At 61.3% G+C, this 113981-nt stretch overlaps 7 protein-coding genes across 7 annotated transcripts in view; 6 read left to right on the top strand and 1 right to left on the bottom strand.

Moving 5' to 3' along the window:
* Positions 1–218: 218 nt before the first annotated feature.
* PIK3R5 (phosphoinositide-3-kinase regulatory subunit 5) lies at positions 219–36334 on the top strand. Its single transcript, XM_058817518.1, has 20 exons — positions 219–384; positions 18828–18937; positions 22774–22874; positions 23363–23431; positions 24090–24228; positions 26184–26253; positions 26975–27149; positions 27716–27947; positions 28465–28548; positions 29099–29837; positions 29946–30118; positions 30157–30171; positions 30216–30319; positions 30567–30692; positions 31531–31624; positions 32803–32879; positions 33726–33819; positions 35512–35594; positions 35772–35881; positions 36108–36334. Exons 2-20 carry the CDS (start codon positions 18841–18843, stop codon positions 36247–36249), a joined length of 2724 nt encoding a protein of 907 aa, XP_058673501.1. The 5' UTR covers positions 219–384; positions 18828–18840; the 3' UTR covers positions 36250–36334.
* Positions 36335–45614: 9280 nt separating this feature from the next.
* On the top strand, positions 45615–63909 carry PIK3R6 (phosphoinositide-3-kinase regulatory subunit 6). The gene is made up of 20 exons (XM_058817517.1): positions 45615–45662; positions 49382–49459; positions 51363–51446; positions 52269–52360; positions 52935–53003; positions 53437–53569; positions 54435–54504; positions 54975–55158; positions 55896–56037; positions 56314–56400; positions 57017–57437; positions 58126–58225; positions 58679–58816; positions 59546–59647; positions 61013–61103; positions 61730–61800; positions 62132–62222; positions 62611–62681; positions 63023–63159; positions 63753–63909. Exons 2-20 carry the CDS (start codon positions 49447–49449, stop codon positions 63907–63909), a joined length of 2253 nt encoding a protein of 750 aa, XP_058673500.1. The 5' UTR covers positions 45615–45662; positions 49382–49446.
* Positions 63910–65582: 1673 nt separating this feature from the next.
* On the top strand, positions 65583–67583 carry MFSD6L (major facilitator superfamily domain containing 6 like). The gene is made up of 2 exons (XM_058817516.1): positions 65583–65929; positions 65999–67583. The coding sequence occupies exons 1-2, from the start codon at positions 65583–65585 to the stop codon at positions 67581–67583; spliced, it is 1932 nt and encodes a 643-aa protein (XP_058673499.1).
* A 4682-nt stretch (positions 67584–72265) lies between these two features.
* LOC131566245 (bMERB domain-containing protein 1-like) lies at positions 72266–82562 on the top strand. The gene is made up of 6 exons (XM_058817471.1): positions 72266–72463; positions 77405–77525; positions 79565–79638; positions 81500–81614; positions 81743–81816; positions 82444–82562. The coding sequence occupies exons 1-6, from the start codon at positions 72388–72390 to the stop codon at positions 82560–82562; spliced, it is 579 nt and encodes a 192-aa protein (XP_058673454.1). The 5' UTR covers positions 72266–72387.
* A 1777-nt stretch (positions 82563–84339) lies between these two features.
* CCDC42 (coiled-coil domain containing 42) lies at positions 84340–89371 on the bottom strand. The gene is made up of 8 exons (XM_058817515.1): positions 89307–89371; positions 89069–89128; positions 88872–88977; positions 88664–88783; positions 87502–87699; positions 86987–87208; positions 86163–86321; positions 84340–84408 (listed from the first exon to the last, which is right to left on the bottom strand). The coding sequence occupies exons 1-8, from the start codon at positions 89369–89371 to the stop codon at positions 84340–84342; spliced, it is 999 nt and encodes a 332-aa protein (XP_058673498.1).
* A 4887-nt stretch (positions 89372–94258) lies between these two features.
* Positions 94259–100001, top strand: LOC131566164 (TBC1 domain family member 24-like). The gene is made up of 7 exons (XM_058817377.1): positions 94259–94361; positions 95503–96538; positions 97735–97893; positions 98262–98325; positions 98647–98742; positions 98879–99149; positions 99856–100001. Exons 1-7 carry the CDS (start codon positions 94259–94261, stop codon positions 99999–100001), a joined length of 1875 nt encoding a protein of 624 aa, XP_058673360.1.
* An 11690-nt stretch (positions 100002–111691) lies between these two features.
* USP43 (ubiquitin specific peptidase 43) overlaps positions 111692–113981 on the top strand; it is a 10266-nt gene continuing 7976 nt past the window's right edge. Inside the window, exons 1-3 of the mRNA XM_058817514.1 lie at positions 111692–111718; positions 111970–112293; positions 113296–113436. Of these exons, the coding sequence (XP_058673497.1) occupies positions 111692–111718; positions 111970–112293; positions 113296–113436 (492 nt within the window). The remainder of the gene's footprint in view (positions 111719–111969; positions 112294–113295; positions 113437–113981) is intronic.

Genomic DNA, 113981 nt, shown 5'->3' with positions numbered 1-113981 from the left:
ACAGAAACCAACCAGGAGTGGCCCCGAGTGCCCTCTTGCTGAATGTGGAAATGAAGATGTGGGTTTAGCACTGAGAAAGAAGAACTGAGAGCAGTGGGAAGTGCTGGCACAGAGGAGCAGCGGTTGCTCCAGCGGGATGAGCTGCTCTGGCAGGGCGAGCTGCCCGTGCTGCAGCAGCCCCGGGGCTGAGGGCTGCCAGCGTCACTGCTCTGCCTCTGCTGGGCACCAGGGACAGCCCGGCTCGGCGTGGGGACCCTGCCATGCTGCTGCTCACCCTGGAGCAGTTTCCACTTCTCTTTCTTGGGTGCCCGCTGAGCAGTGGGGCTGCCCAGTTTTGCATTTTTATTCTGCAAGGGGAGAACTGTGCCTGAGGGTGTCACTCAGGTGAGTGCCCCGTGTTCTTGTGAGCAGCGAGAGGCTCCTTTTGTGTCCGAGCTCTGCTCCCAGCAGCGGTTTGAGCTTCCAGGTGAGGGGATGGGGAGGGAGGATGAGGTTTATACGGAAACTGCCCCCCAGCTCCCTGGGCATCGCCCTGCTGCCCACATTGCAGCTCTGTGCTTTGCTGCTTTCGGGCTGGAAATGTCGCTGCCTGGAGGAAATGGGAGCTGTGGGTGCAATCCAGGCCCTGCAGCTCTTTCCCTCCTCTCTCCTTTGCACCCCTTCCCTCCGAGGCTCAGGACTCCCCATCCCTATCCCGTCCCTCCTGTCCGGTGTGAGGATGGGTCCCACCCACCCAAAGCCATCACCGGCGGCTCCAGGTGACACCTGCACCCCAGCCAGGGCTGCATCACCCGGGGCTGGGTCAGGGCCCTTTGGTGACGGGCTGTGACCCAAGGACATTCCCGGGGGTCCGGACAGCCTCTCCCGGTGCCGCAGCCCGGAGGGGGACAGGAGCCGTCCCCAGCGCTCCCAGCTGGCACCGAGCCTCGTCCGCGGCTCCCGGGGGGAGCGGCCGCAGCTCCCGAGCGCCTTTCCCAGCACGGGGACCGAACCCCGCCGTTCCCGTCCTTCTGATCCCTCTTTGGCCGCCAATTAGCACGACGTGAGAACTTGTCTCGCTGCTGACGCGCCCGTGTGACTCCTCAGATGCTTTAATTGCGGTGTTTTCGGCGGCCGGGTGCAATGAAATGGTAATTGTTGTGATTGTGCGCCGGGCGGGAACTGAGAGATGCAGCTCTTTGGCGAAGCCTAATTAGGAAATAGGGACACTGTTGGGAATGGCTCTGCGATGTGATTTTCCTAATGAAAGCCGCTGAATAGGCAGCCTTGTGATGAAGAACAGCCTCGCGAGGGCACTGCCAATTGCTCTTCTCTAGTGTTAATTTTGTATTTCCTCCCCATTGTTTCTAATACCCTCTTGGAAAAGCTTGAAGATAAAATGCTTTATTTCCTTGCGCCTCGTATCCTGTTTGGCAAGCGGCGATTGGAGCATGTGCATCTGGAATACATGAGAGGCCAGGCGGGAGCTCCTTCAGACTTGTTCATCTCTGATTTCAAGCTCTGCCACTGGGGAAAAAAAAAAAAAAAGGGAAAGAAAAAAGAAAAATAAAGTAGCTTCAGCTTATGGCTGCTGGGCTCCCGGCGGCTGGCACAGCGGGAAGGGCCAGCAGGGATGTGCGGCTGGATGGGAGCTGGGGCCGGGATGTGCGGCTGGATGGGAGCTGGGGCCGGGATGCCGCAGCACAGCGATGCTCCGGGAGCCTGGCAGGGTTTGGAGCCCGGAGCTGGATGCCGCAGCACAGCGATGCTCTGGGAGCCTGGCAGGGTTTGCAGCCCGCGGCTGGGCTGGGCTGGTTTCACTTCAGCTGCGTTGAACCTGCAGCGCCTGAGAGCTCACCCAGACTCAGTCTCTGCATTGGTAAAGCCGAGCCTGGAGGCCGGACCTGCCCGGGTAGCTGTGGCTGAGCGCTCCCAGCTGGGCTGCTCCTTCCCGGAACGGGGCTGGAGCCCTCGGAGTGCCCGGGGCTGCCTCCCCACCTGTGCCATCTGGGGAAGGGCCGCAGGTGGCTCTGCCCGGCAGATGGGAGCCGCTGGCAGGGCGAGGAGGGGATAGGAGAGCGCTCCCTGGCTGCGAGGCACTGCCGTGGCGCTGGGACAGTGATCGGTGACAATTCTCGGTGACAACTGTCAAGGACTGGGTGCCGCAGGGGCTCTCTCTGTATTTGTACCAGAGGTAGGGCTGGGCCTTGGCTCCCCCTCGAATGCCCTGTTTCATTCCTCAAAATCCCCGCAGTGCTTGGGCTGGGAGCAGCTTGGGTGCCCCCAAAACGCTGCAGGAGCTGTTTTTGGGGTGGCTGAAGCAGAAGTGAGCAGAGCTGGCAGGAGCAGCCCGTGTGAGGGGTGCCAGCACAGAGGACACGGGCACGCTGTTTTTGGGGTGGGTTGAAGCAGAATGAGCAGAGCTGGCAGGACCAGCCCATGTGAGGGTGCCAGGGGACAGAGGACACGGTCCCGGTCACGCCGCTGGCAGCTGCTGTGTCTGAGCAGGAAGGGCTCAGCTCAGCCCGATCCTGTGACTGCCCCAGCGCTGCCGGGGGAGGGATTTGCCGCGGCTGTGAGCTCTCTGCAGGGTTTGTGTGGCCGCTCCGGGTGCTTTCCCTGCCGTGTTTGCCCGTTCCGGGCGGGGCTGTGCAGATGGGGCACGGCTGCTGCTGCTGCGCACTTTGGGAAAGGCGCCTTGCTCCGGGCCTGCAGAAGTGTTTTCATCCCTTCCACAAAGGCCTATTCTTTGTTGTCTCAAATTAGGATGAAACGCTTCCCCTTTCAGCTGCTTCCCCCGTGCTCTGTGTCTATTTAAACCCTCAGCCCGGAGGCTTCTCGGCAAACAAGCTCCCATCCTTTCAGGTGGCATTTCCCTTTTCTCATTGTTTCTGGCAGTCTGTGCATGTGAAACCCCGCCAATGTTTCTTCATTCTCGGTGTCTTTGTGTTGATAGAGCTCCTAAATGGGTACACACGGCATGCAGCTGCCCGGGGGACTCACAGCATCTCTCAGGTGTGGGGGCTTTGTGGCGGGAAAGAGAGAATTCCAGGCCGGGAGAGATCCCTGCTGCTCCTCCTCCAGCTGTGGGAGATCCCTGCTCATCCTCATCCAGCTGTGGGAGAGATCCCTGCTGCTCCTCATGCAGCTGGGGGAGATCCCTGCTGCTCCTCATGCAGCTGTGGGGATCCTTCCTGCCTGAGGCCTCCCTGGATCAATTAGCTGGGTTGCAATCAAAGCCATCAAGGTCAGTGTTCCCCGAGGGCTGCTCATTAACTGGGAATTGTCCCCAGGCTGGTCTGGTCTCCATGCCAGGGGCTGTTCCCTTAGGGAATTCCAGGGTGTGGAGGAATGGCTGCAAACCCAAACTCCACTTTTATGGCCCAAAGCCTGGGAACTCCCTGGTCCTGAGCTGCCAGATCCCGGTGCTCGTTTAGAAGTGATGGAGGATATTGAGGGTTAAACAAGATTCCACCTGCTCCAGGTGAGAGTCAGCCCCATCCCACCTGCCCCAGGTGAGGGTTAAACCCCATCCCACCTGCCCCAGGTGAACATTAAACACGGTTGGACCTGCTCCAGGTGAGCATTAAACATGGTCCCACCTGCTCCAGGTGAGCATTAAACATGGTCCCACCTGCTCCAGGTGAGCATTAAACATGGTCCCACCTGCTCCAGGTGAGCATTAAACATGGTCCCACCTGCTCCAGGTGAGCATTAAACATGGTCCCACCTGCTCCTGGTGAGAGTTAACCCCATCCCACCTGCTCCAAGCAGGGATCACCATGAGGGTGGTGCTTTAGGATTAAGGAGCAGCCTTTGGAGATGGGGTGTCCACAGTCAGTGTCAGCTCAGCTCAGCTCCAGGAGCAGGGCTGGGATGAAGGGGCTGCTCCCAGGAGGGATGGAGCAGGGCTGGGATGGAGCAGGGCTGGGATGAGGGCCTGCTCATCCCCCAGCAGCAGGGCTGGGATGAAGGTGCCCTTTTTCTGCCCCTTTTGGAGAAAAGCCCCTGGGCCAGGAAGCTCCAGCCTGTCCTGGGAGGATCTGGGGCTGGAAGTTGCTGTGCTGAGCTCCCTGCTCCTGTGGTGGGTGCCTGGGGGATTTGGGAGCTTGCTCTGAGGTCAGGGCTGTGCCAGCCTGGCTGGAGGCTCTTCAAGGCTGGGCTGCTCTTGGTGTCACCTGTGGCAGTGGTGTCACCTCCAGATCAGTCCCTGAGCTGGGGAGAGGGGACAGAGAGTTATGGACGGGTTCTTTGTGTGGAGAAGGGGGCACCTCTTGCCTTGTGCTCTCCATGGATTTTTGGCTTGGAGCTGGGTCACTGTGGTGGGGCTGCCCCAATGTCCCCAGTGCCAGCACCTTCCCTTTGTGTGCTGTCCCCTGCAGCTCTGGGACACAGGAACGGCCTCCAGGGCTGAGCCTGCAGCCTCCCAGGGTGAACGTGGCTTTGGAAACGTCTCAGGCTCTGGGTTTATTGCTCTCCCTCCCAAGGAGGGGTGGATGCTGCCCTGGCTGTGTGAGGGTGCTCAGGGGGTGAAGCCTGCTGGCTTTGGCCGCTGCTGGATGGGTGCCCGTGTCCTTGGGCTGTCCCCCCTTTGGACATCTCCTTCCTTCCTTCCTTGCCCTTGCTGGCACAGGGGAGCTGTGGCTGTGCCCTCCCAGGTGGGGCTCACACCCGCCTGGCAGGTCTGTGACTTCAGCCCTGCCTGCCTCTGTCCTGAGAGTGATGGGCACAAAACCTCCGTGCCAAGATCTGTGACATCCAGCCCCCCTGGCCCAAGGGTGATGGGGACGACGTCCCTGCCATCATCTGTAACTTCCAGCCCTGCCTGCCCCTGCCTGAGGGCAATGGGGACAGAAATGTCCCTGCCACCATGTGACATCCAGCCTCTCTTAGCCCTGGCACGAGGGCAATGGGCACAGAAACATCCCTGCCACCGTCTGTCCTGGCGGTGCTGCAGCCAGCGGTGCTGGGGGCAATCCGCAGGGTTTGGGCAACCAAGCCAGGGACTGAAAAGGCTCCTGGGTTCCCAGCAGGGCCTCCACAATGGCAGGAAGCAGCTTCTAAAGCTTCCTTTGGATACACAGGGCCTTGGGGGAAAGATTTACTTGCTTGTTTATGCTGGAAGTTAATCTGTTTAGTGAGTTTGGCATTAGAGCTCACAAAAAGCCCTCAGAAATCGTCACGCTGCGTGTTTGTAGGTTTGTCTCTCCCTTACTTTGTGTCACAGCTGGAGGAGTTCAGCAGAGCCAGCGCCAATTGAAAGCTCACATGTAAACTTGTTTTTCCAAACAGCCAGGAGGGTTTGGGATCAGCTCCTGCACAGGAGGGAGCTGCCAGGGGCAGGCAGTGGGGCAGGGATTGGGGTCCCCTCTGGGAGGGACCCCTGTGCCACCTGGGGGGGTCCCTACCCCATCCAGGCTGGGAGATGTTTATTCTATAGAAAAAACCCACCAGACCCAACCCTGCCCCGTCCTGTGACCCAGGGGGGCAGAGTGAGGAGCCACAGGACATTTGTGGGGACAGGAACCCTGGGGAGGGTTTGGAGGGGCAGGGCAGGCTCAGGGAGCACAGGATGGGACAGGAACCCTGGGAAGGGTTTGGAGAAGCAGGGCAGGCTCAGGGGAATGCAAGATGGTGAGGAGCAGCTCTCCTGGTGTGGCGGCTCTGGTGTTTCCCTGTGCTCTGGAGGTGACAGTGCCACCCACACGTGACCTTGCACAGTGAGAAGGGATTTTCCCAGGGATGGCCAGAGAAGGGCCCTGTGTGGGGCAGCTGCTGTGGGGATGTGGGACATGGAGCTGTGCTGGGACCCTCCTGATCCAGATCCTTCCTTGGGGCACTTGCAGGGGCTCATGGGAGGAGCTCAGTGCCTGCTCTGTGTGGCCATGGACCCCAGGTGTCCCACAGGCTTTTGAGGGGTCTCCTGATGAGCCTGGACACACACAGGGTTTCACCAGCTCTGCCCCATGAGTGGGCACAGACCCCCCCCAGCAAGGATTGCCCTTGTGCCTGTCCCTGGAGTGCTGGGAGGGGTCACTGGCCTCTGCTGAGTCCTTCAGCTCCTCCTCAGCACAAACAGCTCAGGCTGGTGCTGCTGTTGCACTTTGGGCAACACCTTTTTCCCTCTCTGAATGATTCACTTGCTGGATTTTCTATCTTTCCCCCTGTGACACACAAGAACTCCTGTGCTGAGCTCCCACCTGCCCTGGAGAGGAGCCCTGGGGCTCCCATCCCGCCCTGCTGGGGACCCCCAGCTCCTGTCAGGCTGTGCCCACTCCAGGCTGTCCCCAGGCTCGCTCCTGGGATCTCACCTGGAGCAGAACTGCCGGTGATGTGGGGTGGAACTTCAGCCTCCCCTGAGCTGACAGTGACTGGTAGAGGCTAAAATTAACTCTTGCATCATGTGGCCAGGGGTTTTCAGAATTGCTGCCAGGAACAAGAGCATTTCCTCTCTGAAAACCGAGCTATAAAACTGGGCAGCTCTTACTCACATCAGATCTGTGTCATTTCTGTTGGCCTTGGGGTTTTTGAGGAGGAGAACAGAGCTGGCTGAGTTCTGCCAAACTCCCAGAGGCCAGTTTGGGGGCAGGGGTGGGGATGGGCTGGTGATGTCCTGGGTGGCCTCTCCATCCCCATCCAGGCTGGGGCTGGTGATGTTCTGGGTGGCCTCTCCATCCCCATCCAGGCTGGCTGTTGGAGGCAATGGCTCCTGTTCCTGGACAGACCCAGAGTCCCCACGGGGCTCCACAGCAGAGCACAGAGATGATGGGGTGCTCCAGAGTCACTGCATGGTTTATTGGTTTCCCTCTTTGTTGGACTCCATCGTTTTTGGGGCTCAGGATGATAACCCTGGAGTTTCTGGTGCTGTAAGGAACAGGACACCAGCAGTGTTGGCTGGGCAGAAGTTCACAAGGATTTCAGCTGGAGAGGGTCCCTGCCAACCCAAACCATGAATAAACTCTCAGGGAGCACCTGGCCAGCCTCATTCAGCTGCATCCCTGTGGAGATCCAAATTCTGTGGGGCAGCAGTGGCAGTTCCCTTCTTTAGCTGGTGCTGAGTGAGGACTTTAATCCCCCAGCGGTTTCTCCCTCTGAGCAGCTGTGCTCTGGGGAGTTTTTGAGGGGAACTGGGTTTTCCTGCTGAATGCCCTCCTCTGCAAGCCCCGAGGACCTGGTCAGTCTGGGAAAATTGATTTTCCCCCTTGTTCAGGGGGATGGGAGCCCTTGCAGTGGCAGATCTTGTGTGCTGCTCCCCCAGTAACTCCTAACGAGGTGTGAATTCTGGGTGTTGTGTTCTGACCCTGTGGCTGCTGGGATGCTCTCCCTGCTAATTAATGTTCTGTAATTTCAGTCCCTCTGAAATCACCTCGGGTGCCTCTCTGGGGATGAGCTACGGAAGGAACTTGTGAATAGTTCCAGAAGGAACTTGTAAAGAGTGAATGGGGCCTGAGCCACTTCTGGGTGTGCTGGAGAAACCTGCTAACGGGACCTGACCCCTGGGGAAGGGATGCAGGAGGCCTTTCCCTCCACACGGGGATGGAATTTCCATCGTGACGGCAGAAATCCAGGTTTGGTGGCGGCAGGGACAGGAGTGATGGCTGAGTCCCCTCCAGAGTGGAGAGCAGGACAGGAGTGATGGCTGAGTCCCCTCCAGAGTGGAGAGCAGGACAGGAGTGATGGCTGAGTCTGCTCTGAGTGGAGAGCAGAGCCCCGTGCTGAACAAAGGGAGCAGGCTCTGGGGATGATGGTGGGAAGAGCCTTTCCTTGGATCTGGCAGCAGCTGCTGAGGATGGAGCTGCTCTTTCAGCCCAGGTGGGCACACACAGGGAGGGAGAGGGGGCTCTCTTGGTTCTGCTGCTGCTGCCTGGGGGGAACTGACCCCTCAAACCAGAGGGGAAGGCCCAGAACTGCCCAGTTTGCCCACCTGTGCCATCTCTTAGGGGAGCCCAAATCCTGGCTTGGCCCTGGAGCTGCTCTCCTGCCCCTCTGTGCCCAGCCCTCCGTGCCCACGTGCCCTGCTGGGGTATCTGGTGAGTGCCAGGGGCAGCCTGATTATTTCTGCACCATCATTTGTGTCTGGGCTTTATTTCAGGGGCAGCCTGGTCATTTCTGCACCATCATTTGTGTCCGGGCTTTATTTCAGGGGCAGCCTGGTCGGTTTTGCCCACACCATTTGTGTCTGGGCTTTATTTCAGGGGCAGCCTGGTCATTTCTGCCCCACCATTTGTGTCTGGGCTTTATTTCTGGGTTTTCTTGCTCTGGGCTGTTGATGTTCCTGGAACTGCTCACCCCAGAGCGGGGCCCTGTGCAGTGCCAGCCCTGCAGCGTGGCCAGAGCTGCCCCTCGGATGTGGCAGGAGCCTGAAATCCTCTCCAGGATAGGAAAGGGCGCCACAACTTCCCCCTGGCCCCGAGCACTTCTCCTTTTGGGGCAGCACACGGAAGGTGGGGTAAGAAGATCTCTGAAATTGCAGAAGTGTGGGTTGCCCTTGGAAACTGTCCAGCCATGGCTGGGGAGGGGGATCTGGGTGGGGATGGATTTGGGATTTGGTTGGGGATGGATTTGGGATTTGGTTGGGGATGGATTTGGGATTTGGTTGGGGATGGATTTGGGATTCAGCTCCTGGCCCGGGGCTTCCTGCTCAGCTAGGAAGTGTTGTAATGGCAGGAGACCCCAGCATGGGGGGCTGCAGGCTTTGAGGGCTCTGAGGAGTTCCCTTCTCCTGTTTTTCCACCCCTGGGAGGCACCATCCCATGTCCCTGCTCCCCCGTGGGTTGTTTTGGATCTCGTGCAGTGCTACTGGTTTCCACAGGGATATTCCCACCTTGGGATGATTCTCTGGTGCTGCTGGGGAGGCAGAGCCCTCAGCCTGTGCTCCTGGGGATGCTCTTGGCCGCTCCCCGAGGCTGCCGGGCTTTTGGCTGGAATTTTCTTTGACCTCATTTGGTTACCCAGCCCTACATGCTCAGCACTAGGGCAAAACATCCCAGGGAAAGGAGCTTATGCAAAACCACCCAGAGCCAGAGCATTTCCAGAGCCACAAAGGACTTTCCAAGGTCACACCGCAGATTCTGAGCCTGGAAACAACTCTGAGGGGGGTGAGGAGGAGGAGCTGGACCTGTGGGGGAGAGCAGCAGCACTTTGGGACATGCTGTGGGTGACTGTGGGGTTACCTTGTCCCTGTGGGCTCTGGGGTCCCACAGCAGCCCTTCCCTGAACCTGGGCTGGGCTGGGGCTCCTGCTGCAGCTGCTGGGGCTCTGGGGGCCTGGGGGAAGGAGCATCCCCAGTGAGGGGAGCAGCCCCAGCCCCCAGCTCTGCCCCAGCCAGGTGTTCCTGCCCCAGCCCTTCCCCAGCTCTGCCAGGTGTTCTCCAGCTGCTCAGAGGTGCTGGGAGGGGCTGCAGGGAAGCTGGGAGTGTGTGAGCAGAGGAGGTGCCAGCACAGGGAAGTGCCAGTGAGGGCTGGCAGCGGGCACGGGCACAGTGGAGCCGTTCTGAGTGGCACAAGAGCTGCTGCTGCAGCCCCTCTGTGCTCTGCTCACATCCCCAGGGGTGGCCCTGGCACCTCGGGTGAGTTTCCTTTCCTCTCAGCTCTTCTCAGCCCTTTCTCCTGCCAGGGACACAGGGGAGCAGCAGATCCAGGGTTGGGTCTAGAGCCACGAGGATCTCTGGGATGGGATGGGGTGAAGTAGCAGCAGTAAGGGACAAATGCTGGACCCCTTTGATGCAGATTTAACCCCAAATCTCTTGGTCCTGCCTGGGCCCCTCAGGGCTGAGTGCTTCTCTGCCAGGTGATGCCTTGTTCTGGGAGTGAGCAGCTCTTCCAGCTTGGGGAGGATCCTAAAGCCCCCCAAGGGTTTCTAAGAGTTTGTTGGGATTTTCCCTCCCCCAGCTGCATCTGTAACAGCCACGCTTATGACCAGCCCTTTGAAGACTTAATTGCAGTTATGAATCTTCCTTTGTTCCCAGGTCTCCCCTAATTGGCTTCCTGTGCAAACTTGAGAGCTGGTGAGAGGAGGGCTGAGTTCTGAGAGGGGGCTGCTGGTTGTGAGAGGGGGCTGCTGGTGTTTGAGGGAGCTGCTGCTTTCTGGGGGAGCTGCTGTTTGTGATGGAGCTGCTGTTTGTGATGGAGCTGCTCTCTGGGGCCCTGAGCCCCACTCAGGGCAGGCCCTGCCCACTGCTGTGCCCAGATGCTCACAAGGGTGGCATTATGGCCAACCTAAGCTGATTTACATGCCTGCATTTGCAAAGTGCTAATCTAGAGGGATGTTTTTCCTTTCCCCCTCCTCTCCTTTTCTTTTCAGCCCCCTCAAATCTCCTGCTCTCCCTGCCAGGTTCCCAGCTCCTCTGGCTGGAATGGGCCCCAGCTAAATCCTTTATCTGTCTGTTTGGCAGCCCCGGGTGCAGTAGTTAGCAAACGAGTGACACTTTTCCTGGCTCATTAATTAGATTTACTGAGCTGAGCGCTTGCTGCAGCAGCAGGGCTCTGGACAAGGCAGTTCTGTATTTTGTTTCTGAGAAATTTGGGATTTAAAAAAACCCCAAAACAACAAAACAAAGCAGTTCCAGGGCAGTTCTGGTCCCATTGGTCGAATCCACAGCTCTCCTGCTTGTAGTGCTGCTGAGAACATGTGGTGTTCTCGTGTGCAGCTTTATTTCTGCAATTTGCTGCTGCATGGGCACTTCTGGCTCTGTGTCATTGTTTTGCTGCTCAGAGACTTTGAGGATGGGAGGCTGGGTGCCCGTGGCAGGATGTCTTGGTTAAGGCAAGTGGTTCTTGTGGGTTAGAAATAACCTCGGTGGAGAATTAGGATGTTTTATTATAAAAAAGCTTTTCTGGCATGTCCTGCTCTGCCAGGTTTATAAATGGGATTGAGAAGGTTGCAGTAGGGGATAAAAGTGAGAGGATGTAAGAAAGTTCTGGTTCACCTTTGCAGTTGAGGGACTGTGCTGAGCAGGAGCCTTGGCTGCTCCTGCTGGAGGGGACACTAAGGCACAGAGAGGTCTCACATTACTCTGGGCTTTGATCATGGACCTGTGGGTCCCTCTGAGAGCACTGCACAGCAGCAGCCTGTGTTGTGTTCCTTTAGGGGTGAGCAGCCTGGGAGGTGACGGTGCTGGGTCCTTGTCCCCCCTCGCTGGGCACTGGGACACCCGGGGAGCCTGGGGGACGCTCCCGGTGCTGCTCAGTCACAGGTGGAGCTGGGGCAGGGACAAACCCAACAACTCTTTAAACACCGAGCTTAGCATGGCCCCCAAGCTCCTCACCCCCGAAACACCGCGGGCCGGTCACTGATTTCAGTGTTGGATGTTTGTGCCAAGGAGCGAAGTGCCCGGCACAGGAGGAGCTCCAGCGCTGGCATCAGTGTGCTCACAGAGCTGCCGCGGCTCCAGGAACGGGATTTGGGGACACAGAGAGAAATTTTATCAGCTCTCCTCTGGGGAGGAGAGCACAAACAGCGGAGAGGTGTCCCAGAGCAGGGGAGGAGTATACAAATACTGGGAGGTGTCCCAGAGCAGGGGAGGAGAGCACAAATACCGGGAGGTGTCCCAGAGCAGGGACCTAGGGCACTTTGCCCTTCTCCCCGTGGGAGCTGCCCTCCAGAGCAGCAGCGAGTGTTCGTCCAGCGCCGGGACAGCGAATTGCCGCTAATTGGCTGCCCCTAATCGCTCAGGGGCCAGGCCGGCTAATTAACGGTGTCTTTACAGCCCCCGTGTTAATTCGGAGAGTGCGGGCATTCCCGAGGGAGCTGGGACTGGACCCCCTCAGTCCGGTGCCCTTTGATCCCTGCCGGGAGCTGCGGCTGCAGCCACCAGCCTGAGCTCCGGTAAAATAACCTTGTAGCTACTTTGAGTCGGTGTTTGGAGGTTAAAAAGCGCAGAAATAACGCGAAGTGTCCCCGGAGGTGAGTGAGAAGGGGAATGAGCTGCTGCCAGCCCGGCGGCGCTGAGGTGGGAGGTCGGGATGTGCCCTGAGCCCCCTCTGGGCTGGCACGGACCTCCCTCGGCTCGGCCTGGGCTGTTTCTATTTTAAAATAATGATAAAAAAAGCTCATCCAGGCACCTCACAGAGCCAGTCCCCAGTGCCCAGGTGAGACCTGAGCTGTGAGTGCTGCGGTTAAAATACAGAAGGTGGAAAAGCTGAGACAAGCACGGGATCGTTCTGGTGATGGATTTTATAGCAGCTCAGAGGGGGTTTAAGGTGCCCTGGATCCCAGAATGGGCCACGCTGGAAGGGATCCAGGGGCTCATCTCCAGCAGGGCCAGAGCTCAGGGCTAGGGCTGTGTCCAGGCACCTCTGGAACACCCCAGGAGGAGACCCCAGCCCCTCTGTGGTCTCTGCCCAGGGCAGGAGCTCTGCCTGCTGTGCAGGGCTTGCTGGGGTTCCCCACTCTGAGCCAGGTGTTTCCCCTGCCCTCACACGGGGTTAAAGCTGTCCCTGGTCCCAGGGAGCCACCAGTGTTTCCACAGGGAGTGGAACTGAATGACTGGGAGCTCTGGGGACACAGGAGCAGCCGGAGCTCCAGGTTTGGGATGTCTCATGGATGCTGCAGGAGGACAGGAACCCTCCTTGGGGGCAGGTGAAACACCTGGGTGGGTCCCACTGCTCCCAGGGAGGGCTGGCCTGCTGGGGGCTTGCTCTTTGCTGTGTGAATCTAAACTGGTTGTGGAGCAAAACGTCTCTGTTGGTCAGGAGTGAGAAGTTTTCATTTTTTTCTGGCTCAGTTTTTGCTTTTTGAATCACAGGCAGATGAGGGCAAACACTGTTTTGAAATGATGAGTTGCAAGGTTTTGTTCTGACTCTTTGAGTCTCTCCTTGTGCACACTCTGGCAGGTTGATTTATTTGGCATCCTCTCCATTCACTGAGGAATTCTCTCACCTCAAAACAGTTTCTTGGATTATTTTGTTCTTTTTGCTGAGCCTCTTGCAGCCCTGGTTTTGCTCCTCCTGTGGTTCAGTTTGCAGCTTTGGTTGCACACCCTTGGGACAGTTCAATCCTGAATTTGAGGTCACAAATCTCCGTTATCACCAGGGCTGTTCCTGTGGAGGGATGGGGCAGAGGTGCCCCTTGGCAGCTGTTGGTGATGCTGGGGGCCCCCACGGGCTTGTTTCACCCTGGGAGTGCTGAGTCCTGCTCCTGATGCTGCAGCAGCCTCTCTGTGCCTTCATCAGCTGGGGGACAGCACATCCCAGAGCCGAGGGCAGTGCTGGGACCCTGCTGCTGATATTTTGGATTTTTTCCTTTCTTTCAGTGGAGCCTTTATCTCCAAAACTCCCCAACAAAGGCGGTTGCACTTTGGAGCCGTTGTTGTTTGTTTTCACTCTCGGGTTTATTTTTTGGCGTTCACAGATCCTTCACCTCCCGAGCCCAGCCTTAAGCTGTGCTGTAACGCAGGTAATCCTGGGGCTGGGATTTGGGAAATCCCATTGAATAACGCCTTGGCAGCGACACCCAGGGCTGGGATGGAGGGCTCTGAATGGGGCTGACTCGTCTTAGGCTGTTGTGAGCCCCCTGTGGGTTTCCTGCTCCGATCCCGGGGCCGGCGATGAAACCGCGGGTGCTGAGCGGGCACAGCGCTGCCTCTGTGGGCTGGGGCTGGGCCTGAGCTTCTCCTCTGCTCCCTGCGGGTCCCACAGCAGGGTCAGCCCTGCCCTGCCGGGGATCTGGGGCTTGCTGGGTGCTGTTGCTTGGGGTTACGGGATGCTGCTGGCACAGGGGAGCAGGCAGCCAGCCCTGGGTGTAACACCGGTGCTGCTGCAACGGGGGAGCACACAGCCAGCCCTGGGTGTAAACCCCTGCTGCTGGCATGGGGGAAGCAGGCAGGCAGCCCTGGGTGTAAAACCCTGCTGCTGGAACGGGGGAGCACACAGCCAGCCCTGGGTGTGACACCCGTGCTGCTGTGCCCCTGTTGTGTCACGTTCTGTGAGTGCTGTTTGACACTCGGAGCACTCCGAAACCGCTTTGCACATTAGGTGCTTTCCCTGGCCCGCGGTGGGAGCCTCTCCTGCAGCCCAGCTCTCAGAGACAGAGAGCGCTGATCTCTGGCTCTGGGGCAGCTCTGCAGTTGGGGCTCTCTGAGAGCTCCCCAGTTCTCACATTTCAGCTGCAAATGAGGTGTTGCAGTTCAGAAAGGCGGCGTGGGCAAGGCTTGCTCCTGTTCTTTCTCCCAAGGCTGGTACCTCTCCTCTTCCCAAAACACCATTTCTGTCCCACTCATAACTCAGGATTTGTTTCCTCCTGTGAGCAGTGGGATGTCCCATGTCATTCCTGCCCTTCAGTACCATTATCCTGCAGGCACAGGCACTTTCGTTATTCCAGAAGTAGATTTTCTTCTTATGCCAGGAGTTTTATCTTCTGCTTTGAGATGAAATCACTGCCTCAGGAGCTCTTGGGGAGCGATTCTCCGTGTTCCTCCTCTGCTGCCTCTGCCTCTGTTGGCTCAGGGAGTGGGGACTCGCTGGAGTGAGGGTTCACAGCGCAGCAGTGAATGTCCCTCAGGTCCCTGCTGTGTGTGCTCACCCTCAGTGTCACAGCAGCCTGCGTCCCAGCCCTGTTTGAGCCGGGCTTTGGCTGGCACAGCCTCCTCTGCAGGCACCCTGGGAGGATGTTTGTCACCCTAGCTGCCTCCCGGATCCCCTGGTACCCTGCCTTGCTGTGGTTTGAGCGAGCATCTTATCAGCCTCATCTCCTGCTGCGTGCAGTGCTCTCGCTCGCTGACAAACACCGAGGTGAAGCTTTTCTTGAAAATCGCAGCTTTCTCCCCGCACTGCCCCGTGCCCCACAAAGGCTTCCTCCAGCTGCTCCCTCCCCCCCTCGCTTCGGCTTTCTATCTGTGGCTGCTCTGCGAGGTGGAGGGGAGGCAGCAAAACCCTGCAAGCAAACAGCTGAAACCCAAGGTTTTCTTCTGTAATCTAAGAAAAACAGTTTCACTGGAGGAGCAGGCACCAGGCATGTGCTGCTGCACTGCCGGGCCCGGCTCGGTGTCCAGGGCCCGGCTTGGTGTCCGGAGCCCGGCTCGGTGTCCAGGGCCCGGCTCAGTGTCCAGGGCCCGGCTCTGTGTCCTGGGGCAGGGCTCGGTGTCCAGGGCCCGGCTCGGTGTCCTGGGGCAGGGCTCGGTGTCCTGGGGCAGGGCTCGGTGTCCGGGGCCCGGCTCGGTGTCCAGGGGCAGGGCTCGGTGTCCAGGGGCAGGGCTCGGTGTCCAGGGGCAGGGCTCGGTGTCCGGGGCCTGGCTCGGTGTCTGGGGCCTGGCTCAGTGTACGGGGCCCGGCTCGGTGTCCAGGGCTTGGCTTGGTGTCCGGGGCACATCTCCATGTCCGGGGCCCGGCTCGGTGTCTGGGGCCCAGCTCGGTATCCAGGGCACATCTCCATGTCGAGCCCTTCCTCTGCAGTGAGGATCTCCCAGAGCTCCTGTCCTTTCCCCCCAGGGTGAGCTGGAGGAGGCAGAGAGCTGAGGTGGAGCTCAGAGGAGTCAATGATCCTCTTTTCTGAGGATCTCACCTTGAAAACAGCTCTGGGTAGGATCCCTTTGCTTTAGACCAAATTATTTTCCTTCTGCAGCATCAGCCCAAGCTCCTGCTTCCTTCAGCGTCATCAAGCTCTTTTTTCTGGTTCCCCTGGTGCCCAAACCCCTCTGGCTGCTGAGCCACGTCCTGGCACCCACCCAGGTGAGGGATCTATGTCCCTGCACCCACTGCCACTGTCCCCAAACTTGTGCAGTGCGCTCAGAGCTGCTCCCCCGGCCCAAGGGCTTTGTTTTTCCTCTCCCGTTTCCTGCCCAGGATGCTCAGCCCCAGAACAATCGGGGCAGGAAAGGGCGTTGTCCCGGCCCGAGGGTACCCGCGGGTTTCCAGGTGCCGGTGGAGCTGCGGGATCCCCTCTGGAAGGTCCTGGGCAGCTCCTTGGCAGATCCTTTCTGTCCAAGGAGATGTTTCTGGGATCTCAAGATCTCAGCTCACTCCGTGTGTACCTGACCCCGTTCTCCTGCCCTTGGAGCCTTTCCTGGGGTGGTGGAGCCCCCAGGCTCTGGGGATTGCTCTGCTGGGGGATGAGAGGGGTCCTGCAAGGGGGTCTGATCCTCTCCACTGCTTCATTTGGCTCTTTGAGCTCTTCTCTCTGGTCCTGGGCTCCACCACTGCAGGTGGAGTTCAGAAGAGTCCCCTGGGTGTTGGAGATGGGGCTCAGGTGGACCCCAACCCAAGAGAAGGGATTGTCCTTGCTGGAAAGGCAGCTCTGTGCCCTGTCCCAGCCCTGCAGAGCTGCTGGTGTCACCTTGGCTCCTGAGGGACCTTCTGCTCCTGGGCATGGAGCAGATCCTGAGCATATCCTGAGCACCAGGAAAGCCCTGGAAAGGTCCCAGGGTGTGGAGGCAAGTGGGGAACCCCAACGGGTCCCAGCTGAGTGGAAAGTCCTCGTCAGGGAGCTGTGATGCCCCAAGGCTTTCCCGTGACCTCTGGTGGCTTCACAGCTCAGCAGCAAAAGATGGGTTTTGTTGATAATTCTTTCTCATACTGTTTCAAAACTATTTTTTTTTCATTTTTACAAATTGTTTGTCTCAAGCAGGACAAGGGAAAATCTAAACCCAGTGGTTAGCAGGTTCCCACTTCCCACCACAGGGTAAATGTTTATTCAGTTGGTGTTAATTAACAGAAATATTTAATTTGTCTGCTCACCTTTGTGTCCCACAGAGATGAATGAAGCCTCTTAACCGAGCAATCCTGGCTGAAAATTCCCCAAGGGTCTGGCACCCATGCAAGGACAGCTTCACAGATAATCTTGTGATACTTCCCAAGCTGAGCTTTGGTGTGCTGGGCCTTCTCTCACTCACTTTAAAAAGTGGTTTTTAAGAAAGTAATTTGTTAGAAATTCATTATAATAACTAATAATTTTAAAAATAAATATTTTATAATAATTAATTATTATAAATTGCCCTTTAGGATGCTCACACCTTCAGAGGGAATGGGTTCAACCTATCCCTGAGCCCTGATGTTGGGAATTGTTGGGCATCTGCTGACAATGGGGCAAAACCTTGGGGCAGGTGGGTTTCTCTGAGGACTTGGGGCTCTTAAACCCAGGTGCTGTCCCTGCTGTGTGGAGAGGGCTGGGCCATCACGGGAGTGGTGCCACGTGGAGCTGCTCAACACCCTCACAAAAAGCAAAGCATTTTCCTAAGCCTTGACCTCAGCACTTGTTTTTCTTGGTGTTAAGATGCTTAACAGGGCTCCTGAAAGTCAGATTGTGTTCTCCAGAGCTGTCCCCTGTCACTGTGCTCAGCGTGGGTGGCAAGGAGAGGACAGCAGGGAAGTTTCTGCTCCGTTGTGGTGGCCGAAGGCAGGCCTTTCCCACGGGAAGTGCTTCCATAAGCACTGCCCTGGCAGGAGGCTCAGGCTCCTGTGTGGTCCATGGCACAGCAGGAAGAGTGCGTTCTGTGGTTTGACACTGACAGCAATATCAGGGTGGGTTTTATCTCTCATTCCCTCCCGTTGTGTGCCAAGGCAGGCAGGAAGGGATGCTGGGGTTGGTGCGGGGTGAGAAGCCCGTTCCCCCCGAGGACTGAGCTGGGTTTTGAGCTGGCTGGTGCAGGGGTGTCTGTGAGTCACCCTGGGCTCTTACTCACTGCCTTTCTCCTGCCTCCAGCCTGGCCGAGGGCTGGGCTCGATCTCCGCACTGCCTTGTGGCACCGCGGCACTCCTTGGTGCTCCTGGCCCTGGGCACAGGTAAAGGATCTGCTGCAGGGCCCAACTCAGCTCTGGCAGCGAGGAGGAGCCCAGCAGCCCCTTGGGGTGAGGGGAGTGTGGGTACTGGGCAGGTCAGGAGTGCTTGGGGTGTTTGCTGTCACCTCCGGGGAGCTGCTGGTGGCTCCTCTCTGGGGCAGGGCTGGAGGTGTCTCCCTGCGCCCCCAGGGAGCTCCAGCAGCCAGGCTCAGCTCTCCTGAGCCCTTCCAGGGAGCTCCTGGTGGCTCCTCTCTGGGGCAGGGCTGGAGGTGGCTCCCTGCATTCTCAATGAGCTCCAGCAGCCAGGCTCAGCCTTCCTGAACCCTTCCAGGGAGCTGCTGGCAATGGAGGCTGGGTGGAGATGGCCGTGCTGGGGACATGGGGCAGGGAGGGCTCCGGAGCCTCTGCCAGGTCACAGTGGCTCTGGGACAGGCTGGGTGGGGCTGTGGTGGGCACAGCCACTGCTGGGTGCTGGCCCCAAATCCTGGCCAAATGTGCAGAGAATTGAGTGTTTTAGCTTCTCTGGGAATGACGTGGCTGTGTGGCATGGGTGCTGTCCAGGCTCAAAGCAAGGGCTGCCATGCAGGTGGTTTTGTAGCATTGGCAGCTTTTATTTCTTCTTGCTCGATTATTTTTGTGCATTTGTGTTGCTTCTAAACAAGAGGCAGAGAATGTGTGGATGGACCCATCTCTGTGCCTTGGGAAAGGGGTACAGCTGCCTCAGGGTCCCTCTGGGCTGCAGGGCAAGAGGGAATGGCCACCTGGGCACCTCTGATTGCTCAGGTCAGTAACATCCCCCGTACTGCTCCTGGTGTCCCAGACATGATGTGGGTTGGCTGGGATAAACCTTCCTGGGCAGCACAGGCTCTGCAAGCCAAGGGCCCCAGAGCAGGGGTGGGATGTGGCAGGGCTGCAGGCACAATTTCACAATGTCCTCTGTGCTGGGCTCACATCCCCTCGGTGTTTTCCACCGTTGCCTCAAGGGCACGTGGAATTTCCTTCACGTGTGACAGCAAGGAGACAGCTCTGGGGCCTTCCCTGCCACTTGGGGTGGGTTTGTGACCATGGCCAGTGACCACTGAAGCCACTGAGGGCAACCCTTTATTAACTTTCCTCCTTCTTTCTCCCTCAATGCAGGAGATGAGTTAAAATGCAGCACACCACGTGCACGGAGGACAGGATCCACCACGCGCTGGAGCGGTGCCTGCACGGGCTGGGCAGGGACGCTGTGGCCAGCAGATGGGCTGGTAGGTGAACCTTAACCATTGTCTTCCCTCTCTGGGGTCCCCTGGGCTCCTGCTGGGGTGTCTGAGCCAGGGCTCTGGGTCACAGGAGCTGCTGGTGCTGTCCCTGCTGGGGTCTCACCCAGGGCTCTCTCTGGGTCACAGGGAGCTGCTGGAGGCCTTTCCCCTCCCAGTGGTCAGTCAGAGGTGGCATCCAGCCTGGCCAGTGCTCCTGGGCATTTTGCTGGAACAGGAGGGTGTTCCAGGCCCTGAACAGGTCTGGCCATGTAAGGATGAGCAGGGCAGTGGTGTGGGGTGTCACCTGTCCCTGAGTGAGCTGGGCAGAGGACAGGGCTTTGTCCAGCCCAGAAACAGCTCCTGCTCTGTGCAATCAGCCAGCCCTGCCGGTGCTGCTGCCCCCAAGGCAGGGCTGTGATTGTGCTGCATTGTCACACACACCACGGGGATGTTGTTATCAACGTAGGGATGTTGTTATCAGCCCAGCCCTGGCTCAGATACTGTGGTGGTGGTGCCCATAAAGAGCTGAGCCTTGCTCAGGGGACTGTGAAGGGATTTGGGCTGGTGTGGTGAGGGCAGAGCAGCAATGAGCAGAAATAATTCCTGAAAGTCATTCTGACCTTTCTGCCTCGTGGCTGTCCGTGAGCTGTGATTAAATCACTGCCAAACCCTCTCATGGATGAAATCTGGGGGCTGTCAGATTCTGATTCCTTCTTGTCTGTGAAGTTCTTTCAACCCTTTCTACTTTTCTTTTCCCCTACAAGACCAACAAAGAGGTGCAGACAGGATCCTACCTGCTGCCTGCTCCCAGAGGAATCCCTTTGCCACCTCTCACAGCCACTGGAGCCTTGCCACTTCCATGCTGCAGCATCACCTGGGGGCTGGATTGGGGCAGTTCTGCACAAGATTCCTGTGTCCTTGTCTTTCCCCTGCTCTGGGAGGCAGGCCCTGCAGTGTGACCCACATTGCTGGTTCCTGGAAGCGCAGCCTCGTGCTTGGCACAGTGACAGAGCGTGGCCAGAGCAGCCCTGTGTGCCCCCGGGGCAGGGCAGTGTGTGCCCCTGGAGCAGGGCAGTGTGTGCCCCTGGAGCAGGGCAGTGTGTGCCCATGGAGCAGGGCAGTGTGTGCCCATGGAGCAGGGCAGTGTGTGCCCCCGGAGCAGGGCAGTGTGTGCCCCCGGGGCAGGGCAGTGTGTGTCCCCGGAGCAGGGCAGTGTGTGCCCATGGAGCAGGGCAGTGTGTGCCCCCAGTGCAGGGCAGTGTGTGCCCATGGAGCAGGGCAGTGTGTGCCCCCGGGGCAGGGCAGTGTGTGCCCATGGAGCAGGGCAGTGCCCAGAGCCCACCTCTGCTGTGATTACATCAATCAGCTCCTGTGTCACTCACAGCTCCAACCCCAGTCCCTCCCCTCCATTGTTTCTGCAGCTCATCAGCAAAGCAGGGCAGAGGTTGGGGCTGGGAGCTCTGCTGGGGGCAGCTGTGCTGACCCCCCATGAATCCCACCCCAGTGATGTCCCCTGGCTCCCAGACCCTTCCTGTGCCTCTCCTGGCCTTTGCAGAAGGAGCTGACATTCCTGGGAGAATTTTGGACATTTTACACCTCAGAAACTTCCCTCTCATCGTTCCTGCTCTGCCAGGAACCTGCAGCATGCCCTGGATGGGTGTTGGTGGTTCTGCTGTGCCCCAGCCCTGGTGCTGCTGCTTGGGGACCCCCAGGACCCCCCAGATCCCTCCCAAGGGGCTGCCCCTCCCTGTCCCTGCTGGGGACTCTCTGAGCCCTCCTGGGGCTGCCCCTCCCGGTCCCTGCTGCCCCCGAGGAACTGCTGTCCCATCCCAGCATGCAGAGCTGAAGGGTTTGGTCCCTGCTGGCGGGAAAGGTTCAGGGGAAGCAGAGAGCAGAGCCCTCAGCCCAGAGCTGTCCCCTGTTGCCTTCCAGAGCCAGGCCAGAGATGCTGTCACATCCTTCCCCAAGCTGCAAATGACAGTTTCATTATTGCTGTCCTGTCCAGGCCGTAGTTTGTGGCAGGGTTGATCCTCACAAGTCAGTGAATCCTTTCATCTTGCTCTTGGCTGGGCTGGAACCTTCACCTTCCTCATTTCTCACTTCTATTTCCCACTTCCTTTGCTTTCCCCTCTTTTTTTACCCTTTCCATGCACCAAAATAACACACATCATGTCATAGCTTTCTGGCTGAGATCTTGCTGAATTTTGTAAATCACTTAAAGCTTTATTTTTCTGTGCTAACTTTCGCACAAGGTTGCTCCAGAGAGGGTGACTAATTGTTTCCAACACATTGTTCCCCCTGAGTAAGGGATGAGGAGCTGAGGGCTGTGAAGTGAGCAAGGAGAGTTGTGAAGCTTTGGCCATCCCAGATTTACAGCCTGGATGAGCCCGTGGATGGTGTGAACAGAAGATCTTTCTGCAGAACTTATTGCAGAAACCAAATCAAAATGAATCGTGTGTGACTCATGAAAATCCCCGTTAGAAAAGTCCTTGGGAGCAAAACCTTTTCCTTGTGGAGGAACCTCTTCACGGCTGGCCTTGCTTTGTGCTGCAGGAGACACCATGGTCAAATTAGAGTGTGAAGAGCAAGAAAAATGTTTGATTGCTTGCTGGTGAGCAGAAAAAAAAAAAAAAAAAAAAAAAGGAGTTTTTGGTGAAGCAGAGCCCTGGGCTTGGCTCTGGTGGTGCTGGGGACCTGGCAAATTTTACCCTTTGATGATTTCTCCTGGTTTGTACTGGGTTTTCCTGTGGAAATCTCTGCCCAGGCTGGGTGGCAGTGCTAAGGCGTGCCCTGTGCTGGACGTTCATGTCCACCTCCTGTGTCTCAGCAGCTGCCTTGCTGCCCTCCCCAAGGGGTGCTGGGGCTGTGCCAGTCCTTGGGCACCTCCCTGACCCAGCTGCCCCGAGCTGGCCCTTCCTTGGGGCAGTCCCCAGAAGAAACCACCTCCCTCTGATGAGGAGATGGTGCCAGTGGCTCTGGGGGAGGAGGAAGCTGAGCCTTCTGCTTTCCCCCCACGCCGTGGGTGTCACTTGTGATGGCACCAGGGCCGGTGCCCAGCACCATGGGTGAGGGCAGCTCGGGGGGTGCCATTTCTGCTTTGGTGCTTCTGGATTTCCAACCTGCCCAGTGCCCGCTCTGAGGGGAAATGCCACCCCCTGGGCCAGGAAGGAGCTGCTCTGGGAGGCGGGGAAGGAAGAGGGCACTCGGGGCACTTCTCAGAACAGAAATGGCAAAGACTCATCCTTCCGAGGCCGCCCATGGCGCTGCTGTGTGCTGTGCCCTTTCTTGGCACTGCCGTGTGCCCACTCTTGGCACTGCCGTGTGCCGTGCCCGCCGTGTGCCTTTTGGCATTGCCATGTGCCGTGCCCACTCTTGGCACTGCTGTGTGCCACTTGGCACTGCCATGTGCAGTGCCCGCTCTCGGTGCTGCCATGTGCCGTGCCTGCTCTGGGCATTGCTGTGTGCCCTGGACTAAGCCCGGCTTAGTTCTGCCTTTGCCCCAGCCCCAGGTGGGGACAGGGTGTGCCCTGGGCTGCCTGTGCTGCTGGCTGGGGCCGGGAGTGACCGTGGGGCCGGGAGTGACCGTGGCTCTGGGCTCTGGGAGTGACCATGACTCCAGGAGTGACAGTGGGGTCATGAGTGACCGTGGGGCTGGGAGTGACTGTGGCTCTATCCCCACATCTGGGCTGGGAGTGACCATGCCTCTGCGAGTGACCATGGGGCCACGAGTGACCATGGTTCTGTGAATGACCACGGGGCCATGAGTGACCGTGGCTCTGGGAGTGACCACAGGACCATGAGTGACCGTGGGACCATGGGTGTCCGTGCCTCTGTCCCCACAGCCGGGCTGTGCCTGAACTGCTGGAGCCTGCAGGAGCTGGTGAGCCGGGACGCTGGTAACTACCTCATCCTGGTGGAGAAGATCCTGGGCAAGACCAAGGAGGTGAGCGGGGGCTGGTGGGGGAGCCGTGGGCTCTGAGGCACCGGCGGCTCCGTGGCTTGCTCAGGATGGGCTTGGGCAAAGCTGCCTGGGGATTGGGGTCGTTACATATTGTTGGGCATCACCGCTGGATGGATTGCACCCCCTGCATTGATTCCACCCCTGCATTGATTCCACCCCTGGATTCCACCCCTGGATTCCTCCATCCTGCCCAGCTCCCCAGACTGCCTGCTCAGAGCCACTTCCATGGGATTTCAGGCATCAGGAGCCCCAGAGGGTTGGGTGCCTGGCCAGAAGAAGACAGAGCAGGAGGCTCTGCCTGTCCCACTCTGGTTTCTGGGGCTTTGGGGACGGTTTTCCCACAGGGATGAGGGAATCTCCTGGGTGTGGTGATGGCATGGCAGGGCTGGAGTCTCCTGGCACCTCCAGTGACATTTTGGGCGGTGCTGGCGGCCATAGCTCATCCCTGTGCCCTCGGGCTGTTCCCACAGGTGCAGGACAGGTGTGACTACGACCTGGTGACGCCCCTGGCCCTGCTCTTCTACTCGGCCGTGCTCTATGTAAGTGCTGAGGCTGCTGCACCCATTCCAGCCTGGGGCAGGCTCCAAAATCAGGGGGCTTTGGCTGGACCTTCCCAGCCTGCTCTCATCAGTTCCTCCCAAAAGAAAGGTTCTGTATGAATCCAGAGGGATCAGGATCGAGCAACCATTGCACAAGCTGAGAGACAATGAGCTTCAGGGGTTTGGAAGCTGTTTTTTTAAGGCTGGGCTAATCAGAAAGGGAGATGGACAATAAAGGGGAATTCTTTTCTTTACCCTTTATAGCTGGGCAAAACACACGGGCAACGTGAATGAAAAGGAGCAGAGCCTTCCCAGGAAATACTGTTTTTTATGATTATTATTCCCAGCACAATGCATCATTATCCCAAGGAAGTCATTGCTGCCAGGTCCTGCACAAGCACAGCCTGTGTGGAATTCATCTGTGCGGCTTGTGGGGCTTAAAAAGGAATTTATATTTAGGCTTGGGCACGTGAGCCCGGCTTGGGGCGGTGGGGAAGGAGCTCCTTGGAGCTGTGCCCGGGGGATCCTGTGCCCTTCCTTGGCAGGAGGTGCGGAGGCACCCTCTGCTCTGCTTCTCCTCCTGCCTCTGCCAGCCCAAACCCTGGAGCAGCACGCGGGGTCTCTCTGCCCTCACCCCTGTCCCGTCCCTGTCCCGCAGGCTCCTCACCTCCCCCCCGGCTCTGAGCTGCTGCTGAAAGCCGCCAGTGTCTACCACGGCTTCCTGACCTGGCCCGTGCCCTACTGCGACACCTCTCGGGAGCTGCTCACCTTCATCAGCAACGAGCTCAAGGCGCCAGGTGAGCGCCCCGCCCTGCCCTGGGCTCTGCCAGCGCCGAACCGGGGTCTGCCAGCTCCAAACACGGCATCAAACCCGGCACCAACCCCAGCCCTGGCAGCTCCAAAACTGGCACCGAACCTACCCCTGCCCCAGCACCAACCCCAGCCCTGCCCCAGCGCCAAATGCAGCACCAAATCCAGCCCTGCCCCAGCACCAAACCCAGCCCTGTCCCACAGGATGGAGCAGGAGAGCTGCTCCAGCCCCAGCCCCTGCTGCCCCACTGCCCATGTGGGATGGGGACTCCAGGATGGCATTTGCCACCTGCTCTCACCTGTACCAGCCCCCAGGCTGGCACACAGGGCCAGCAGGTCACTGCCACCTCCCCTCCTGCAGGGACAGAGCCCACTCTGATGCAGGACAGGCTGCTGTGGGCAGCCACAGCCTGGGGCCCCCCAGGACACCGGGTGACATCGGCAGAGCCCTGTCACCCCCTCAGCAAGACAGGAAACCCTTATGGCATCAGCAGGATCCAGCCCTTATCTCTGCAGGGAGCCACATCCCCCAGCCCAGCAGCCATGGGAGGAACCACCCCGACCCCCACACATCACACAGCACTGACCCTCCTGCAGGGCCACCAGCCCAGGGTGCAGATCAAAGCCTCTGTGCTCCTGGCAAATATTGACAGCAGCTCATCCTCTGTTAATCTTTGCCCTCATCACAATTAGGAGCTTTGCCCTTGTCCCCATGTCCCTGTGGCCCTGCAGCTCTGAGACAAGGCTGGACACAGCCAGACCTTGCCTGGTGACCATGGCCAGCTGTGCTGGGGGTCAAGCAGCCAGTCCAGAGCTCAGGTTGGGATTTTTTTATCTTTTTGTTCCTTTGGAAGCACCTTTAATCCCCTCCCCAAGCTCCCATCTCACAGGAGCTGCTGCCCTGACAGAGACCCCAGGGTTTGCTGCATTTCCCACCCCCAGGGCCCCCAGAGCACCTTCCCAGTTTGAGGGGTAGGAATACCCCCAGCCACAGGCACACATCCCCTGCCAGGCCTCCCAAAGCCTGCCCAGGATTAAAGAGGGCTGCAATGTGCTCTGTGTGATAACAGCCCCTCAAAAGGCAGGGAGATCAGGCAAGAAGGCTTTGAGAAATAATTGGAAGAGCTGCTCCACTGGGAACCCCAGGACATCCACAAGGAGCCCTTAATTAAGAGGAGCACTGGTGCTGCCCGTGCCCTGCTCAGAGCTGGGTCACGAGGGGTGTCTGGGCAGGACAGAACAATGCAGGGAGTGCCTCAGTCCTGTGCAAATCCCCGTGGAAGAGCGGCCTCGGAGGCTCCAGCCACCCTGAATGGCCCCCTGCTGCTGTCCCCCCCGTCCCTCACACAAAGGGCAGCCTGGGGGAGCAGCACAGGCTCTGGGGGGGGAAGGACCCTCCAGAAACCCAGCCAGGAAATCGTTAGTCATGTGGCTAATTACACTGATGACAGCTGGGCATGCTCCTTGCACGCACCAAACCAGCAGCCTGTCCTGCTCCTGCAGAGGAACAGGCCCACCTTGTGCTGGACCACCCGGGAGCACCATCCTGAGGGGGGGAGCAGGGTCCTGACCCCTGGTTAAGCTGAGCTTTGGGATGGACAGTGCGCTGCCAGGCTCGGCAGGCAAGGGGGGAGTGGGACAGGAGCAGCAGGGGACAAACCCCGGGGCAGGGCTGGGGCAGGGCTGGGGTTGTTTTTTTTTTTTTTCAGGGTGTGTCCCCTGCTGCTCAGCTGCTCTCTGGGTTTTACCCTTCACACCCTGGGTTCCCTTGCCCCTGCACTGGTCCCTCACACAGAGGCTGTGCCTTGTCCCCATGGGGACTCTCGGTGCTGCTGTTCCTGTTCCTGCTCCAGGCAGGGGCTCTGCCAGCTCAGCAGTGCCCTGGGGCAGAGTAGGGCATCCTGCAGGGGTTCTGTGCCTCACTGCTCTGCTCCCTCCCCAGGGATCACCTTCCAGAGGCTGGTGAGGACGGAGCAGGGGCTGCCTGTGAAGAACTACCAGAGCTCCACGGTGTAAGTGTGGCCATGGACAGTGCTGGGGCTCCCTGGGGCATCCCCTGGGGCTGGCACTGCTGCAGCATCTCCAGGGGCTGGGCTGAGCCGTGGGAGGGGTGAGGGGAGCTCCTAGGGCATTTCCAGAGGCTGGGACAGGGTCTGTGAGCTCCCTACCAGTGACCCTGCAGATGTGGGGAAGGCAAAGACCCCTCCCCTGGGAGCTGCACGTGTTGGAGAGCAGTGGGACAGGCTGTGATCCGTGATTTTGGGAGCCACCACCCCAACAGGAGCCAGAGGGAGCCGCTCCCAGCCCTGCAGCTCTGAGCAGGCAGACTCTGATCCTTATTCGGGGCTGAGCCTTTCCCTGCCGCCCTCATCTGCAAGGAGGGAAATGAGCCTGGGAATGGACCTGGGCTGCCCTTAGAGCTTCTCCTCAGAGCTGCAGCTTCAGGAGGGAGATGTTCAGGGCTCCCTTGTGTCCCGTGGGGGCTGGGCCGGGCAGGGCTGGGATGGGATGGGCTGATGGGATGGGGATGGGATGGGCTCCGGGGATGGGCTCTGGGGCTGGGATGGGATGGGGATGGGGTGGGATGGGATGGGCTCTGGGGATGGGCTGGGCTGGGCCGGGCTGACTGGAATGGGATGGGGTGGGATGGGCTCCGGGGCTGGGCTGGGCCAGGCTGGGCTCCAGGGCTGTCTGTGTGCCATACCCCGGCCTGAGCCGTGTCCCTGTCCCCAGGACGGTGCTGCTGCTGAACCACTCGGAGGTGCAGAGCGAGTTCGTGTCCATCGCCCGCAGGCTGAGCTCCAGCGAGCCCGCCCAGCACTCCACGCTGCTGCTGCTGCTCCAGCACCTCTACCAGGCCACCTTCGGCACCCGCTGCGACCTGGACGGGCTGGGCCGGCTGCTCAAGGTGGGCTGGGGGAGCTGCTCTGGGTGGGCAGGGGCAGCACCAGGTACTCAAGGTGGGCAGGGGCGCTGCCCAACCTGGGCTGGGGCAGCTGCTCAAGCTGGGCAGGGCAGTGCCCACCCTGGGCTGCCACAGGAGCAGCTCCATGCAGGGGCTGCTGCATTCATTTCCTACACAAAGCACCACTGGCTTGGCAAAGGAGAACTTGGGTAACGCTTCTTGCAGGAAAAATGCACGTTTTTCCCTTCTCCGGTTAGACCTGAGGTCTGAAGTGTTTGTGAGGTGTGTGCAGAGGGCTCTCTGCCCTTTCACTCTGCCACTCCTTTCCCATCCCATAGTGGAGAGAGGAAGGGCCCCAGATTTGAAAATCAGCAAAACTGTTTGACCAGAGAAACACTTGGGGGAGAGGCAAAAAACCATGAAGGAACCCCCTGGGGTGTTTTCAAAGTAATTTTTATTTTCATTGGAAAAGTTTGGGGGGACTTGAGGGAGGTGGGGACAGAGCCCCCTGTTATGATGCTGCTCGCTGGAGGGACCCTCTGATCTTGTCCGCCGGCTGTGCTCTGCAGTCCAAGCCCCTGGAGGAGCTCTCGGAGCTCTACGCCAGCGCTGCCGATGCTCAGGAGGTGGCGGCCGCCAGCCCCGACCCCGCGCTGGCCCGGGAGCGGCTCCAGGCCGTGCTGCGCGACCTCGCCGGGGCCACCTCCCTCCCTGATATCGCAGGTGAGCATCCCCACCCTGCCTCCCTCCCTGATATTGCAGGTGAGCATCTCCAACCTGCCTCCCTCCCTGATATCACAGGTGAGCATCCCCACCCTGCCTCCCTCCCTGATATTGCAGGTGAGCATCCCCACCCTGCCTCCCTTCCCTGATATCACAGGTGAGCATCCCCACCCTGCCTCTCCTCCCCGGGGCTTTCTGCCGGCTCAGCCCCTGCAGCAGCCGGGAGCTGCAGAGTTTTGCAGCGTCTCAGCCCAGTGCAAGGATTGCGATAGAAAAGCACCGCCCCAGGTCCTGTTTAATAATCACACCTGAGCCACAAGTGATGTCATTTAAACAGCAACCAAATGAGTTAGTTGTCCAGCCTTTGAACATTGAAGGGTGAGATGAGAGCGTTAAATCAGAACCTGGCTCTAGCTGTGACATCTGGTGTCTGTGAGGTGTGAAGTGTCCCCGTGTCCTGAGCTGAGGACAGCAGCGTGCCCTGGGCTGCCCAAAGCACACGGGGGTGGGTGGGTGGCACCTCCCAAGCCAGGGGAGCTGGCATGGTGGCCCTGGCGACCCTGCCAACCAGCTGCTGTCCCTCCTCTCTCCGCAGGCGAGGCCCAGCCCCGCAAGCTGCAGCCCTTCCCCATTCCCCCCGCCCGCTGCTACACCTACAGCTGGGACCAGGACAACTTCGGTGAGTCAGGGCCCTGGCCCAGCTCCCAGCTGGGCCCTGGGGCAGTTTTGGAGAAGTGGAAGGTTCCCCTTGTGTGGAGCTGGTGCTTCCCCATTCCTGGAAGGAGCTTGCCAGTTCTTGGGAAGGCTCCGTGTCCTTCCCTGCTGGCCTCAGCGAGGGGGAGCAGAGCTCAGGGCCAGCCCTGACAGGGAGCCAGGGTGGGTCAGGGGGGTTTGGTCAGCCTAAGGCTTGGCTTGGCTGTCATTAAACCCGGATCAGACGTGAGGATCTGGTGGAAGCTGTGTGGGAAAAAGCAAAAGCCAAACTGGAGTTTGCCTTTTGAGAACCCAGCCAGAACCTCGAGGAGAGAAACACAATTTTCTTTGCATTACATCTGAGCCTTTACTGGAAATGTAAAAGCACTGGGAAGGAGGTTTCCAGTTCCTTGCCTGACACCAGGGTGCAGGAGAGCTTTGGCCAGGGGGAGTGGCAGTGGTGTCTGGACTCACCACGTTTGCAGGGGCTCTGCTGGAGCCCGTGGCTGACACCTCCTCCCTCCGGTCGCTTTCAGACATCCTCAACGATGTCCTCAGCAAGGAGTGCAGCATTGCCGAGCCCCTGGCCTCGGAGAACGAGGAGGAGGATGAGGACGAAGAGGAGGAGGAGGAGGATGTGGAGACGGACGGCGGCTCCCCGGGGCAGGACTCGCTGCTGGCGCCGCTCTGTGCCCTCCCCGGTGACTCCGTGTACTCCGTGCTGGCCGAGGAGGGCTCCAGGCCCCCGCGGGTGTCCCTGTTCGCCTCCCCCAAGGAGTCCATCTCGGAGCTGACCGTGGTCTCTAGGAAGTCCCTCAAGTCCTTCGTGTCCAGCCTGAAGGACTGCATGGACAGCGGCTACGCCGAGGACAGCGACGAGAGCTCCGTGGAGGCGGCGGGCCGGCCCGAGCTGCCCAAGCAGCGGCAGTCGCTGACCAACCGGCTCTACAGACTGCTCAAGAGCAAGGGCCAGCAGCTGGTGCAGCGCCGGGAGTGCCCGGGGCCGTGCTCGCTCCCGCTGCGCCGCGCCGAGAGCCTGTGCGCGCCCCCGGCGCAGCCGCGCGTCCCCGCGCGCTCCCGCCGCGCGCTCTCGCTGCCGCAGCACGGCCCGGCCCGGCACGGCCCCGCCCCGCTCGGGGCCCGGCCCCTGGGGCTGCCCCGCCGCCCCTTCCTCAGCTGCGACGAGGAGGAGAGCAAGGCGGGCACGCTGCGCGTGGTGGTGTTCGGCTCGGACCGCATCTCGGGCAAGGTGGCCCGCGCCTACAGCCGCCTCAGGTGTGCCCCCTCCCCAGGTGTGCCCCCGCCCCAGGTGAGCCAGGGGCCGCGGTGCCCGCCCTGCCCGGCCCGGCCCCTCGGCTCAGCCCAGCCCCTGCTCCTCGCCAGGCTCCAGGAGAGCTCCTGCCCCTCCCTCACACGGTACTTCAGGCTGCAGTTCTTCTACGTGCCCGTCAAGAGGAGCTGCGCGGCTCCATCGACCCCGCAGATGCATCCTCATCATCATCCTCATCACCACCCCTCGGCGTCCCCGGGGGAGCCCCCGCCCCGGGCACAGGTGGGTGAGCCCATCCCGGGGGTGCTGTGGGAGCTGGGGCAGGCTGGGGGCCCTGGGGTGACCCCAGTGTCGGTTCCAGGACCCCTCCCCAGCTGGGACAGGGAGCAGCACCAACGACATCTCCCACTACCTCGGCCTGCTGGACCCCTGGTACGAGCGCAACGTGCTGGGGCTGATGAGCCTGCCCATGGGCGTCCTGTGCCAGGTGCGTGTGTGCCAGGGCCAGGGTGAGGTGTGCTCTTTTCCCTGGGAGCTGGGGAGCTGTCTGGAGAACCTTCTGCTGTGCCACATGGACATGGGATGGAGGGCGGGCTCCTGCTGGTCAGCAGGAGGTTCCCGTCCCCAGCGTGGTGGGTGGGCAGGTGTGGCTGGAGGTGCCACCTACCCCATCACCCCTCTGACCCATTGTGCCACTTACCCCATCACCTCTCTGACCCGTTGTGCCACCCCAGTGTGCCAAGCCCGAGGCTGAGCCCCAGGAGGATGCCCAGGAGCAGCTGCCCATCCTGGCAGACATGATCCTCTACTACTGCCGCTTCGCCTCGCGCCCCGTGCTGCTGCAGCTCTACCAGACCGAGGTGGGCACGGGGAGAGGAGGGGGGCTCTGGCTGTGCCACCGAGGTGGGCACCGGGAAAGGAGGGGGGCTCTGGCTGTGCCACCGAGGTGGGCACCGGGAAAGGAGGGGGGCTCTGGCTGTGCCACCGAGGTGGGCACCGGGAAAGGAGGGGGGCTCTGGCTGAGCCACGGGCCAGGAGCTGCCTGTGGAGCTCTGGGGGTGTGGCACAGCCGCCACGTGTTGCTGAGGCAGAGCTCTGTCCCCTCTGGGTCCCCTGGCTGTCCCTGGTGCCCTGCCTGATGCTCCTGGTTCAAGACTCAGAGCAGCTCCTGCCCTGACCATGAGCAGCTTTCCAGCCCAGCACGTTTCCCCATGCACAAAGCAGTGCCTGGCACTGCTGCCAGCTTTTCCAGGTCGCTGGAATCTCTCCAGAGCTCTGCTTCCCAAACCAAGCCCCTCCCTGAGGTGACTTCTCCCCACCTCGCCGTGTGCCTGGGGCAGCTGTGGTGGGGAAGGCTGAATTTGGGGTGCAGCCCCTGCTTTGGTGCTGTGCCTGGGAACCAAACAGGGCTTGGTGAGCAGATCCACACGGGAATTGTGCTCCCAAAGCAGCTCCCAGACCCTTCTGGTGGCTCATTGTGGTTTTTTGCAGTGGAGTTTTAAGTAAAATCGAGGGGTTTGGGTTGTTCGGGGGTCCAGCTAAAGGCAGGCACCACCCCAGGCTGCAGCTGGAAGGTGCTTTGAGAACATGGAAGGATTTTCCCAAACTGACCCATTTCCCAAGGACTGAGAGGGGTGAGGGCTGCTTGGCCGGGCTGGGTCCCCTCACCCCCACGTGTCCCCTCTTGTCCCCTGGCAGCTCACCTTCATCGGGGGCGAGAAGAGGACCGAGGTCTTCATCCACTCCCTCGAGCTGGGGCACTCAGCAGCCACCAGGGCCATCAAGGCCTCAGGTCTGTGACTGCTCCTGCACCCCCAGCTGCCCTGGGGGGCTGAAACCAGGCCAGGGAAGGGAAGGGAGGGGAGGCCTGGGCTGCAGGAGGGGCCTGAGCCAGGCTGAGCAAGGATCCAGACAGGTTTTCACTGCTCTGGGAGAGAACCATCCCAGTTTGTATTCCCTCCAGGAGTGCAGCCATGGCAATGCCTGATTATTTGTGCTGCTCTGAACTCTAGAATGGATTTACAATAAAACACCTCCAAGCCCGTTTCCTTCCTCTCCTCAGCACCTGCCAAATGCAGCTCTTTATCTTTCCTTGTTATGCTTGCTCTTTGTGCTCTGTCCAGAAGTGTCACTGATAAAATTTCATTTTTCATCTCCTTGATTTACTGGGCAAAGCCAGGTTTGTGTGTGTGTGCTTGGAGCCTTTCGAGTGTCATTTTTGTGCTTTTATGTCACAAGTCTGTAACGTTGGTGCTCTTAAGAGAGCAGAAGCAGCGGCAGGGACATCTGGCTGCAGTTCCCCGGGCACTCAGCCCGGGATGCTCTGGTGAAATGCAGCTCACACAGACACCTCATGGCCAGCCCCAGCACTGCACCCGAACGCGTTCCTCAGGGCTTTACCCAGCTGGTTTGGTGTGAGCTCGGCTTGTCCTTCGGAGCAGAGCCCATAAAATTACCCCCTATGCGGTGTGCCCCCCCTGCTCCCCAAAACCAGGCTGGGGCAAAGAGCTCTTCTTTCCCCCAACCCCTGAAACCACCAGTGCTGATTCTAATGCTTTCCTTTGGCTTGTCTGGCACTGCTTCACACCTGCAAAAACTTATCCAAGGGGAAAAGAACAGTTAGGAAGTGTCACCCCAGTGCTCCAGGCTGGTGTAGCGTGGGCAGGAATCTGCCTGAGCAGACAGGAGCAGGGAGAGCACTGTGGCCTTTCTGCTCTGTGTTTTCCCTGAGCTCTGACCCCTCTGCCCCGGCTCAGCCAGTGCAACTTTCAGTTCTGCTGAGTGGTTTTGTGTTGTAATTCCTCTCTGGATTCTTTGCTTTCTGCAGCTTTTAAGCCTCCTTTTCTCTGTTTTGCCCTTTTGGCCCTCAGCTGTGCTCAGCAAGCCTTTTCCCCTTCCTGCAGTCCTGGGTGTGCCAGGGAGGGCTGGGGGTGAAAACCCCTGTGTGATGTTTGCTCCTTGTTCCTGCAGGTCCAGGCAGCAAGAGGCTGGGAATAGATGGAGACAGGGAAGCAATCCCACTGACACTACAGATTGCATACAGCAAGGTCAGTGCTGGCACTGCTGGGCACCTCCAGGGATGGGGACAGCTCTGGGACACTCGTGGCAAGGACATGGAGGGGCTGGAGCGTGTCCAGGGCAGGGAATGGGGCTGGGAAGGGGCTGGAGTGTGTCCAGGGCAGGGAAAGGGGCTGGGGAAGGGGCTGGAGTGTGTCCAGGGCAGGGAATGGGGCTGGGAAGGAGCTGGAGCATGTCCAGGGCAGGGAATGGGGCTGGGGAAGGGGCTGGAGTGTGTCCAGGGCAGGGAATGGGGCTGGGGAAGGGGCTGGAGCGTGTCCAGGGCAGGGAATGGGGCTGGGAAGGAGCTGGAGCATGTCCAGGGCAGGGAATGGGGCTGGGGAAGGGGCTGGAGTGTGTCCAGGGCAGGGAAAGGGGCTGGGAAGGAGCTGGTGTGTCCGGGGCAGGGAACAGGGCTGGGGAAGGGGCTGGAGCCCCAGGAGGGGCTGAGGGAGCTGGGAAGGGGCTCAGCCTGGAGCAAAGGAGGCTCAGGGAGGACCTTGTGGCTCTGCACAGCTCCTGACAGGAGGGGACAGCCAGGGAGAGGGTGTCAGGCTCTGCTCCCATGGAACAGGGACAGGAGGAGAGGGAACAGCCTCAAGCTGCACCACAGGGAGTTTATATTGGACTTCAGAGAATATTTCTTCACTGAAAGGACTTTCCAGCCTTGGCACAGGTGCACAGGGCAGTGGTGGAGTCACCATCCCTGGGGATGTTTAGAAGATGTGTGGTTGGTGCTTGAGGCTTAGCAGGGTTAGATTTAGGGTTGGATGTGACCTGAAAGGCTTTTCTAAGCTGTGTGCTTCTCTCTGCTGGGCTCTGGCTGCTCCCTGCAGACAGCTGCCAGTGGCAGGAGTCACTGGAACGACGTGGAGAAGGTCTGCACGTCTGTCAACCTCAGCAAGGCCTGCAGGAGGCACGAGGAGCTCGGTGGGTACAGGGGGGCAGTGCCAGGGGAGGCTGGGGGGCACCAGGGGGGCAGGGAACCCTGTGGATCTCCTGGTGGAAAATGAGGGAGGTGAGAATGCAGGAGACACGTGGGAGTCCCTGGTGTTCCCTCAGTTGTGCTGTGGTCCTTGGGTGTGTGCCAGTCCTCAGCATCAACTCAGGGACAAAGGACACGTGCTGTGCCACTGTCCTGTGCCACTGTCCTGTGCCACTGTCCCAAAGCTTCCAGCTGGAAAACATCCACTGGGGATGGGGCTGGGATGGCTCAGACGCAGGCTGGTCGCTGGGCAGTGGTGCTCTCCAGAGCAGCACTTATCAAAGAGGAGCAGCAGGTAAAACTCTCCAGGTGAGGCAGGACCAGGGCCAGGTGCTGCTCCTGCATCCACAGCAGCCTGCCCCACATGCTCCCCTCAGTACACCTTGCTGAGCTGCTGCTGCAGCCTGCTGCCCTTCCTGCAGCTCACACACAGCTCCCAGCCACCTGGCCTGCCCTCAGAACCTTTGCTCTAATCAGGTTTACAATTAATGCATTTGAAAAGCTCCAAGGCTCTGGGTCCATGGTGTATTTGGGTGGTTCTTGTTTAAGAGCTGCTGCTTTGGCCATCAGACACGTCCAGTTCTGAGACAGCTGAGGGGGTTTAGATCCCTTTTCTTTGCCTGTGCAGTTCTGGGACAGCTGAGGGGGTTTAGGTCCCTTTTCCTCGTGTGCCTGTGCCTGGCAGGTGTTTGTCAGCAGGATAATCAGGGTGTTGTACCAACCAGGAGACATCCCTGATGCTCCATGGTGCTCCCCACTGTCCCTCCTGCCCCTGCCCATCCCTGGAGCCAGTCCTGGGAGAAAAGCATCAGGAACGGGTTTCTCACCCCCTGTGAATGCTGCGTTGGATGTTCCTGCTCTGGCTCGGGGCTGGCATCAGGGGCGCCCTCAGCTCCTCTCTGGAGAGCCCTCTCTGTGAATCTCCGTCCCTCCAAGGGGAACCCGATCCCCCTGGCCCTGTGGCTTTCCCGTTCCGCAGTGTGGCCACGGGATGTCACTGTCACCCCAGGCACCGGAGCTGCAGCAGCCCACCCGGAGCAGCGGCCCCTGCCCACCCTGAGCAGCTTGTTCAAGTAACAGGAATATAGTTGTAACTGTTTAAACTACACCCATACTGAAATATTTTCTTTAAGAACATTTCTAATACATTCAAAAATCTTAAAGGCACTTAAATTATTTCAAGAAGAAATAACAAGAGTTAGGTACTCAGAAAATCACCTTTTAGCATAAATATATTAAAATACAGATGTCTAACTGAAGATATTAAAACTATGGACTTCTGCATTACATCTAAATATTTTCATCCACATTCAAAAGAAGAATCTTTCTCAAAATTTTTGATTTATGTCCGGGTGGGCTCAGGGGAGGCTGTGGAGGGACAGTCAGCCTATCCTCACAGTGATGGGTGATGGATTTTTTCCTGTTTGCAGCCCAGGGTGGTTAAATGTTCTGTCCGGCTGTGTTTGGACAGCAGCTGGAATTGCAGAGCACACTCAGCAGCAGGGGAGGAAAGCTGGGACTGCTCTGCATCCCCCAGCACTGGGATCCTGCTGGAGCTCCAGTTCTGGGATGCTCTGGGAGGCGCAGGCACCTCCAGGGTCCCAGCAGAGCCCCATGGCAGCTTCGTTCTGTTGCAGCCTCCAAGACAGAATGTCTCAACCTCACCATGACCGAGGTGGTCAAGAGGCAGAACTCCAAATCCAAGAAGAGTTTCAATCAGGTAACTGCAGCCCTGGAGGTTTTACAGCTGGGGAGATGGGAGGGGAGCAGGGCTGGAGGGAGCAGCTCTTGGGGCATCCCTTTGCTGCTGCCCCCTCCTGCCCCCAGCTGCCCTGCCCAGCCCAGGCACTCCAGCCTTTCCTCTCAGCTCCCTCACTCCGACCTTTCCTCTCAGCAGATCAGCGTGTCCCAGATCAAAGTGGACAAGGTCCAGATCATCGGGGTCCAGTCCTCCTTTGCCGTGTGCCTGGACCAGGACGAGCAGAAGATCCTGCAGAGTGTAACCAGGTGGGAGCTGCAGCCAGAGCTGCTGCCATGGGGCAGCCTGACCCACCCATGGGCCCCCAGGCTCTGAGCCCAGCTGGGATGGAGGCTTCTGCTCAGATACCAGCAGCTCTGTTCCTGCTGGGCTCTCAGCCCCATTCCTGCTCATTTCTCAGCCCATTCCTGCTGCCCCTGAGGGTTTCTCAGCCCCCACCTCACTCAGGGTTTGTTTTCTGCTGTTCCCCTGCAGGTGTGAGATCTCCGTGTGCTACAAGCCCAGGGACTGTGACCCCGTGGCACCGAGGGGCTCCTCCGTGGCTCCCCAGGACCCCTCTGAGTTCCAGTCCCTGCTGTGTTTGCCCATTGCCACCTTCAGCGGGGCACTGCCCTAGAGGAGCCTCGTCCCTGCAGAGCAGACTGTGCCACACCAGCCCAGGCTCAGGAGAAGGAAAGGACACCCAGCCCAGCTTGTCCCTGAGCTCCTGCAGCTGCAGAGTCGCTGTGGGGGCTGAGCTGCTGCTCCAGGCTCCTGCAGTGCTGTCACTGTGGTGTCACCGTGGGGGCTGAGCTGCTGCTCCAGGCTCAGCCCCTCCTTGGGAAATGGGATCGATGCATGTGCTCTGCTGTCCCTGGGGGTTCCTCAGGAGGTGCCTGTGGGTCAGCAGATCCAGCACCTGCTGGGAGGGCAGGGCAAGGACAGGGATGGGATGCCAGGTGGGATGTGGGGAAGGGTGATGAGCTCATGGGGATATTTGGGGAGAGGAACATCCTCAGCTCAGTGGTGTCGGGTGTCTGTCAGTGCAGGGCAATTACAGAGCCCTGGTATTGGTGAAATGACCCCTGTCCTGCTCGTGTTTCACCTGTCACACGGCGAGGATGCTCAGGACAGTTTCCTGGGATGGGGACAGGTTTCTCAAGGCTTCCCTTCCCCTCTGGAGGTGGGGTGTCCTGCAGGGACGCAGAGCAGGGATCCTGCAGTGTGGGATCCCAGGGAACTGAGTGCAACAGGTCATGCCAGGGCAAGGACAGCTGCTGGTGGGTCCATGTGTTTCCTGTGCCCCCAGGAGAGGAATTCCCAGTTCCTGCAGGGTTCCAGCACTGAGCTGTACTCCTCTGGTTATGCATCCTGCTCCCAGCACTGTGTCCCAATTCCTGCAGGGTCCCAGCACTGAGCCGTACTCCCAGTCCAGGCCCTGGCTGTGCATCCCGCTCCCAGCACTGTGTGCCAGAGCCAGCCCAGGGCTGAGCCCTCAGCAGCTGCTGGAATCCATCAGGATCTGTGCTGGACTCCCAGCAGGGAGGGAAGGACTGGGGAAAGCGCCAGGACAGCCTTAGCACCACTGCAGAGTGACCTTTGCTGGAGAGAGACCCAGCTCCAACCCCACCCAGTGACACCTGCCAGTGACAGCAGGATCTGAGATCCTCCCCCCACAAACATTCCAACCTCTTCCCCCTCTCTGCGAGGCTGCAGGTACAGAAAGGTGCAATATTTGAGGATATTTAGGGGTAACCTGACCCTATCAGTGAAGAAATAAGACTGGAAAAGCCTCAGGCTGTTTCTGGGTGGTTTTGGGGGGATTGTAGCAGTGTTGGCAGCACAAGGGCTGCTGCAGGCTCCAAGGAGCTGATCCCAGTGTCCTGTGTCCCCTGGATGTGTCTGGAGGGACCCCTGGCACTGCTGGGGGCTGCAGGGCTCAGCCACAGTGGGGTCGATCCAGGGGGATCCTGCAGGAAGCAGGACCTGGTGAGCTCCTGGCGCTGTCCCCAAGCCTGGTGGCACAGCAGCAGCGTCACCTGGGGTTCAGCCTGCCAGGGAAGAGGCCAGAGCTCCTGGGGCTCCGAGGAGTGGGGTCAGGTGTGTCTGCTGGACTCCCCCAGCCCTGTGGGACCCCTCCTGTGCCCTGGCCCTGCCCCCAGCTCTGCTCCCAGCTCTGCTGGCCGCTGGACACCTTCTGTCCCACTGTGCCACGGCTGGGGACAGCCTGGCCTGGCCCAGGGCTGAGCACCGAGGTCCCCAAAGGGTTTTCTCTCTGCCTTTGCCTTCCCCAGGCAGGTTTGAGGTGTGTTCTCCCCAGTGGGGCTGGAATTTGGCAGGGGGTTGTTCTTGTTCAGGGCTCTAAACCGGCACCTTGTCCTGTCAAACACTGCTCAGTGGGATCTGTGGCCAATTCCATGCCAGGGATCCATGCCAGGATGCAAATCCCTCTGGGCTCAGCTGGCCCTACAGCAGTCCTGGAGAACAGAATTCCCATCCAGAAAACCAAGCCCAAACTCCAGGGACTCCCAATCCTGGCAAAGGTTCTGACCTCTGATGCTTCTTGGAAATGAGAGAATTCCAGGGCTCTTCGGGGTGGTTTTTGTATATTTTGTGTAGCCTCAGCAAGTCTGTGTAAAGTCTGTACTGATCTGTAAAATACTGTGCAGAAAACTTCTAAAGTAATTGTAAAATATTAAAAGTTGATTTATTTCCAGTACAGGAGCAGTGTTTGGGTGAAGAAATTCCTGGGTGAGAGGGAGGCAGGGGAGGAGGCTCCCAAACTCCCCGAGGAGCTGACCTGGGAGCAGGGAAAGGCTCAGAGTCACTGGCAGAGACAATTCCAGGACCCACCACAGCACCAGGGTTTTTCCTTCAGGTGCTCCAGAGTGTCCTGCTCAGGTGGGTGACCTGGGATTAACCTGCAGGTAGAACCTGCACAGTCTTTATCAGTGAAATGGTGTTTGCCACCCTCACATGACAGCCTGAGGTGCTGCCCAGACTTCAATACTTCATGGTTCATTCTAACCATATTTTTATCGCCTTAATATGATTTTGTTCAAGACGAGACAAAAAAAAAAAAAAAAAAAAAAAGGGAGAGAGAAAAGTATTGGAGATGAGTCAGTTTAGAGAAATGGAAAAGGCACCTTTAGTGCCACCATGCTGCCAGCTTGGCTTTCCCTCTCCCCAGACCTTCTATATTTGCTGGAGCTGGACTAGGAATAGAACTGGGCTGAAGGCAGGGTAGAAAATAGAGCCACAGCATGAGAAGTGTTTGGTTTGTGACCTGTTCCTTGCAAAGTGTATGGAAATCCCCTGGGGCTGGGGCTGGGGTTTCGGCTGGGGCTGGGATTGGGACTGGGGTTTGGGCTGGGGTTGGGGCTGGGGATAGGGTTGGGATGGGACTGGAGCTGGAGGAATAGCCCTGGCCCCGCTGGCTCTGCTTGCTGCCCCCCTGGCACTGCCCCAGCTGCTCTGGGCACCCGTGCCAGGGCTGCCCACCCTGCCAGGGAACAATTCCCAATTCCCAATCTCCCATCCAGGCCTGCCCTCTTGCACTGGGAGCCATTCCCTGTGTCCTGTCCCTCCATCCCTTGTCCCCAGTCCCTCTGCAGCTCTCCTGGAGCCCCTTCACGCCCTGGCAGGGGCTCTGAGCTCTCCCTGGAGCTTCTCCTCTCCAGCTGAGCACCCCCAGCTCTCCCAGCCTGCTCCAGAGGGGCTCCAGCCCTCGGGGTATCAGGAGGTCCCTTCAGGAGACAGTTTTTCCATGGGAGGAAGATTCCAGCTGCTTCACAACCTCCCTGCACCCCACCCACACACTGAACTGACCAGGTAGGGCTCTAAATACCTGTAAACCCCAGAGCCCAGCGCACAGGGACAAAAGGCTGCTTTGTCCCTCAACTGCCACACAAGAGGTTCTTTCTCTGCTTCACTTTGGTCCTTCCCTTTTTTCCCCAGTCCTCTGACTGAGGGCTTTGTGTGAGCAGCACCTGGCCCTTCCTCTCTCTGTGGCCGGGAGCTGACGTTATCTGGGGGAATTTGGCAGTTCTCTGTGCTGCTCTGAGGGTTTCTGCCTGCTGTGTTTTGGTGTTTAACGACATCAGAAAATGTGGGGAACCAAGCTCTTGGTGCCCCTTCCATGGGCTGCCACGAGGATGGGGCCCCACAGCAGGAGGAGGGTTCAGGGTGCTGTGACAGATGGAAAAGGCAGGAGGGGAAGGGGTCCCAGCAGGACCCTTCAGTGCAATGGATTTTTGGGTTTGGTTCCCAAATTTGGTGGCAATGAGCAGGTGCTGGGTGTGTGCTGTGGGCAATGTCTGAGGAGCTCTCTGGCCTCCCCATTCTCTATGCAGGGGGACAGAGCCCAGTTCTGGGGTCAAATAGGGGATGGTGAAGGTTTGGAGCCTGCAGTGCCCAGTGGGGAGGGGAGGAGTGCAGATCTCTGGGGGCAAGTGTGGGATGCAGCAAAGCCAGAGCTCAGCCCTTCCTCCTGTCCTGTGCCAAGTGTGGGGCCAGCCCAGCCCTGCCCTGCCCGAGCCTCTTCCCTCTGGAATTTGCATGGCAAACCGGACAGAGGCAGATCCTGAGCCTCATCCCTCTGGAATTTGCATGGCAAACCGGACAGAGGCAGATCCTGAGCCCCTTCCCTCTGGAATTTGCATGGAAAACAGGGGAGAGCAGGAGCTCCTGCCCGTGCCACAGCTCCTGCATGATGGGAAGCTCCTGCTGAGGATGGACAGACAGAGGTGGCATCAGGACAGGGGGACAGGCGCAGGACAGCACTCCACTGACCCATGGGCTCTTGAAGGTGCTAATTGTGACCCTGGAAGGGACAGAGTCCCGTGTATGACCCCAGGAGGGACAGACAGCATCTGTGTTTCACAGTGGCAGGGACAGAAAGTGTCCCGTGTGTGATGTGACCCAGGCAGGGACAAACAGCATCCCGCGTGTGCCCGGGCCGTGCCCGCCTGCCCGAGGGCCCCGTGTCCGTGCCCCTGGTGCACGGGAGCGCCGGGAAGGAGCGCAGGGCAGGGGAACGAGGATGTTCCCACCGCTGCTGCCGCTCCCGGAGCTTTCCTGCCCGCCCTTGGGCAGCTCGGGGCGGGGCTGGGGAAGGGATGCAGGGTTTGGCACCAGCGCAGCGAGAGGAGCTGGCCCTCGCTGCCTCCTGCTGCCTTTCTGCCCGCTCAGGAAGGAAGGAGGTTATTTTTAAACCTGGCCCCAGGTACGGAGCGGTACCTAAGGCTTTCCTCGTGCAAACGGAATGGGAAGTGAGGCAGCGTCAGCTGCGGCTCCCACGCTCGCTCCAGAAACACTTTATTACCCAAACCATCCCTCCAGCAAAGCTGGGTACCTCAGACCCTGCTCTAGGTACAGCTGGGGGCTCATCCCGCCCTGCCGTGTGCCCTGCCATGTCTCCACAGCCCTGCCGTGTCCCCGCAGCCCTGCCGTGTCCCGTGTGCCCGCCCGGGGCTGTGCCAGCCTGCAAACAGGTGCCGCTGAGCAGGCAGTGCCAGGGCACCGCTGGAGCCCCGGCCCTGAGCAGCCTCACCTGGGCCCGGGGCTCAGCCCTGCCCTGCTGTCTCTGAGTCTCATTGCGGTGACAATGACACCGTGCCGGGCACAGACCCGCTCCAGGCTCGGTCTGGGCAGTCAGGCTGCTCCAGGAGTGCATTCCGGAGGGGCCGGCCCTGCCCAGGCTGCGGCCCGAGCTGGCAGCGGGCTCTGAGCTAAAGCAGATGTGGGAGATGCTGCGGGCGGGAGGCGCTGCCAGGGGCACAAACACCGAGCCTGGAACGGGGAGTCCTTGGAAGGACTGCCGGTGTCCCGGGGCGACGCTGTTTGTTGGGATCTGTGGGCATCCAGGCTCCTCCTGCCTCCCTGGGCGGCAGCAGCGCCGGGACTGTCCCTGTCTGGCACGGCTGGCAGCACATGGGGGTCTGTGCCAGGCCCGGGCCGGTGTCAGGGGCGGTGCCAGGCTCTCAGACTCATCGCCGGGCAGCCCGAGCTGCTGCGAGCGGACCGCGCCCAGGGCAGGGCTGAGCCCCGCTCGCTGCTGCCGCCCGCCCGGGGAGCGCCGGGGCAGCGAGAGGCGCTCGGGGACAGCTCCGTCACCGCGGCAGCGCTCCGCCAAAGAGGAAGTTGTCTCGAAATAACTCCGCGCTTCCCCTCCGGCCCCGCACGCTTTGAAGCGGCTGCCGAGCCCGGGAGCCGCCGGGGCTCCGCCGCCACCCGCGCCCCTGCCCGATGTCCCCTGCGGGACCCCGCTGTGTCCCCCGCGCTGGATTGAGGGGGGGCTGCGGCTCCCTGAGCCCCCCGAGCCCGGCCTGAGCAAGGTAAGAGCCCCGGAGGGAGGGAGCGGTGCCCCGGGGAACGCTGGGGCTAAGCCTCGGCCGTGCCCCGCTGCCCTCGGGGCTGCTCCGGCACTGCCGAGGGCTCTGTCTGGGACTGGCACCAGCGCTGGGTGTTTGGGGATTGGAACTGAGCACTGAGTGTTTGGGGACTGGCACCAGCACTGGATGTCTGGGACTGGTACTGAGTGCTGGGTGCTTGGGACTGGCACCAAGCGCTGGATGTTTGTGTGGGAACTGGGACCCAGCGCTGGATGTTTGGGGACTGGCACCAGAACTGGGTTCTTGGGACTGGTACCAAGCGCTGGATGCCACGGCTGCCAGAACCTGGAGGGCACGGCTGGGGCAGAGCCGTTCGTTTTCTCGGGAAGGACGAGGGGAGGGAGCCGCGGCGCTGCGGGAGATGAGGGCGGTGCTGCTGGAGGAACAGGGGTGCCAGCTGCCCTGCCAGCCGGGGGCATCCTGCTGGGCACGGGCTGGCCCTGGAGCCTGGCCCGGGCAGGAGCGCGGGGTCTTTACTGCCCCCGGCCTGGAGCGGGCACCGGGCGGGTTTGGTTTGGGGTCGCTGCTCCGGCCCCGGGACAGCCCCGCACGGCCCGGCCCGGCTGGGTGAGTGAGTGAATGTGTGTGAGTGTGTGAGTGTGAGTGAGTGAATGTGTGAGTGTGTGAGTGAGTGTGTGTGAGTGTGTGTGTGTGTGAGTGTGTGTGTGTGTGAGTGTGTGAGAGTGAGTGAATGTGTGAGTGTGAGTGTGTGTGAGTGTGTGTGTGTGAGTGTGTGTGTGTGTGAGTGCGTGTGAGTGTGTGTGTGTGTGTGAGTGTGTGTGTGAGGGTGTGTGTGTGAGTGTGTGTGTGAGTGTGTGTGTGTGAGTGTGTGTGTGTGTGAGTGTGAGTGTGTGTGAGTGTGTGTGTGTGTGTGAGTGTGTGTGTGTGTGTGTGTGTGTGTGAGTGTGTGTGTGTGAGTGTGTGTGTGTGTGTGTGAGTGTGTGTGTGTGTGAGTGTGTGTGTGTGTGAGTGTGTGTGTGTGAGTGAGTGTCTGTGTGAGCTCCCCCCATGCCGCCGGGGGCTGTTGCAGCGCCAGCCCGCGCTGCTCAGCTTTGTTCTGCTCTGCTGCAAGTGCCACCCCTGGGCTCCCTGTGCCCGCTGCCCGTGCCCGGGGCCGTGCTGGCCGTGTTGGCACGGCTGCCCGGGGATGATGCCCATGCTGGCACGGCGATGCCCATGCTGGCACTGGCTGTGTGCGCAGTCCCGTGGCTGCCCTGGCCTCGGCCCGGCGCCTGGGCTGTCCCCGGGGGCCGAGCAGCGGTGACAGGGCAATAAAGAGCGATGGCAGCGGCGATAACGAGCACAGAGCGCGGCCCCGGCCAGAAAGGAAACAAAAATCTGCGGGCTCGGGCCGAGCTGCGAGCAAACGCACGTGAGCCAGGTCTGCGGCACGCAGGGCTTTGTGCTCTGCCCGAGTGCGCCCTCGGCATCCCCGGGCTGCTCAGAGCCAGCTCCCGCGGCCAGCCACCTGCTCGGGATGCTGCTCCTTTCCACAGGAGCTGTGCAAGCAGACAGATGCTGCAGGGTCTGCGCTGGGCAGGGTTTGATTGAGAGGCCGGGGATGATTGAGGGGCAGGGAGCTGCTCCAGGATCTGTTCTGAGCCAGGTGTGATTGAGGAGCAGGGTGCTGCGGTTCTTCAGGCCAGGCTGGAGTTTTGGGGAGCTCAATGAAAGCCGAGGGGACTGTTGGTGCCCGTGCCCTGTAATTAAATCCCCTTTTTGACCTCGTTATCCTGGTGCAACCCTAAACCCTCATCCCTTCCTTGCTAAGGGATTCTCTGTGCCCTCCCTGCCCGCAGCTGTCACATCCCTCTGTGTCCCCAGGGTGCAAGGAGAACCCCCCCAGGCCGGGCACACGGGGCTGGGTGCCGTGCACAGCATGCTGGGCTCACTCTGGTCACCCTCCTCCTGTCACCCCAGGCCGTTCCTCTGTGCCCTCCCAGGTCACCTCCACCGTGGCCACCTGAGGGCAGCTGCCAGCAGGGGCTGGGGAATGGAGAGGGCAGTGCTGTGACCCTGCACGGAGCCGGGCACTGGGACCCTGCACAGAGAGTGTGACAGGGCAGGACTGTCCCAGTGCTGGTGTCAGCCCTGTCCAAAGGAGGGAATGGCTCTGAGGGAGGCTGGGATCAGCTGTGCCACCCACAGCCCCTCCCAGCCCAGGAAAGCAGCCTGGCCCCTCTCAGGCGGGCCGCCATTTGTACCCTGAGCTCTCCCTGCCTTTAATTCCCCCTCAGGTGCTTGCTGGGCTGTTTGTGAGCACAGTCCTGGCAGTGGCTCTCGGATCACACCTATTTTTTCCCTGTGATTGTTTTTCCAAAGCCGACTCCGGGGATGGAAAGAGATGCTAAATCTAAAAAGCTGCTGTTTCCGGAAAACTCTTTTCTTTCCTTGGGAAGAATGAAATGTGACGTTGGCGAGGAAGTCTCCAAACAGCCGCCGGTGTCCAGGAAGCTGCTGGACTTGCACAGCTCCAGCAAAGGCTGGGGGCCCGTGCAGAGCTGGGGCTGGTGAGCACTCACTGCAGGGCCAGTGCACTGCAGTTTCATCCCTGAGCTGGCCCCAGGAGCCAGCAGTGCTTCCCCTTCCATGGGCAGGACGCTCTGGCAGGGCTGAGCCTCCCTCAGCAGCCAGCAGGCAAATGGAGCCCCAAGGAGGTGCTGGAAAGCCGAGTCTGGGCTCCAGATCCTCTTCCTTGGCAGTGAGAGCCCGAGGGAGAGCATCTGCTTCCATCTCTGAGCTGGTGGGAGCAGGGCCCTGCCAGGGCTGCAGTTAAATCTGGCAATGAGAGCAGGAGGGGCTCAGGCTGGGCCCCAGTGCCCCAGTGTGGCACTGCCAGCGCTCCTGCAGCTCTGTCCACTCCAGCAGCGAGACCAAGGGGGCCAGGAAGGGGCCAGGGCATCTGATTTCTATGGGGCTTGGGTTTTGTAGCCAAAGTTTTGCTCAGAAGCAGAACATGCTGCACAGACAGGCTTTGAGAGGAGGGGACACATGGGACATCTGCCTCTGCTGGGGTCCCCTGCAGCTCCAGGGCTGAGGGTGTGAGGGATGTAAGGGGTTAAGGGATCAAGGTTGCTGCTGGAGCCGTTTCTCAGCGTTCAGGAGCTGCCAGCTGCAGTTTGGTGCAGCTCAGAGGATGCGATGTCAGATCCCCAGCGCGGCTTGGGGGACACGGCCCTTCAGCAGCCACATCCCCCTCCTGATCCCATCCCATCCCATCCCATCCCCATCCCCATCCCCATCCCCATCCCCATCCCCATCCCCATCCCCATCCCCATCCCCATCCCATTCCATCCCATCCCCATCCCCATCCCCATCCCCATCCCCATCCCATCCCATCCCATCCCATCCCATCCCATCCCATCCCATCCCATCCCATCCCATCCCATCCCATCCCATCCCGTCCCACCCCGTTCCAGCCGTGTCGGTTCCCGGAGCCATCCCGGGCTGGGCGGTACCGGGGCCAGGCTGTGCCGCCGCTCTCAGAGCCAGCCTCGCCCGCAGGAGCGCGGGAGGGCGGCACGGGGGGCGGGCCGGGGCTGTCCCAGCCCAGCTGCCGTGCCGTGACGCCGCCGAGCCCACGCGGGTCCGGTCGGATCGGGCTGAGCGCTGCCCGCGGCCCCCGCAGGACGCGCCGGAGCTGGAGCCGCTGCCGATGGTACCGGTGCGACCCCCCCGGCTGGGAACGGGGCGGTGGGCAGGGCTGAGGTGGGCTGAGGGGGGACTGAGATGTGCCGGGAAGGGGCTGAGGTGCATGGGGAAGGCGCTGAGGTGTGCCGAGGAGAGGGCTGAGATGGGCTGGGAGGGGACAGAGCCGCTCTGTGGCCGTGCGAGGCGCGGTTTTCTCAGTCCCTGTCCCTGCGCTGCCAAACAGCCCCGGGATAAAGCTCAGCGTGCCCGGGCGGTGAGTTGGTAACTAAACACGGGCTGCGGGAGGCGTGGGGAGGCGCCTTTGGAGCGGATAAATAGAACGGGACAGAGCTCGGGGTGTGCTCCGCGTCCTGCTGGGGCTGCTCTGGCCCTGGGCAGGCGGGGAGGGCGACAGGGACCAGCCCGGCTCCAGGTACGGCATTTGGGGTGTGCCGGGAGAGGGGACAGGATCCCGGACGTGCTGGAGCTTCCCAGGGCAGCCTCGTTGCTGCCAGCCCAGCTCTCACCACCCAAGGGTTTGGGTTTTCTTCCGTGGCTTCAGCTATTTCTGCCTATCTTCAGCTATTTCTGTGCCTCTCTATTTCTGTGTTTCACCTGGCCGGGGGTGGTTGGGGTTTAGTGATTTCCGAGTGTTGATGGTGACACAGAGATAGAGGTTTTTGGGAGCCAGCCCACATTTCCAGGGGGCAGCCTGAGTCACCACGGTGGGGCTGGAGTGGCTCCCCTGCATGGACAGGTCCCCATCCCTCAGGGGGGTTTCAGTCCCACCCCGAGGGCTCCCCAAGGCTGAGCTCCAGCCCCTGCCATGGCTGAAGATGTCCCTTAGTGGGACAGGGCTGTGCTCTCCTGCAGGGATGAGCCCAGGGCTGGGTGGATCCTCCTCCCTGCAGGACACAGAGCATGACCCCGTGGGGACAGTGACCTGCTGGCTGTCCCTGCTGCTGCCCAGGACCCTCCAGAAACGCCCAAAGGCCACCAGGGCGATGTTTGAGCTGCTGGAACCCACCTGGTGACAGCGCCTTTGGTGCTCGTGATCAGCCCAAGAGAAGGGAGAGGGAGCTGAGGGTGTCCCCAGCACAGGGGAGGTGTCCCCAGCATTCAGGGTGGTGTCCCCAGCACAGGGGTGGTGTCCCCACCATTCAGGGTGGTGTCTCAGTGTTCCCCCTGCCCATAAGGATTAGGGAAGGGACAGCCCTGGAGGAGGTGACAATTTCCTTGTGCACTCCTGGGCCCGGTAAATGGGATCCCTGCTTGGGAGGAAGGAGCCTCAGTGGGATGAGCAGGGGGAGTATGGCGAGGTGAGAGGAGGCAGAGACTGGAGGATCCCAAAATGGGACAGAGCTTCCCAAAATGGGATTAGCTGGGCTGAGGTGGAGCTCTCGTACGAACTGCTCTGAACCTGGGCTGCTGCCCTGCAGAGGAGGGGCTGAGGAGGCTTTGTGGGGTGCTCAGCACCCTGTGCTCAGCCAGGTCAGTTTGCAACAGGAGAGTTCCCTTTAACCCTGCGATTCCCTTTAACTCATGAATTTATCTGCCGGGGTCCAAGGAGAGCTGCATTTTCACTGCCAAGTCCTGCATTTTTAAGACTAGAGCCAGGTGTTCCCCAAAACTGCCCCAAACTCTTGGGGGAGGCAGCTTTGGGGTAATTTGGGGGTTTTGTCCCATGAATCCCAGGATTATTGAGGCCTGAAAGCAGAATTGCAACTCTTCTTCTTCTTGCCCTTCCTTTTTCATTTTTTTTCCCTGCAAAAGGAATAAAATCCAGCTGATGCCATGGGTATTTTAGGAATTGCAGGGAGGAAGCAGAGATTTGCAGCTCTGCAGAGAAGTGGGATGAATGCAGAGAAGGCTCCAGTCTTGCTGAGCTGGCAGACAGCAGAACACCCGGGGATGGATGAGCTCTGCCTCGTGCCTGCTGCAGGGGACGAGGGGGACGAGGGGAATGAGGGGATAGAGGGCACGGAGCCCTCCTGGTGTGGGCCAGGGAACCTTCCCAGCCTTCCTGGAGCAGGGAGGGGCTCCAGGGAAAGGGGCTGAGTCCAGCAGGGGCTGGGACCAGCGCAGGGTCCATGCCCAGAATTGGGGACAGCTCCCATTCCTGGGGTCAGAGATGCTCTCAGGAGGGCTGAGGCACACAGGGAGGATGGCTGGAGACGGGCTCAGGTGCCCAGAACCCTTCCTGTGGGCTGGCATCATCCCTGCTGCCCTGCTGGGTCTGCAATGGGCACAGCAGGGCTGAGGGGCTGTGCCCCCACCCTGGGGAGTGCAGCAGGCAGAGAACATCCAGGGAAAAGGGGGAATTCCTACTAGTTTGGGTTCTTTTGCTGGTCAGAAATATTCCCAGGTAAAAGGGGAATTTCTGCTTGTTTGGGTTCCTGTGTTGGTCAGAAACATTCACAGGGAAAAGGGGAAATTTCTACTCGTTCGTGTTCCTGTGCTGGTCAGAAACATTCCCAGGGAAAAGAGGGAATTTCTGCTCCTTTGGGTTCCTGTGTTGGTCAGGAACATCCCCATGAAAGGGGGAATTTCTGCTCGTTTGAGTTCCTGTGCTGGTCCTGGCCAGGGAGAAGCAGTGGCTGGAGCTGGCAGGACCCTGCCTGACCCCAGAGTTCCTCAGAGCCTATTTCTGTTCCTGTCCTCTCCTCCTCCTCTCCCACAACTCCTGCCTGTCCCCCGGACAGCGTGACTGGTTCTGAGCCTGCTGGGGACCTGTTTGATCTCTTTATGTTGGATTTTCCCGGCACACCCAAGCACTGGGAGCAAGCCGTGCACTGAGGGTTCAGCCTCAGCTGCTCTCTGCTGCCGGGGAGCAGAAGGAGCCCTTTGGGGCACGCAGGTGAAGCGGGGAGCGGAGTTTCTCGGGCTCACGTTGCTCTTGGCTAAATTTGGAAGCTGTGGGAGGCCGGCAGCGCCCGCCCCCGCAGCGCCAGGAGGATGCGGATGTGGGGAGCCACCGACACCTTGGGCGCGCTCAGCGAGCGGCTGCTTCCTCCGGCAGCGCCCAGAGGAGCCGGGGCAGCGAGGGAGTCCGAGCTCCGGGGGGCTCCAGGGGTCTCTGAGCTCCGGAGGTATCCGAGCTCCGGGGGTCTCCCAGTTCCGAGGGGCTCCCAGCTCTGGGGTGCTCCGAGCTCCGGGGGTCTCCGAGCCCCGGGGGTCTCACAGCTCCGGGGGTCTCTCAGCTCCGGGGGTCTCACAGCTCCGGGGGTCTCCGAGCTCCGGGGGTCTCCGAGCCCCGGGGGTCTCACAGCTCTGAGGTGCTCCTAGCTCCGGGGGTCTCCGAGCTCCGGGGGTCTCACAGCTCCGGGGGTCTCTCAGCCCCGGGGGTCTCACACCTCCGGGGGTCTCCGAGCCCCGGGGGTCTCTCAGCTCCGGGGGTCTCACACCTCCGGGGGTCTCACAGCTCCGGGGGTCTCTCAGCTCCGGGGGTCTCCGAGCCCCGGGGGTCTCTCAGCTCCGGGGGGCTCCGAGCTCCGGGGAGCGCCGTGCTCACCCAGCAGCTCCAGCCCCGGGACTGGCAGTGCCAGCAGCCCCGAGCTGGGGATTCTCCCCCAAACACCGCCTGTGCTCCCCTCGGGCTCTGTCCTGGTCCCACGGGGTCCCATGGGGTCCCAGGGTGTTCCAGGGGTTTCCACGGGGTCTCAGGGGGTCCCGGCCCCTTCGTGCTCCCCCGGTTCACCCTGAGCCCGCTCTGCACCCACCTGAGCCCGCTGTTGCCGTTCCCTGCAGGGCCATGCCCCAGCGCCGTGAGCTGCCCCGCGCTGGTGCCCCAGGAGCTGCAGCCCGGCCCGGCCATGGACAGCTCAGGTGGGTGATGCTGAGCCCCGGGGCGGGGAGGGGGAGCCAGGGAATTCCTCCTCAGCCACCCCTTACACCCCTGTCCTCTGTTCAAACACCGGGTGCTGCCCAAGGTGCTGCCGGGTGCTGCTGGAAGGTGGGAAATGAGCACAGAGCAGGGCAGGGGCACTCCAGCTGACAAAACATTTGAGTTTTAAAGTAGTTAATTTTATAGTAGTATATTTTATTTTATTTTATTTTATTTTATTTTATTTTATTTTATTTTATTTTATTTTATTTTATTTTATTTTATTTTATTTTATTGTAGTAATTTTTTATTTTATAGTGGTATATTTTATTATGATTTTTATTTTATATTTTATAGTAGTATATTTTATTATAATATATATTTTTATAGCAGTAGATTTTATTATTTTTATTTTATAGTATTATATTTTACTATTATTATTCTTTTGTATTTTATAGTAATATATTTTATCATTATTTATTTTTTATTTTATAGTAGTAGGTTTTAAAATTATTATTATTATTATTTAATTTTATAGTAGTATATTTTAGGGTTTTTTATTTTATAGTAGTATATTTTATTTTTTATTTCATAGTACTATTTTTGGTGTGTGTATGTGTGTGTGTATTCCAGTCCATTCCCCCCATGTTTCATTTTCATGCTGTTTCAGAGGTGCAGTTGATCTCTCAGGGTCAGGATGTCAATGCTGAAAGGTTCTATTCCATTTCCAAGCCCCTGCTCTTTGTTGCTGGGTTTATTTTTTGCTGTTTTTAGATCAAAGTGCCTCTTGTTTGTGCTGGGTCGGACTCTTTGCTGTGCCCCATGAGGGACCCTCAGCGCTGGGGCTGCTTTGATGAGCAGGAGAGGCCAGGGCTGAGAGCGGAGCTCAGGAAAAGCCTCCCCTGGTTACAAACACTCACAAAGGAAAAGGGCAGCACATTTCAAACAGCCCTTTGAGGCGGAATTCCCAAACCAATAAACAGGAGAGGGACATGGGGGAGCTTCCCAAAATCCCTGAGGGGAAACCAAGGGTGAGGAAAGAGCAGTTTCTGAGACATCCCTCCAATGACACCTCCTAAACGAGACAAACGCAGAGTCCTGGGGGTGTTTTTGTGCCGTGGCAGGGATGGGGCTCCGTGTGCACCCACAGACCCGACCTCAGCAGGGCAGCACTGCTGGCCCTGAGCCTGGGGCTGTGCCCCAACACAGCCCCAAAGTCATTCCCAGGCTCTGCTGCTGGAAAGGCAGCAGAGCCTGCATCCAAAGGGGCATTTCTGAACAGTTCACACTTATCTGTGAGCCAAACGTGAGATTATGGCCAAATGTTTAACTCTTTCTGCTTGGAAAGACGGCTGAGGGATCTAACAGAGAGCCTGCAGGAATTTGGGGCATCAAGTTCAGCACAGCCAGCCTAGCTGGGAGCTGCAGGCTGGGCCTGTGCTCCTCACAGAATGGGATGAAGAAATCAGTTATTTCATTAACCACATGTATCAGGCAGTGATATCACGTTTAAGGTGATATAATGAAGAGAAAGTTCGGCTTTTTATCCTCTGCAAGCCTGTAAAGAGGAGCAGGCTGCCAGGAGAAGCTCTGGAAGGCAGGGGGTGAGACAGGCTGGACTGAGACAGGCAGGCAGAACCTCCCAGGCTGGGTGGCGCTTCTGGAATACTCTGTCACTCTGTGTCACTCTGTGTCACTCTGGGTCACTCTGTGGCACTCTGTGGCACCTCCCGACCCGTTCCAGCAACCCTAGGGACAGCTCTGCAGTTCCCATCACAGCTCTAAGGGCTCTGCTGCCGTGGGGAGGGCTCTGTCCGGGCTCTGTCCGGGCTCTGTGCGGGCTCTGTCTGGGCTGTCCCCACCCCGGGGGTGCTGTCCCTGCTCAGGTGTCGCTGTTGCCTGCAGAGCTGGAGTCGGACATCCTGCGGCGGGTGCGGGCGCTGCTGCGGGAGCTGGACGGGCACCACCCGTCCTGCCAGAGCGACCGAGGTGAGCACTGCCCCTGCCCGGGCACAGCGGGCACCGCCTGCCCCAGCCCCTCCTGCCCCGGCCCCTCCTGCCCCGGCCCCGCTCCTGCCCCGGCCCCGCTCCTGCCCCGGCCCCGCTCCTGCCCCAGCCCCTCCTGCTCCTGCCCCTCCTGCCCCAGCCCCAGCCCCGCTCCTGCCCCTGCCCCGCTCCTGCTCCAGCCCCGCTCCTGCCCCAGCCCCGCTCCTGCCCCGGCCCCGCTCCTGCCCCAGCCCCGCTCCTGCCCCGGCCCCGCTCCTGCCCCAGCCCCGCTCCTGCCCCAGCCCCGCTCCTGCTCCAGCCCCGCTCCTGCCCCGGCCCCGCTCCTGCTCCAGCCCCGCTCCTGCCCCGGCCCCGCTCCTGCCCCGGCCCCGCTCCTGCCCCAGCCCCTCCTGCTCCAGCCCCTCCTGCTCCGGCCCCTCCTGCCACCGCCCCTCCTGCTCCAGCCCCTCCTGTCCCGGCCCCTCCTGCCCCGGCCCCTCCTGCCACCGCCCCGCTCCTGCCCCAGCTCCGCTCCTGCCCTGGCCGCGCTCCTGTCCCGGCCCCTCCTGTCCCGGCCCCTCCTGCCCCGGCCCCGCTCCTGCCCCGGCCCCGCTCCTCCCGCTGCCCGCGGGGACCTGGGGACTGACTCCGCTCCCCGGCCCTGCCGAGCCCTCTGCGGGAGGGGCCAATCCTTCATCAGCTGCATCCGTGCCCCAGCAGCGTCTGTCACCCTGTGTCACCCTGTGTGACTGTCACCCCTGCCCAGCCCGTGTGACCCTGTGTGACCGTCACCCTTGCAGTCCCACCCCGTCTGTCCCCCCCCAGGAATGCTGCGCTGGACCCTGCACAAGAGAATGGACCAGAACCCCAGAACCAGCTGTGTCCTGGTCAGCATCCTGGTGAAGGAGCTGGAGAGGGTGAGTGCCGCCTCAGGAGGGGACAGTGCCACCTCAGGAGGGGACAGTGCCACCCCAGGAGGGGACAGTGACACCTCAGGAGGGGACAGTTCCACCCCCGGGAGGGGACACTGCCACCTCAGAGAGGGGACAGTGCCACCTCAGGAGGGGACAGTTCCACCCCGGGGAGGGGACAGTGCCACCCCAGGAGGGGACACTGCCACCTCAGAGAGGGGACAGTGCCACCTCAGAGAGAGGACAGTGCCACCCCGGGGAGGGGACAGTTCCACCCCGGGGAGGGGACAGTGCCACACCAGAGACGGGCGTGCCACCCCAGGGAGGGGACAGTGCCACCCCAGGGAGGGGACAGTGCCACCTCAGAGAGAGGACAGTGCCACCCCGGGGAGGGGACAGTGTCACCTCGAGAGGGGACAGTGCCACACCAGAGACGGGCGTGCCACCCCAGGGAGGGGACAGTGCCACCCCAGGGAGGGGACAGTGCCACCCCAGAGAGCCTGGCCCACGCTGGGGGCTCTGGGGCTGCTCTGCCCAGCGCAGTGAGCTGACTGTGCCTGCGCTGCCTCTGCTCCCACAGGCAGAGCGAGGAGACCTGCGGCACTACATCATCCCCCTGCTGCACACGCTGATGTACACCTTGATCCAGGTGAGGGAACAGCCTGGGGCAGCACCCGGGGACAGCAGGGCACAGGAGAGGCCACCTGGAGCCACTCAGAGCCAGCAGAGCCCTGGGATGGCCCCGGGCGGGCTCAGCTGGGCATCTCCCGTGTCCCTGTGGCACAGCGAGGGCACTCCCATGTCCCTGTGGCACACGGAGTGCCAGGCTCTGCCTTTCAGTGTCTGCAGGAAGCCACAACCTGGCAGAGCAAATGTGTGCCCAGGCTCCAGTGGGCATTGCTGGAGGCTCCCAAACCCCTGCAGGGCCTGATTCTGCCCCACACTTTGCATTTAAATCCACAGTGAATTCAGTGCAGTGAGTTTGGTGCCCTCCCAGCCCGGGGGCTGTACTGGGGCAGATTCAGGGGTCACTGCCTGTCGCCTCCCTGTCGCCTCCCTGTCACCTCCCTGTTCCCCTGCAGGCCCCCTGCATCCCTGACGAGCTCTGTGCCAGGGTTTATGACTTCTGCAAGAGGCTGCTGACCCTGCCCAAGCCCCTCTGCACCATCGGGCTGGACTATGCCAGCAGGCTGCAGCTGGAGAGGGCAGCCCCAGGTAAGGGGGGCTGGCAGGGCTGATCAGCTCTGAAGCAGCCCCGTGGGCACTGAGGTGTCACTGGGGCTGCAGGGAAAAGCCTCGTGCAGAAAACAAGCCCAAGGACACCTGGTTTCTTTTTTCCCTGTGTTCTTTTGCTCTGTTCTCATTAAAGCTCCTCTCCAGTTCAGGTTTTCTTTAATAGGAGCCTTTCAAACAATCCTTTAGAGCAGAGCAGGGTGCAGACACCCTGTGAGGGGGAAGGGAAACAGGAGAAACCTGCTGGGGAGTTTTGGTGCCATTCTGGGGAGCCTCAGCCCCCCACAGCAGCCCCAGCTCTCGTGCCCAGCACTGCTTTGGCTCCAAGGGGCACCTTTGTGTCCCCTGAGCTTGGGTGCAGGGGTGGCTCAGGGTGCACAGGAGGGATCTCCAGCAGGGCTCCCCTGGGGCAGCACGGGGGTCCCAGGGAGATTGTCCCTGAGCCAGGCCAGGGATGGAGCCTCAGCCAGGGCAGGGCAGGGCAGGGCAGGGCAGGGCAGGGCCTCTCTCCTGATTCAGAGTCCCCTGGTGCTCCTCACATGTCTCCAGACACCGTCCCCACGTCTCCCTCCTGCCTGCACCTCCGCTCCCGAGCTCATAGTGCCCCAAACAAAGGAAGGGAAACACAGGAAATCACCCGGAACACACGGGGGTTTCTTTTTCGGGAGCCTGGGCTATCTTTGTCCCGGGCTGTTTTTAGCTCTGGCCCAGCTCTTGGCTGTTTGAGCTGAGCTCAGCGGGTGTTCCCCGCCTTGGCAGAGCCTCCTCAGGCTGCGGAGCCGGGAGCAGCCCGGGCTGGCTGCCCCAGGGCTGTGCCGCTCCTACCGGGTGTCTCTGTGCTTCGCAGGGACCCTGTACCAAAGGATGGTCATCTCCGAGCAGGGCCTGCACAGCGCCGCCTTCCCCTGCCAGGAGAGGTGAGTGCAGCCCTGGGGTGGGCTCTGAGTGCAGCCCTGGGGTGGGCTCTGAGTGCAGCCCTGGGGTGGGCTGTGCCCCTTCCCCTGCCAGGAGAGGTGAGTGCTGCCCCTGGGGTGGGCTCTGAGTGCTGCCCCTGATGAGAGGTGAGTGCTGCCCTTGGGGACGGCTCTGAGTGCAGCCCTGGGGTGGGCTGTGCTGTCATTTCGGGGTCTCTCAGGGAGCCCCATCCTTTCCCAGCACTCCTGGTTGGAACAGACAGCCTGGGGCTGAGCCTCGTGGCCTTGGCGACGCTGGGGGACACATTCCGCTGTGTCCCGATTATTCTGGGAGGCAGGGAGCTGCCCTCGGGGGGCACACAGGGTGGAGAAGGGGAACAGCAACAATGGAAAAAGTGAGATGGGAGATGGGAGCTGCTCCTGCCAGCCTGGGGTCTCTGATGTGAGGCTGCATCTCCCCCTTTCCCGCGCAGGATTTTCATCTTTGCTGACCCCGAGCTGCTGCCCGAAGCCATCTGCGGGGCTCTGGCCATGGACACCGAGGCTGCCCAGGTGTCGCAGAGCCCGCGGGGCTCCATGAGCTGCGTGGTCACCCACGCCCTGCAGGCGGCCCTGGGGGACACCTGCGACACCTCCGGCCTCCGGGCCCGCCTCCAGGTACTGCAGCACCTCGTCCCCTGCTCCCCTGCTCCTGCTCTGCACACCCTGGAGATGCAAAAGGTGTTTTGGCAAGTGGAGAAACCCCCAGCTCCCCAGTGCTGGTGGCAGCCCCAGAGCTGAGCTCAGACACCCTTCGGATGGAAAGCAGCAGAGCCAGAGGTGGAACCTTCAGTCTCAGTGCTGGTTTTGCCCAGCAAAGCTGAGTCAGAGCCTCTGTCAGCTCCTCTGCTAGTCCTGGGCGCTGCAGGAACCTCTCAGGGGAAAGGTTTCAGTCAGTTTTCTCCAAACCCTCCTGGAAGGAGCTGTGGGGCTGCAGTGGCACCAAAGTCTGCCTCAGAAACTGCAGGGGCTCTCAGCAATTTCCCCTCCAAGGTCACCTTCGTGTGCCTGCTGTCCCCATGTCCCGAGGGTCACCCCAAGTGCCAGCACTGCTGAGGATGCCCCAGGTGCCTTTCAGCTGCCAAGCTGCTCCCAAAGGAGCTGTGAGCAGCCAGCACAGCCAGCGTCTCTGCTGGGGACAGGAGGACATTGATGTCCCCAAGAATCACTTTCTGCAGGACTTGTTCTCCCTGCAGGGATCACTCTCTGCAGGACCCGTTTGTTCTCCTGCAGGACCCATTCACTCTCCCTGCAGGGATCACTCTCCGCAGGACCCGTTTGCTCTCCCTGCCCCTCCCGCTGTCCTGCCGAGGACCATTCCCGTTTCCAGGCGCTCACAGCCCCTGTCCCCACAGGCCCTGCCCCCGGGGGACCTGGAGCACTGGTTCCAGCAGGTGGTGGCGGCCGTGGAGGGCAGCCAGGGGGACTCAGAGCGAGGCCAGCACACGGCACGGCTGGAGAGGATCTACCACAGCCTTATGGGCTCCTCTCCTGCAGGTGAGCCCAGGCAGACATTCCCAGGGGACAGGGAGCCCTGGTGTCCCCTGCGTCCCTGTGTCACTCCTGCCCGTGGCCCAGTTTCCATTTCTCCCTCCCAGCATTGCTGCAGACACTCAGTGATGGCTCTGTGAGAGCAGGGCCCCCCAGCCTCACATCTGGCCTCACCCCAGGAGCTCTGGGCTGGGAGAGCCCCAGGGCTGCCCCAGCCAGCGTTCAGCACTGGGGCTTGTGCTCCTGTGTGGGGAAATGCCCCAAGCATCCTTGTTTTCCCAGGGAATGATCCCCAGGAAGGGCTGCAGGGCACCCCTCTGCCCAGCCCCAACATCAGCTTCCACCTGTGGACAGAGGATGAGCAGCTCTGTGAGTGCCCCGGGGGTGCTGGGGGGGTCTGAGCCTGGGGGTCCTGTCCCAGAGGGGTCACTGAGCCCTGACCCTTGGGCAGGGAGTTTGGGCACCACTGTCCCAGGGCCAGGCTCGTGGAGATGGGTCTGCCTGCCCCAGGCCTCCTTCTGGGTGAGGAGGGGGAAGGAGCTGGGGCTGCTACAGGAGGTGCCCATAGCACCTGTGGGTGCCCCTGGCACTGCCCAGAGTACCTGTGGGTGCCCCTGGCAGTGCCCATAGCATCTCTGGATGCCCCAGGCAGTGCCCAGAGCACCTGTGGGTGCCCCGGCAGTGCCCAAGGCCAGGCTGGATGGAGCTGTGTGCAGCCTGCTCTGGTGGAAGGGGCCCTGTCATGGCAAGGTTAGGAATGAGGATGATCCCCAAGGTGCCCTCCAACTCGAACCAGTCTGGGGTTCTGGGGCTGGAGCAGCACCGAGCTCTCTCAATGGGAGGTGGGGCTGAGGACTGGCTGCCCTCGGAGCTCTCAGCTCTGCAAGTTCCCTGAGGGGAGGGAAGCTGTGCCCCCCTGTGCCCCCCTGGGCTCCCCTGTGCCCCTCTGTGCCCCTGTCCCCGCTCAGGCTCCCCGCGCCCGCAGGGAAGGAGCTGGTGCTGTTCCTGCGGCCGCTGTCGCAGAGCTGCGAGCCCGAGTGCCTGGGGCAGGAGCCGGAGCCCCTGGAGATGCCGGACCCGCTGCCGGGCTGCGGCTGCTGCGGCCAGAGCCGCTTCTCGGTGCTGTCCACGGACAGCGGCATCGAGCGGGACCTGCCCGCGCCGGAGGAGCCGTGCGAGCGCTCCCGGCTGCACAGGAAGGGCGGCATCAAGAAGAAGCCGTCCCCGCTGGACAGCGTGGCCCTGCTCCAGGCCGGCGGCGGGAAGGCCCCCGGGAAGCCCCCCGGGAGGGCGGGGGTGCCCCCCGAGCCCGCGGCCCCGCTGCAGAGGCTGCACACCGCCCGCGTGGTGCTGCTGGGCGACGATCGCGTCCTGGGCCGCCTGGCGCAAGCCTTCCACTCGCTCAGGTACTGCGGGCTCGGGGGGACGGCAGCGCAGCGGGGCTTTGGGCTGTGGGAGCAGCCGGGGGGCTGGGGGCAGGCTGGGGCTGGGGCTTTGGGCTGTGGGAGCAGCCGGGGGGCTGGGGGCGAACTGGGGCTGGGGCTGGGGCTGGGGCTGGGGCTGTGGGAGCAGCCGGGGGGCTGGGGGCAGGCTGGGGCTGGGGCTGGGGCTGGGGCTGGGGCTTGGGTTTGGGCTCGGGCTCGGCGGTGCCCGGGGCGGGCTCGGATCCCGTATGCAGCTCCCAAACACACCCGGCTGTCCCCGGCGGCTCTCGGGGCCCAGGTGATGCACACAGCGTGTCCTCCCCTCTGTCCGGGGCTGGGTTAAACGAGAAACAAACGAGGCAAGGTGTTTTCCTGTGCCAAAGGGAAAAATCCCACAGAGAAGCTGTTTCCCAGCTGGCTGTCCTCAGCTGGGGTGGGTGACAATGTGGGCAGCCTGGGAGCAGAGCTGGGTGCACAGGGACACCAGGCCCTGATAAAAACTCTTCCCATCACCTCCCCCTGCTTGATCTGGGAGCCCAGGGCACATCCCGGGGAAGGAGGCAGCGAGGGGCGCAGGTGGCAGAGCAGCCGCCGTGTCCTGGCACTGCCCAGCCGTGCCCAGGTGCCACCTTCTGCCCCTGCCCTCGGGACATCTCCGTTCGCGTTTCAGGAAGCGAGAAGCCCGCCGAGTGTTCCTGACGCCCCGGCTGGACCTGCAGTTCTACCACATCCCCGTGGTGCCGGGGCAGCCCCAGCCCTCGGCGGCTGCTGTGAGTGCCGGGGGAGAGCAGGGATCGGGAATTCCTGCGTGTCCGGGGGTGGGATCGGGAATTCCTGCGTGTCCGGGGGTGGGATCGGGAATTCCTGCCTGTCCGGGGGTGGGATCGGGAATTCCTGCGTGTCCGGGGGTGGGATCGGGAATTCCTGCCTGTCCGGGGATGGGGAGAGCAGGGATCGGGAATTCCTGCCTGTCCGGGGGTGGGATCGGGAATTCCTGCCTGTCCGGGGATGGGGAGAGCAGGGATTGGGAATTCCTGTCTGTCCGGGGGTGGGATCGGGAATTCCTGCGTGTCCGGGGGTGGGATTGGGAATTCCTGCCTGTCCGGGGATGGGGAGAGCAGGGATTGGGAATTCCTGTCTGTCCGGGGTCCCAGGCTGTGGCTGTGAGCTGTGGCTGTGAGCTGTGGCTGTGAGCTGTGGCTGTGAGCTGCATTTCCCCGCAGGAACACACTGACCCTGAGGAGCTGTGTGAGGTGGCCGGGTACCTGGGCAGGGCTGACCCCTGGTACGAGAGCAACATCAACACCCTGGGCCACATGATCCCCAAGCTGGCCACCATGGTAGGAGGAAAACCTTCCCACGTCCTGAAAACACCTGCAACCCCTGGGGAGGGCTCTGTGCCCTGCAGGGCTCTCCCTCTCCAGAGAGATTAACCCTGCAAAACCTCCCCAGGCCCTGCAGGGCTCTCCATCCCCAGGGAGATAAACACTGCAAACCCTGAGGAGGGCTCTGTGCCCTGCAGGGCTCTCCATCCCCAAGGAGATTAACCCTGCAAACCCTCTCCAGGCCCTGCAGGGCTTTCCATCCCCAGACATTTTCCAAACCCTCTCCAGGCCCTGCAGAGCTCTCCATCCCCAGAGAGATTTCCTCTCCAGACCCTCCCCAGGCCCTGCAGGGCTCTCCACCCCAGACATTTCCCTTCCAGACCCTCCCCAGGCCCTGCAGGGCTCTTCGCCCCAGGCAGAGATTTCCCCTCCAAACCTCCCCAGGAGGTGCCCGTGTCTGACACTGCCCCAGCCCACAAAAGCCATTTGCTGTGGTGGGGTTTTTTGATCAGGGGATAGGAAATGGCAGATTTCAAGAAAGAAACCTTGTGCTGAAATCCCCCCAGCTGTCATTTCCCGGCAGTTTGAGCCACCTCTGCCAGCCCACATAGAAAGGGCTGCGAGGGGGGCGCAGCTCCCACTCCCTGTGAGTGGCAGGGCCACAGGACAGCTCATCCCTCCCTCGGTGCCCAGGAGGGTGTGAGGCCTCGTGGCAGGGTTTCTGAGAAGTGGCAGGGCTGAGCCAGCCTGTGGTTTGTCCCCCAGCCCAGCAGGGCCCTGGTGACCGACCCGTTCCTCACCGACGTCATCGCCTACTACGCGCGCATGGGCACGCAGCCCGTCTGCTTCCAGGTGCACTCTGTCAAGGTGGGTGGCACAGCTGGCACAGCCTGGCCTCCAGCAGCCCTGCAGGGGCTGGCAGAGCTGGGCAGAGCCAGAGGGGGCTGCCAGCAGATCCCAGCCTGATCCCCATTCCCCAGCCCATGACCTGGAGCTCAGCTCAGCAGATCCCAGCCTGATCCCCATTCCCCAGCCCGTGACCCTGGAGCTCAGCTCAGCAGATCCCAGCCTGATCCCCATTCCCCAGCCCGTGACCCTGGAGCTCAGCTCAGCAGATCCCAGCCTGGGTCCCCATTCCCCAGCCCGTGACCCTGGAGCTCAGCTGAGCCAGTGCCCCTGGCAGGGCCATTTGGGGATCTCAGCCCAGCAAAGGGAGCCTTGAAGTCCCCCCCAGGGCTCGGGGTGCTCAGGAGCCCTGTTCCTGCTGCTCTGAGTGCTGGCAGGGAGCAGGGCTCTGCTGTGCCAGCACCCCCTGTACCTGCAGGGGCTTTGCAGGGCTTCCTGCAGCACCCTTTGATGGATTTCCTGCCAGCTTTGCTCTGAGGTGCTATCAGAGCAAGGGCTGGCATTTGATAAGAGAGCAAAGTGCTAAATTTGAGCATACAACATTAACCCTTCCCTCCCTGCTCCTCTGGCAGCCCCTCCAAAGCTCAGGCACAGAGCTCCTTTTATCTGCTCACTGTGGCACCTATTGCAGAGTGGCTGGGACGGGATCTCCAGGACCTGCTCTGCACATCCTGCCCAGTTCAGGCCCGTGAAAGGGAAATAATCCCCAGGGTTTGGGTGAGCTGGCACTGAGGTTGGGTCAGAGAGGAACAGCGTCCCCTGAAGCTCAGCAGCGGCTCAGCCTGGCCTGGGCAATGGGAGTGACTCATCTCCGAGGGCACAGTGACATCCAGTGGCAGGGGACACTGCCCGTGGCTGGGCTGGCCAGGTCCCCGTGCCTCTGGCAAGGCTCCCCACCCTCCTGGAGCTCAGGAAACGGAGCCAGGGCAGCTCCTCACCCCACAGGGACCCTGAACGCCATGGTCAGCTCCCAGCCCCCCGGGGCTGCTCTGGAGAGGCTGTCCAGGGTACAAGCCTGGTGTGACACCTCAGGGTGACAGAAGAGATGTCACCAGGGGTGTTCCTGTCAGGGCTGTGTCTCTCAGGGATGTTCCTGTCAGGGATTTGTCTCTCAGGGCTGTTCGTGTAAGGGATGTGGAGGAACATCCCTGAGAGGTTCATGAGCTTCCTCTCAGGGCTGTTGCTCCCAGGGATGTTACTCCCAGAGCTCCTCTCAGGGCTGTTCCTCTCAGGGCTGTTCCTCTCAGGGCTGTGTCTCTCAGGGCTGTTCCTGTCAGGGATGTTCCTCCTAGGAGTGTGTCTCTCAGGGCTGTCCCTCTCTTCCAGGTGCTGTTCCAGGACCCAGCCCAGGAGCCAGCTGAGGACGTGTTCCTGACGGAGCTGCTGACCCAGGTGCAGGACAGCCCCTCCCACAGAGGTGTGTGTGTCCCACCAGCCCGGACAGGGCTCCTGCCATGCCCAGGACCCCCCTCAGCCTGCAGAGCTCCAGGCCGTGGGCAGCACCCCTTGTTCCTGGCCAGGCCTCCCTGACCACCTCCACCAGGAGATCAGGCTGATGTGAGCCCTGGTGGCTGCTGGCTCCTGGCCCAGCCAGGGTTTGCAGTCTGAGCCTCTGGTCGGCTCCAGGGCACTCAGGAGCTGGACCTGAGCCCTGATTTAGTTGAGGAAACAAGCCGGGATTCACAGCCAGATGTTTTCCTGTTAGAAACTCAGCTCCTCCAGCTGCCAGGGATGGAGCAGGAGTGCTTGGAGGCTGTGCCAACAGTGCCACACTGAGTTCCAGCAGTGCCATCCAGCCTCTCTGTCAGTGCACTCTGGTGCCCAATCCAGGGGATGTTTGTCACTGAGGCTGGCACAGAGCCTGCAGTGAGCCTGTCCCACTGGCACAGAGCCCCAGCTGCCAAGACAGGGACAGAAGGGACAGAGTGTGACAGGAGGCCATGGTGGGACACTGAGGGGCTCAGCCCAATGGGGATCCCTCTCTGCTGAGCACAGACAGGTGAGAGGAGGGAGATCCAACCCCACCTGGTTCCCTCCTGGCAGAGCTGAGCACGACCAAGAGGAAAAGCACCCTGGAGGGGCCTGGCATGGACCTCACAGTGACCTGCAGGAGGGTGAGTGGGGCCCCTGCACCCCCAGTCTCTGCTCCAGCAGGGCACACATCTCCTAAAAGGGCACTGACCCTCCCTCCTTCCGCTGGAACTGCTGTCCAGGCAAGGACAGGGGGCTGTGCTGGACCTGTGAGCTCCCCTGTGCTTGTGACAGGCTGTGCCCAGCCCTGCCAGGGCACTGCCAGGGCATTGATTGCCAGGGCACTGATTGCCAGGGCACTGCCAGGGCATTGTCAGGACATTGTCAGGGCACTGCCAGAGCATTACCAGGGCGCTGCCAGGACATTGCCAGGGCACTTCCAGGGCACTGCCAGGGCTCTCCCCTTGCCCGCAGGTCGTGCTCAGTGAGCGGCAGAAGGAGCTGGCGCTGTCCCTGCGCTCCACGGGCGTGCTGATGAAAGCCATCCCTGCAGAGGAGGCTGCAGGTGGGTTCTTCCTCCTTCCTGGGGTTCCTGGTGCTCAGGGCAGTGAATCTGCCCACGGCCCTTGATGCCAGCTGTGTCTGGGCTCTGGGGTGGAACCAGTGACAGGAATGTTGCTGTCCCCACGGTCTGGTTGGGGTTTTCTCAGGAATGACGTGTCTGAGGCTCAGACAGGATTCCAGCATCTTCCCTCTGCTCCAGTCTTCCTCTTCCAGCTGCCCCTTAGCACTGGGCCAGCTTTCCACCCCGAGCACGATCCCACACAATTCCCATGTCCTTGGAGTCTGCTGCAGTCCTGTGTGTCCATAGTGCACCCAAATGTGGGGCAGGGCCCCCAGAGCTGAGCTGAGGCTGTGCCCTGGCCCGAGCCCAATCTCTGCTTCTGTCCCAGGCCAGGGCTGCCTCACTGTGACCATCACTGAAATCATCAGGACCAGCAACTTGGCAGGACGCTCGTTCTCAGTGAGTACCTGTGGTATCCTCAGGGCCAGACTCCCCTCAACAGCAGGGAAAGGGGCAACCCTGTGGGGAGGAGAGGGCTTTGGGGCCACCCTGCAATTGTTTTCTGTGGAAAAGTCTGGATGTTTGAGCCAAAGCTCCAGACACCCTGGGTGCCCTCCCTGCTGGTCACTGCTATCCCTGCTGGTCACTCTCATCCCTGCTGGTCAGTGCCAGGTTCCGAATCCAGACAAAGGATTCTCTCTGTGTCACATCTGAGGCTAAAGAAGAAAACCAGAGCAATGCCATTGTCTGTCCATGTCACACCAGCACGCAGCCCAGGGAGGGCAGGGACACCCTCACAGGCTGTCCCTGCTGTCCCCATGCAGGCTGTGGCACACAGGTTCAGAACTCGCAGCATCAAGGTCAGGAGCCCAGAGCAGAGACCCTTCACTGTGCGGCTGGACAAGGACAGCAGGAGAACCTACAGGGACGTGATTGGGTGAGAATCCTGGCTCTGCACATCTCCTGCCTCCCCTCGGTCAGGGAGCCCTGGTCCCCACCCCTGACAAAGCCCCATTCCTTCTCCAGGGACAGCAGGGACACAGGGGCTCTCCTACATTTGTGTTTTGGGACGTGGTGTGAGGAATAATGTGTCCTTTACACAAAAGGTGCTGTCGTTGAGGCAGGAGAAAAGCAGGCACCGCCAGGGCCAAGTAGAGCTCAGATCTCCTGAGCTATGGATGTATCAGGATGCTGATGCTCTCTGCACTGCCTGCATCCCCCCCGGGCTCTCTAGCAGGGGCGGGGGGGAGAGAGCACCCAGCCCTGCGGCCATGGCCGGGGCTGGTGTGCCTGGGGAGCTGCAGGGACAGGGGCTGTGCTCAGGGTTCAGGGCCCAGCCAACACAAACTGTGAATGCCTGAGTCTCACTGAGCTCAGGAGCTCGGGGTGTGTCAGACACTGACACCCAGCAGCCCATGTCTGCAGTCAGCCCCAGCTGCAGAGAGCACAAATGCAGCTGTGGCTGGCAGGGGCAGAGCTGGGCTTTGCTCACAGATCCCATCACAGGAAATGTGCTCTGTGCCCTTCCAGCCTGGAGGTGTCTCCCTGCCTCGAGCCCAGCTACTGCCTGCAGAAGACGAGGACCACGAAATGCAGCCCTGAGGAAACAGAGGACGTGGGGCTGGTGAAATACCTGCCCAAGTCTCTGCTGCTGCCCATCAACACTTTCGCAGGAGTCATCCCCTGAAGGGGACAGGAAAAGGTGCTGCGGGTTACGATGTGGGGCCAGCACAGAGCACACGGGGAGAGAAAACTCTGAAAGCCACCAGGGGGGACTTTACATGGCAATGGTGGGGAAAGCAGACTTGAATGGGCTCGGAGGGCACAGCCCTGCCCTGTGACATGTGTGACAATTGCTGACAACGCCTGCCAAGGACACAGCCCTGCTGGTGACAGTGTGACAGTGTGACACTGGCCCCATGCCCCTGCCAAGGGCACAGCCCTGCCCTGTGACAGTGTGACACTGGCCCCATGCCTCTGCCAAAGGAACAACCATGCCCTGTGACATGTGACCATGCCAAGGGCACAGCCATGCCACAGGACTGAGCTTTCACTTTTTGAATAGGTCAGGGAAAAGCTCGGAGCTCTCCATTCAGGAAGAACAAGGCAGATCCGTGGGAGGTGGTGCTGCCTGTCCTGGGGAGCCCAGGGCAGCTGGCAGCAGCAATGTTCCCTTTGGAGACGTCTCACAGCCCAGCAGGGCTCAGGTTTTCACCTCACAAGCTCTGTGCCAGACTGGGGCATCAAACATTGTGCCTCGATGGAAGCTGAGGAGCAGCAGGAGCTCTCGGGCACCTCAGGAAACCTCTGCACGAGCAGCTGCTGTTTTTGGGATCGTGTGGGCTTTAAGGGGCGACCCCTCTGCACCCCTCTGCCTCCTCAGGGCTTCCCTGTGGGGTTTGCACACACAGAGAAAAGGCTCAGAAAGCCAAAAGGCTTGGAGCTGGGCTGGGGTATGGGCTGGAGCCCAGAGTTTGTTCTGTACAGCTGTAATTTATGTAGATGGATGATAAATTATTTGTATAGGTGTCATGGATGACTTGCACCGGAGGGTGCAATCCTTTTAGTGCCAATTGAAAGAAATTAAGACAAACCCCAGCTGAAGCTGCCATTGGTGGTTGTTGTGTGTTTGCACATGGCTGGATACACATGGCTCCTGTGGCTCCTGTCCGTGTCCCCCGCGCCCCGGCGGGCCGGGAGGAGGGCGAGCCCCGGGCAGGGCCCCTCCGAGCCCAGCGGAACCGCGGCCGCCGCTCCCCGGCCTGTGCGGGGCCCTGGGGCCGGATGAGCGCTGTGGCCGCTCCTGCCCGAGCATCCCGGGACCTGCGGGAAGGGACGCGCCGGGACATCCCCGTGCCGGTACCGGGCCATCCGCGTGCCGGTACCGGGACATCCCGTGCCGGTCCCGGGCCATCCCCATGCCGGTCCCGGGCCATCCGCGTGCCAGTACCGGGCCATCCCCGTGCCGGTCCCGGGCCATTCCCGTGCCATCTCCGTGCCGGTCCTGGGCCATTCCCGTGCTGGTCCCGGGCCATCCCTGTGCCAGTACGGGGCCATTCCCGTGTCAGTACCGGGCTGTTCCCGTATCAGTCCTGGGCCGCTCCTGTACCGGTGCTGGGCCATTCGGGTGTCGGTCCCAGACCATTCCCGTGCTGGTCCCGGGCCGTTCCCGTTCCGGTCCCGTTCCGGTCCCGGCCCGGCCCGCAGACGGCGCTGCGCCCCCGCCGGTGCCGTGGCGGGGCAGGTGCTGCCGGGCCGGTGCCGCCCCGGTGCCGCAGGTGCGGCGGCTCCGCCCTGCCCGGATCGGGCCCGGCGGGGAGCGGCGGCGCTGGCGGCGGGTGAGGCCATGCGGAGCGGGCCATGAGCGAGCGCTGGGACGTGGGCCGGGCGCTGGCGCTGGCCGCGCTGTTCCGGGGGCTGCAGGGCGCGGGCCGGGGCTGCGCCGAGCCCTTCCTGCCGCTCTACCTGCGGCTGCTCGGGCTGCCCGCGCCGCTGGTGGGGGCCGCGGCCGGGGCCCGGCTGCTGGCGGCGCTGGCCGTGCCGCTGTGCTGCCCGCGGGGCCGCGCCGGGCGGCTCCTGCTGCTGCTGGGCACGGCGCTGGGCTCGGCCGGGGCCAGCCTGGCGCTCACCCTCATCCCGCCCGCGGGGGACGCGGCGCACACGGGCTGCAGCCTGCAGCTCGGCCTGCCCGGCTCCCTGCCCGCCCCGCTGCCCTCCGTGCTCCCCTCCGCTCTGCCCAGCCCGGTGCCCAGCCCGGTGCCCACCCCAGTGCCCAGCCCCGTGCCCAGCCCCGGCAGGAGCAGTGACAGAGCGCTGAACCCGAGCGCTGTGCCGCACACCAGAGCTGTGCCAGGGCGAGCCGGGACAAGGGCTGCTGACGTGGTGGCAGCGAGCAGGGAGCCCGCTCTGGGCAGTTCAGCCTCCCAGGGGCTGTTGGGCACAGCAGGTGCGCTTCAGGAATGCGGCAGAGGGACTGGGGAAGGCGATCCAAAGGGAAAAGGCTCCTCGGATGGTCGCTCTGGCCGGACGGTGAAAGGCATCGATCAGCAGACACCGGAACCAGGAGGGCCGGCGTCCTACAGCCCTCCCTCTCCGGGGCTCCCGGAGGAAACTCCGGGTTCTGCTGCTACCGATCCTGCTGATAATGCTGAGGAAAGCCTAAATGCCACTGAGGGTAATGAGCCAGCTTTGTTTAAAACAGCTCCTCCCGCCGTTGGAGATACCCACGTGCCTGAAAACCTTTCAGACTCTGGAGATGCCAGCTTGGAGGCAGTGCAGAGCGTCTCCCAAGACAGACAGTACCGGGTTTTTCTCATGGTCCTGGGCGCCGTGGTGCTTTGGGAGCTGCTGGCCACGTCCCTGGAATGGGCCATGGATGAGAGTGTGTACGAGTACCTGGACTTTGTGGACGCCACGGACAGGCACGGGGGGCTGTGGCCGTGGGGCTGTGTGGGTGCAGCCGCCGGGGCGTGTGGCGTGTCCGTGCTGGTGGATCGGCTGCCCTGCTCCCTCGGCGGCTCCATCCCCCGCCTGGCCGTGCACTTCTACGCCTACGCTGTGCTGGCCGTGCTCTCCCTGACGGTCAGCGTCTCCTTTGCCAGCTCCATTCCCAGGCGGAGCCCCCGCGCTCCCGGGCTGCCCAAGGCGCTGTCCCTGCTGCGGGGGCACGGCCGGGCGCTGCTCTTTGCGGGCGCCCTGTTCCTCGTGGGCGCCGCCAGCTCTGCCAGCCACAGCTTCCTGCCGTGGCAGCTGCAGGACCAGGGCGGCAGCGAGCTGCTCGTGGGGCTCTGGGTGGCGCTGGGGCCACTGGCAGAGCTGGCGCTTCACCCGCTGGGGCCGCGGCTGCTGCGGGCGCTGCCGGGCGGCGGGGCAGAGGCGCTGGGCCTGGGCGCGCTGGCAGCGCAGCTCCTGAGCTATTCCCTGCTCCGGGTGCCTTGGGCAGCGCTGCCCCTGCAGGCCCTGTCCGGCCTCGGCAGCGGGGCCCTGCGGTGGCACACGCAGGGGACAGTGCGGGACGTGGCCACGCCGGGCACCGAGCGTGCCCTGCTCGCCCTGCTGCGGGCGCTGGGCACGGCTGGGGCCGGCCTGGGCAGCCTCGGGGCAGGGTTTGTGGTGCAGCTCCTCGGGCTGCCCGTGCTGCTCCGGGCCAGCTGCGTGGGGCTCGGGATCTGGACCCTCTTCTCCCTAATTGTCCGATCCAGACTGCCCCGGCAGAGGAAAATTAATTATTCCCGGCTGCTGGCTGCGGATTCCAGTGAAATGAGTGACTCCGAGGAGGAGAGCGAGAAGGACTGGCTGGTAAAGGCGATGAAGGATGAGAGCTTTAACAGGAATTGGATACAGCAGCATGGGATCAACTAGTCTGTACCTAAATCTGTGGGGTGGAGTGGGAACCTGGCAATGATAATGTCCACAAATCACCATCAATTCTAAACTGCTGAATATATACTGCTATATCTGACAGGAGAGATTTTTATTTTTAAAAACTCTTATAAATCTTATTTTCTTACTTTATAGCATTCTACATTTTTGGTAATTTTTCCTTTTTAACTTGATGATTTTGCTTCCAAAATCCCAAAAGGGTATTTCAGGTGTACATTGGCTAAATGAATGTAGCTGAGTTTTCAGTCACAAACCAAGCTTGGATTGTTGCTGCCAGAGCTGCCGCTGAGGCTGAGTGACAGTTGTGACCTGGGCTGTGACACCACCAAATGGAAACTACTGGCTGACAGCGCCAGAACCCTTCCGGGGTGGCGGTGAACTCTCTCCACTTTATAAGGGATGTGAATAAAAACCCGGTTCATTTGTAAGAGGAGGTTTATCCACAGACTGCCAGCCGTGTCGTGCTTTGTTATTTTGGTGTTATTCCTGCTGGGAATCTGCTGGGAGAGCCCTCCAGTGTGCTCAGAGCCCGCGGCTGGCCCGGCCCTGCTGGGCACTTCCCGGGGCTGATTTAAGGTGTGCCCGGCTGGCCCGGCCCTCCTGGGCACTTCCCGGGGCTGATTTAGGGCGTGCCCGGCTGGCCCGGCCCTGCTGGGCACTTCCCGGGGCTGATTTAAGGTGTGCTGGCTGGCCCGGCCCTGCTGGGCACTTCCCGGGGCTGATTTAAGGTGTGCTGGCTGGCCCGGCCCTGCTGGGCACTTCCCAGTGCTGATTTAAGGTGTGCTGGCTGGCCCAGCCCTCCTGGGCACTTTCCGGTGCTGATTTAAGGTGTGCTGGCTGGCCCGGCCCTGCTGGGCACTTCCCGGGGCTGATTTAAGGTGTGCCCGGCTGGCCCGGCCCTCCTGGGCACTTCCCGGGGCTGATTTAAGGTGTGCTGGCTGGCCCAGCCCTCCTGGGCACTTTCCGGTGCTGATTTAAGGTGTGCTGGCTGGCCCGGCCCTGCTGGGCACTTCCCGGGGCTGATTTAAGGTGTGCCCGGCTGGCCCGGCCCTCCTGGGCACTTCCCGGGGCTGATTTAAGGTGTGCTGGCTGGCCCGGCCCTGCTGGGCACTTCCCGGGGCTGATTTAAGGTGTGCCCGGCTGGCCCGGCCCTGCTGGGCACTTCCCGGGGCTGATTTAAGGTGTGCTGACTGACCCGGCCCTCCTGGGCACTTCTCGGGGCTGATTTAGGGCGTGCCCGGCGTTCCAGGTGGCAGGAAGGGGCCTGGGCTCCCGGGCTGGGATTTCCGGGGCTGGGATGGGACACCTGCCCTCGCTCAGCTGCATCCTGAGCAGGGCTCCTGCGGCTGCTGAAACAGCCAGGCAGGGACAGCACAACCGCAGAAAGAGAAGGGGAAATTATGTGCTTTATTAACCCTCAGTAACAAAGCAACACCTGGGCACAGGTGCACACAGAGAGCAGCGCTCGCTCCATGCCAGAGGATCTCCTACACACTGAGTTATCCCAGGCTGTTCCCAGCTGGAAGTCACTGGTTCCCAGCCCTCCTCTTTACCTGTTCCTGGGTTAAGCCCCCTCACCTGCCCTGCCTTCACCTCCAATGCACAGATTCCAGCCCCTCTCCAGGAGGTAAGTTATGCTTCTCAATGGAAAATCAGTGGTCTGGTGTCATCAGAAGATCTTAAATGGGGTTTAAATGAACCCCTTAAATGAGCCTTGGAGTCCCTTAAGGCACAGCAAAGGCTGCTGTCAGTTATCAGGTATTCCTCGGTCAGGAAATCGCATCATTCCTGTGCACAGGGATGGATTTCAGTAACATCTGCATGAGTGGCTCACAGACCCCGAGACGGGCAGCTGCAGAAAGCAGAATATTTATGGAGATGCACATTTATTGTGGCATATGCAAATGGCCTGGCAGTGTGTCACCGTGCCGCGCTGTGGGCTCGGCAGGAAGCGCTGGAGACAAGGGAAGGGCTCCGGGCGATAATTCCTCCCTCTGTAGGCATCGATCCCGCATTATGTGTGCATCAGATGTTTTCAGGGTAATTAGCTCCCGCTCTCCTGGCAGCGATCCTGTGCGCCAGCAAAATGCTGCGCTGGAGTGGCTCCATAGATAGAGCTGTCCCCGTGCCGAGAATAGCTGGAACTTTTTATTAAGATGTTATCATCTCCCGGGAATTCAAACACGAGCGGAGCAATTTTGATGTCAAGAATTTCTCCCGGTCTTATTGTCGTGTAATACCCGAGGAATAAAGCGTGTTAATGGGGGATCTGCCTGCAGTCAGGCTCATCCCTGCACGCAGCGCATCCCGAGCCTTTGTGAGCGGCGCAGAAAGAGCTGGAACGCTTTGAAATGCAGCTGCTGCTTCAGCTGCCCTCGTTAGAAGCGATTACCTGGGTGAGCCGCGCCCTTTTCATCATTCTCAGCACAGCAGCGGCTGCTGGATTCCAGATTCACGGGGAGAAGCCTTGCAGTGACCGGAGCCTGTTCATCGGTGCAGAGGGGTGACTCCCCTGAATCTGCACCGAATGTGTTTAATGGATTGATAATCTTTAAAAAATCCCTCATTGTGCAAGATTATCACACTGACTTTGGGCATTCCCTTAAATCCTGCCCGTCCACAGCACGAACACATCTTCCTGAGGAGGAGCAGGGAAGGTCCCATTGAAACTCCTCAGCCTCAGAGTTCCAGGACCTGGGCTGAGGAGGAAGCCCAGCTGCTCCTGTGCCTGATTTGCACTCCCCCCTGCCCCGAGGATTCCATCCAATCCAGCAGCTCCAGTGGTGAATTGTATCCTGGCTCTGGGTGGCTCTGGGCTGCCTGATTCACTCCCGATAAATTGAGTGTATAAAATGCATTAAACTCCGGTTCAGCCCCCAGCAGATTTGGCTGTTCGCAGTGAAAGTCATCCTGGAGAGTGGTTGCCTGAAGAACTGATTAAAATATTTACAGGTTCATTTTCTCTGCGCTTCCGAGCGACCAAAACAAGGTGAGTCACTGCAGCCCCGCTGGCTCCAGGGCTGGGGGCGCTGATCCCTTCATCGGCTGAGAGGCAGCAGCTTCATGGCTCTCCTTCCCTGCACAGCCAAAACCAAACCAGCCCCTGCAGAGCCAAACCCCCAAACCCCCAAAGCAGTCCCTGCACACCCAAAGCAGTCCTGCACCCCCGAACCCCCAAAGCAGCCCCTGCGCCCCCAAACCCCCAAAGCAGCCCCTGCACGCCCAAACCAGCCCGGGCAGCCGTGTCCCCCCCCTCGGCTGGGAGCCGGCAGTTCCTTACAGCCCCAGGGCATTCCTGAGCGATTCCCTGGAATGCTGGAGCTCCCCGTTTGACAAGGGTCACCCTTCCAGCTCCCAGCCCACCCCCACGGCCCCCTGGCTTTGTGCTGCTCCTGGGAGAGTGCTTCTGCATTTCCAGAGGTGCTGCTGCTGCATTTCCATCCCAGAGGAACAGCTCCCATATCCTTTTCCCCTGTTTCTAGACAGAGACTCTTAATTTTTGGCTTGTTGTGTTTATATTCCACAGTTATCCTCAAAGAATGAAGCACCATCTCTGGCATGTGTTCTGCTTCAAATCCTTCGGCTGGATCAAGAGCCGGGAGCTCCTCTTTGGCTGTTGGAGGTGGGAATTCCAGGATTTGGCTCAGGTTTGTGTTGCACTGGCTGGAGCTGAGGCTGTTGTGACCAGAGCCCACGGGCTGGTTCTGGGTGGGATTGGATCCCCCAGACCCCCCCAGTGTCACCGTGTCCCTGCTCTCCAGCCAGGGGCACTTTCCAAAGTGTCCCTGAGCCACCTCACCGAGCTGGGGTGTCCCTGAGCCCTTGGAGCTGTGCGTGGGGACATCAGTGTCACCCTCAGGCACATCCTGGCCGAGAGCTGTCCCAGCAGAGGACTCTGTGTGTCCCCTCGCTGTGTTTTGGGAGGGATGTTGAGGTGTGTCCCCTCGCTGTGTTTTGGGGGAAGGGGTGTTGAGGTGTGTCCCTGCAGAGCCGTGACTCCTCAGCCAGGTGCTCTGGGGGCACAAACCCTGTCAGAGCAGGGTTTGCCCCCACACCCAGCCCGTCCTGGCCGTTTGCTGTGCCCAGCCTAGGGCAGTGCCCCCGGGCATTGCTGTCCTGGCCGAGACAGGAGGGAGCCCCAGGTCCTGCTGAGGTTCCTGCTGCACTCCAGCCCTTGGGGCTTGGCTCAAACTCTTGCTCTTGGGTTTTTCCATGGGCAAAAGTTGCTTCTACCAGGAACCACGGCTGCTCTGGCTCAGCGGGTTTTAGGGGGTTGTTGGGTGCTGAGCCTCACCCCCGGCACCCCGTGTCCCACCCGCGTGCCCCACGGAGCCTGGCGCCCTCACTGCCCGGGCCCCGCTCCGTCGGTGCCGATGCTGCGCTTTTGGGGCTGAAAGGAGCCGGGTGAAGCTGCGGGGGCAGGGGGCTGCAGGCGGGGGGCTCGGAGCGGAGGGAGCGGCGGGAGCGGCAGGAGCCCCCGCCCCGGCGGAGCGGAGAGAGCAGAGCAGGGGGAGCGACGGGAGCGGAGCGGAGGGAGCAGCGGGAGCCCCCGCCCCGGCGGAGCGGAGAGAGCAGAGCAGGGGGAGCGGCGGGAGCGGAGCGGAGGGAGCAGCGGGAGCCCCCGCCCCGGCGGAGCGGAGCCGTGGGTCGGTGCAGTGGGATCGGTGACAGCCCCCGCCCCGGCGGAGCGGAGGGAGCAGCGGGAGCGGCGGGAGCAGCGCGGAGGGAGCGGTGCAAGCAGCGGGAGCCCCCGGCCCGGTGGAGCACGGCGCGCTGGCTGCGCATGGAGGGCAGCCGCGCTTCTCCCCGCTACGGCTCCATGGAATCCACCCGCTGGCCGCCGGCCGGCGCGGGGCCAGGTGAGCGCCGAGGCGCCGGTACCGGTACCGGCACCGCCCGAGCCCAACTTCCCCCGGCCCGGGTCCGGGACAATCCGGGCAGCCGAGCCCCGGGAGCTGGCGGGGAACTGGCGGCTTCATCCAGCAAACGGAGCCCGCCCGGGTCCCCGAGCGGCCATCGGGAGCGGGGATGGATGGATGGATGGATGGATGGATGGATGGATGGATGGATGGATGGATGGATGGATGGATGGAGTGCCTGGGGGACAGTAAGGACGGGAGGAAGTGGGGCTGGAGGGGAGGAAGGGTGGGTGCAGGGGGTGTCTGCAGGGACACACCGGGGCAGCACGGTCGCATCTCGCTGCGTGCGCGGCCCTGGGCACGGCTGTGAGCGGGGCACGGGAGGGCTCGCCCTGTCCTTCACTGCCTTTGCCCCTCTCAGATCGGTCCCTGCAGCAGGACCGAGGTGAGGAGAGCGGGGACGCCAAGCGGGGGAATCGCCTTGAGCAGAGCCCTCGACCTTGGGCTGGAGGAAGGGTCGCAGCGCTGGGCTGGGCCAAGGGAGGCGCCTGCGATCCCTCTGCTCCACCGCCCCTCCGAGCCCTCCCCTTCCCTGCCCCTGTCTGCTCCCCCTCAGCCCCCTGCACCCAGCGGGCTCGGACAGACAGCTGGAGGGGCAGGGCAGGAGGGATCACCGGCTCCAGCATCCTGCTGGTACTGCCTGGGGGCTGTGAGGTGCCCGTGAAGCTGTTCAGCTCCTGGGAGAGCTGTGGAATATTTGGGTCCTTTCCCTTTGTGCCTTTCCTGGCAGTGTGTGTCCTCCCCTACACCTCCCGTGGGGCTCTGAGGGCTTCAGCAGCCCGTCCTCTGCTCCAGCAGCTGGGTGACATAGGGGCCAGGGACTGGACTCAGGGTGCTGGGTATGGGCAGGACGCTCCCCACGGGTGCCTGTGAGCAGGGCTATGGTGGCTGTGATTCTGCTGATTCAGAGCAGTTCTGTGAGCTCCCAGCTCCTGGGAACCTTGGAGTGGGTGAGGACCTTGGGACGGGTAAGAACAGCAATCCCTGTCTGCTATTCGGGTGCTGCTCTGCTGCCTGCTCCCCACCAGGACAGCTCAGACTGAGCCTGAGCAGCACTGAGCCCTTGGAGCCTCTTGTCCTGCTGGAGTCAGGCTGAGTGTCCCCTGTCCCCGCTGCTGGCAGGAGCAGAGGGAATGCAAGGCTGAGCTGAGGCTTCTCGGGATGGTGCCCCCATGAAGGGCTCTGACCCTCCACAGGGGCTGACAATCGATTTCCCAACTCTAATCCTGAAGAGAATTGCCCAAAGCTCACCCTGCGCTGTTGGCTGCTGTGACTCATCCCAGCTGGCTGCTGCCTGCCCAAATGCTGTCCCCGAACCATCTGCAATGGAAGTCTCTGGCTGTTACACTCCTCGTTAGCTGAGGCCCCTCCCTGGGCTGATCAGAGCATCTCCAAATTTCTGTCCTTGCTTTGCCAGCCTGAAGTGGCGCCAGGCAGGATCCCTTTGGCTCTGGCACTGGGGTTTCTGTGTTTAGGGTTTGTGTAAGGTTTTCTGTGTGGCTGTGCTGCTCTGGGAGAACTGTGGGAGCACAGGGACTCCTGGGCAATGTGGCCACACTTGGGGCCATCCTGTCTGTCCCCAGAGGGAGATCTGGATTGTGGGCTTGCTCCCAGCTTTAGTGACCACCCTGCCATGGGTGTCCCCTTCTCCATCCCAGGGTTTGTGGGTTAATTTTCCAGCAGGTCTCTCCTGGCACTGCCCTCCCTCTGCTTCTGCCCTGAATTCAGCAGCTCCAGGCACACAAAGGTCCTGTCAGAGCTTCTTGTCCAGCACCGCCTGCTTGGGGAGCAGTTCCTTGGAATTCCTGAGGGCTGCAGAGTGCCAGGACTGACCACAGCTCCTGAAGGCTCAGCCAAGGGCTGGCCCCCTCCAGCTGAGCCCTGCAGCCTTGGCTGGGCTGTGCTGTGACCTTCCCCCTGTCCCCATGTCACAGCACACTCTGACCTGTTCAGTGTCCAGCATAAAGGTGACTTGGGAGCAGCGTGGGAGGGCAGGGCGGTGCCAGCCACGCCCGGTGGTGCCAGAACAAACCCAGAGCCCAGTCAGGAGCTTTCCTGCCCTTGTGGGCTCTGCCCAGGGGCTGGAATTACACCCCAGCCTCCTGCTGCAGGTGGGGCAAAGCAGCTCAGCCCTGCCTCCTTCTCCCATCCCAGCATTGTCACCTCCTTCAGTCCCAGCCCTGTCACCTCCTCCTGTCCCATCCCTGTCACCTCCTCCTGTCCCATCCCTGTCACCTCCTCCTGTCCCAGCCCTGTCACCTCCTCCTGTCCCATCCCTGTCACCTCCTTCAGTCCCAGCCCTGTCACCTCCTCCCGTCCCATCCCTGTCACCTCCTCCTGTCCCAGCGCTGCCTCCTCCCTTTGCCCGCCCTGCCGAGGATTCCCCTCTCGCAGCTGGCATGGCTGTGCCGATGCCCTTCTGGGATTCTGGAGCTGCTCCAGCCCTGGCGCTGCCCCCGGGAAATTCCTGCTGGGAACCTCAGCGCAGTGATCGTTCCAGCAGGGATCAGAACCTCCCGGGTCATTCCCAGGCCAGGAGGGACCGTCCCTGTCCCCAGCCCCGCCCTGTGCCCCAGGCAAGCTGAGGTGTCCCCGGGCAGGTTGGGGTGCCCCTGGCGTGTCCCTGGGCACAGAGGCTGCAGGAACCCCGGGTTTGTGTATCTCTGTGTTTATTGACACAGAGGGGACACAGCAGCACAGCTTTTGGTGCCAGCTGTGCCACCCGCCCCTCCAGCTGTCCTGGTCCCTGCACATCTGGCAGCGTCTGCAGCGGGCCCCTGGGGCCGTCCCCAGCTGCTCAGCAGGGTGCAGCTGCAGCAAAACATCCCAGGCCAGAGGAGCTGTGGGGGAGCAGAGCCCCAGAGTGCTCGGGATGAAGGACCTCAGCATCCCGGTCCCCTAGCAACCGCACTCTGGTCCCTTAGCAACCGCACGGTGATGCTGTAGCAGGCACAGGCCGGTCCCTTGGCAACCGTCAGGAGGGGGGGAAGGGGAGAGCAGAGCTGGGCAGGAGCTGCTGGGGGCTCATCCAGCCTCACCCTGAGCCCCAACAGGAGCTGCTCATCCAGCCTCACCCTGCCCTGAACCCCAACAGGAGCTGCTGGGGGCTCATCCAGCCTCACCCCGAACCCCAACAGGGACCAAGGGAAGAGTCACGCCCTGGCATCAGCCTCAGCCTGCCCTTCCTGCCCTGGCATCAGCCTCAGCCTGCCCTTCCTGCCTAGGGGCAGGGACACAACCTCTAAGAACCCTCATGGGTTTCCAAGCCAGAAACAGAAGAAAAGTCTTCCCCAAACCACACACATGGATCCAAACCATCGGATTTCCACAATAAACCTTCCCTGCTGGAAGTTTTGGAAATGTGTCCCACTCTGGGAATGATTTCCTGAGCAGTGTTTCATGATGGGGAGAGGACAGAGAGTGCAGAGAGTTTGCTCCTGTGCCTTGGAGTTTGATTCTTCCTGCCCTGTAACCCTCAGGGTTGGGATGCCCAGACCACACAGCTTGGCATCTCCCAGCATCCCTGCCTGGGCAATCCTGCTCCTGGAGCAGCTGTATTTCTGTGCTTTCCCCTCTTCCTGGGAACAGCTGGATTTCTGTGCTTTCCCCTCTTCCTGGGAGCAGCTATATTTCTGTGCTTTTCCCTCTTCCTGGGAGCAGCTGGATTTCTGTGCTTTCCCCTCTTCCTGCACAGGGAAAGTCCCAGGGCTGCAGGAAGGCAAAGCCTCAGAGGGGAGCTGTGTTCTGTAAGGGTCAGAGGAAGCAGACCCGCCCTGCAGGAGTTTTTAGAATGTTGTTTGGAATGTTGTCCCCCAGCCTGGCTCTGCCCCTGTCCCCAGCACCCCCGGGAATGTGGGGCTGGCTGGGATGTGACAAAGGTGCTGCTGCTGGCACTGGTGACAGGCTCAGGTGACAGGCTCAGAGTCATGTCTGAGCCAGCCCAGGCTGGGAGCTGGCCTGCAGCAAATCCTCAGCTATTCCCAAATCCTCAGCTATTCCCAAATCCTCAACTATTCCCAAATCCTCAGCTGTTCCCAAATCCTCAGCTGTTCCCAAATCCTCAGCTATTCCCAAATCCTCAGCTGCTCCCAAATCCTCAACTATTCCCAAATCCTCAGCTGTTCCCAAATCCTCAGCTGCTCCCCAAACCCGGCTGGGAGTCCCTGTGGGATCCCCACAGCATCCAGAGGAATCCATGGGCCAGGCAGGAGCAGAGAGTGGGATTTGTGTGTGAGTCACAGCGGGGGAGGCAGGGCTGCTGGTCAGAGCCACGGCCAGAGGCGGATGGGCTTTCACCCTGTGCATCCTCTCAAACACGAATCACAGCCCCTTTATCCCACGTTTTGCTGTGAAGCTCCTGCCTCACCCTGAGCCGGTGACCCCCCCCCTTCCCTGCCTCAGTTTCCCCAGGTGGGGGCTGGATGTGAGCTCAGCCCTGCAGAGGGTGGGGGAGCTGAACGGGGGCTCACCCCGGTGGCTGGGAGGGATGGGGGTGTCCAGCCAGCCTGTGATGAGGAGGAGCAGCAGCAGGAATTCACCCCGTGGCTCTCAGCTCTGAGCTTTGTGTGCCCGGGTTTGCTCCTGGTCAGCAGGAGGGTGCAGGGCAGGCTCAGCCCTCTGTGCTGGATGTGCCGGAGGTTTCTGTGCCTCTGGAAAAGGAAAGGGACATTCCTGCCCTCCCATCCAGCAGGTTGCAGCTCCCTTGGGCTGCTGCTGCTCGGGGAGAGGGGGACCCCAGGGAACGTGAGGCTCTGTCCCAGCACAGAGCCTGGCACGGGCCGGGAGCAGGGAACTGCTGCTGCTGCTGTTCCCGAGGCTGCCCCAGGGCCCCGCTGCTCTCCTGCTGCCTCAGGCTGCTCCTGTTCCCTGCTCCTTGTCCAGAAGACGAGATCGTGTCCATGGCCGACTCCACCACCACCGTGGATGACATCGAGGGGGAGCTCTTCAGGATCGAGCGGATCCGGGAGATCCTGGTGCGCCGGGAGTCGGAGCTGCGCTACATGTGAGTGTTTGTCCTTCTGTGCTGTGTGTCTGTCCATGTGTGTGCTGTGTGTCTGTCCTGTGTGCTACCTGTGTCTGTCCCTCTGTGTGCTGTGTCTGTCCCTTTGTGCTACCTGTGAGTGTCTGTCCCTCTGTGTGCTGTGTGTCTGTCCCTTTGTGCTACCTGTGAGTGTCTGTCCCCCTGTGTGCTGTGTCTGTCCCTCTCTGTGCCATGTGTCTGTCCCTTTGTGCTACCTGTGAGTGTCTGTCCCTCTGTGCTGTGTGTCTGTCCCTCTGCGCTACATGTGAGAGTCAGGTCAATCTGGGCAGTGGAAGCTTTGAGCTGCTTTCAGGCTCAGATTTGGAGCCTCTTTGGGGCACAGCTGCCCCTGAACTCGAGTTTGAAAAGGAGTTGTGGAAACATCAGAAGTGCAGCTCCTAAAGGCTTTCCATGGCAACAGCGCCTGATGCTCTCAGGTGCTGTCAGAGCTCCAGCTCTGGTGTTTCCTTAACCTTGGTTTGGTTTGGTTTCTCCCTTGGAAAGCAAAGGTAAATCTGCTGCAGAAACCTCCTGGTGGGCTTGGCTGCCACAGTGATCCCGTGGGGCTGGGACAGGCCAGGAGTGCCTGGCTGGGACCTGGGGGAGCTGTGGGAGCTCTGGGGGTGCTCTGGGGGAGCTGTGGCAGATCTGGGGAAGCTGTGGGGGAGCTGTGGGAGCTGTGGGAGCTGTGGGAGCTCTGTGAGAGCTGGGGGAGCTGTGAGAGCTGTGGGAGCTCTGGGGGAGCTGTGGGAGCTCTGGGGGAGCTGTGGGAGCTCTGGGGGAGCTGTGGGAACTCTGGGGGAGCTGTGGGAGCTCTGGGGGAGCTGTGGGAGCTGTGGGAGCTCTGGGGAAGCTGTGGGAGATCTGGGGTGGCTCTGTGACCTGGGGGAGCTCAGGCTCAGCTCTGCAGGGCCCAGGATGAGCCAGGGAAGGCTGAGGAGTTCCTGGGGCGCTGCTGCTGGAGAGGGGGAGCCCAGAGCTGGGCTCTGCAGCACAGCCTCAGAGGGGTGGGACGCAGGGGCTCCAAGGCCCTTTCTGGTCCCCAGCGGGACAGAAGGTGATGCTCAGGGTGGGTGGATGGACTGCAGGGCTCAGGGAGATGGAGAACTAGCAGGGTGAGCAGCTGAACAGGGCAGGGACCCCCATAATAACCAGAGTCTGCTCTCGTGGGCAATGTCAGATGAGCCATGCCAGCTCCTGGGTGTCCCTGCTCTGGGAATAACGGGGCACCAAACACTTCTCCTTCACAGGGCAGAAGGAAACGGCTGCGATTCTGTGGGAGCTGCAGCTCCACCCTGGTCCCTGAGGCTCTGAGGCTCCCTGGGACACCTGGCTCTGGCTGAGGCTGCCACAGGTGGCACCAGTAGGGGTGGAACCAATCCCAGCCCAGGAGGAGCCTCCTGGCTGCTTGTCCCTGCAACCCCTCCTGATTTTAATTGAAACCAGAATTTATTATCTTTTATTCTCCCTATCAGTGTCTCCAGAATTAATTTCCATTTAAATGCAACAATCATCCAGCTCTCATCTGAGTGTAATTTTCATTTCAATCAGTGTGTCCCCAGCAATCTCTGCTGTCCCTGTGGCCCCCTGGTGCTCTGCACACCCTCTCTGTTACGTTTCATGTTTCTACCTTTATTTAATTCTGCAGGAAGGTGGGATAAAAAAGATTTTTTTTTTTTTTTTTTTTTTTTTTTTTTTTTTTTTTTTATGGCAGCAGCTTCCAATTCTTTTTGAATTTGCTCTTTGGGGATTATTTTCTGGGACCAGGAGAAACACAGCAGCCCTTGCCTGGTGGATGGGCCAGGTTTTGATAAGGCTTTGTTATCATTAGGATATTTAACTTTCTGTCTGCCAACAACCAGAGCCCCAACAAAAATCTGGGGTGAAGTGGGCTGCATTTCCCATGGGAAGGCAGGGAAATCTGGGATCCCACCACAGGCACTGCCTGGGTGCTGCTCGGGGGGTTTGAGCCTCTCCTGTCCCAGCTTTCCCCCTCAGAGGTCCCGTTTATGTCCCTGCAGGATGGACGACATCCAGCTCTGCCAGGAGATCAGCCGGCTGAAAACAGAGCTCCAGAAACTGCTGGACCTGCCAGGTGAGGCTCTGGGGGTGCTCCCCGAGGCTGCTGGGATCCCTGGGGTACTGGAATCACTGGGGTGATGGGATCCCTGACATTGCTGGGATTCCCGAGGGTGCTGAAATCCCCAGTGTGATGGGATCCCCGGGGTGCTGGGATCCATGGGCTGATGGGATCCCTGACAATGCTGGGATCCCTGAGGATGCTGCTCTCCCCAGGGTTTTGCACTCCTTGTCCCAGGGTAGGTGTTACAGGGGTGCTGGGCTCAGGCAGGGCCCAGCTGTGCCCAGCTGTGTCCCCAGCACCTCCTCTGTGCCGTGCCCAGCACACCCCAGAGGCCGGGGTGGCCCTGCCAGGTGCCACAGTGCCACGGTGCTGGCTGGGCCTGGCAGCCACAGAGTGGACACAGGCAGAGCCCAGGTGCTGCTCAAGATTCAGGTGCTGCTCAATATTGGGGTGCTGCTCCCCCCAGTAAACCTGGCTCGGTGTGTGGATGGGGGCTCAGTGGGGAGGGGAGCATCCTGCCAGGAAAACAGGAGCTCATTGCTCCACATCTCATGGGGGCTTTAATCCCAACTCCTTCCAGTCCATAAACCAAGCCTTTCCCTAAACCAAGCCTTTCCCTAAACCACGGCTCAGAGCAGAGATAAATTGGGGGTTTTTTTGCAGCTGGAGGAAATGAGCCTGGCTTTCCTTCATCTGCTTTGGGCTTTCATTTCGTGCCTTTTCAGTGCTCCCAGGCTCAGCTGAGAGCAGAAATTCTGCTTTTTGTTGTCTTTATGAGTTGACTCAGAGCAGTGTGTGCTGGAAAAAGCCTGCACACGCCTGTTGTGGTGAGACAGCCCCAGCAGCTGAGCTTTGGATAAAGGCAGGAACACGTCAGTGCTGCTCAGAGCCCGGCCAGGGCCACTGCGCCTTTGGTGACTCAGATGTCACCGTGATGGGCTCTGCCAGCAGCGGGAAGGGGCAGCGTCTGTCCGGGGGGACCTTAACCCTGACAGGTTCTGCCTCAGACTGCAGTTTGTTAATTAACGGCCAATAGCCGGTGTTAATGAACCCCGAATACCGATGTTAGTGAACTCCAAATACCGGTGTTAATGAACCCCAAATGGCCGGCGTAATGAACTCCAAATAGCGGTGTTAGTTAACCCTGAATACCGGTGTTAATGAACGCCAAATACTGGTGTTAATGACCCCAAAGAGCCGGTATTATTGAACCCCGAATAGCCGGTGTTAATGAACCCCAATACTGATGTTAGTGAACCCCAAATACCGGCGTTAGTGACCCCAAATAGCGGTGTCAATGAACCCCAAATAGCGGTGTCAATGAACCCCAAATGTCGGTGTTAGTGACCCCAAATGTCGGTGTTAGTGACCCCAAATGTCGGTGTTAGTGACCCCAAATACCGGTGTTAGTGACCCCAAATAGTGGTGTTAGTGACCCAAATAGCGGTGTTAGTGACCCAAATAGCGGTGTTAGTGACCCAAATAGCGGTGTTAATGAACACCAAACAGCGGTGCTTGGGTCTGATGCCGTGGGGGTGGCCCTGTCCCAGCCGGCAGTGCGGGATGCTCAGAGACAGCGCCCAGGTGACTCTGCACTGATTCAGGCGGTGGGAGAGCCCAGGGAGAGCCCAGGGAGAGCCCCAGGAGAGCTGTCACATCCAGCAAGGGCAGCTGGGACGAGATTCCTCTCGTTGAGCAGCCCAAGCCTGGATCCAGCCACTCCCTTGGGTTGGCTTTGCCCCCATGCTTGGAGCTGAGCAGAGCAGGACTGGCCTTGGAGGGTGGGATGGCCCCTGTGGGGTGTGAAATGTGCTCCCCATGGGATGTGAAATGTGCTCCCCGTGGGATGTGAAATGTGCTCCCCGTGTTGCAGAGAACCAGAAATCCAACGAGGAGAAGCAGAGGGAAGAGGAGCTGGTGCAGCAGATCCACAAGCTGGTGGAGACGCGGGATTTCCTGGTGGATGATGTGGAGTTTGAAAGGCTCAGGTAGCTGTTGTCACCTGCTGCTCGCGCTGGGGACTCTGCAATCCATCCCCTGAGCTGGGTCCTGCCTTCCCAGGGCTCCTGGGGCCCTGCTGCTCCTTTCCCAGCAGTAACCGAGTGCTTTGCCGCAGGGAAAGGGAAGAGGACAAGGAAATGGCCGAGTTCCTGCAGAGCAAGCTCTCCAAAAGCTGCCTCCAGAGAGCGAGTGAGTGCAGATGTGTTCATTGCCTGCACTGACCCTCCCTGGGGTCTGTCCCCTTCCCAGGCACTCTGCCCCCAAGGGTTCCCTGCCTGCGGCTGCCTCACCTGGGGGAGGGTGGGCAAGGGGCAGGGGGGTGCTGCTGATTGAGGTCCCAGCGTGGGAGCGCCTGGAACTGGAGCAGATGTTGGGCACTGATTTCCCTCCTGGCATTTCCCACATGGCCCCCGAGAACGGGGTTGGAGGGGTTTCTTGGAGCTGCCAGCCTTCATCTCCCCTGGAACACCGGCCCCACCCCGGGTGGGTGCAGATGGGCACCACTCCTCTGATGACAGCCACCCCTTCCCTGTGCTCTGCCACCTCCCCAGGGTGATGGGAGGCACTCCCAGCCCTGGGGACACCCAGAGCCCCAGGGGACACCCAGAGCCCCAGGGCAGGGCCATGGAGGTGCAGGAGCTCCTGCCTCAGGGTCAGCAGCAGCCTCAGAGCAGCTGTGAGCAGCAGCCCCTGCTGTCCCCTGTCCCTGTCCCCAGGCACAGCAGTGGCCCTGGGCTGTCCTGTCCCCAGGCAGAGCAGCAGCCCCTGCTGTCCCTGTGCCTGTCCCCAGACACAGCTGGGTTCCTGTTCCTGCAGCTCCTGTCCCAGAGAAGAAGATGACATCGAGGGGACAGCAAACCTCGGCTCCCTATGTGACCAAGACAGGGCTGGCCCTGCTCAGGGGGTGCTGTGGCTTCACCTGCTCCATCATGTAGGGCACTGCCAGCACCTGGCACAGGACACGGCCGTGGTAGGGGCACGTCCTGGGGACACGGGACGGGCAGGAGGGGCTTCCTTGGAGCTGATCCTGTCCTGGAGCTGATCCTGTCTTGGGGCTGATCCTGTCCTGGGGCTGATCCCAGCCTGGGGCTGATCCTGTCCTGGGGCTGATCCTGTCCTGGGGCTGATCCTGTCCTGGAGCTGATCCTGTCCTGGGGCTGATCCTGTCCTGGGGCTGATCCTGTCCTGGAGCTGATCCTGTCCTGGAGCTGATCCTGTCCTGGGGCTGATCCTGTCCTGGGGCTGATCCCAGCCTGGGGCTGATCCTGTCCTGGGGCTGATCCCAGCCTTGAGCCAATCCCATCCTGGGCTGCTCCAGAGACTCTCCAGGGCTGCTGTACTTGGCCCACAGGGATTTGCTTTGTTCCACACACACCAAAGGCTCCTGTCTGTCCTGCCTTCCCAGGCCTCATTGGGACAGTGAGTGACCCAGCCAGAGAGTTTGGTTGGGCTGAGGGGAGCCAGAGGGCCAGGAGAGCCCTGGGTTCCAAACCTGCCCCTCTGGAGGCAGCCTCGGCTGGAGGCAGTGCTGGAGGATGGGCAGGCTCTGTCTGTGTGTCCCCCTGAGGATAGGCAGGCTCTGTCTGTGTGTCCCCCTGAGGATAGGCAGGCTGTGTCTGTGTGTCCCCCTGAGATGGGCAGGCTGTGTCTGTGTGTCCCCCCGTGGCCCTGAGGCTGCTCCCTGGGCACACAGAAGTGCTGGGAGGGCTGGGAGAGGAGCCCAGCCCATGGAGAGACACAGCTTCATGTGCATCCACCTCAACCCCAACCAATAAATGTCTGCTGGAAGCTCTGTGGGTGTTTTCCCTCCTGGCACCACCTCAGGAGATGGCTCAGCTGTGGCACAGCAGGGTGGGCAAGGGTTGTGTGCCCAGCAGGGTGGGCAGAGAGGAGCAGAACCTAACCCTGAACAGCTGGGCTGCACTTGGGAGCTCCTGGAATGCCCAGAGCAGCTCCTGCTGCTGCAGCAAGAGCCCAACCCTCCCATTGCTGGCTCTGACCCACACTTCACTTTTGGTCCCTCAGTGTCCTCACCAGCCCCTGGGGACAGCCCTATCCCCATCCATCCATCCATCCATCCATCCATCCATCCATCCATCCATCCATCCATCCATCCATCCATCCATCCATCCACCCCTCACAGGGCAGGGACAGTCGTGTCCCCATCCACTCCTCACAGGGCAGGGACAGCTGTGTCCCCATCCACCCCTCACAGGGCAGGGACAGCCGTATCCCCATCCATCCATCACAGGGCAGAGCTGCTCCTGTCCCATGAGCTCCTGCCCACCACCAAGAGGGTGGCACCCCTGTGGGTGACAGGGTGGCCGTGGCCGTGAGTCACCTCTCGGGGGGGTGTGGATGGCCTCTGGAAATGTCACAGCTGAGATGAGATGGACAGACACAGAGGCCCTGCATGCTCTGTGCTCCGGGATGAGCCAGGAGCTGATTTTCCAGAGCAGGAGCAGCTCCTGGTGGCCCTGCCAGTGTCTGTGAGGCCTCTGGGACCCTGAGAGCCATGCAGGGCTCACTGCCTCCTGCTTTTCTCTCTTCTGCTGCTGAGTATCTCGGCTCACAGAAAAGCAGGGAAGATCAGCAGGAAATGAAGAGATGCTTTAAATATTTGCTATTTCTTTAGTCTGCAATTTCTGCAGGTTCTCTCGTCCTCTCCTGTCCCTGCCCACCCTGCTGCTGCCTCGCTGGCAGGGCAGGCTCTCACAGAGCTCGGCCACGCTCCTTCATGTCCTCCGTGAAGTCCTGGAGGTCGTGGATGAACTGCCGGATCTGGGTGGGACAGGGACAGGGCAGGGTCAGGCAGCAGTGGGGGCAGGAGGCAGAAGGGAGCCCGTCCCTCCTGCAGGGCAGGTGTCCCCAAGCTAAGTGGCAGGACAGGAAGGCACCAGAGTGTGCCTCTGTGGGGGAATGGAACCAAATCCTGGCCATGGCTGGACCTGCATCCCTGAACCCTGTATCCCCACACCCCCATATCCCCACATCCCTGCATTCCTGCATCCCCTGTCCCTGCATCCCTGAACCCCTGCACCCTGAACCCTGTATCCCCACATCCCCATATCTCCACATCCCTGCATTCCTGCATCCCCTCTCCCTGCATCCCTGCATCCCTGAACCCTGTATCCCCACATCCCCATATCCCCACATCCCTGCATTCCTGCATCCCCTGTCCCTGCATCCCCAAACCACTCTATCCCCATATCCCTGCATTCCTGCATCCCTCTCCCTGCATCCCTGAACACCTGCACCCCTGAACCCTATATCCCCACATCCCCATATCTCCACATCCCTGCATTCCTGCGTCCCCTGTACCTGCACCCCCATATCCCCGCATCCCCACATCCCTGCACCCACGAACCCCTGGGTCCCCAAACCCTTGCACCCCAGCATCCCCTATACCTGCATCCCCACATCCCTGCATTCCTGCATCCCCTATACCTGCATCCCCACATCCCTGCACCCCCGTATACCTGCACCCCAGTATCTCTGCACCCCTGTCCATGCCTGGTCCCCACTCCCCTGCTCAGAGGGACAGGTTTGCCCGCTGTCCCCACCATTCCTGCCAGGGTCCCCAGGGGAGGAGGGGACTGTGCTGGGCCTGGGGGCTCCCCTTGCCCTGGGGGAGCCATTCCTGCTGTGTGTCCTGGCCAGGATGGAGCTGTGCTGGGGCTGTGCTGGGGTCAGTGCTGGGGTCAGTGCTGGGCTGTGCTGGGGCTGTGCTGGGGCTGTGCTGGGCTGTGCTGGGCTGTGCTGGGGCTGTGCTGGGGCTGTGCTGGGGTCAGTGCTGGGGCTGTGCTGGGGTCAGTGCTGGGGTCAGTGCTGGGGCTGTGCTGGGCTGTGCTGGGGTCAGTGCTGGGGCTGTGCTGGGGCTGTCCCTGGGGCTGTGCTGGGCTGTCCCTGGGGCTGTCCCTGGGGCTGTGCTGGGGCTGTGCTGGGGCTGTGCTGGGCTGTGCTGGGGCTGTGCTGGGGTCAGTGCTGGGGCTGTGCTGGGGCTGTCCCTGGGGCTGTGCTGGGTCTGTCCCTGGGGCTGTCCCTGGGGCTGTGCTGGGCTGTCCCTGGGGCTGTCCCTGGGGCTGTGCTGGGGCTGTGCTGGGGTCAGTGCTGGGGCTGTGCTGGGGCTGTCCCTGGGGCTGTGCTGGGTCTGTCCCTGGGGCTGTGCTGGGCTGTCCCTGGGTCTGTCCCTGGGGCTGTGCTGGGCTGTCCCTGGGGCTGTCCCTGGGGCTGTGCTGGGGCTGTGCTGGGCTGTGCTGGGGCTGTGCTGGGGCTGTGCTGGGGTCAGTGCTGGGGCTGTGCTGGGGTCAGTGCTGGGGCTGTGCTGGGGTCAGTGCTGGGGTCAGTGCTGGGGCTGTGCTGGGGCTGTGCTGGGGTCAGTGCTGGGGTCAGTGCTGGGCTGTGCTGGGCTGTGCTGGGGCTGTGCTGGGGTCAGTGCTGGGGTCAGTGCTGAGCTGTCCCTGGGGCTGTGCTGGGCTGTGCTGGGATCAGTGCTGAGCTGTCTCTGGGGCTGTGCTGAGTCTGTCCCACGTTACCATGTCCAGCTGCCGGTGGCTGTCCCCAGCTGCCACCCTGCCCTGCGGCTGCAGCCGGGTGCTGGCGGTGTGGAACAGGCCGTGGATGGCCATGGTGAGGGACCTCAGCTCCACGGCCTTCCTGGCTTGCCTGTCCTGCACCTTGGCCCAGCGCTCCTCCTGGGGACACGAGACACGTCCCAGCAGGGTGGCCTCAGCCCCAGGACCCCGCTGGGGACCCCAAATTCAGCCTCATCCAGGCTGGGAAGGACCTGGTGGGCTGGGGCTGGTCCAGCCTGGCGTGCTGGGAGCAGAGCAGAGCCAGGAGCCAGCCTGGCTGTGCTGCCCACCCTGCAGTGCCCACCCTGGCACACCCTCCCTGCCAGCCCTTCAGCACTGCCATTGTCACCTCCCTTGGTGACAAATCTGCCCCCACCCAGGCTGTCATCCTCCTCCTGCAGCCTGGGATGGGATGGGATGGGATCCATGGGATGGGATGGGATGGGATGGGATGGGATGGGATGGGATGGGGATGGGGATGGGGATGGGAATGGGGATGGGGATGGGATGGGATGGGATGGGATGGGGATGGGGATGGGGATGGGGATGGGATGGGGTGGGATGGGGATGGGATGGGGATGGGATGGGATGGGATGGGATGGGGATGGGATCCATGGGATGGGGATGGGATAGGATGGGATGGGATCCATGGGATGGGATCCATGGGATGGGACGGGGTACCTCCTCCCACCCCAAACTGCTGCTGGCCCTGCCATGAGCCCCTGGCTGCAGGAGGAGCCAACCCTGCCCCTCCAGCCCCCCCTGGGCACCCCTCAGCTCCTTACCCACTGCTGGATGTCACTCTGAGCCTGGTCAAAGGATTCCTTGAGCTGCACCAGGTCGTTCCTGCACTGGAGCATCTCAGCCTCCTTCTCTGCCCTGAGCTGCTGCTGCAGGCCCTTGCCCTGCTCCATCAGCTGCCGGTGCCACCACTGGGACTGCAGCAGGTCCTTGCGGGTCCTCAGCAGGGCCTTGTAGTAGCTGATGATGTCATCAATGTCACGGAACTGCAGCACAGGTCCTGGGGTCAGGGACACGCTGTCCTGTCCTGCCCGGGGTCAGGGACACCCTGCCCTGCCCTGCTGAGGATCAGTGACATCCTGTCCCGCCATCCCTGGGGTCAGGGACACCCTGCCCTACCTTCACCTGTCCTGGTTCTCCTCTCCTGACCCTGTGGCCCACCTTGGTTTCCAGGGAGCCCCTCCCAGCCCACCTGGAGTCTCTGGGTTTGGTCAGGGGCTGATTTCCCTGGCCTTGCCTCCTCCCTCTGGCTCAAACCCTGAGCCACACCCAAGCTCACCTGTGAATTATCCACCACATCCTCCAGGTACCTCTTGAACGGAGAGTACTTCAGCAATTTTTTGGAGAGTTTCTGGTGCTTTTTCCTCAGGTCATCCAGTTCCCTCCTCGCCCTCAGGAGCTCACTCTCCTTTTTCGAATTCTCCTCTTTCTCTTGTTTGGCTTTCTTCAGAGCCTGGGTTCTCAGCCTTTCATTCTCCTGGGGAGCAGCACCCACAGCCAGAGGGGGAGGGAGGCACGGGATGGAGGAGCTGGGTCACTCAGGAGAGCCTCCAGGGAGGAAAGCCCAGCACTGGGGACCACTCCCCTCGCTGTCCCTGTGCCACCCCCCTGGCACTGTCCCTGTGCCACCTCCCGGCACTGTCCCTGTGCCATCCCCCGTCACTGTGCCTGTGCCATCCCCCGTCACTGTCCCTGTGCCACCCCCCCGGCACTGTCCCTGTGCCACCCCCCATCACTGTCTCTGTGCCACCCCCCTGGCACTGCCCCTGAGCCACCCGTGTCACTGTCCCTGTGCCACCTTCCGGCACTGTCCCTGTGCCACCCCCCTGGCACTGTCCCTGAGCCACCTGCGTCACTGTCCCTGTGCCACCGCCCGTCACTGTCCCTGTGCCACCTCCTGGCACTGTCCCTGTGCCACCCCCCTGGCACTGTCCCTGTGCCACCCCCTGGCACTGCCCCTGTGCCACCTCCCTGGCACTGTCCCTGTGCCACCGCCCGTCACTGTCCCTGTGCCATCCCCCGGCACTGTCCCTGTGCCACCTCCCGGCACTGTCCCTGGGCCACTCTCCTCCCTGTCCCTGGGCCACCCCCTGGCACTGTCCCTTTGGCTGGGGCAGCACCTGGGCCGGGCTGTGCAGTTCAGACAATGCCTCTCCCACCAGGGCACAAGTCCCTGCTCCCCACAGCTCAGGGGAGCCTTGGCCTTGGCGGGGAGTGCTGAGTCAAGGCTCCTCCCAGGGGAGAGAAGTCAGTGAGCAGGGGCAGTGTGCCAGGTGTGCCAGTAGTATCAGGTGTGCCAGGTGTGCTACATATTCCACGTGTTCCAGGTGTGCCAGGTGTATCAGGTGTGCTACATGTTCCAGGTGTATGAGGTGTGCCAGGAGCATGATGTATGCCAGGTGTGCCAGGTGTGCCAGGTGTGCCAGTTGTGCCAGTTGTACCTTCACAGTGGCCCCAGATGTCACCACGTGGGCTTTCAGCTGGGCCCTCCTGGCGTGCAGGTCCCTCCACTGCTCAGCGAGGGTCTTCATCCTCTCCGCGAAGGCCTGGCAGCACCAGAGCTGGGGTGACACGGCTGCCACAGCCAGAGCCACCCCCGCCTGTCCTGCCACCCTGCAAAGCCCCCCAGGCACATCCCAGCCTCCTCACCTCCTCTGTCTCCTCCACAACCTTCTCCATCTGCCGCACCTCCTTCATCTTCTTCAGCACACAGATGAAGGAGTTGGTGGAGTCCTCCTCGGCTGCCCGCAGCTCCCTGCCACGCATGTCCCCAGCTCACACGGCATCCTGGCAGGCTGCTCCGGAGCTGGGCTGTGTCCTGGGGACAGGCAGGACCCCAGCCCCACCTCGGGACCCCCAGCCGCACCTCAGAACCTCCAGCCCCACCTCGGGACCCCCAGCCCTCCCTGCAGGGACCCCCAGAATAGCCGGGGCAAGGGAGGGGGTAACAGGGCAGGGACAGGAGCAGGTGAGGGGTGGGAGCAGGGAAGGGATGGGAGCTTGGCACGGCAGGGAAGGGATGGGAGCTTGGCACGGCAGGGAAGGAGCCATGGAGACACGGGGGGAGGCTGGAGGAGCCCTGACCTGAGCAGGGACAGGAGCCTGTCCTTGTACTGCCCCCGGTAATAGCTCAGGTCCTCGTGGGCCATGGCTGCGGCCACTGCACGTCCTGGTCCTGCTGCTGGTCCTGCTCCTGGCCCGGCCTCGGGGCAGCCCGGGGGCTGCTGTGCACTGCTCGGGCCCTGGGGCTGCTCCAGTGCTCCAGGACAAGCCCTGTGGCTACTCAGTCCCAGAGAGAGCCACTGGGGCTCCTGCAACCATTGTGAGAGCTCCAGTGCCACTCCGGGCACTGTGACAGCTCCACAGACACCTGCACCCTTTGTGACAGCTCCAGGGACTCCTCTGCCCATTGTGACAGCTCCTGTGAATCAGGGGAACTGACCACTGGTATCAGGGGGACTGACCACTGTATCCAGGACCTGGAATTTTTTCATTCCCTTCTCTTCTTCACTCATCTTTTCTGCTTCTTCCTCTGCCCAGATTTGTCCCTTGTGCCCTGTGCTGCCCTGGGGGTCTCTCAGGGTCCCGGCAGCCCCTGCCCCTGTCCCAGAGCCCCAGCCCCTTTCCCAAAGCCCAGCTGGAGCCCAGGGAGGGCCGAGCACTGCCCTGCCCAGGGGGGACAGGGGGGCACTGGGGCGTCACTGGGGGGACACCGGGGACACAGGGGCTCCGGGTCCCGCTGGCACGGAAGGGCTCCGAGCCCGGCCCGGCCGGGGCTCCCGCAGCAATCCCGGGGCTCCCGCAGCAATCCCGGGCAGCTGGGGACATCTCCTGGCCGTGCGATGGAGCAGCGCTGCTGGAAAATCACCCGAGCAGAGCCCGCAGCTCCTCTGCCCGGCCGCGGCACCGCGGGCACTGCGCTCCGGCTTGTCTGAAAGAAAAATAGGAAAAAAGCCCCTTTTTGGCTAAAAGTGACTGAACCGCACTTGTTTTAAATCACAACATCTCCCTTAACCACCCCGAGCACCAAAGCAGAGCCTGCCTGCTGCTCCTGGGCACATTTAATTTCATATTTCATTTAATTTCATTTCAAGTCTGAATTTCCTCTTGACCCCCTCAAAACACAGCCCACACTCAGATTTCCAGGTGAATAGCCCTTCTGTCAAACACCAGGCTCTTCTTTCCACCCCTCTCCCTGTTTCTGTGCAAGATTCCCTACAAATGTGAGTGGCACCCAGAGAGTCCCCATTGCTGGCTGCTCTCCCCACCCTGCCTTGGGAATGCAGTGACACCCTGGGGATTCTGCCCCACTGCAGCCCCTGCTCCAACAGCCTGCACAGACCCTCCCAAGGAGAAACAGGGGCAGAAGCCACTGAAATTGTCATTAAATCCCCACTAAAGGAAATGGAGCTGGCCCTGCTCGAGGGGGGCACACAAACAGCCCAACCCTGCCCTGGGCATCCCATGGGCTCCTTAATTGGGCTGGAGGGGCAGGAATGCTGTCCCCAGGCAGGGAGAGTCCTGCAGCAGTTGTCACTTGGGATCAGCCCCAGGAGCATTAAAGCCCAGCCCTGCAGCCCAGAAACAGCTTCAGAGCAGCTTTCACAGGATGTGGAGCTCCCTGAGTGCTGAGCACAGTAAAGTAGCTTAATTCCAGGGCAAAGCTCCAGCCCCAGGCCTGGCCAGCAAACATGTGATCAGTGGTGCAGGAAGGTTAATGAAAGGAAGGGCTGCTGGCAAGAGCAGGGCCTGGGCACCGTGGGCTGTCACATCAGGCCTGGATTAGATGTGGAAAAGCAGCACCAGCCAGGCAAGTGTCAGCGCTCAGCCCCATCAAACCCCAGGTGCTGATTGTTCTAATGCAGGGCAGAGCTGAGTGTCAGCCCCAGGCACATTCCAGGGGGGCTCTGCCACCCCCAGGAGCCCAAAGCTGGGCCAGGATCCGCCAGGATTGCAGAGGGACCCCGAGCTGGGAATGGCAGCTGAGCCCTGCAGAGCCTGGGGCTCCGTGCCTGGCACCAGCTCCTGCCAGCACCTGCCAGGATCCTTCCAAGATCCTGCCAAGATTCTTCTGAGATCCTTCCCAGATCCTTCCAGGATCCTTCTGAGATCCTGCCAAGGTTCTTCTGAGATCCCCCCAAGATCCCTCCAAATTCCTTCCAAGCTCTCCCCAGGCCCTTCCCTACAGACCCAGTCCCAGCCCATGCTCAGGCAAGAGAGCAAAGTTGGATTTCCTGGCACAAGATCCAGGCCCTGAGGTGTCTCTGCCTGTACCCCTGAAGACCAGGGAATTCCAGGTGGGAATTCACCCCACAGGAGGAAATGGCAGAGTCACTTTGCTGTCCATAGCTGGCTACCAGCTGAGGAACAAGGCTGGGGTTTTATTATCCCTTTCATCCTCTCTCTTCTCCAGGAATTGACTCACTGGGTGCTTTAAACACGTGGAAGGAAAAAGGGAATTATTCCAAGTCCGTGCCCATCGTGGTTTGTGTGTTATGGGCACAGAGCCTGTGTGGCTCCCACCAATCCCAAAAACGTGGAGAACACTGCCTTGAACTGCCCCAGAGCAGCACAAAGGGGACACAGCCCGGAAAGTCACTGAGCACAAACCCCACTGCTGCCTCCTGCTGCAGGGCAGGACAAAAGGGTTCATTTCCATTTCAGGGAAAAAAAAGAATCCAGTGGAAGCTTTGAGACCAGCTCAATGGAGCAGAGTTCACAGATGGCAAGTACTGGATTCTAATCCTACCCTACAGGTTTTTTTGTTCTATTTTAGATTTTGTGCTCTATTTTTGGCTCAGTAACAGGCAAGAAATTTTTCAGCCATGCTAATTGCAAAATACTACAGAAATAAACCCTGTTTACATTCTCCCTGAAAGGCCAGTTCTGTACACAGACATTTCCCTGCATTTCAGCCCTCAGCAGGCACAGGGCACACGACTGCTCAGCCGTGGGTTTCTCAACAGGCATTTCTGTTATGGAAACACCTCTCTCCTTGTGGGAACCTTGTTTAGAGTAGAATCAAACGCTGCCAAATATTCCCCTTTACCTGTTAATGGATTAAAGGAAGCTGGAAAACACAGGGCACGGGACAAATGATTTTATGGAGAAGTCAGCCACCCCTGCAATGTTTCCATAAAACACAAGCCCGGAGAGTTCCAGCCCCACAAAGGCTCCAAACAGCACCAGCCCCACGTTTCCCTGGGCTTTGGGCTCCTCAGGGGTGGCACTGATGGCAGGAGAGGACTTTGCCCTCTATAAATAGATACATCGAGCAGCAATCTTTTATTGCTCTGCTCTTGTTGAGGTCTCTGTGCAATTCTGACACTTCACCATGCGGAAAGCAGGAATTTAATCTGCACCTCCACACTCTCCAAAGGCAGAGAAAATGCTGCTCAAACCCCACTTATTTGGGGTTTCTGAGACCTCCCATCCAAAACCCCAGCCCCAAACTCCGCTGAACCCCTCCCTGCCCGGGGTACAATGACAACAGTGATAACGATGCTGATAACGGGGTGAGCTCTGTGCCCTGGCCCGGTCCCCGCACAGCCAGAGATGCTCCCGCAGCCGCGGCCATCAAACATTCATGGCCTTGGGCTGCGCTGCTCAGCCCGAGCCCCGCGGTCCTCTACATATTTCATATTTCGCCATTAAAAACGCATGAAGCGACATTTCCTCTCGCCCTGTCCCTAATTGACTTCCATCTCCATCTCCGGAGCGGCTGCCGGAGGTGTGAGAGCTGCAGGGGGCTGGCAGGAGGGGCGGCCGCTGTCCCGGGAAAGGCAAATGAGGATGAAATGAGGATAAGGCGGCCCAAGGGTCCAGGGCAGGCAGCGGGAAGGAGGCGCTGCTGCCGGAGCTGGGCAGGGCTGGGGCTGCAGAGGGAACCAGCGGCCCCTGGGCCCTGGGGACAGAGCGGGGACCCCCGGGAGCTGGACTGGGGCTGCAGAGGGAACCAGCGGCCCCTGGGCACCGGGCAGAGCGCGGGGTGCAGAGTGGGGATCCCCGGGAGCGGGGCTGGGGCCGGCACTGCCCCTTTGGGAGCAGCCTGTGGAGCAGAACCGCCCGTCAGGAGCCTGGACAGGCTCTGGGGAGGATCGGGAGAGGGAGATAAGGATAACTCCACTCGAAGATCCCTTCGTACCACTGCACCCTGCACAGCCCGGGGACCTTTGCTGACCCTCCCGGGGTTCCCCGCTCGTCAGGGGCAGAGGCAGGGAGGGGTGACGGGACAGCCGAGCTGCTCCCGAGGGATTCGGCACAGCACGGGGAAGGTGAGGGGAAGGAGAGGAGCAGGGAGCTGTGTTCGGGAGGGGCCGCGGGGCCAGGAGATGCTCGGGGAGGTGCTGCAGGTGCAGCCGGACCTGGTCAGGAACAACCTACAGCTTCTGTTGTCACAGCAGAAACAATCTGATTTTAAAGGCAAATAAAGATCCTTTAAAAGGCTGGGATGCCTATAAAAGTGCCCGCTAAGTGCAGCCCGAGCTGAGAGCAGCGCTGTGGGGCCGGGGCGGTGTCCCGGGAGCCTCTCCCAGCTGCTGGAGGCCGCTTTTCCTCCAGCCCAGCTCCTCTGTCGGTGAGCACAGCGCTCATTGTGCAGCTCTGCAGCGCCTTCTGGGGCTGGCACCGATCGGTACCGAGCATTTCCCGCTCATTGTGCAGCTCTGCAGCGCCTTCTGGGGCTGGCACCGATCGGTACCGAGCATTTCCCGGGGGCACCTCGGGAACGCCGGAGCCCCGCGGCCGGGCCGCAGCAGCCGCAGCCCGAGCGGAGCGCGAAGGGTATCCTGGGGAAAATAAAGGGTTCATTTGCTGCCCGTGTTGCTGTTCGATGCTATCTCGGCCCGCGGGGTGTTTGCAGCCCCCGGCCGGGCCCGGCGCGGAATGGGGGCAGGAAGGGGCGATGCGGGCGCGGAGCCGCTCCACCCCTCGCTGTGTTTACCCCAAACAAACCGCGGGGCCGGGGCCGGCCCGCACCTTAAAAGCGCGGCAGGTGCGCGGCAGAGCGGACCCGGCAGGGTTGGCCGAGCTGGCAGATGCTGCAGCTGGGGCTCAGCGTGCCCCGCTGCCCCGGGGGCGCGGCCGCCGCCTGCCCCATGGCCGAGCCGGGCACGGGCGAGGAGCCGGGCACGGGGCCGGGTGAGTGCGGGACCGAGCGGGAGCGCAGGGGCTGGGGCACGGCCGGGCACAGCCGCAGGGGCTGGGGCACGGCCGGGTCCTGCCTCCAGCCTCCGGCTCGTCCCGGGCCGGGCACAGCCGCAGACTCCGTTCAGCACCCGGGGCACCGGCGGTCGGGTGGGCTCGGGCTGATGCTCCTCGGGACCCGGGCAGGGCAGCGCCCTGAAGAGAGGAATTTGGGGTGCAAACAGCCCCTGATCGCCCCCCGGTGATGCCTCAGCCTGGTTTCTATGGCCAGGAGCCCCCGTGATGTGCCGGGGTCAGGCTGTGTCCGGGACTGGAGCTGGCCCGAGCGGCTCCGGATCCAGCAGCTCCTGCCCTGAACCAGGCTGAGCCCGACCCGCTGCTCCCGCTGGCCTTGGGCAGGCGCCAAACTGAGCTGGAGAGCGAGAGCCAGAGCCGGACCCGGCCCGGGACCGTCCCGATGTGCCACCACGGGCTGTCCCCGTGTCCCCTTGTCTCGGTGCGAATCCATCCCTGATCCCCAGCAGCCGAGCATTGGCACGGTACAAACACCCGAGAGTTAATGAGTGCGCTAATTGCGGTGTCTCGGCCGTTGATGAGCGCCCAGCAGAGCTCACCGACGCGGGGACAGCCCCCAGCCCCTGCAGGGCTCGGCTCAGCTCTCCGGAGCCCCGGGGAAATGCCGCTCCCGTCTGTCCAGCCCCGGGTAAATGCCGCTCCCGTCTGTCCAGCCCCGGGGAAATGCCGCTCCCGTCTGTCCAGCCCCGGGGAAATGCCGCTCCCGTCTGTCCAGCCCCGGGGAAATGCCGCTCCCGTGTGTCCGGGCGGAGCTCGGAGCCCGCTCTGCCCAGCGCCGGCGGCTGCCCGAGCCCTGATCGGGGCCGGGAGCTTTGGGAGGGGGAAAAGCCCCTCGCGGTGTGAGAAGCAGCCCTGACACCCAGCTGGGACCTGGCCCCAGCTTCTCCGGGGCCTGGAGCTGATGGGAGCGGGAGAGGGCAAAGCCTGAAGCGCTTCCCTTGGCGGGGCAGAGCAAAGAAATGCAGGACGCGGCTGTGAGGCTTCAGAGCGCCCTGAGCCGGGGCGGCACGCCGCTGCTGGGGCGGGGAGAGACGATCAATAAAAGCTCTGTGTCCTGCAGAGGCGCTGGGCTCATCCCCGGTCACCATCGTGGTCACGTCCGAGGCCGACACGTGGGACATCGACACCTCCCCGGGCCGGGGCTGCGGGCCCTTCGTGGACTGGGCCCAGATGCCGGAGGCGCAGGGCCCGGCGCGGATCCCGCGGGACGTGCTGGGCAGACCCCCGAAGGAGCTGAAGCGGCTGGCGAGGGAAGGCTGCTGGGCCGGGAGCCACGCGGGCCGGGCCCGGCTCTACCCCCGGCTCATCCAGCGCGTCTCCTGCCGCCTGGTCACCCCCGACGCGCTCGTGTACCGGGACGTGGCCGGCCGGCTCTTCGGGCAGCGCAGCGTGAGCTCGCACCCCCTGCCCGAGTTCCTGGAGGGCTGCCCCGTGCCCACCTACTGCCTCAGCCCGCGCGGGGTCACGGCCCTGAGGAAGATCCTCATCTGCGTGGGCGCCCTGTTCCCCGACATCACGCACAGCCCGCTGCTGCCGGCGCTGGCGGCGCTGCTGCTGCACTACAGCGAGGACGAGGCCCGGTGCTTCGAGAGCCTCTCGCGCCTCATCGCCAGCAACGCTCCCCACGCCGCCTACATCGACCAGTCCTTCCTGGCGCACCAGGCCTCCTGCATGACCTTCGGGGACCTGGCCAGCAAGCACTGCCCCGCGGCCCACAAGCTCATCGCCGGCGCCGCCGACAACGTGCTCGAGGTCTACTCGGAGTGGCTGTCGTGGCTCTTCCCCGGGCTGCCCTTGGCCTACGCCGTGCGCGTGCTGGACGTGTTCCTGCTGGAGGGCCAGAAGGTGCTGTACCGCATCGGCCTGGCCCTGCTCAAGCAGTTCCGGCTCTCGGCGGCCCCGGCCGGGCCGCAGGGCTCCGACGTCAAGGCCGAGCTGCAGGCCTTCGTCAGGAACATCGCCCAGCACGTCAGCGTGGACAAACTCCTGGAGAGAGCCTTCGGCATCCGCCTCTTCTCCCGCAAGGAGATCTGGCTGCTGCACATGGCCAACAGGAAGGCCTTGGTGGAGAGGGGCATCACCGTGGTGCAGAGGAGGTGAGGAGAGCTCTGCGCTCCCAGCTCTGGGGCTGAGCCGGCAAAATGGGAGCTCCTGTGGAGAGCTCTGGGGAAGCTGCAGGAAACTCCCACAGCTGTGGCTGTGCTGGGCCCTCACAGCCTCTGGGGGACCCTGTCAGGGGACATGGCCCAGCCAGAGCTGGGGACCCTGTCAGGGGACACAGCACAGCCAGAGTCAGGGACCCTGTGAGGGGACACAGCACAGCCAGAGCCAGGGACCGTGTCAGGGGACACGGCACAGCCAGAGCCAGGGACCCTGTCAGGGGACACAGCACAGCCAGAGCCAGGGACCCTGTCAGGGGACACGGCACAGCCAGGCCTGGGACCCTGTGAGGGGACATGGCACAGCCAGAGCTGGGGACCTTGTGAGGGGACACGGCCCAGGCAGAGTCACGGACCCTGTCAGGGGACACAGCACAGCCAGAGCCAGTGACCCTGTGAGGGGACATGGCACAGCCAGAGCCAGGGACCCTGTCGGGGACACAGCACAGCCAGAGCTGGGGACCCTGTCAGGGGACACGGCACAGCCAGAGCCAGGGACCCTGTCAGGGGACACGGCACAGCCAGGTCTGGGGACCCTGTGAGGGGACACGGCCCAGGCAGAGTCACGGACCCTGTCAGGGGACACAGCACAGCCAGAGCCAGTGACCCTGTCAGGGGACACGGCACAGCCAGAGTCAGGGACCCTGTGAGGGGACACAGCACAGCCAGAGCCAGTGACCCTATCAGGGGACACAGCACAGCCAGAGTCAGGGACCCTGTCAGGGGACACGGCACAGCCAGAGTCAGGGACCCTGTCAGGGGACATGGCACAGCCAGAGCTGGGGACCCTGTGAGGGGACACAGCACAGCCAGAGCTGGGGACCCTGTCAGGGAACACGGCACAGCCAGAGCCAGGGACCCTGTCAGGGGACACAGCACAGCCAGGCCTGGGACCCTGTGAGGGGACATGGCACAGCCAGAGACAGTGACCCTGTCAGGGGACACAGCACAGCAGAGCTGGGGACCCTGTCAGGGGACACGGCACAGCCAGAGACAGTGACCCTGTCAGGGGACATAGCCCAGCTGGGGGTGCTGGCAGGGAGCTCACGGTGCTCAGGTCAGGGCAGAACCTGCTGCAGGGGCTGTGCCCCATCAAGCAGAGGCCCCCAGCCCCCTGATGTCCCTCCCCCCAGGCCGTCCTTCCACCTGGCCGTGGACATGCAGAAGTTCAGCTCCAGCACGGTCACGGCACAGGAGATGCGCCTCGTCTGGTCCTGGCTGCCCGAGCGCTTCTCGCTCTTCCCCCCGCTGCTGCTCTTCTCCACCTCCCAGGACGGCTGCAGCCTGCAGAGGTGAAGCCTCACCTGCCCCGGGGCCGGGCGGGCACGGGGGAACCTGGGCAGGGCTTGGTGCTGGGGGGAGGAGCAGCACAAGGGGCCTGGGCACCTCTGGGGCTGCTGGGGACCCTCCTGGGCTGGATTCGGGGTCCCGAGGGTGGCTGAGGGCAGAGGGCAGAGGCTGGCCCAGATGGGCACCGACACCTGGGCACCGCCCGGGGCACAGGGAGCCCTGTGGCTGGCCAGGCAGGGATGTCCCCTGTGCCACCCTGTGCCAGCATGCTGTGAGTGTCCAGGGACAGCCAGCACACCGTGCCCAGGGACAGCCAGCACACCCTGCTGGGGCTCCAGCTCCTTCAGCCCAGCCTTGTCAATCCCTGCAGGTTCTACACGTGCTGTGAAGGCTACGAACCCACGGTGCTGCTCATCAAAACCACCGAGGGGGAGGTGAGCGCTGCCAGGCAGGGCTGGGGAAGGGGATGGGCTGGGTGACCCCCCTGGCATGCTGGGAGCACCCATGGGCTGTGAGGGCTGTGAGCTCCCTGTCCTGCCCTGGCTGGGTGACCCCCCTGGCATGCTGGGAGCACCCATGGGCTGTGAGCTCCCTGTCATGCCCTGGGTTGGGTCTGTCCCAGCTCCCAGGGCAGCACAAAGTGCCCCTCTGCCACCAGGACACACCTGAGCCGGGGTGCTGGGGAACCAGGAGGGGAGGGTGAGAGGCCACCAGTGAGACTGATCCATCCCTGAGCTCCCCGTGCTCTCTCCCAGGTGTGTGGGGCCTTTCTCTCCTCCGACTGGGCCGAAAGGAAGAAGAGCGGAGCCACCTCGGGCTTTTTTGGGACAGGGGAGTGCTTTGTGTTCACTGTAAGTCACGGTTTGTGTCCGGCCCTGTCCCCTCATTGCTGTCCTGCCAGGACACGCCGTCCCTTCCCTGCCCCAGGCCCCACCCGGAGCAGCAGCAGCACCTTCCCCCAGGTCACCGGGTGTGTCCCGTGCCCAGGTGCGCCCCGAGGCAGAGAGGTACGAGTGGGTGCTCATCCAGAGGCCAGAGCTGGCCAAGGCCGTGCCGCGCTCCCGGCAGCGCTCGCCTTCCCCCGCTCCCGAGTCCCTGCTCGGCTCCTCCCGGGACAGCTCCAGCCCCCAGCACCTGGCCGTGCCCTCGGCGCAGGGCAGAGGCCGCCTGTCCCCGTTCCTGGCCACCAGGCACTTCCTGCTGCCCTCCAAAACGGCCTCCATGTTCATGTCCGGCTCCCGGGACGGCATCGTTATCGGTAAGGGGGGATGATGTCTGTATGGGGGATCAATATCGGTAAGGGGAAATTGATATTGGTAAGGGAGGAATTGATATCAATAAAGGGGGGGGATCGTTATCAGTAAGGGGAAATCGATATTGATAAGGAGGGATCCCTATCAGTGAGGGGGGATCGATATCAATAAGGGAAGATCCCTATTGATAACGGGAGGTGCCTATCAATAACGGGCGATCCCTATCGGTAAGGAGGGATTCCTATCAGAGTGGGGGGATCCCTATCAGTGAGGGGGGGATCCCTATCGATAAGGGGGAGATCCGTATCAGTGAGGGGGGGATCCCTATCAGTAAGGGGGGATCCCTGTCAGTGAGGGGGGATTCCTATGGATAAGAGGGGATCCTTATCAATAAGGGGGGGATCCCTATCAGCTCCCCGGAGCTCCAGCTGGGGGTATTGGGTTAAAGTCCGGGCAGGCGAGGGCAGCTCCCCTTCCCCAGCCCGGGAACTCCTCCCAGAGCCCCAGGGGGACCCCAGAGCCCGAACCCTGCCGGGGTTCGCTGTGAGGGCAGCTCCCCTTCCCCAGCCCGGGAGCCCCAGGGGGTTCCCACATCCCAAACCCTGCCGGGGTTCGCTGCCCGGGCCCGGAGCGGCCCTGCCCGGCCCTTCCCTCGCTCCGAGGGCGGCCCCAGCCCGGCCCAGGCCAGCCCAGCCCGCGCTGCCCTTGCAGGCGGAGGGGGAGGCCAAGCGCTGTCCCTGGACGCCAGCCTGCTGCGGGGACACACGGAGCGCTGCGAGACCTTCGACAACCCCCCGCTCTGCCGGGAGAACTTCCAGGTGCAGCTCCTGGAGGTGTGGGGCTTCCAGAGCGCCTAGGGGCCCTGGGGACACCCCGAGTGCCACCCGCGGGCACGGGCACCGGGCACCGGGACCCTCCCTGCGCTGGCACCCCCGGCCGGGCTGGGGCCACCTGGGCGGCTGTTCCGGTCCCCTGGGCCCCTCCACGGCCAGAACGGAGCAGAGCAGAGCAGAACGGAGCAGAGCAGAGCAGAGCAGAACGGAGCAGAGCAGAGCAGACTGGATCAGAGCAGAGCAGAATGGAGCAGAGCAGAGAGAATGGATCAACCAGAACGGAGCAGAGCAGAGCAGAACGGATCAGACTGGATCAGATCGGATCAGATCAGACCAGATCAGCCCTCGTGGTTCTGTGGGAGAGGCCGAGGCAGTGCCAGGGCCAGAACTGCGGGTGCTGCCCCTGGGGACATTCGAGGTCCCCTCCTGCAGTTTAGCCCCAGCTCACTCCACCCAGTCTGGCCCAGTTTGGGGCGCTGGAGGGGAGGGCAGCCAGGCTGGATTCTCACACCTCCCTGGCCTGTCTGCAGCGTGGGGCTCAGCAAACAGGGACAGCATGGGCAGATCTTGTGGGGGTTCTGAGGCCAAGCTCCAACACCGAGCTCCAGAGCTCACCAGAAACGTTCTCAGATCCGCTTCCCTCCCAGCCCCCAGCCCAGCACAGCCCCTCAGGCACCCAGGGGGTTCTGCAGCCTCCGTAGGTACCCAGGACTGCCCAGGACCCACCAGCCCTGGCAGAGACTCCTCCTGTCCCTGGCTGGAAGTGCTGCCGGGGGTGGCAAAGCCCTGCCTGGGGTTTGGGGGGTGCCCGAGCTCTGCCGAGCCTTTGCTGTGCTGAAAGGGACCCTGAAAGGGCTCCTTCCTTCCTGCCCCTTATTCCATTGCTGAATAAAGTTCCAAACTCTTGGAGAATTCAAACAAATTCCAGCACAAAGACACGGTGGGGGAGCAGCAGGGCTGGGAGGCAGAGGGGACGTATGATGGGGAATAAAGAGATCTGGGACCTGCTCTCACCTCCCTGAAGAGGGTCAGCACCTCAACCCCTCACCCCATGGCCCCACAGCGCCCCAATCCCTCACCCCATGGCCCCACAGCACCCCAGCCCCTCACCCCATGGCCCCACAGCGCCCCAATCCCTCACCCCATGGCCCCAGAGCCCCCCAGCCCTGCCACCCCCTGCCCATTTCCCTTGACTTTGCGTCTTTACTGAAATCTTCAGTAAAAAGGAAACTTCAGCCCCCATGTGCTCTGGAAGGAGCTGGAATATCCATTAGCTCATCCCTTTGGGGCGTTTCTGCTCCTTGTCCCCACAGAGGTGTCTCAGAGCAGCGCAGAGATCTGCCTGGCTCACCTCTGCTCCCTGAGCTGCATTCTGGGCTCCTGCCAGCCTTGGCACAAATAGAGCAGCCCAGGGTGGCTCTGAATAACGGGGAATTAACGGAGGGACAATCCCTCCCTGCAGGTCTGGGTCATCCCCTGCTCCCCCCGAGGTGAGGGACTATTGGACACTGCCTTGTACCACAAATGGCTACAAAAAGCACATTTTGTGAAGCTGGGAAGATCTGGGGGCTGTGGATGCCCTGCTCCTCCAGAGGGCCTCGCTCAGCAATACCACAAATGGCTACAAAAAGCACAGTTTGTGAAGCTGGGGATATCTGGGGGCTGTGGATGCCCCGCTCCTCTGGAGGGACGGGCTCAGCAATTCCGCAAATGGCTACAAAAAGCACAGTTTGTGATGCTCGGAGCTGATTTCCCTGCAGATCTGGGGGGTGTGGATGCCCTGCTCCTCCGGAGGGCCGGGCTCAGCAGTTCCCACACTGGCACACGATGGGGGCAGCGCCGAGGGGCTGTGTGTGCTCCCTGGGCAGTTACACTGTGACAGAAACGGCCCAAAGTGTCCCAAGCACCCCTGTCTCACCCCAGAACTGACTCCAGAACACTCCAAAGTGTCCCAACCATCCCTGTCTCACCCCAGCACTGACTCCCACGGGGCTGTCTTGGGAGAGGAATGCCCACTGATGATTGGGGTGAAGGGGGAGAAGAGGAGATGCATGGGATGGGAGTGACAGGCGGTGCCTCCAGCCTCCTCCTTCCCCTGCTGCCCACAGCAGACATTTCTGTTCAAAGCCAGGATTGTGGAGGACACAAGCGCTCACCTTTCCCTCCTTCTCCTCTCCTTCCTTCCTCCCTGCCCTCTTCACTCAATCTCACCAAATGCAGCTTCCAGAGCCTTGAAATGGGAAATCCACAGGCCCTCCTGTCCTTGCAGCTGGGGAGAAGGTCCTGGTGTGTTTTTATCCCCCACCACTGTCAGATCCATTTGCATCCTTCCCATTTTCCTCTCCCAGCCCCGTGCAGTGATTCCCCTCCCGTCCCACCCACCTGCTGCTCACACCAACAATTCCCTGTCGCTGCACTGCCACCAGCTCCTTGTGAAACCACGTTTAATGTCCCACGGCAGAAATTTCCAGCTGGAGCAGAGCCTTCAGTGCCACAGGAGGGGTTTTGCAGATGTTTTCTTGCAGTCAAACCCACAGCATTTATCAAAACAAACATGTTTCCATCCCTGTTTCCACACAATTTAGTCCCTGGAATGGCTAACCCTGGGCCAAGGGCTGGTTTTGTTTCCCCCCTGCAGAGCAGGGTGATTCCTCAAGGCATCTCTGGACTTTTCCTTGGAAATGCAGCAGGTACTGGGAATGGAAAATCCCCCTGTGGTGCCTGCAGAGCAGAGCTGCCCTGGGCTCAGCGGGGTCTGGGGATGGACACTGCCCTCCCAAAGTGGAATTTCTCTCCCTGGAGGGGAGCTGGGCCTGCAGCCCCACCCTGGGACTGTCCCTCCCTCCCTCCCTCTCTGGGGGATTGTTTTCAGCACTTTGTTGTAATTTTTCTGAAAAATACAATCCCAGAATGGTTTGAGCTGGAGGGGACCTCAAAGCTTATCCAGTGCCACCCCTGCCATGGCAGGGACATCTTCTCTGTCCCAGGGACACCTTCCCCTGTCCCAGGGACACCTTCCCTTGTCCCAGGCTGCTCCCAGCCCCAGTGTCCACCCTGCCAGGGATGGGGCATTCCATGATGCATTTTAGTGAGCAAACATCACCCTTTATCCCCAAAACCTTGCTCCCACTGGGAATTATGGGCCCCTGGCTCCCCACGAAACTCCAAACCTGGAATGCACAGTCCCTCACCCCACGGGGAGTTTATCTCTAAAGAAAGGGTTTAGATCTGCTGGGGGAGGGAAAGATGTTTATTGAAAATAAAGTCGGGTCAACCTTAAAGGAACTCTGCCTTCAGATAGAGGAGAGCGTGTTTATTCCCTCAGGCTGATCTGAAGATTCCTTTGTTTGTGTTTTGAGAAGGAGCAGCAGAACCCTTCAGTGGGTGATGATGATGCTCCTTGTTTTCCACCTACGTGGGATTATCTGTACGTGCATTTCTGTGAGCTCTATAAATGCTGGGATAAACAGCAGGATTGGGTTTGGTCCCCATTTCTGTGAGCTCTATAAATGCTGGGATAAACAGCAGGATTGGGTTTGGTCCCCATTTCTGTGAGCTCTATAAATGCTGGGATAAACAGCAGGATTGGGTTTGGTCCCCATTTCTGTGAGCTCTAGAAATGCTGGGATAAACAGCAGGATTGGGTTTGGTCCCCATTTCTGTGAGCTCCATAAATACTGGGGTAAACAGCAGAACTGATTTTGGCCACCATCACAGCTGAGCAGCTCTCAGGCTGCCGAGGCAAAGGGGGATGCACCCCTGAAATGCATTTCCAGAAAGGGCTGGTTTGCACTCAAAGAAAATTCAGATATGTATTTAAAGGAGGTGAGCTGGAAGGGTTCACAGGAGAGCAGAGCAGGACAAAGAGCAAATATTCCTGCAGGGGAAGGGTGGGCAGGCAGGGTTCCTGATGGTGTTTGTATTTATAATCACACTTCAAAGCAGCGGGTTCTTGCTGCAAGGAGTAAATAATGAATGGAGATATTTTTAACCTCCTACACAGCCTCTGGGTTTCATCCACGAGAGGATGGCAGCAGACAGAGCCCTGGTGGGGCTGCCTGGCTGCTGGGGACACCAGAGCCACCCAAAGGTCCCCGTTTGCTCCGGGGGACCCAGAGCACAGCCTGGGCAGGACAGAGGGACAATGATGGGGTTAAAGTGGAAATCAAACCCTGGGGAGCTTGGAGGAGAGCTGGGGGTGCTCACCTGGAGGAGAGAAGGCCCAGGGAGAGCTCAGAGCCCCTGGAAGGGCCCGAAAGGGCTCCAGGAGGCACTTGGGAAACAGAGGGAACACAGGGGACAGAGGGGACACAGGGAATGGAGGGGACACAGGAGACACAGGGGACATGGAACACAGGGGACACAGGGAATGCAGGGAACAGAGGCAACAAAGGGGACAGAGGGGACACAAGGAATGCAGGGAACATGGGGTACACAGGGGACACAGGGATCACAGGAAACCATCTTCCCCCTGCCCTGCTCCCGGTTTAGTTCTGCTCTCCTGCACTCAGGGCTGTGTCCAGGTGCCTCCCCCAGAACCCTGGCAGGTTCCTCTGCAGCCAGCTCCGGGCTCTCGTGGTGCCTCTCGTGTGCCATCTCCTCGGGCTCCCATGTGCCACTCGTGTGCCATCTCCTCAGGCTCCCATGTGCCACTCGTGTGCCATCTCATGTGCCACTCGTGTGCCATCTCCTCAGGAGCTCCCCAGGGAGCTGTGCCATCACCGTGGGCATTGCCTGCAGCTCACTCCATGGATTTGCTGTGTCTCTTTTCCTTACCCTGGGTTAGGGATGCTGGTTCAGAGCCCTTTGAAGGCCCTTTGTGCTCCTGGCCCAATTTCTGGGCACAGCTCCCCAGGAGCTGCTGCTGCAGGCCCTGAACTCTGTTGGGCACCGACTCTGCTTCAGCTGAAAAGGAGCAATTGTCCCAATTCCTGCAGTGATTGTCCCACCTGCCGAAATCAAAGGGACATCTGAGTGCTCCCTGCCTGTGGGGAAAGCAGGAACAGGCTCAGGCAGAGCAGGGAAGGTTTAGATGAGAAATTAGGAGGAAATATTTCACTCCAGGGCTGAGGAGGCCCTGCTACAGAGAGGCTGTGGACTGGACACCCCTGTGAATGTCCCAGGCCAGGCTGGACAGGGCTGGGAGCAGCCTGGGACACTGCAAGGTATCCCTGCCATGGCAGGGGTGGCCCTGGGTGAGCTCTAAGGTAATTTCCAGCCCAAACCATTGTGGGATTCTCAGATTCCAGGTGCTGCCACCCTGGTCTGGAATTCCCCAGGTTTGCACAAGCTGGAGCAGGAGCTGTGGGGCTGCTGCTTCCTCAGCCTCTCAGGACATCCTTTTCCTTACAGCTGAGGCAACTTTAAAGCACTTTTACAATTAGAGGAGAGCCCATTTTTGTATTTCCTGTCCTGCATTTACCAGATCCCCCCCAAGAGCCCCACAGCACTGAACAAATGGGTCTGACTGGTTCAGGGGGAGCAGGGGCTTGTGTTCCTTTCAGATTGGTGTGAAGGGTTCCCTGCTTCTGAGAATCACCTTGGGACGCAGGGAACACAGCTTGGCTGTTGTTCAACACTTCCCTGCTGTCACTGCCACCTTTCCCAGAGGTTCCTGGCACAGCCTGGCTGGGATCTGCTCCCTTTTGCAGGATCTGCTCCTTTTGGAGGCTCTGCTCCCTGTTTGAGGATCTGCTCCCTTTTGGAGGATCTGTTCTATTTTGCAGGATCTGCTCCCTGTTTCAGGACCTGCTCCCTTTTGGGGGATCTGCTCCTGTTGGATGATATCTCGCTTTCACCCCCTCTCTCTTCCACTCCCTCTCTTTTCCCTCCCCCCTCCTGCCCTGCCTTTAATGAATGACTTGTTGTGTAAATTCAGTCTTCTGTGTTTATTTTAATTTGTCTGCTCCTGATTAAGGAAAAAATTCAGCTCCAACTCCTGGCATTCACTGGGAAGCTCTTTCGAGCCAAGATTTTAACCCCACATTCCCAAAGACACTCGGCGATGCTGGGGCTGTTCCTTTGTGGTGTCCAGTTTAAAGCTCTGTTCAGAGACCTTGTTCTAGGAGTGCAGCCACTGCTGAAATGCCTGGGTGTTTCCAGCCTGGCACGCTTGGCCTGATTCCTCAAACAGGCTCCAAATTTGCACAGCAGAAGTGCTTATTACTAACTCAGTATCACATCTAGGATTAAAAGCAGCAGCTCTCGAGTGCTGTTTGTGTAAAGATCAGTGCCTGGGAAGTGATGCAAGGGAAGGATTTCTCTTGCAGGCATTGGAGACCTGGGAGAATTCTGTCATCAACTAGAATGCAGCAGAACAGAATGCTGCAGCCCTTAATGCTGGGGATCTCAGATGTTTCAGTTAATGGAGATGATTTATCTCCACACCTGCACTGACAGCTCTGGAAGGCACTGGGGACTGGCATTTAAAGGTGTCATTGCTTGGTTTGCCTCACATGTCACTGACAGCATTTCCTGCTCACAGCACAGCACAGGGGGATCCTCTCAGCCTGTGCCTCTCTGCTGTCCATCAAACCCTGAGCAAATCCTCTTCCTTCTGCCTGAAACCCCTGCTCTCACTAAGGGAGCCTTCAGCCCAGGAATCCTCTCCTCCTCTGGAGCCCCTGGTGCTGTGAGCCACAAACCCTCCAGCAGGTTCCACAGGCTCTGCAGCGGTGCTGGGGATCCAGGGCCAGCCCTGGAATGTGGGACAGGCTGGAAAGCCTCTGTGCCTGTGTGGGGGAAAGAGCAGGGGCCTGTGAGCCACCCAGAGGTGCCAGGAGCTCTGGCACTGCAGCTCCCCTGGGGCAGAGTGTGGAGAAGGTCCAGGTTTGGAGATCAGGGCTCTGTTCTACCTCAGCAGAGCCATGCTGTCCCCATGGGTCACCCAAACCTGTCACTGCAGGAGGGGGAGAACCACCTGTAGAGCCAGAGTCCTGTGTTGGTGTGGCTGCTCCCAGAGCCACATTCCTACAGGAAACAGAGGCCATTCCCTCCCAGGCTGCTGCTCTGGGTGCCTCTGTCACCTTTCAGGCTTGTGCTCAGCTTGGCAGGTCCTGTTCCCCTATCCCTCCCATAATATCCCTGTTCCTCCCATCATATCCCTGTCCCATCTGGCACATCCCTGTGGGCACATCCCTGTCCCTGAGGGCACACCCCTGTCCCTCCTGGTACACCCCTGTCCCTCCTGGCACACCCCTGTCCTTCCCTGCACACCCCTGTCCCTGCGGACACATCCCTGTCCCTCCTGGCACACCCCTGTCCCTGCGGGCACACCCCTGTCCCTGCGGGCACACCCCTGTCCCTCCTGGCACACCCCTGTCCCTCCCGGCACACCCCTGTCCCTGCGGGCACACCCCTGTTCCTCCCGGCACACCCCTGTCCCTGCGGACACATCACTGTCCCTCCTGGCACAACCCTGTCCCTCCTGGCACACCCCTGTCCCTGAGGGCACACCCCTGTCCCTCCCAGCACATCCCTGTCCCTCCCGGCACACCCCTGTCCCTGCGGGCACACCCCTGTCCCTCCCGGCACACCCCTGTCCCTGCGGGCACACCCCTGTCCCTCCTGGCACACCCCTGTCCCTCCTGGCACACCCCTGTCCCTGCGGACACATCACTGTCCCTCCTGGCACAACCCTGTCCCTCCTGGCACACCCCTGTCCCTGCGGGCACACCCCTGTCCCTCCTAGCACACCCCTGTCCCTGCGGGCACATCCCTGTCCTTCCCTGCACACCCCTGTCCCTCCTGGCACACCCCTGTCCCTGCGGGCACAACCCTGTCCCTCCTGGCACACCCCTGTCCCTGCGGGCACACCCCTGTCCCTCCTAGCACACCCCTGTCCCTGCGGGCACATCCCTGTCCTTCCCTGCACACCCCTGTCCCTCCTGGCACACCCCTGTCCCTCCTGGCACACCCCTGTCCCTGCGGGCACACCCCTGTCCCTCCCGGCACATCCCTCCCACCGCTCTCACCTCTGCACGGTGCTCATTTACCCCTGGGACACCCCCGGGGTGAGGTTTCCGAGCCCCCCCCGCCCCGCTGAGCCCCCCCGAGCCCGGGGCAGTGTCCAGGCACAATCCCCGCTCAGTGCTGCTGGATCCCAGCTCGGCTCCTGCTGTGGGATCACAGTCCCAGCTCACACGATAATGGGTGGAAAGAGCCTGGAGACACCTGCTCAGTGAAGCACCAGCGATGGAGCAGATGCATCAAACCCGAGGGGAATTGCTATGAACAAAGTGCAGGAGCTCCTGCAGCCCGGGGTTATCTGCTGCTTTCTTTGGGAACCAGCGGAGCATGGCCAGCTCCATTCATCAGCCTGAGCCCTGCACAAGCAGCATTTCCCTGCCTCGGTGCTGTCCCTCCTCAGAGACTCCCAAAAAAGGCAGGCCCCATGCATCTTTCATGGGGCACGGAATAACTCACTCTGCTATCTATAATTCAATCCGAGCTGCAGAGGCTGGGGAGGGAAGCGGTCAAGGGGGGAGATTTCTGTGCCTTGGGCCCAAAAACAGCTGCAGGCAGGGAGGGGCAGGGATGGGCAGGGATGGGCAGGGAGGGGCAGGGAGGGGCAGGGAGGGGGCAGTGCCAGCCCGGGCCGCTCCCCCAGCCCCTCCCGGGCTCCCCCAGCTGCCCCCAGGCTCGGAGGGGACAGGGCTGTTGAAAGCACATTTCCACTCCACAGCACAGATGTTCCCAGCCCGTGCCAAGAGAGCGGGAGAGGCTCAAAGAAAGCAAACATTGTCCCAGGGCAGAGCACAACGAGCAGGGAGGAAGGTTTCTCTTTTTTTTTGCTGTTATTATTATCACAATGATTTGGCAGCATGGAAATGGATTTCTCTGGGGCCTGGGTCAGTCCAGCTCACATCTATTAGGGATTTTATCCTGAAATCCAAGTGCCTCCCTGGCACAGGGACTCCTGTCCATGCCCAGGGCTGTCCTGTCCCTGTGTCTCCCTAATCCAACCCAACCTCTCCGTGTTTTCATACCCATCCTGGCTGTCTGCTGTCCCGGGCAGTTCATGCCATAACAACAAGGAATTTTCCAGCACAGGGACCAAGCGTTTCCATCCTTTCCTGGTGTTTGACACTTGGATTTTGCCCACCCCACATTTGCTCTGAAGCCGAAGCAGGAAATGGCAGCTTGAGAGGCAGGAGCTGGAGAGAGGCAGGAGATCCCAAAAAAGGCATTTTAGGGAGAAAGTGCTGACGCAACCCAGCAGGGCCGGATGCTGCAGCGTTGATAAATATTTGATTCAGCCTGAATAGGAAGGCATCACGTTCAGAATGACCTGAAAAAGAGGGAAGATGACAAGTACAGTGCCACTGAAAGACAGATTCACACGGTGAGCATTCCTGAGGCTCACTCCGGTGTGCAAACTGCTTTGAATTGGAATGCACTGGAGTTACCTGTGGGAAAGGCACCTCTGCCTGCTCCAGGCTGGGGGGTAGGCACTGACATCCAGGGGATGCCTCTGCCTGTGCTTGGAAAGGCCCTGATTCAGTTTTCAGTCGTTGGCTGATGTGTGCTGTCAGAATTCCTGCGCTGACATCACAGGTGGCAGCTGGGGGGGCTGAGAGGACCCCAGGAAAAATGCTTTCACTACCCAAACTTCCTAATCCTGGCAGGACCGGGGTTTTGTGCATGACTGAGTTCACTCTCTCATTTTAAAGCCATTTCCCTTGGCTGTGTTTGTCAGCTCTCCCTTCCCATCCATCCCACCCTAACAAACACCAGGTTCTGACCCAGCCTGAGTTCAGCTCCTGCCTCTGGACTCTCCCCTCCCCTTGCTCTCCTTTAGGCTTTTCCTCACCTTCCTTGAGGAGTTGCTTTTTGTTTCTGGCTGCCTTGAGCTCGGCAGGAGCCCTGCCCGGGCTGCCTCTCCTCCCTGGCTCGCGTGGGATGCTCGGGGCTCCAGTGTGCATCCAAAAGCGGCCAGAGAGAAACAAGTGCTTTTCTCCTCAGTGAGCCGGGAGCTGCTCTAGATAAACCCATTCTTCCCACGCTGCATGAGGCACAACCGGCCCTTGTTAGAGAATTCAGCCAGGAAAGGCCCCGCAGCCCCACACGAGCGCTCTGGCAGATCCCAGTTCCCATCTTCTGGGTCTCCAGTGGGGTTTGCACTGGGGCGTGCTGCAGCAGGGCCAGAAGCCTGCCAGGCGTCCCAGGGAACACTCTGTGTATGGATTGACACCTTCGGATAGGAGCAGGGAGGAACATTTTATCCTTTGGCTTTGTAATGATGGATTTCACAGCTCTGGCCGGGAGGATGCTGAGAAATGAGCTCCAGCAGTGGATGCAGAGTCAGCCCAGGAGTCAAACCTTTGAGCCTGGGGGCTTTGTAGATGGAATTTCAGCTCAGCCCAGAGTGCGTGGGCCAGCGAGAGCTCCGGCAGTGCCAGCAGCTTTCCTCGGGCAGGCTGGGAGCTGGGAGCCCCCACGGCGCTGGTGGCGCTCTGGGGGCCAGGGGTTGCGCTGAGCCCCTGCCCTGCATCCCCAGCCCAGAGCAGCTCCCCGGGCACAGGGACCACCCCCGGCAGGGCCCATCCATCCCCATTCCCATCTGCCCCGGAGGAAAGGCTGAGTGCCCGGGATGGCCCCGGGGTGGCCCCGGGTGGGAGCCGCTGTCCCCACAAGGCGGCTGCTCCCTCGGGGGGCTGTGAGGGGCAGGGCTGACCCCAGCCGGGCTCTCAGGGGACAGGAGTGACCCCAGCCGGGCTCTCAGGGACATCCCGTGCCAACCAGGGCTGGCTGCGGGCGGGAGGAAACTCCGGCCGGACTCAATCCTCTCTCCTGTCTGGATCAGCAGCTCCTGAGCCCGGCGCCACTCGCGGCAGAGCCGTCCCTGGGGATCCACGGGCGGCTGATCCCGCTCCATCTGCTCAGCATCGGCAGCTGCATTTAGCCTGAGCTCACTCTCGGGCCAGCACACGGCCCTGTGCCCGATCCGTGTGCACCACACCGCTGCTGCCAGCCTGGCATCCCCCCGGGGAGGTCACTGTCCTGTCACCTCCCCGAGCTCACAGACCGGCCCAGGGACACTGCTCTGCGGGAGGAGGGACCGTGACACCCAGCAGCACCGCCTGGCCCTTCCTCTGCCACCCTGCCACGCCTCCCGAACCCCAAACCGACACCAGGGTGTGGTGCCAGACAGTGAAGGGTGGCAGGAGGTGGCCAAAGGCTCTGGACTCTGCCAGCCCTGGGTTGGAAACCCCCGTTTTGTGACTCCTCTGTGCACAGGAATTGTCACTATGTCCCCAAGGCTCAGTGTGGAGGGTGCGGAGGTGACCATGGTGCCACTATCAGCTCAGAGCGCCCAGCGGGAGCAGAACTGGGGCATCCCCGAGTGCCGCTGTGACACCCTGAGGCGATGCTCAGGGCAGCAGGGACGGGACTGCCGGGAAAGGGGACAGAGGGACGGCTCACTCGGCTGGCACCGGGCGGTGCCGGGGTGACGCTGGGGACACCGGGGCAGGGGGGGGCACGGCCGTCCGTGCCGCCGGCGGCACCTCCCCGCTCCCCCCGCCTCCGCTCCGCTCCGCTCCCTCTTCCTCCTCCTCCTCCTCCTCCTCCTCCTCCTCCTGCCGTCTCTCTCTCCAGAGCCAGCCCGGCCGGGGGAGGAGCCGGCCGCGCACAAAACCTCCCGCCCGGCCCCTCCGGGCCCCGCAGCGGCTCCGGCACCGGCGGCGCCCAGCGCCCAGCGCCCGCCCGGGGCCATGCGCGCCGCGGCGGGGCCGGGGCCGGCGGGGCCGGGGCAGGGGCAGGGCGGCCGCCCGGGGCCATGAGCGCGGCGGGGCCGGGGCCGGGGCAGGGCTGCGGCCCCGGGCGGCGGCGGCGGGCGGGGGCCGGCGGGGCGAGCCCGGCGGGGCGGCCGCGGGCGGGGGGCGGGCGGCGGCGGCGGGCGCTGCGCTCGCTGGGCTGCCTGGCCGGGCGGCTGCTCCGCACCTGGGCGCGCCTGGCCGGGGGCCGCGGGGGCCGCCGCGCCGCCCCCGAGGATGACGAGGGCGGGTTCCGGGGGGGCTCGCGGCGGCGGCTCGGCGGGGCGGCCCCGGCGGCGGCCCCGGGGGGCGAGGCGGGAGCGGGCGAGGCGGGAGCGGGAGGCGCGGAGCGGCCGCCGGGCGCGCAGGGGCTGCGGAACCACGGCAACACCTGCTTCATGAACGCCGTGGTGCAGTGCCTGAGCAACACGGCGCCGCTGGCCGAGCGCCTGGCGCTGGGCCGGTACCGCGCCCGCGGAGAGGTCACGCACCGCCTGGCGGCCCTGGTCCGGGCGCTCTGGACCCGCGAGTACACCCCGCAGCTCTCCGCCGAGTTCAAGGTACCGAGCGGCCCCCGCCCCGCGGCCCCGGCTCACCCCGGCCCCAGCGGCATCCCCAGCGGCACCGGCACAGCCGCTCACAGCACCGGCGAACCCCGCTCACAGCTTCCTCCAGCTCCCCCGAACCCACTGACACCATTTCTAACCCCCTGAACCCCCTGACACCCTTCCCAGTCCCCCGAACCCACTGACACCCTTCCTAACCACCCCCCAAACCCCTGCCACCCCTCCCAGCTCACATCAGCTGCTCCCCTGCCTCACCCTCCCAGTGGACCCTGCCTTGCCGGACACCCCCGGCCCTGTTGCTGTCACCTCCCTCTGGCCTGGCCCCTGTCCCCGGAGCCCCCGGGGTGGGTGAGCTGCCAGCCCGGCCGTGCCCAGAGCCCTGAGGCTGAGCTGGAGCCGGCGGGGATCACGGGGAAGGCAGGATGTTGTCCCAGGAGCCAAATTCAGTGGCCTCGGGCTCTGTCCCTGGGTGTGTCACACCTCTGCCAGTGTGCCAGGGGACAGGGTGTCAGGGGCATCCAGGGGACAGGGTGCCACGGGCACCGCAGCCCGGCCGGCCTGGCATCACAGCTCCCCGCGCTCAGGGACACGTGTCCCCTGCCCGAGTGACATTTCCTCCGTGCTGCCAAGAAACTGAACTTTGCAAAGTGCCCGGGGGAGTTCCCGGGCAGCCGAGCCCCGCCCTGGCATGGGCTACTCGGGGTTGGTGGCGTTGGAGCGCTCGGGGCAGGTGGGACCCGAGGGTCCCCATGGCTGAACCTGCCCATCTGGGCCTCATTGCGGTTTTCCCTGCGTCCCCTCCTGGCCGCTGGAAGCTGGGGCACCACAGAGCCTCTGTCTCTGTCCCCCCTACTCTGCTGGCCCCGGGGTGGCCGAGATGTCCCTGCAGAGGCAGGACAGGGCAGTGGCTGTTGCAGGGATGGAGCAGGGGTGGTTTTGGGGTGGGTGCTGAGCATGGACCCGTTGATCAGCGCCCGCCCCGCCCGTGTCCTGCAGAACATCGTCTCCAAGCACAGCTCGCAGTTCCGGGGCAATGCTCAGCACGACGCGCTCGAGTTCCTGCTCTGGCTGCTGGACCGAATGCACGAGGACCTGGGCGCCGCCTCCCCGGCCCAGCAGAGCCGCGGCCCCGCGCAGGTCGGTGCCCCCGGCTCGGGAGGGGCGTTCGGGCCCGGGCTGGGACCGGGGACGCCGGGATGCGGTGTCAGGCGGTGGATGGAGCTGGGCCCCGCCCCGGAGGGGACAGGGATGCTGTGGTTCGAGGTGGGAGCCGAGACTGGCAGGGGTTGGAGTGCTGGGAGAATGGAGGATGTCGGCAGGAGCCATCCAGCTGAGCATCCCGGCTCTGGGAGCATCCTGGTCCTTGGATGAGGAGGAGATGCAGCCCCCCCGTCTCTCCCTGCCTCCAGCTAAGCCCGCTGTAATTACAGCTCGGCGGCTTTGCTGCTGGCAAAATGAGTAATTAAGTCTTCCTCAATCCATCTGCGCTCAGGCATTGCCCTGGCCCTGGCCCTGGCCCTCCCTGCCTCCTCCTGCCGCCTCCTTCCCACTCCTTCCCTGCTCCTTCCCGGCTCCTTCCCCGCCTGCTGCTGCCCGCCGAGCGCCGCCTGTTGCAGGAGATGGATTTGAGCTGTTGCTGTTTGACCCGTGAGCTCAGCTCAGCACTGTGCTGTCCCCACTCT

Source organism: Ammospiza caudacuta, chromosome 19, assembly GCF_027887145.1.
Source record: "Ammospiza caudacuta isolate bAmmCau1 chromosome 19, bAmmCau1.pri, whole genome shotgun sequence".
NCBI classification, from domain to species: Eukaryota; Metazoa; Chordata; class Aves; order Passeriformes; family Passerellidae; genus Ammospiza; species Ammospiza caudacuta.
The sequence above is the reverse complement of the archived record's forward strand: the minus strand, read 5'-3'. Positions and strand labels throughout refer to the sequence as shown.

What these genes read in the sequence shown, in the direction of transcription:
- PIK3R5 (XM_058817518.1), top strand. Translation starts at nt 18,841, where the DNA reads ATGCAGCACACCACGTGCACGGAGGACAGGATCCACCACGCGCTGGAG. An exon ending in CAACGAGCTCAAGGCGCCAG is followed by an intron (nt 24,229 to 26,183) that starts GTGAGCGCCCCG and finishes CTCCCTCCCCAG; the next exon opens with GGATCACCTTCCAGAGGCTG. An exon ending in TACAGATTGCATACAGCAAG is followed by an intron (nt 32,880 to 33,725) that starts GTCAGTGCTGGC and finishes TGCTCCCTGCAG; the next exon opens with ACAGCTGCCAGTGGCAGGAG.
- PIK3R6 (XM_058817517.1), top strand. An exon ending in GTCCTGCCAGAGCGACCGAG is followed by an intron (nt 51,447 to 52,268) that starts GTGAGCACTGCC and finishes GTCCCCCCCCAG; the next exon opens with GAATGCTGCGCTGGACCCTG. An exon ending in TCCAGGTGCACTCTGTCAAG is followed by an intron (nt 59,648 to 61,012) that starts GTGGGTGGCACA and finishes CCTCTCTTCCAG; the next exon opens with GTGCTGTTCCAGGACCCAGC.
- MFSD6L (XM_058817516.1), top strand. Translation starts at nt 65,583, where the DNA reads ATGAGCGAGCGCTGGGACGTGGGCCGGGCGCTGGCGCTGGCCGCGCTG. An exon ending in CCCGGCTCCCTGCCCGCCCC is followed by an intron (nt 65,930 to 65,998) that starts GCTGCCCTCCGT and finishes CCCAGTGCCCAG; the next exon opens with CCCCGTGCCCAGCCCCGGCA.
- LOC131566245 (XM_058817471.1), top strand. Translation starts at nt 72,388, where the DNA reads ATGGAGGGCAGCCGCGCTTCTCCCCGCTACGGCTCCATGGAATCCACC. An exon ending in GCCGGCCGGCGCGGGGCCAG is followed by an intron (nt 72,464 to 77,404) that starts GTGAGCGCCGAG and finishes CTCCTTGTCCAG; the next exon opens with AAGACGAGATCGTGTCCATG. An exon ending in GAGTCGGAGCTGCGCTACAT is followed by an intron (nt 77,526 to 79,564) that starts GTGAGTGTTTGT and finishes ATGTCCCTGCAG; the next exon opens with GATGGACGACATCCAGCTCT.
- CCDC42 (XM_058817515.1), bottom strand. Translation starts at nt 89,371, where the DNA reads ATGGCCCACGAGGACCTGAGCTATTACCGGGGGCAGTACAAGGACAGG. An exon ending in GTGCGGCTGGGGGTCCCGAG is followed by an intron (nt 88,978 to 89,068) that starts GTGGGGCTGGGG and finishes CATGCGTGGCAG; the next exon opens with GGAGCTGCGGGCAGCCGAGG. An exon ending in ATGTGGTGGATAATTCACAG is followed by an intron (nt 87,209 to 87,501) that starts GTGAGCTTGGGT and finishes CCTGTGCTGCAG; the next exon opens with TTCCGTGACATTGATGACAT.
- LOC131566164 (XM_058817377.1), top strand. Translation starts at nt 94,259, where the DNA reads ATGCTGCAGCTGGGGCTCAGCGTGCCCCGCTGCCCCGGGGGCGCGGCC. An exon ending in GACGGCTGCAGCCTGCAGAG is followed by an intron (nt 97,894 to 98,261) that starts GTGAAGCCTCAC and finishes CAATCCCTGCAG; the next exon opens with GTTCTACACGTGCTGTGAAG. An exon ending in CCGGGACGGCATCGTTATCG is followed by an intron (nt 99,150 to 99,855) that starts GTAAGGGGGGAT and finishes CTGCCCTTGCAG; the next exon opens with GCGGAGGGGGAGGCCAAGCG.